The sequence below is a fragment of the Brachyhypopomus gauderio genome, chromosome 18 (genome assembly GCF_052324685.1).
Source record: "Brachyhypopomus gauderio isolate BG-103 chromosome 18, BGAUD_0.2, whole genome shotgun sequence".
Lineage (NCBI taxonomy): Eukaryota > Metazoa > Chordata > Actinopteri > Gymnotiformes > Hypopomidae > Brachyhypopomus > Brachyhypopomus gauderio.
The window spans coordinates 14,732,128-14,868,919 of NC_135228.1; the positions used below are offsets into that span (position 1 = coordinate 14,732,128).

At 45.3% G+C, this 136,792-nt stretch overlaps 10 protein-coding genes across 15 annotated transcripts in view; 5 read left to right on the forward strand and 5 right to left on the reverse strand.

Annotated features, from left to right (window-relative positions):
- Positions 1-1,680: 1,680 nt before the first annotated feature.
- On the reverse strand, positions 1,681-6,454 carry bscl2 (BSCL2 lipid droplet biogenesis associated, seipin). 2 transcript variants are annotated; one of them, XM_076979348.1, is made up of 10 exons: positions 6,144-6,454; positions 5,651-5,732; positions 5,314-5,457; positions 4,460-4,594; positions 4,138-4,235; positions 3,757-3,898; positions 3,569-3,650; positions 3,317-3,397; positions 3,133-3,195; positions 1,681-3,024 (listed from the first exon to the last, which is right to left on the reverse strand). In XM_076979348.1, the coding sequence occupies exons 1-10, from the start codon at positions 6,452-6,454 to the stop codon at positions 2,825-2,827; spliced, it is 1,338 nt and encodes a 445-aa protein (XP_076835463.1). In that variant the 3' UTR covers positions 1,681-2,824. The 2 variants fall into 2 exon arrangements, with proteins under 2 accessions (XP_076835463.1, XP_076835464.1); XM_076979349.1 differs by having other exon boundaries at positions 5,651-5,727; positions 6,144-6,276.
- Positions 6,455-8,252: 1,798 nt separating this feature from the next.
- gng3 (guanine nucleotide binding protein (G protein), gamma 3) lies at positions 8,253-12,335 on the forward strand. Its single transcript, XM_076979353.1, has 3 exons — positions 8,253-8,484; positions 9,638-9,737; positions 10,234-12,335. Exons 2-3 carry the CDS (start codon positions 9,639-9,641, stop codon positions 10,360-10,362), a joined length of 228 nt encoding a protein of 75 aa, XP_076835468.1. The 5' UTR covers positions 8,253-8,484; position 9,638; the 3' UTR covers positions 10,363-12,335.
- banf1 (barrier to autointegration nuclear assembly factor 1) lies at positions 11,661-13,726 on the reverse strand. Of its 3 annotated transcripts, none has more exons than XM_076979350.1 (3): positions 13,568-13,726; positions 12,634-12,802; positions 11,661-12,525 (listed from the first exon to the last, which is right to left on the reverse strand). In XM_076979350.1, exons 2-3 carry the CDS (start codon positions 12,757-12,759, stop codon positions 12,379-12,381), a joined length of 273 nt encoding a protein of 90 aa, XP_076835465.1. In that variant the 5' UTR covers positions 12,760-12,802; positions 13,568-13,726; the 3' UTR covers positions 11,661-12,378. The 3 variants fall into 3 exon arrangements, with proteins under 3 accessions (XP_076835465.1, XP_076835466.1, XP_076835467.1); XM_076979351.1 differs by having other exon boundaries at positions 13,545-13,652; XM_076979352.1 differs by lacking the exon at positions 13,568-13,726 and adding an exon at positions 13,089-13,224.
- A 4,103-nt stretch (positions 13,727-17,829) lies between these two features.
- Positions 17,830-21,792, forward strand: slc3a2b (solute carrier family 3 member 2b). Its single transcript, XM_076980060.1, has 9 exons — positions 17,830-17,982; positions 18,578-18,813; positions 18,900-19,090; positions 19,427-19,600; positions 19,889-19,977; positions 20,074-20,213; positions 20,490-20,799; positions 20,901-20,963; positions 21,063-21,792. Exons 2-9 carry the CDS (start codon positions 18,596-18,598, stop codon positions 21,399-21,401), a joined length of 1,524 nt encoding a protein of 507 aa, XP_076836175.1. The 5' UTR covers positions 17,830-17,982; positions 18,578-18,595; the 3' UTR covers positions 21,402-21,792.
- Positions 21,793-22,451: 659 nt separating this feature from the next.
- calm3b (calmodulin 3b (phosphorylase kinase, delta)) lies at positions 22,452-26,338 on the forward strand. The gene is made up of 6 exons (XM_076979480.1): positions 22,452-22,804; positions 23,482-23,512; positions 23,608-23,751; positions 23,848-23,954; positions 24,059-24,194; positions 24,547-26,338. The coding sequence occupies exons 1-6, from the start codon at positions 22,802-22,804 to the stop codon at positions 24,573-24,575; spliced, it is 450 nt and encodes a 149-aa protein (XP_076835595.1). The 5' UTR covers positions 22,452-22,801; the 3' UTR covers positions 24,576-26,338.
- A 2,827-nt stretch (positions 26,339-29,165) lies between these two features.
- Positions 29,166-100,712, forward strand: pcxa (pyruvate carboxylase a). Its single transcript, XM_076979446.1, has 21 exons — positions 29,166-29,581; positions 32,506-32,647; positions 32,778-32,962; positions 33,819-33,984; positions 34,469-34,614; positions 34,864-34,981; positions 35,487-35,638; positions 42,155-42,273; positions 54,134-54,296; positions 67,525-67,707; positions 87,328-87,472; positions 87,860-87,949; positions 88,596-88,817; positions 89,374-89,530; positions 90,011-90,251; positions 90,615-90,864; positions 94,399-94,643; positions 95,557-95,736; positions 97,043-97,291; positions 97,455-97,595; positions 98,046-100,712. The coding sequence occupies exons 2-21, from the start codon at positions 32,506-32,508 to the stop codon at positions 98,295-98,297; spliced, it is 3,546 nt and encodes a 1,181-aa protein (XP_076835561.1). The 5' UTR covers positions 29,166-29,581; the 3' UTR covers positions 98,298-100,712.
- lrfn4a (leucine rich repeat and fibronectin type III domain containing 4a) lies at positions 73,795-82,209 on the reverse strand. Of its 2 annotated transcripts, XM_076980287.1 has the most exons (5): positions 81,723-82,209; positions 80,851-81,330; positions 80,513-80,736; positions 77,451-79,054; positions 73,795-75,151 (listed from the first exon to the last, which is right to left on the reverse strand). In XM_076980287.1, exons 4-5 carry the CDS (start codon positions 79,028-79,030, stop codon positions 74,101-74,103), a joined length of 2,631 nt encoding a protein of 876 aa, XP_076836402.1. In that variant the 5' UTR covers positions 79,031-79,054; positions 80,513-80,736; positions 80,851-81,330; positions 81,723-82,209; the 3' UTR covers positions 73,795-74,100. The 2 variants fall into 2 exon arrangements, with proteins under 2 accessions (XP_076836402.1, XP_076836401.1); XM_076980286.1 differs by having other exon boundaries at positions 80,513-81,330.
- Positions 100,713-104,597: 3,885 nt separating the features above from the next.
- Positions 104,598-107,186, forward strand: fkbp2 (FKBP prolyl isomerase 2). Its single transcript, XM_076980254.1, has 6 exons — positions 104,598-104,738; positions 105,530-105,688; positions 105,956-106,068; positions 106,265-106,311; positions 106,623-106,658; positions 106,940-107,186. Exons 2-6 carry the CDS (start codon positions 105,530-105,532, stop codon positions 106,999-107,001), a joined length of 417 nt encoding a protein of 138 aa, XP_076836369.1. The 5' UTR covers positions 104,598-104,738; the 3' UTR covers positions 107,002-107,186.
- A 19-nt stretch (positions 107,187-107,205) lies between these two features.
- Positions 107,206-112,311, reverse strand: ppp1r14ba (protein phosphatase 1, regulatory (inhibitor) subunit 14Ba). The gene is made up of 4 exons (XM_076980255.1): positions 111,748-112,311; positions 109,065-109,148; positions 108,682-108,714; positions 107,206-108,308 (listed from the first exon to the last, which is right to left on the reverse strand). Exons 1-4 carry the CDS (start codon positions 111,937-111,939, stop codon positions 108,225-108,227), a joined length of 393 nt encoding a protein of 130 aa, XP_076836370.1. The 5' UTR covers positions 111,940-112,311; the 3' UTR covers positions 107,206-108,224.
- A 10,298-nt stretch (positions 112,312-122,609) lies between these two features.
- Positions 122,610-136,792, reverse strand: part of slc8a4a (solute carrier family 8 member 4a) — a 40,896-nt gene continuing 26,713 nt past the window's right edge. For both annotated transcript variants that reach the window (XM_076980251.1, XM_076980252.1), the window contains 5 exons: positions 129,884-129,990; positions 129,018-129,142; positions 128,400-128,499; positions 127,837-128,109; positions 122,610-127,646 (listed from right to left, as the gene is read on the reverse strand). In XM_076980251.1, the coding sequence (XP_076836366.1) occupies positions 127,267-127,646; positions 127,837-128,109; positions 128,400-128,499; positions 129,018-129,142; positions 129,884-129,990 (985 nt within the window). In that variant the 3' untranslated portion in view covers positions 122,610-127,266. The remainder of the gene's footprint in view (positions 127,647-127,836; positions 128,110-128,399; positions 128,500-129,017; positions 129,143-129,883; positions 129,991-136,792) is intronic.

Genomic DNA, 136,792 nt, shown 5'->3' on the forward strand with positions numbered 1-136,792 from the left:
CATAAGAGGTTAGAGTCTTACATTTAATTTTGGCAAGTCGTGTAGGACATACCCGCTGAGAAGACCCTTGTCTCATATCCACAGAACAAAATGGGCAATTTCCGCAGCTGGCTTTTTTCCTGTCTCGGGAATGCCAAATGCACTGAAATGAAAGGAACAGAAGAGAAGCAAGGCGCCTATTAATAAATAGTTTTGTGGCATTATGGAAGCTGCCGTTCTGTTTAAAGGACGTCCTTTGTTTGGTATAAGTGTCCTGGCGTTAAGGCTGTTGGAACGTTTTCTTGCTGGGAGAGAAGTGCACGTTAATGGTTGAGATGCTGGGACAATGCAGGCTCGGTTTCTTTATCTTCAGAACTAAAATGGCTTTTCACAATGAGGGTGCTGGACTCAAGGTGCTTATGAAGCGTCGAGATGAAGGGATGCAAAAGCAATAACTTGAGTCAGCATTTAAAAACCTGTAGGCTATAAACTGACATTTTCCCTTAAAAAAAATTAAAATGTACCATGTTGGATATCTGAGTAGAATGTCATAAAGATATGCTATTCTATATTATTTATCTAGATGGCCTGTCCAGAACATGTATAAACCAAGCATTATTTGTAAATTTGGACCTTTGTACTCAGAGTACAAAACCCCTTATCTTTCCCCCACCCTTTCTTCACCTCCACTCTTTTAAAGGATTGGATGGTGTTTGTTATTATTCCTTCATCCCTAAATTGGTTGGCACATTCCTCCGTTCTCTAAAAGCTAATTGCATTTCCTATTTTCTTGGCCCCCGATGACCCTGTGGAAGACATTAGATGCTGAACCTTTCCCTCCTCTAAAAATAAAGACAGCACTGTTTGCCCCACAAAGGTCTGCAAGTTCCAGTCATCAAGCAAACGCCCTCGCCAGATACGAAGATTATGTAATGATACAAAAATAATATCAGTTACATAAAGACCTACTGAATAGTCGAAACATGAATATATTTTGTACAATATTATAATATATTTTGAGTAATATTATATATTATTAAAAACTATAGTCCCCGTCATACTGACCTTATCACTAAAATTACTGCATTCCAGCCACTGCATTTCAGCCCTACAAAATGGCCTGCTAACATCATTTCAGTGATGATCGTTAGGAGAAAAGGTTAATGATGACAACACAGCTAATATCACTCTGTCGTGTGGATTAGAAGAGCAGACTGTTTGCTTCAAAAGGGTAGTGATGCTTTTAGGTTTTCGTGTGTTAACCATGGTTACCTCCAGGGAAATGTGCAGTAATCAATCAACCATTTATCAAATCCTCAAAAATTTCAAGTAGTGTAGTGAAGAACGCTTCAGGGTGCCCAAGAAAGTCAAACAAGCGTCAGGACCATCTCCTGAAGAGGATGCAGGTATGAGATTGGGTCACCACCAGTGCAGAGTGCTCAGGAATGGCAGAGGGCAGGTGTGAGTGCGTCTGAACACAGTAAGACGGAGGCGTTTGGAGGATGGCTTGGTGTCAAGAAGGGCAGCAAAGAAGCCACGTGTTGAAAAACATCAAAGCCTCACATTCTGCAGGAAGTGTAGGGGGATTTGGATTGCAGAGGACTGAGGAAGAACTATATTTTACATGTTTGATGGAACATAGGGGTTATGTAAGGAAGCTGGTTTATCATTGAACACTTCACATGTGCGGCAATCTTACATAGCTGTTGAGGTTTATTAAATAAATAACAAATGTAAACACAATCGCATACATACATTAACACTTCAGTCCACTTCCAACATAAAATATGCCATGATACATTATATACATTATCCAACATAAGACTTTACATAAAGTATTAAACATTTAATTGCAGATAAAGGATAAATAAATATTTTAAAATCAGAAACAAAGAATGCAAATCTTTGGAACGTTCAGTAACATCATGGTAGGTTTTCTTATACATAAGTGCATAAACAACATTTTTTATAGCGTATTAATTAGCTGTTGTAATGTAATACATAACTCTGTGTGTACAGACAATACCAAGATATTTTTTTCTAAACAAATTTGTCTACTTGTTGAAGTCTCCCATTTCCTCACTCAAATAGGTACTCAACAGAACTGATCTGAAATCAGTCTGCATTCTCACTGCAAACCCAAACACCTCTAGGTCTCTAACACTTTTGCTTAATAGCACCGTTGAACCTGATTGGTTTTCCATATGTTGTAGGAGATTCATATTAGCAGTTAACCTACATGTAACTTAATGAGTGCATACGTTAAATGAAAACAAACATCAAGTATCATTCATCCTATGTAACAGATTGTAATTCTCCCATCCTGGCCTGCATGAAGAGCAGAGTTCACTAATGCAAGGTGTCCTCAAAATAAACAATAAAAATGGATCCCTACTCATTTAAATGTCTTTGTGTGGAATGAAATAACTCCTTGTGCATTCTAGCCTTTATTAAGTGGAATGCTTTGGTTAGCATGAACTGATGTGGCCTAATTAGCACTACACAGTGTGCACATGGAGAGTGGGGAAGATGAATGAACTCTAGCTGTGTGGTAGCACAACTAACTCATAAGCACAGTGACGTTCAGAAGGGCTGTCAGTGAACGGATGCACCAACAGTGTGGTGGAGTGGAGGATACACCAAGATGGAGTCAGCTCGGGAGCATATATTGGTAAAAACCAACAGCGTCTATTGTATATGTGGTTGTCAGCTACTGATTCCTACCTGGAACGATGCAAGGCACACTAATGTAACTAAATTATTTAGTTTGTGTGCTTTTGTGTGCGTGTGTGTGTGTGTGTGTGTGTGTGTATGTGTGTGTGTATGCGCACGCAAATATGCAGGCTCATAGGCGTAGCCAGGGCCCATGTCTTTGTCGGAGGCTGTTGTCTAAAGGCTGGGGCTGGGATGCACCCTCATCCTGGACGGCTCCCTTCAGCTCTGCTGCCCCCTCCTGGCGGTCAGGGTCCTCTTCAGTCACACCAGTCTCTGCTATGTGCGGCGCCTCCACAAAGACAGGGTCCTCGTCTGTGCCTTCAAGAGCGGCTGCAGGAACACAGCATGCATGGACTTAAAAACCCTCCCCAGTTCAGGCTGTAGTTTTGTAAGTACCACAGACATCGACCTCTGAATGCATGAGACTTTCTGTCTTACTCTCATTATCCTGCACGTGTTCGGCCGCCAAAGCAACTACATTGCTGTAAACGTCTAGTTGACCTGCAGAAAAGAAATATGAGCCTATTGAACCCCAATTTACTCAAGCACGCACTCATCAAACAGACATTTTTGAAACTCTTGTTCATTAAGCTCATTTTCATACACGCGTGTTCTCACTCACGTCTGTGCGAGCGAACTGCGGTCTTCTCGGGGTCCTCCGCTAGTCCTGCGACGTCTTCTTTCTCCCTCTCGTACTTCATGACTGGGACACAAGGTTACGTCAATGTGCAACAACACAGCTGATGCAATGAAAATGCTGTTCATTCATTTCAAAGTTTTTCCGTGTTGTGTACCTGCTGAGGTACTTAAGACACATGGGTTTAGTTGATTAGTGTAAAGACAGGAGTGTGTGAGGTATTGGGGGGGCTCATACTGGGGGTGCTGGCTGACGTGTGTATGCGCCTTCGGGCCTCGTCTCTTCTCTGCTGAAGACGTGTCGCATCTCCCATCATCACCTGCATGTGCACACACCCCACATTAACCACATTAAATCCCTGCTGAGGCATTCAGACCTATGGATTCAGTTGATTCTTTGACTCTAGCAGGATGCTGGCAGCTAACCTGGACTCGGACCTGCTCTGGGGGCCACAGGCCCCCCCACATGAACTGCAGGTAACTGAATAGCACAATAACACCGAGGAATGTGAAGTTACTGGCAACTCCTATGACTGCTGACGTCAGAGGGAAGTTGTACAAGAGGTATCTGTGAAGAGAGGAAACAGCTCAGCTCTACTAGATATAGTCATACACACCTACATATGAATGTAGAATGAGAATGTTCTCCTTATATAATTTCAGTATATTATCAGACTTAAGTGTTGCTAAAAGGGAATAGAATGCGAACTGGTATACTTCCATTACAAAAACACCATGACAGTGTAAAGACAATTTTCTCTTGCAAGCATGATAAAAGGCTGATTGGGGAAAGGCTGTGTTACATGCCTGATACCAATGAAATAGGCATGGATCCTAAGCTGGGCTGAGTAGATCTGCACCTGTCGAGACTGGATTTCTATCACCGCTCCAATGGTTGGCTGGTACTGTGAGACGGAAACCAGGAAAAACTTAAAATGAAGTAAAGCATTTCCTGTATCACTACCACTAAAGCACTGAACGAAAGTGTTAAGCAAATGCAGCTGGAAAATGTATCAGGAATCAGTAATGCTAACATACAGTTCACACGACCCCCATTCTACATACATTTTATCATTTGCTAAAATTCATGCCAAGTAAGATGGAGTGTTTCAATCTCTGCTGTACTCACAGAGTCAGATCTGTAGTCTGAATAAAGCTCCACGTCTACGAGCTGCTTCTGCTCCGCCAGCCCAGTGAGCAGCAGTGGGGAGAACACCAGGGTGTTGAGGGTCTGCAGGAGGCTGGAGCGATAGTGCAGCATGGCCTGATGGGACACGACAGAGCTGCTTTCACAAGGCATTCTGGGAACACTGTCTGAGGCTGTGTTCGAAATAGCCTACTACATACTACTGGCGTACTGCTTGCGCCCCAAATCAGTATCCAGTATGCAGTATGCAAATAAAACATCCCCGGATGGCGTACTACTTCCGCAAAATATTCCAGTACGCGAACAGAGCTATCTTCGTGGTGTACTGCATCTCATCATGCAACTGTACGTTCACGTGACCCCGTAGTATGCTTTGCTTTTGTCGCATACTGAAAAATGTACTGCATACTACTACGAGGCCCAGTATGCAGTATCCAGTATATATTGAGTGCAGTATGCAGTATCCAGTATGTAGTAGGCTATTTTGAACACAGTCTGAGTCTACCATGGCAGCGGGAAGGAAAGGCAGTTACACATGCTGAGACAGGAGTGGTTTGAAGTTAATGCTTGGTAAGATACATACAAGAATGTGGAGGCTATTGGGATTATAGACTCATGCAGTCTATACAGTATTATGTGTGGTGCTGCATCTAAACTGATTACAATACTTCTAACATTTAACCTGGGATTATTAGAGTTTTTGAGAACGCCCAGGGCACCCTCTAGTGGGCTTTTATTGTAACATCAGGTAACAAATGTTTTTTTCTATCTTAACTCAAGTACAGGTCAGCTGATTCCAAGCTGATCTGAAGGAAAAAGTCTTGAGTGTTACTCACAGAGCGAGACACAGTGGACACAGTTATGCCATTCTTGGTGTAGCAAGACATTTTGACCATAAACATGCCGAGCTGCTCATTAACCGGAGATTCCGGCATCTCCAATTCAAGAGATACCCGGTAAGGCTGACCATACATCATCACCTGCAAGACAGAGAATTGTTAGGATCTCTTGCTATTATACAATTTGATTAATCATTTCATTAATCATTTGATTAATTCAAAAATAAACTTTTTTTATTTTTGCAATGTAGCTTTTAAATATTTTGGCACATTTGAGATCACATTTGAATTGATAAAAGTTTTTTTTTTTTTAAAGACAGAGTGAGGATCTCACCTGCTCTTTACCATTCTTTAGGAGAGAGATGTTGGCAATGGGGAATGAACAGAGAACCGAGTTGGCCGATTCACAGTCTGTACTGAAACAGTAAAGCAATAAGTCCAGTTATTGACAGTAATTATGCTGTATCCATACAAGGCAATTTAAGAAAGACAAATGGTAACCCTCATATTCAGGTTTGCAAAACACTAAATTAAGAGGTTGCCAGCAGCTGTGCTCTTCAAATTCACCAACATTCACAGGCATATAGAAGTTCATAAACCTGAGATGGCCTGTTTACATTTGCAATGGACCAATGTTATTATGACGTTTTTGCAAATATATAAATTACTCTTACATGAAAAGTAAGGCATTGGGAGGGTGATTTTTGAGAACCAATAATGTCTTCACAAAACCAAACCACTGATTGCAGCTTTAAATGTCCAGCATCACACACTCAGTGTTCACACATCACAGCAACATGGCTAACATACAAAACACATGCCTGTACCTGTAGTAGTAGTTGACTGGCGTGGAGAAGCTAACAGTGGGCATGTAGGAATAGTAGAAACTACCATAGAGGAAGATGGAGACCCAGAGGAGCAGCACCAGCACACAGCACAGAATGGCAGCCCGCAGTAGCGTTCTGCGAGCCCGCAGCAGGGTCACAGCTGCTACGTCCTGGAGCCAGAGCAGAATGGGTCCCATCACCGAGCCCATTTGCTCCAGACCACAGCCGTCCCGCCCCGGTTTAGGTCCAACGCTCCCCTTACTCCGTCTGTTCTCCAGTCCTGCCACAGTGCGATTCCTCTCAGTATTCATACAAATCTACTCAAACGCTCCTTTGCCAGAGTTTGGAAGATATTTAGGATCTTTATTTATATACTATATATATATATTATTTATATATGATATAGCAATCCTTTTCGGTGACATTTATATCTCTAGATGGTGCAGGTACTCCATTATCTCAGACTGTGGTCATTATCCTCAGAAACCTAAAAAGGTTTAAATAGAAAAAAAAAGAAAGAACAGAACATGCAAAACAAACAAAAAACATTAAAGCATAAGCTTACATAAAACATGGCATAAAACAAACCTGCCACATCTTGATATGCGATGACAATGATCCACTGACGTTTCAAGTAACTACAAAACTAATGTGTGTTTCTGTAGTGTTACAGATAAGACAGCAAAATATACATCTCAAAGCATAGAACTTCAGGACTGCAGTGATAGCGTGAACCATCTTTACAAGAGTTCCTTTGGTAAGGTTAATACTGTGATCTCATTTCCACAGTTTAGTCACAAATCATGTAAACAACCAAAGTAGTTATCAAGCTGGAGATAACTAACTCAGGCTAACTTACTAATGCGGGTAGTCGCACAGCCAACATGGCGTGACAGTGACAAATGACAGCATCTTTCATTTTATGTCTGTGTTCATAATATCATCATCATTTTAATGTGATATTGTGAAGCACCATCTGGGTGTAACATTTTGGTTCGCACATGTGACGGGACATGGTTAATAACTGTGAACCCTTAATTAGAACTGAAACATTGGCAACAATCACACAGCTAGCTAACGTCATCTGTGAAGCTACATAGCTAGCTAGCATCCCAAGACGAGAGGTGCCGCTGTATCGTTAACTTGTGTCCTTAGGAATAATCATTATTGTAATTCTTACTATTACTATGTGAATATACATTCATACTCACCTTCAAGGGAAAAATATTTAGGAAGGAAGAAAATAATTGTCTTAATTAACTTAGCTAGCCAACTCTTCCTTACAGAACCCAGAAGCAGAACTCCAAATACGGCAAGTGTGGAGGGACATAGCTACTTCTTGCGAATCGCATTCTGTATGGCGATGAAAAACCCCAGTATAAAATATTTGTTCTCCTTCTCTCTCTCTCTCTCTCTCTCTCTCTCTCTCTCTCTCTCTCTCTCTCTCTCTCTCTCTCAATAAACTGTACTATTTTTATGAAATGCCGGTCGTATTTTTTGAGATACGTTTATTTTGTAAATAAACTGTTTTTGCTAAATGTAAAATGTTTACGCTAAGTTTACGCTATTATTTCCAGTGATCTAGTATTCACAATATGTCATTCTATGTCATCCTAGACCGTGTCAACGTTTACAAATCAGATAACGTTCGCAGTGACCGTTCTCATGAATGTAACATGAGAACAAGTGGATGGGTGGGGCAGGAGCCAGGGAGATATATTAATTTAATGCAGACAAAGTAATGTGACTGTGTGGAGAACCCTATAAGATCTTAACCTGGTGGGAGAGACCATTGAAACAAAATGGTGCCACATTTTACACAAAGAGGCTGAGACTGCAGCAGTTCCCATGGTAACAGAGCAAGAAGAGGGAAGATTTACTGATGTAAGTGAAAAAACCAAACATATGAGTACCAAACACATATTGCTGCTAAATGCATGGAATCGACCAAAAGTATCCCATACCTACACCAAATCATGATTTGTTCTCTCTTCCATGTCATATATTTCCTCTTCACATGTAACCTCCCCCTCATCCCACCTAACTAGTGCAGAAATGGTATGGACCAGCCCAGAATAAATCAATTCCAGTGGAGCCCCCTGCCCTTGCTTGGCACATTCCACTCTGCAGAGGGGAGTTTTGTGCATGTATCAGGAGACTGGTGCTCATTGTAGCAGAATTGCAGTGCAGTCGACTGTACAGAACAGGGTAGCATCCATACTGTCTATGAGGGTGGGGTCCGGCTGCACTGAGAGCCAAAAACACAGACAGACAGAGGGAGTGAAAGGAATAAGCAGAGAAGAGGAGGGAGAGCTAACGCCAGAAGAGGAATACAACAAGGGTAAGAGAGAGGGAGAAGGGAGATGGGGAAGCACAAGGCCCAGAATGGACAAAATGGACTTACACATCTCTTCATGGCTTTTTGCCTCTCCCTCTTTATTCATCCTCATTCGTTTTCTTTTTTAAATAATATTATAAGGCGATAATTGAGAAGAGATCACTGTATGTATGTATGTATCTATGTATGTATTTATATATGTATATATATATATATATATATATATATATATATATATATGTGTGTGTGTGTGTGTGTGTGTGTGTGTGTGTGTGTGTGTGTGTGTGTGTATATATAAAATGATGTATTAACAACAAATTACTGATAATGTGTAGCCATGATTGCTATCCATGCATTTGGCCCAGTTTCTCTTGATGTTTCTGTGATGTGAGTACATACTATATGGATTTTTGTAATACTGTAGAGTCTGTACATTAATGCTCATAAAATTAAGAAATAATCTCAACAGTGTATGAAAAAGATGCTGTTTACCATGCCATGACAGATTTGTCTGGTATCAGAGTCTATGTGAAAGGGAACTCAGCATGGTCCCCAAGCACAAGTGCATTCCAGATTTAAATTAATACTAATCTGTTATCCAAGCAAGGTGGATAACTATTAAGATTCCAAATTCCTGGACGAGCCACATAAATTCCATTTCATGGTTGCTTAAGATTATATACTATGAAAGCATCATAAGTGAAAGTAGCAAGTTAAATTAAACAGTACTTGCAAGGAATCCAGTTGATCTGCAGTATGACAAGAAGATCTACTGAAATCAGACTGCTACTTATCACTGTGTCTTAGATTTACTAAGATTTTCTAAGATACTAAGATACTAGATTTACTTACTTTTAAGAAGTAAAAGATGCCAGTGGAGGAGTGTCTCCTACAAGAAGGGGAAGAAGGCAATAGTTGGTAGGGGAAAGGAAATGGTTTTTAGAATTCTGGCCTTCCACAACAGATGTTCTGTAAACCAGAGCTGTCACTGATAATTAATAACACTTCTAACAATTAGCAAAGCATATGGGAATCACAAAATCTCAGTGGGATTTATGATGTACATGTACTGATGCAGTGTGTAGTTTTTATTGCCAGTTATTGTGTTATTGTTGCCAGTGTATGCATGGTGTGTATTTGTGTGTGTGCATTGCAGGATGAAAGGAGACACCCCTGTGAACAGCACCATGAGTGTCGGTCAGGCAAGAAAGCTGGTGGAACAGTTGAAGATTGAAGCCAGTTTTTGTCGGATCAAGGTGAGAGAAAGGATTTTTTGAAAAAGTAAAATGAAAAAATGGGACGAAATAGACTGGGTGCAAATGTCATCTTGTATACTTCTCTTTTTAAATCATTTTTCCCTCTTGACTCAAATACTAATTTGATATCAGATGTGCTCACCGATTTGGAATCAGGCTAATTGGCATGGCCTAATTCTGCTAGCCCCCTGGCAGTAGATGTCCCATAATCATTTAGGCATTCAAAGTGTAAGCATTCAAGTACACATGAAACAGTATAAATGACTCATATTTGAAACAAAATCACACATAATAATGCAAGAACATACCTAATTACAGTCATTGCAAAAACAGAAATGCGAGTTGAAGTTTCCTACAATGGGCCTCACCATTAGGATTACTTAATAGAGCAACATGATTGACATGGGTATCATATTTCAACTAACCTCCTGTTATTGTGAGGTGATATTTAGAATTGAATCAAACGCATTGAATGGCTTCATTCCCACACCCTCAGGTATCCAAGGCAGCAGCAGACTTAATGGCTTACTGTGATGCCCATGCCTGTGAAGACCCTCTCATCACCCCTGTGCCCACCTCAGAGAACCCCTTCAGGGAGAAAAAGTTCTTCTGTGCCCTCCTCTGAGCAGGACAGAAAGAATGAAATTCGGCATCGTTTAGATGATTCTGATTTGTGTACGTGCTTCACACATATACACACATTAATCAACACATACTATTGCAACATGTGAGAGTTCTAAAATTTCTGGTTCCAAAAATTGTGGTTCCAGAATTCACCTTTTGAGTGGCCAAGGCTAAATATCCATAACCTTGTTCATGTGAGGACATTTTGTGCTATTTTTGTGTTCTATGAGACACTATGTCTCTGGTAAGGGGGTACGAATTAGAAAGTAACAAAGCAGTTATCAAATTATATATATGGTTAACACACACAGACACATACACACATATGCAAGCACATAATTTTTCTATTCAATGAAAATAGGCATGGGGTTGTTTTCATTATTTTAACTTTTATTACACCTTTAAGTAACATCCTTTGCTTTATAGATTTTGTTCCTCACATTATATAATTGTGATTTTTAAATTCTGTATATTTTGGGTTTTTTAGGCCTCTTTTAAAGTGGCTCTGTATGCTTGTAAATTTTGGCAAAGGATAGTTTTTTGGACATATTAGCCAAGTGGGATGCACAGACCTACACATGAGAACACTTCAAAACATAACAAAAACAAACAAATGAGTTTTAAATAATGGAACCATTGGCTATGAACAATGCAACATGCTGTTTGGATTTCAATTCTCAGTTCAGTATCAGAATTCCCATACACTCACCTGAGTGTATCTGATGAGTTACCCAAGAGTTAATCTGTTAAAGAGCCCAATTGACAAGGAACTGTAATCATTAAATCTCAATGTGGTCCAGTCTGGGTTTACAAAAATACTACACAGAATCAAATAAAAATGAGTTAGCAAGACTGTCAGTTTGGGCCCTTGTCTTTTTGATGTCATTATGTAGGTTATGACTCCCACATTTGCAAACATGTCATACTTAATATCAAGCAAATCCTAGTAGAAATGAGTTTTAAAGCTACACAATTACACAACCATTTCCTTTAATGACCGACACGAGAACCTTTTTTCATTTATAGTATACCCAATACAGGCTAAGTGGATGCCAAATTTGTTATACTTAAGCAGTTGAGATTTTTTTTTTGAGTTGAGCTTATTTAAAAGAAGAGAAAAAAACATATGCACCGAAATATTTCACTGCATTGTTTTAGCTTTCAAACAACTTTAAGGTTTTCAACCATCTTCTTAGGGGTAGAACATTGGATAAACATTACACTAGAGTAAACAGCATTACATTTAGTTATTGTCTGAGAACAGGAACAAACAGGTGGACAGAAGAACACATCTCTCCATCATCATGTAGCCTACCATTTAATGTGCCTAATCAAGTTCTTTATTAAGGCATTTTTGATTTACTGAAAAGCACAAGGTCATAAAACATAATGGAACCTTTCAGATCATCATTTTAACCATATTTTCTAACAATCAAGTGAACATTTAAAACACACCAATTACTTAAACAGCAGTTTAGCCACTTCAATTAAAAGCTTTGAATACCACTGCTAACATACATGGATTTGAACAGACAAAGTATCTATGTTGTCAGTATTTGCTCATAAAATTCTGCAACTAAACCTCAAAAGAACATCAGGAAGGAGGTTTTTAACAAATCCATACAAGGACAGCAAGTTTTCTAGATGTCAAAGATCAAAACGAACATCTATAGTCCTTGAGTAGCATTTGATAAATGGATTTGGCTTCATACATCATCAACTATAAAACAAGTATTTAAAAAGTTGGCCTGTTGCTTTACTCAGAAAATCTGCTTTGTTTCTATACTTCCATAATGTCAAGTGAGGTCAAGAAACAAATGTCACAAAAGGGCTAGTATTCTCTTCATATCTCAGTGTGAAACAGCGACCAGAGTCCTAATGTGCTGCTGGATGCATGTAGCTTTGAATGGACACACGAGAAGACTTTGTGATGTGTAAATTAAAGGAAAAAGAAAACCAAACGACATCAACCTACTGTGTTTAAAAAAAAAAAAAAAAAAGACAACCAAATAGCTTTTTACAGGAAAGAGTCACACCATTCTCGCAGGCAGCCATAGCAGTCGCCTTGCTGTTTTGAATTTGCTCCACACGTGTCCTTTAACCAGTCCCGAAACAGCTCCTCATCCTTCTTCAACACTAGCAACTGCCCAAGAACAACATATGCCTGTGGGAAGAATGCAAAGTGAAATCAACTGTAATACTTCTCACTTTCTTACATTTAAGTGTAATTCTTTCTAGTGACCCAACTGTGATGAATTCAAACGTGTCTCACTTTGTCAAAGCCCTTTTCCTCCAGTCTCTTTCCAAGAACTTCACCAATTCCAGCAAGCGCCATCACCGACTTCTCACCCATGGGCTCTGCTACAAAATCCTTGTGTTTCTGTGATGTTGACGACATTGTCGGTTTTCTGTGACGGGCAACAGTTCTTCAAGAGTTGGCACTGAAAAGAGAATTTGTAGTAGATGAAATGCACGAATTAGCTCCATCAAGTAGAGAAATAAATAGAGAAGCAGGACCCAAGTGTATAAAATTACATATACAAGGCCGTTTGTGTGGAAACATAAGAGTAATGGGGTAATGTTATTGTCTCCAGTTCATTCCCCTCAGAAGAATCCAGTACATATCTAACACACTCGCTATAATCACGGCTAGACTTTAGCAATCAAATCTTTCCACTCTGGCAATTATCAAGGCTGATGACTTGTAACAAAACCTAAACAACTTACTTTAGCTGATATAAAATATCTACTTAGGATACAACCAGCTAAACTGGATGTGTTAGCTAGCACGAAGAAATAAAAGCGAAACCGGAATATTTTTTTCCTTGGAGTAATAACGATGCGCAGCCAGGATTTATAATTTTTTAAAGACACATGTAGTTTTTACTTAAATTCCCTAACATTAGGGAAACAAAATCTTGTAACAAATATATTACTTGTTATATAACTAGGTATCTACTCTATTTGTGGTCACAGGATCCTAACGTCCGTCAGAGGCTTGGGTGGATCTCTGGACCCGGAGTAGCCAGCTAGCTATGCTCACACTTCATAAACCGACTAGCCACCTGGGCACGGTTGGCAGTTCACATTTAGTAGTTTATAAACTAATTAACTAAATACTTTTTTTCTAATAAAGTGCCGTTCGTGCACCATTCAGTGTTCGTAATAATACGACATACTGACCATTACATTTTAATGTTGGTTACCTTGGATAACGTCTAATGAAAAATTCCACCTATCGCCTTCCTCCTTCACTCTGCAGTGCGAATTAAAATGCGTTCAAACACAACTTCCTGATCCCGCCTTTGACATTTATTTCCGTTTCCTAACCGGAGGTTTGTGTGTGTGTGTGCGTGTGTGTGTGTGTGTGTGTGTTTGCGTGCGTGTGTGTGTGCTACAAGAGTGCCTTCTGGTGGATGGTGGTATGTAATGTGAAATTTCACTGACAGTCCACTACAGAAGAATAATGACGCGCGTCAGTATTGCATGATTAGAAAATGTTCTTAGCTGTCCTATTTGTTTGATAATTGGAGTGTTCTTTTATAAAGTTCTGTAAACGTTCATTGTGTCAAACATTTTAACAATTATTACCGTTAGAGGTGCTTCATCAGCAATGCAAACCAAGAGTTTCTTGAGAAGAACAGTTAAAGGACCTCTATCAGAAGCTTCCTTTTCCCTGGAAAGCTGGTGTACTACACTACACGTTTACTACATCTACTTAACTGCAGTGTACTGCAGTTGAAGGTGTAGAGGTTCTACAAATTGCAATATAGTAGGCTACACAAGGTTTTGGGAAAAACAGGAAATGTGAATGTGGAAAATGTGGAAAAATGAACTCCAAAAAATCCCAGGAATGACAAGTTCAGATTTGGTCCAGAAGAGTCCAATCCTTGGAATAGCAAAAATACTGTGCAACCTCAAATACCTCTGATAAAAAATATATGACCACCCACCGGAAGAGCAAGATATAAATCATTAATATTATTATGTTATAACGTCAACAAGTCAAGTAACAAACTAAGAATTAGTTCAAGAATCAAGGATATGGCTAATGTTAGAAGGACAAACCATTAACATTTTCAGAACGTTTCCTTTTAACTTCCAAACAACTTTAACATAATAACAGTTCTGAAAATGCTCCCTGTTGAAATGATTCATCTTACATGTCTTCAATAAACATGTAATCCTTTGGAGAGGGGGGTCATATGTAATGAAATGTATCGTTTCTTCATTGGTGACACTTGATTAATGTATCATAGTAGCTCTCTTCTTTCTTATCATCTCTATGGACACTTATTACTTACAATTTGAAAGAAAGAGAATCAGAAATAAAGTTCCTATAGAAACATATTATACAGTATTTGTGTTTTTTTATTCTACAGAAATTGTGGGAAATAGAAAATAGAAAAATTGTGGGAGAGAGACAGATTTGAAATGGTTACACACTTGACTTAATTTACATGTATTGTGAGAAGCAATATTTGATCTGAGCATCTGACCTAGGATCAGGGCTTAGTCTGAGACCCTGCTAATCATGAACTTAGCTATTTATACAGCAGTAACCTGACTTGGGTCACTTTTCAAGGCTCTGGCATGTTGTCAGGTGTAAATGAAGCACTACCACTAGCTTCCACTGAAATTCCAGTAAAACCAGTTCAGTTCTTTACATTCCGCTGTCAGGAATAATTTAGACAGGTTACTTTTACCAGTTTAACTTCCACTGCTCTGCCCAAATAACCAACGCTCTTTGGTGAGCTGCCAAGCTAACGATTGCAGAAAACAGAGTTGTCTCTGGGTAGTAGACCTAATCAGCTACCTGCAGATAGACTGAGCTGAGTAGACTAAGAAAATGTTTAATTAGGATGAGGTTCACAAGGCTATAGTGAAAACCAAAGCTCTCAGCAAACATAACACATAACAGCTGAGGGGTCCTGAAACTTGCTTTAGGCAAAATGTCAGAACCAAATAGGAATAAGGTAATTTTCAGTAATTCTCCACAATAAGTATTGTTAGGGTACTATCAGATCTCAGCTAAGGCCACTGAGGTGAACATTTTAGATATCGTTAGATCTGTTTTTGCCACAACAAAGTCACAATAAATTGCTGCAAGAGCTTTCCTTTAATCTTACATTTTAATGAAATGCAAGAGGACTTCTTGTAAAATAAAACATTCACTACAGCATTAATGAAAATGGATTATAATTTAAATGTGTTTTTTTTGTATTGTGATTTTCTGTATTTCTTATGTATATGGATCATAGAGTCATGAAGCTTACGTGATATTGGAAACTGAATGCTTCATAATTAGTCATATGCGTTAACATCAAGATAGCGTATTGTTTTTTTTTTTTACATTCACCACACATTGTCCCATACAACAGTTTCATAGAACAATTTTCTTCTGAAATGCTTTATCAGTCTGCTTTTCCTAAAGAATGGACTTTACCTTAGCTTCTCCCATGTACAGTGTTTTCCTATTATCAGAGATAATGGTCACTTATGCAGGAATGAAGCTTGCGCTGTGGAGACAGTTTCACGCCTATGTTGTGCGCAATTTGCGCGTGTTGCCCAGATAGAACGGGGTACACAATGCAGCTGCAGATTTATCTTGGCTAGTCAGCAGACTGACTGGAGTTCAATGAACAGGAATAGAAAAAGTCAATAGAAGTCAATCAAAGGCAATGCCGACGGACTGTGGAATGTGTGGGACATAATCAATGGCTTTCAAGCACAGAGCTCCACTGTCTTCCGTCCCAAGTTGTTTATTTTCCACACATTTCTCTATTGATTAAATAATCACTTCTTAGCCAGTGCTGAAATGGCAGTTGCTTCCGTAAGGTTATAAAAGCAAGCCTGCCGTGGCTTGTCTTAACTTTCCCACACTGGTTGTTCTGAGGATCCTGTTCCGAGCCACGTGTCTTTGAATCGTCACGTTGGGATACAATCTGATCTATTTACAAATGTAACAGCTTCTCATGCTCCCACCCTGAGGGAGGAGCAGACAACATGAACGCGCTTGACCCATTTTAAACAAAGGATGCACGAAAGTGCATTTCCCATCAGACCCGAAAAATATGGTATAAAATAATGACATGGCCCCTTAAACTTTCTAAATATACAACTTGTACGCTACAGACAAACACGTGTCAAAGCAGCCGACTTCCATGCCGAATCAAGTTACGTTTTCCTAGTATGGGAGCACGATTCTGGCAACTCTCACAAACAAGGTGATCTGTTATTCCACGTTAGTTCAGACCCTTTTCATTACGTTTATTCCAAACTGAAAAGCATGTTGTGCTTGGAGAATGATCAGATCATTTTCATTTAAACACCCATTGCTGTCAAATAGTTTTTGCTTGAAAAGTTGACATAGCCTTGCTGAAAAACAATGATCGTTTTACATTGAAATGTAAAATAGTTTATTTCACATTGTCAGTTTGCGATAAGATCGCAGTGAGACAAAAGTACTTCTGATTAAAGGCGTAATGGTAGGTCTATTTGCCGTCCCAGAACATTGTTATCTTTCATTCAGTGCTTGATATTTCGACAGTTTATGCGTTGCATTGACATTCATTGTTGATGTAACGTAAAACAACATAACTGGGTGAAAGGTCACTCCTGTGTTTGTCTGCCCTGCAGCTCAGTATCGCAAATCCATTCAATACTTACATAGTGAATGAAAAGTGAATCTTAAATCAAATCACTCCCAGTTTGATGAACTACTGTTTATCAATATTATTTTATCTCAACCACAAATAATGCTTATGTTCCAGGACATTAGAATAAGTAAAAAGAAATCAAAATTTAATTGATAGTGTAGTCAATAGACAGGGTAGCCTACTTTGAACAACATAACTGATCACACCTCACGTATCTATAGTTGTTTATCACAGTATCTCCTGGAAAGAAACACAATATCTCACATCCTGAACTTGTTTGGGGAGTTGGGAAGGAGGGGGCATTGCAGCACAAACTGGAAACATGACTTGGGGGAGTAGTCTAATAAGAGTCTTTTAAGGTGTACTTTTTGTTTGTTTCTTAAGTCACAAAACTGATTGCATTATCTAATAATTTACCCCCTCGCCTCCAGTTTAAAGGTTGAAAATATACTACTTATGCTATTAATGTTACTACTATAATCATTTTTAGCCGTAGTAATAGGCATTGTTGTCGGAAAATTTGTATTGCTATTATTTTCATTTCGAACTATTTACAGTGCGTAATGACACAATCATTATACACCGTTTACCATACAATTTTTAATTAAAGTTTAGTATATTTTATTATTTTTAACATTAATACTTTAATTCTTTAAATACAATCGGCCTTAGCGAATAAACGAGTTCACCGAGAAGCACCATTTATACATTGCGAAACAGAACTCGATTAAATATTTTATAATAACTTTTAAACGCTTAACCTCAACCAAAAGCTGCTATTTCAGAAGATGGATAGTAGATCTGATCCACCTTAAAAGCCGGTGGGTTGTGCCATGGTGCTGTATAAAGCTGGAGCATCACTCGTGTCAGAAGAAGGAGGCGCACACATACGAGAGGAACAGGGAACGTCTTGAGGAGCGAAACTCGCCTCCTAGTCTTCAGCACACCATTTAATATAAAAGGTAACAATCTTAATATTTTTGTAATACTGGAAAAAATGGCTTATCGTTTCAGAGTAGCTTAGCCTGTTTCCCCCCATGCTTGTGGTAGCATAGCTAGCTGTATTTTCATAAACCTGTTTAAATGTTGTTTGTCCGCATTGTTTGTTGGGCATATTGTTGGTTTAAAATGTTAAACAGTGCATTACTTGTTAATATGTCCAAGAAGATAGAAAATACTTTATTTTTTTCTGTACTACATGCGTGAAATGACATAATCCGGGACATTATGTGTGGTTTTAATTTCTTTTCGCGGCGTTTGTAAAATAATTCAACGATATCGGGTGAGTTTTACTTTAACGGGGCTACATTTCGCTAATGGGCGAACTACATGCTCACGACCACCCAGTCCGTTTACATTTAAGATGAATACTGAATTAAGTTATTTGATATTGCATGTCCCACTTCCCCACCGCTTCGCTCGGCATCACTGTGTGATTCAGCACACGCCACATGACCGTGTCGCTGATGCAACATCCAGCTTCGTTAACGCCGCCTTGGCTCCAGCAGCTTCCGCATGAGGAGCGTGGTTACTAATACATTGTGGCGCTCTCCGTAGGAAAGGAGAAGCTACAAAATGGCGAAAGACGCTGAAGTTGACATGAAAGATGTCGAGCTGAACGAGGTAGATCCAGAGAAGCAGCCGATGACGGTCGGAGAGACCGGCAATGGAGACGCCAGCTCGCCGGTTACGGAGAAAAACGGAATTGTCAAGGTGAAGATCCCTGATGAGAATGAAACCAAATTCACCGGTCTCTCCAAAGAGGAGCTCTTAAAAGTCGCTGGCACTCCAGGGTATGGCGAGTCATTACTTTGTTCGTTTTCTCTCAACCGTTGTTTTTTCAGTCTTAATGGAGTAATTTGTGTGATTCTCTTTCTAGATGGGTTAGAACCAGGTGGGTGCTGCTCATTCTGTTCTGGCTTGGCTGGGTTGGGATGCTTGCTGGCGCCATTGTCATCATTGTCCAGGCACCTCGCTGCAAAACGCTTCCTGAGATGAACTGGTGGAATAATGGACCCATGTATCAGATTGGAGCCATCAACTCATTCACAGAGACTCAGGGCCTTAAAGGTAGGGACACACATGAGGTGAAATGGAAATAAGACCTCTTGAAAGTGTGTGTAGATTAGTAGATGGGTGTGTGGTATTAGTTTCTGACATGGCTATCGTTCTCTTCACACTGCACTGGTATTCATACTGTTGAAACTCCCCAACAGCTTTCCTTTCAACCTCTATCATTAAAGATTCTCGACTCTAGGCTTAGACTAAATCTGGGTCTGGGGAAATGTTGAGTTAGGTTAATGAATATTCATGCTGGATGGTTCAAACTGTGTGCAATTATTCATAAGCAGCTTATTGTGGATGCTTTTGAAAATGAATTTCACTGACACGGCTGATATGTTTTAGGTTTGGAGGGAAAGATTAACGCTGTTTCGGATCTGAAGATGAAGGGCTTGGTGGTAGGTCCCATACACAAGTCCACTGCTGATAAGCCTGAACAGCTGGATATGGAGATGATCTCATCAGATGTTGGCAAACTGGAGGAGTTCAAGCAAATTCTTGATGCGGCACACAAGAAGAGTGAGTTTTACCTTGAGAAAATTCTTCACTACAGAGGTGCCCAAGTCCAGTCCCGGATATTTACTGCCCTGCAGATCTTGGTTCTAATCCTAATCCAGTACACGTGGCTCTAGTATTAAGATGCTGTTGAAGGATGTGATCAGGATCAGGAACTGGATCACGTGTCTGGAATTAGGATTGGGACTAAACTCCTGAGGGCAGATCACCAGGACTGGATTGGGTACTCCTGTTTTACTTCATAACATGACTGTTATTTTCTAAATATAAAGAACATTTGCCTTTTTTCAGGTGTCTCTGTGGTTTTGGATCTGACCCCTAACTATAAAGGATCACGGCCATTCTTTGGTGATGTCGGCACTGTGGCAGAGAAACTGAAGGTATCTTCAGTTCACGTGTTCTTCACATGTTCCTGTGAGTGTTTGGTTTTGGTGTTCCCTGGTCAATTGTTCATGGTAATTGCTTATTCATTCCAGAATGCCACTGCGTACTGGCTAACACAAGGTGTGGATGGAATCCTGCTGTATGGTGTTGAACATATTGCTGACAAATTGCCATCAAGTTGGAATGACATTAAAGACACAATCAGAAGTTACAATGAGGATGAAAAGAAAAAGTAAGCTCTAAACCCATGTTGTAATACCATGCATCCCCATGAATATTTTCAGTCCTTAATTACTGATCTATTAATGTGTGAAACTTATTTATCCTCACAATCTAAGGAGCTGTTTTGTAGAATGAGTGCTGATAAGAATTATATTTTGGCAATAGGTTGATTTAATCTGGTGGCATGTAAGACACATTAAGCTCAGAAGTCAGTGTTAGAAAGTGCTGAAGCTGTTTTATTTAGTGATATGATCCTAGAAACTGACCTTGATTCTTTTGGTTGAAGGGTCTTAATCGGAGTTACAGAGGAGACAACACCTGAGGCAGTGAGCGATCTACTGAACAGGACCGGAGTGGACCTGCTTCTTTCTGGAGTTCTGAGATCCAAGACTGGCACAAACCTCGCTGATGTTGTACAGAGCTTCAGTTCCACCCATACACAGACCCAGTTGGCCTGGAACATTGGTGACCGTGTTAAGGGGCACCTGTCCTCTTTAGTGGAATCAATGCACGTGAAGCTAAGCCAGCTGCTGCTTCTCACTCTGCCTGGAACTGCCGTGTTCAACTATGGAGATGAAATTGGACTGAGGGATGAGGTAAGAGGCCATACGTTCAATCTGCTGATCTGGAACGCTGGGTCAGTATTTAAAGGTGTGTACATGGCGAATAACACCTTTTTTTTCTTTTCATCCTAAAGGGTACGGTATTTCCAGAGATGGTGTGGCCTGTGTCAACAGAAGCTGTAAATGAGACTGAAAAGGTAGCAATTGTTCAACCTCTGCCTTCTATACAAAAAGAGAACTTTTTTTTATTACTTACCCAACACTGTCACCATCTACTCCTTTGTTCTCCTTTGCAGGAGATGATTAATCTGAGGTCCTTCTTCAAGACCGTGAGTGATCTTAAAACAAAGGAACGCTCCCTCCTGCATGGGGAATATTTTAATGTGTACAACTCCTCCACTGTGCTGGCCTACGTACGCATGTGGGACCAGAGCGAGCGTTTCTTAGTTGCTTTTAACTGGTCTCCAAGTGAATCAGGCCCACTGCAGCTGACTCACCATGAGCTTCCTAAAGAGGCTACCGTCGTGGTCAGCACTGATGAAGAAAGGTTTGCCTCGGGCAAATCTGTTAGTTTGTCCCAACTGGAGTTGGGGCCACATCTGGGTGTTATGCTTAAATTCCCTTACACTCCTTAAAGAGAGTCTAAGCTTGTTATTCTGGTTTTCATTGTTTTTTTTTTTTCTTGGCAAGACATTTTGGCATTCTGTGACTCTTTTTAACATTCACAGTTAGTGCACTGAAATATTCAGAACAGTTTTAATTAACATGTGACATTAGCATGTGTATGTATGTGTGCACAAACTAGAGTCCAAGTAATGTATGTTTTAATGTAGAGGCCAGAATGTTCATTAAAAAATAGTTTTACTGTCACTTGAAACACATTCCATAAGATTTCCATTTATAGATTCGGTAGTTGTAAAAGTCTTTGCTAAATGCTAAATGTTTCACTGCTTTGTGACATTAGTAAAGTGTGACTTACCAAATAAATCTTAAATAGCATGAAAAATAAATCTGGAATGGAATTCATGATTGCTGTCTGTACAATTTCTTTGGTCATTTCCTCTTGTATAAGGTATAACTGAAACATGCTCAAATCAAGATCTCTCTCTAAGAAAAATAGTATCTATTTTGGTGGGCCTGTGGGGGGGGTCTTTGGAGCAACAAATTGTCTATATCTCCTGTCTCCTGTCATATTTTAAGTACAAGCCAAGAAGAAGAGAAATTGCATTACAATATGCTCCCCATTATAATTGTCTATCTAAACGGTACATTAAAACTTCACCTGCTCTTGTGAGGCTAGAACCTGACACTGGTATGACACATTTCTAACTATCAGTTTGCTTTAAATTTTCTGGAACATGTCGTTTTCAGTGTTACATTTGTTTCTTGACAGTTAGGCTATTACAACAGGCATAATAACAAGCACATTAGAAACAAGGATTTTACAATAGCATTCACTTTAGAAGCAAGGGTTACGTTAGAAACGAATTATATCTTGACAAATGGAACACATCTTTTCTCGTACAACACCGATATGTAATTTCAAGACATGTCACTTTAAGAATTCAGCGCATCCTGCGAGAACACCCTGACGCATTGCAGGTGGACGACAACCAATCGTCTCATCTTGTTTTGGTCAGCTGATACACCCCGTCAGTCTTCTATATATAAAATCCCTGCACGAGCCATTCAAACTCGGAAGCAAATCTCACAAGTGTATTTAAGTCTACGCGGTTTTGTTAGTGCGGTTTGATGTGAGCTGAAATTATTAACAATAGTAGTAGTTCGACATCTTTGGTGTTTCTGTTTGCTGCGTTTTCACGAACAATTTGGCGCAAGGAGACCATAGAGACGGCTCGGTTGTTAGGGAGTGCGACGTCTCGCTTTTGACCAAAGAACCGGAGCGTAGTAATACTAAAATTTGGGCGCACTATCTGCGGGAAGAAGCGGTTGATAAACGGACGAGTGAAAAGCAGAACAGCTCTAATTTTTGACGTAGAGAACACCATAACTAACTCGACCTCAAGTAATAGCAATGGTAAGTAGATCAAGATGCCATTTTCACATCGACAAGTATTTTGTTACGATATAGAATGCCAGAAAAAATGAACAGTTGTGGAGTCGTCTAAGCAAAGCTAACCTGGCTAGCTGGCTAACAATTGAATCCACTGGTGCAGTGGATTTAGCTGGCTAGGTTAGTTAACCACTCTATCTAGTTAGCTGGTTAGCTAAGTAGGTGGCTAGCTTGATATCTACAGAAAGAGTATTCATTTTACCAGCTCATTTGTTTAGCTAGACCTTTGCTTGCTGTAACAGTTGTTGAATATGTAATGTACGTCCTATTGCAAGTAAAACCATTATTGTGATTTTTCAAGTTTTAAGTCAGTACGAAATATGTCGTCAGGCTTCAGTTGCTTAATTTTCAAACCTAAAGTCAAATCTAAAATCTAGCCATCTAATCTAAAATTAATTAGCTAAGTGGCTAATGTAAACGTTGGCGTCATCAGCATTGAGATGGAGCTGGTTAGCTACATGTACTGGTACCCAGCATCAGGAGGCCGAGGGAGGAAGTGTTTCTCCTTCCTAGCTACTATAAGGAGTGAACTGCTAACATGTTTTGCCCCACCACATATGCTAGTATCAGGTCAGATTTCTGAAAGCATTAAGCTGGGATGTCTTTTAAAAACGTATATTAATCTTTATCTGCTCTAACAGGCTGATCAGCTAACAGAGGAACAGATCGCTGGTAATTATGTTGGAATATTATTAATCTTGTTTTTAATCCTTATCCAGATGTGTCTTCGTGCATAATCAAACGGTATTTTGTATTTGCTTTTTAAGAATTCAAGGAAGCGTTCTCGCTATTTGACAAAGATGGTGATGGCACCATCACCACCAAAGAGTTGGGAACTGTCATGCGGTCACTGGGGCAGAACCCTACTGAGGCAGAGCTTCAGGACATGATCAATGAAGTTGATGCTGATGGTGAGGGAAAGTTTACTCAAATACAAATACATAAACACACAGATATCACAGTATTAACACAAGGACATGTACACAATCCCTTTATTTTACCTAAAGGTAATGGAACGATTGATTTCCCCGAGTTTCTCACCATGATGGCAAGAAAAATGAAGGACACGGACAGTGAGGAGGAAATCAGAGAAGCCTTCAGAGTTTTTGACAAGGTGATGAAGTGTGTTCATTTACAGTGTCGTGCCCCATAATTGTGTTCTGTCAATTCAGAGTTGTATTTGTCTGGGAAAGTGACGTGATGAGACTTTGTGTGCAGGATGGAAATGGTTACATCAGTGCTGCAGAGTTGCGTCATGTCATGACAAATCTGGGTGAAAAGCTAACGGATGAGGAGGTTGATGAGATGATTCGTGAAGCAGATATAGATGGTGATGGCCAGGTCAATTATGAAGGTTGGTTTTCAGGCAAAACTGAAAATGAATTAGCCTTGTAATGAATACTAGAACATGTCTAATCTTCAGATTTTTTTATTCTCATTGCAACACCTTGTACGAACATGCTTATAATTCCTGATGCACAGGAACTGAGTATGCTGTTATTGTTCTTATTACATAGTTCTTAATCCTGCATTAAATTCTCTTGATCCTGAAGATTTTTTCAATAGGTGATGAATGAGGAACGCTCTGTTAAGTCTTGGTTTACTGCATATGTGCACATATGTGCTTGTGCTTCATTGCTCCCACCTTTTGACCCACACACAATGGAGTGGCTGTTACATTAATTCCTGGTGTCTCTGGTTTGCAGAATTTGTCCAGATGATGACTGCAAAGTAAAACTGGAAACCCAAAGGACTGAAGTAGACCAAACAGTGGGCAGCATGCTCACCGTCGAACTTCAACAAGCGTTCACAACCATTCTCCCACTGCTTTCCATTTGTTAGTTCTCGTTCAACCCTCCTCTTTTCTTCAGTTGAATTGTTCTCTGCTCTGCCTGTTATGACATGTCGGCTGGTTTCTTTTCCTCGTCTTCATGTTCTGTTTCTCATTATTTATTGGTTTTCAAGAAAAATCAAACGACTATTTACATTAACATTGAGAAACTTACATATATGATGGTGATGACAATGTAGTACATTTATCAATATGTTAAAGATTATATAAACATACTATATGGTGAAGAGCAATGCATGCTTTATTTAGTTTGGCATGTTTGTGCTTTTCTGCTTGCCTCTTTTTCTAACTTGCTAGCTCTCCTTTAACTGCATGTTTCTCATGCAATCTCTGCTCAGTGGTCTTAGAACTGTATGGTGAACAACTGTTCATGGATATCAGGGGCTTTTAATAACAAAAATGGTCCAAAAATGTCCACGTACTGTCTAATAGCTGCAGTTTCGTGTGTATGTGTATGGGTCTGTAGTAACTGCTCAGACCAGATGCTAAGAATTTAAGGAAGTGTAGAAGACTTTTGAGCAGTTAGAAATATGGGACTGATGTTTGTATGGAATTATACCATATACCTGTCTCTCTCTTAACCAGGAGAGAGATGGACACCAGTGGCAGGATTTTAGTCCTGAACACAAGCCGCAGTCTCTTTAACAAACAAATCAAAAAAGGTCTGTTCCAAGCAGATGCTGTCTGTCTGGTCCTAAACAGATGCCATAAGTCTGTCATAGACTAGAAAGGTTTAATGGGTATTGTCGGAGAGAATTTCCCAGCTGTCAAACATTAGTTTTTTCTACAGGCTCAATTTAGTCGTTTTTGAGTGCTTGCGGTGTGATGTTTTGTACTGAAGATGTAGAATAATTTTCATGTTAACATTTTGATGCTGCACTGTGTCCATCCATGTCATGTAGCTTATTTCAGTGGACCATTTCTGGATTGGGGTGGGAGGGGGAATAACTCAAATTTAAGCTGTATACATGATTCTCCCTGCAGGAAATGACATCTGTGTATGCTCTGTGTGTCTAAAGCACCTTTTGACAACCTAGGTCTTGTTTCTGGAATAGCTTTGAGAGTATTGCAATAGCAGTTAATTTTGCCGGCAATATCATCTCTCTTGCTCTTTCTTACACGCACACATACTCACACACTCATTCTCATGTTTTTGCTCGCTCTCTTGTGCTCTCTCTCTTCCGAGTCTGATGGCTTATGTAGTTTTGCTGGCAAAGTGGGAAGTGCCATGTTTAATGTAGCACCTGCCTGATGTTTTCAGAACTAGTTTCAATTAAGATGAGCAGCCATTACCCTAAAAGCTGTAGGTTCAAGTGCACTGTGGAGGCAGTTATGAGAATGGTGCCTGCAGGAAGCATCATGTGTCATGCTTGTGATGTTGCATCCTATAAATTTTTTCTACTGTTTTGAATGTATTTTTTTAAATGTCATTTTAATGGTCTTTATTCCAAGGGCTGGTTTTCCAGAGTGGTTAAGGTTAACATTGGACTCGAAGTGAACTGAACGAATCTCCAGTAGTTCCAACACTAGGCTTAATCACTGGAAAAGCATCCTTCCTTTATTCCGCTCATGATGTTGTGTAGGGAAGATTGTGTTCCATTGCAGAACTGTTAAACTTGCAAAATAAACTTCTGGACTTGTTTCTATATTGGGACTCGGGTGTTGTAATTGTAGCTGTATCATTAGGTAGAGTAGCTTGTGCTGTAATGTATATGCTGTAGCAAAGACAGGGAAGCATCAATACCCCATTCTAAAACCTAGGTCTTCCAGTTGGTGAGGTTGTGGCCACCTTGCTTAGTGAGTACCTCTGTCACTTGCTAAAGTAGGGCCCTCTTAGAGATTTGAGTAGAAACAAAAGTTACTTTCAAGCTGTACAAATCAGGTGTCCTGAAATGTTTTTTTAAGCCATGAATCTTACAAGTTAAATAGCCAGCTAGTATGAATTTCTCTAGCCATCTAGCAGGCTAAGACTGGTCAAGTAAGTTAAGTAGTTAGGTGCCGGAATATTGGAAACTAACTATCTTGCTACTATAAGGTATTGTGGGTGGTTTGTGGTGGCAGCAGTAATAATTCTGGTTTGTCAATCCATTGTGCAGATAAAGCCTGATTAAGAGAGTCTTGACTTCTCAAATTTATATTTAATGGGATTTTTTTAAACATAGTTATTAAATATGCTTTAAATAATGTGTTCTGTGCAGTAAGATGGTGAGGTTTGAGGATCCATCATAGGGCTGGGTTCATATCACACCACATAACTGGCACAGATTTGAACCCAACCATCATTGATCTTGGAGCCACTGCAAAAGGAAGTACAGGGTTAAACATTTGTTTGTGTAAATATTTACTGGATGTAAATATACATGCAAGTCAGGTTTTTAAAAATTATTTTCTAATGCAAAATACAGCATCAAACAGGCCATAGCACATATTACTTTCTTAATGTGTTGTGTTTCAAAGTGAAACATGATATTTAGACAACAGTCTTGAATGTATCAATTGGGTTTTGATTGGATAATGAAAATTTGATATTAATACACATTTTCCCTGTTTGCTTGGCATTTGAGATGAAGTAAAAATAAAAAACACAACTATAAAATGTAAGTAGGTCACTGCACTTTGATAGAGTACTACAGAAAATATTTATATGAATTAACAAGGTAATGAGGTTTGTTTCAGGTTGTCTTTAGAAAACACCCAGGGGCACAAAATAGCTTTTTGTACAAATGATTTTGTACCACCAAAATTCCTTTATTAATAGAATAATATTAGGTGGTTTGCTTCATTAACTTGTAGATTTCTGTTAGTGTAATTAAAAATATTATTTATTACATCCTTAAATGTTATCATGCTACTAAAATATTTTTGCAATATTAGAAGCCTCTGTATCAGTAAGTTGTTTGTTACTGGTAATAAGAATGTTGAGATCTCATTGTGTGCATGCAAAGAAATTAAAAATGAAGATTTAAGAATGAAAGATGTCTAAAAACTAGTATGTTCTGTTTTCGAAAGCCTGGCTCACGTCTTCAAAGTGCTATCATAATTATGCTGAAAGTGGTGCAAGCCACCAGGAACTCTTAGGCCTGCAGAGTGAGGGGGGAGTCCGGCTTCTTGCTCTGCAAAAAAATTAAATAAAAGTCAAGTGGATCCAGCTGAATACATTCCCATTGCCATAGACATACTGTATGTGTACTGAAAATAATGTTGTGCTTAGATATAAATAAAGTCTTCAGGGTGAAGCAGTAGTCTCTCCAGTGTGTCTGTACTTTTTCTTCCAGTTGCGAGCTTCTCACGTCACTGCTGAACTTCGCAGATAGTGTTTAATGATGCTGATATCTGCTTATCTTTACAGAACTGCATGAACAGCTTGCAAACAGACATGCTCGTCCAGAGCGTAAATAACAGTGCTGAAAGCTCCTTGCCAGATCTAAAGAGAAAAGAGAGGATGTATAGACGATGAATGGTAGTACTATAATTTTTTGTTTGAAGTAATATTTATTTGTGTATTTTAAATTAAATATACTTTTAAACAGATGAATGGTACTACTATATATTTCTGTTCAAAGTAATATATACTTTATTAGGCACACTACAACTATACAATTATAGGCCTTCATTAGTCCTTGAGTGAGGGGTGTTAACCAAGAGTCAAGTGTTAGGTGAACACAAATCACATTCATGGATACAGCTCAGATATCAGACCTCCATCGATTCCACAATTAAATAGAATTAATCAGTTAATCTTACGGAAATGTCATATTGTATCATATTTAGATTGTGAAGCAACTGGGTAGATCAAATTATACGTGGTACTTCAAACTAAAATCTCACCCCCTAGTGGCGAACTTGAGTTGTGCCTTATGGTTGTGTTGCCATTTAAAACTAACGTTTTTTTCATGATGCTTTTCATTTTTCATTATACAGCATGTGGCGTGTTGCGTTTGTAATGGTTAATTTTTGTTCTAAATTTTGAGGTTTCATGTTGTATGTGGGCCATATACAACAACAATGGCAAATTATGTATTCCCTATTCTTAAATTTTTTTTAAAGCTTTAACCACTTCAATATTTTAATTGTTGTTATAAGGTCCCCGTATTTCTTTTGAAAGATGAGTTTCAAAGTAAGGCTAAATTTGAATTAGTTCCATTTAAAGCATCATTAGAACAATATATGTCAATCCATTACTTCATTACTTAATTCCCGATTATAGACAACGCATGAAACCACTCAAGGTTGATCACAACACAGATTAATCGAGAGTAACACATGTAACATTAACCTGCCCATTTTGTCCCGCCTATCTAGTGGAATGCAATGAATATTCTCCAATGGGGTGTTACGTACGGAGCCACGTATTTGAGTGACAGCTGGTGAGACGAATAGCTTGAATATAGTTCTCTAAAATAACCAATTACATCAATGACAAGTATATTAAAGGCGTGGCATTCTGGGTGCTTCCCCCAACCAATAGAGAAACGGCATACAGACGGGTGGATTACTAATTCAAGAAAAGAAGTTAGTTGTGTGGGGCTACGTGCAATGCAAACCAGTACCAATTAATTTAGGGTTGAACGGATCATTTCAATTCCAAAAAAAAAAATGTTTTAAAATCCTTTCCCTGCTTGGTTGGGCGCACATCGTCACAAAACATAAGGGCATCGGAGGAGTTGGTTCCGCTTGCGTGCACGCGTAAACGTAAACATTCAGGTTCAGAATTAAAAAACAAAAAACAAAACTCGAGCGCAGGAGTTAATGATTATATCGTGGTGATTCAGGCCTGCGGTCGTACGCTGTCTATACCGAGAACGTTACGCACTGGGACGGGTCTGGGCTTCACCAGTCTGACGGTGGTGAAACTGGGAATTGGAGACACGTAGTTTTGGCGAGACGAGGTAAGACTCAGGGTACATCCACCTACAGCCTCCACATGTTACAACACAACCATTTCCGCAGTGGCTCCTTGCTACATATTGTAACACTTGTAAAAAAAGAGGTAGCGAGCTAGTTCCTGCAAGCCTTTCAGTTAACCTCAATTCCCGCTTTGTTACTCAAATATTGCCTAAAGCTAATGTGTAGGCCCACTTGCGTACTGAGAAGACTGTCCCAACCTGAAATATACGAATGCAGGTGCTTTATATCTCTCACTGAATAAATGTAAACACACGCGTGGTTTGTTTATTACATGCATACCAAATAACAACAGCGTATTCAAACTTGCAGGGTATCCAGTTTTTCCAGAATGGTAAATAACTTTTCTATTCTTTCTAGTGAACGAGTTGATGGAATTGTAGATAAACTTATTCCAATTGTAACGGGGTGTCACTCATAGGCATGATTACATAGTTTGTCGAAATTACCCTTAACTTATTTGTGCACATAGTATAATGACAATAAAGAAGTCTTAATCTTGCAGTTCGTGTAGTTTTTTATACAGGCAATATACAGACTAAGCATAGGAGAGCTCTGGAATAGGTTATGAATTCAGCTCGCATACTGAATACAATTGTAGCTGACTGATTTTGCAGTTCATGGTTTCTATGCCGATTTAGCTAAAACATGTTTAAATGCTTCTGTATTGGACTCCCAATAAGATTTTACATTATTAAGACCTATATGAAAACTAGTGTTCAATCAGCATGTTGCTTGTTGTCACAGCCTTAAGCTGCCAGTTGGTGCAACATGACAGCTTCCCAGACCTACCCGAGGTCTGTGTAACCGACTGTTGTAACCGACCAATGGTGTATATATTGCTTTTTGCTCTGCTGTAGCTTCCCTGCTGTGGTTTTCTCTGAAAGATTGATAGTTGTGTGCTTCTAACTGTATTTGGTTAGAGGCCATGCTGCACAATTTTCTTAAGGCGAGTTGAAGGGACATTTTGGAATGTGTTTGGATTATATATATTTTTTAAAAGAAGATAACTTCTTCTGAATGCAGTTTACAAAAGCCATAAAGATAAGGTCATTCATTCAGGGAAAGTGCCTTAAACCTCTTAAGGTGTGTCAAACAAAGGCTCTGATTAAGGAACAAGAACACAGTTCAACAGTATAATCAGAAACGCTATAATCAGACTGCTGTGAAATCTGAAATATTGCTGCCGTCTTCATTTGCTCACGAGAAAGCAACACCTCAGTCAGAATTTCTGACTGGTGGCATATGCAAACCAGCAGGTGCTGGATGATATGATCTTTTGCATATGTCTTAAGAAACCTGATGCTTTGTCGACTCTGGCTGTCTGCTATGGCCATAACGGCACCACTTGGATGTAAAAGGTTCAGCATCAAGATGACTTCCAGTCATAGAAGACAAAACTTTTAAAAAGAAATAATACAGCTGGTCATAGTGGGAAATTTTCATTGGCAGGGCATTGTTGCTGTTTGCTTCAGTTTGGTTTTAATGATGTTTTTGGTCTTGTAGTTTGCATGTTTGTTCTTCAGGAAAGGAACACCAGTTGGCAGCGTATATCGTATCTTCTGTGAGATTAGGAGTGGCTGCGTGGGGCTCTCCAAGGCACAGGAGGTGTCTCTGGGCTCCTGGGAACCATTCCTGTATTCACCACCAAATCACACGGGCTACGCAGCCAGCCCCCATTATTTGTGAAGCCTGATTACCCAAAGAGAATAGTGTGACACGTACAGCCTGTCAAACTGCTAAAACCTCATAGCTCGGCTTCGGTGATGTCTGTCTAGTTTTTGCTGCTGACCTTTCCTTTGTAAATTCTATTCAGCCTGAGCTTTACTTTCTGTGAAGTTGCGAACAGTTGGAGTATTGTTGATTTGCAGGGGAATGTGATCCTTAGTTAGGGAGAGAGTGAACAGAGAAGTAGGTCAGTCAGGTAGTGTGGCCAGTTTTGCAGAATCAAGTTATTGTTCCTGGGGGGGGGGGGGGGGGGGGGGTGTTGTTGGTAGCCCCACACAGCTAACTCCATGTTTGCCATGTCATCTTTGCTCTAGCAACAGCTACACTGGGGCCATATACTTTTGGGTGTGAAACTTATTGGGAAGTTACTGAGGTATGATACTGCTTCTAAAAATCGAACTAGTTATTCTTCTTAATTAAAGCCTCTATTATTTGTGCCAGCCACTTTGCAGGATTGGCACTAGATTTAACTTGATCAGCTTAAGCTTCCGTCAGGAGACCTCAGGCCTTCGCAGGACATTCCTCTAAACCCAGAGTGTTCTTACTCTTCATTCCTCCCCTGGTTTTTGTCTTTTTTTTTGTCTTCCGTGTTATTGATTCAGGTGTGCCATTGTTTTCCCATGGGCTGCCCTCCTCCTCCTTCAGTGTGATCGAGTAACCGTATCACATTGCTGTCTTGTGATCTGGGCTGTGTGAGAGCGTGGCGTCCCCTGCACAGGGACGGGGAGGCCCGCTGGCCCTGCTCCAGATGTGCTGTGTGTGGAAATGCTGGACAGGACAAAGTGTCAGCACAGGACAAAGGCCTTTGGGTGTACAGAGTGGCCATACTGGATTGGTGGAAGGTGTTCAGAAAAGGAAGGTGGCCTCAGAGTTTGGTGTTTGAGCTTGGCGACTGTTGCGAAACACTAGGTTTTTGCCCCAGTCATTTTCTGTATGCTGTGTGTTAATGTTCAGCTCCCGGGCTTTCACAGGCTGTTCTCCAGTCGTACCTTCTTGATCTCTCCCTACTTCAAGCACATTGCTGCTTTGTCTTATCAGAAAAATGGGCAAACACTGCAGAGTGCCTAGCCACCACTTCCGTAACACTTAATGCCTGATGGATAACAATCGCCTCGTATCTTAAAAGCTCTTTCCTTATGACTCTCCCTCTCTCCCTGCGTTCTTCCCCGTCTCCCTCTAGATGTTGCTGAAGATGAAGGGGAGGCATGTGGCTCTGAGCGTGTTGGCGGTTCGTAGGGCCTTCCTTCTGTCCCGCTCGGCTCACACTTCCCCACAGAAGCTGGAGTACAAGCCCATTAAAAAGGTCATGGTGGCCAACAGAGGTCAGCCGCTTCTGTTTCTGTTTCCACTTTGTTTTTGGACTTTTCCTCTGTCGAGCTTATAAATTGATCTTATTGATCAGGCGTATTTTGTATTTATTTGTTTACCCGAATGGTCTGCTGTATAAAACAGGAGAGATTGCCATCCGGGTGTTCCGGGCATGCACGGAGCTCGGGATCCGGACGGTGGCCGTGTACTCTGAGCAGGACACGGGGCAGATGCACAGGCAGAAGGCGGATGAGGCCTACCTCATCGGCAAAGGCCTGGCCCCCGTGGCCGCCTACCTCCACATCCCCGACATCATCAAAGTGGCCAAGGTCTGGACTGCTGCCTTGTATTAGAGAAGATCCAGTCTCTCTGTAACAGTTTTCATATCTAATTAATGTAAACGTGTCCATGTGTTCCAGTCTGCAAATGCCACCTAAGACCTAAAATTATCAAAACCGTTAATCATGCAAAAAAAAAAATGCAATTAATAATAAAAAAAAAAAGTTGCAATTAATTTAACGTGGGAAGCACAAGGTTTGCTAAAGTGAGATTTCTGTGAAACCTCTGGTGTCAAAAACCATTTTTTTGTGGAGATCTATGCACATCATGTGCTGTCCCGTAAAGGACTCCCTGGAATGAGCTGTACACCATTCCTTTGGGTCAGAGTGTAAAATAGCATGCTGTAACATGCTGCTGAACACCAGATTTATGTTCTCATGACCTTTATACCGTTCACATGATGAGAGCACGAAGGAGTGATTAAAGGGTGTAAACGCACCGAGAGAGGGAAGAGGAGGAGGGGGGGGGGTGAAGAGGATCTTCAGATGTCACCCTAGGGTTGTTTTGGATCCAGAACCCTGTCTGGAAAGCGAGTCCAAACGGGTGGGTTTCAACTTCGGCTCTTGCTGCTGGACTTTGGCTTCGCTGGTCTCGGGCGCACGGCTATAAGTCTAAGCATAGGACTGTGAGGGGTGATGAGTCCCTGGTGTCGGACTCACTGCTGGAATCTGAGCGGTCAGCTTGAACAGCAGCCACGGTCATCGGTCTGAGACAGGGCTGTAGTGGTAGAGAGGGAGAGAGAGAGAACCGATCCAGCTTTATGGTTTTTGCTTCCTTGGTCCATTTGCAGTGGTGGGTGAGCTGCTGAGTGTGAGAGCTGCTTGCATCTGTGCCCTCTCCTCTCAGGAGAACGACGTGGATGCCATCCACCCTGGATATGGCTTCCTGTCCGAGAGGGCCGATTTTGCGCAGGCCTGCGCAGACGCCGGCGTGCGCTTCATCGGTCCTTCTCCTGACGTGGTCCAGAAGATGGGGGACAAGGTGGAGGCCCGGGCCATCGCCATCCGGGCTGGTAAGGCTCAGATTTAGCGTTTTCGCTCTGTACAATATGGGAGATGTCTTCTCTGGTGACCTGGCTTGGCTTGAGGTGCTAATTATAGTCTGGATATGAAGGCCCCAAAGGGTTATTCAGACGTTCCAATGGAGGGTGTCTGCTAACCTTTAGAAAATGGCACCTGCACACTTGTATGTCCATGACTATTACTTACGCAGCATATTTAACTGTATTGTATGAGTGAGTTTGTTAAAACCAAACTTTCAGAAAACCACTGCCGTTCGGATAAATTTGGTTCGTGTGTGTCTGTGCGTGTGTACGTGCACCTGTGTGTGTGTGTGTGTGTGTGTGTGTGTGTGTGTGTGTGTGTGTGTGTGTGTGTGTGTGTGTGTGTGTGTGTGTGTGTGTGTGTGTGTACATGCACCAGTACCTGTGTGTGTGCGTGTGTGCACATAAGAGGAATATACACAGTGATGCCCAATCCCATGTCCTCTCCCCGCAGGTGTCCCAGTGGTGCCTGGATCAGACGCTCCTATCTCCTCCCTACAGGAGGTGCAGGAGTTCTGTAACACCTATGGGTTCCCCATCATCTTCAAGGCGGCGTACGGAGGCGGGGGCCGCGGCATGCGGGTGGTGCGCGAGTACGAGGTGAGCCGCTCCGTGCCAAGATGGCTCTCGCGTCTCGGTTCCTGCTCTCAATGAGGGCTTAGCATTCGTGTACACCCCAGCCTCGCAGATACCCAGGAGCCTTCCATCCTGGGGGAAAGACAAAGACTTTTCTTTTCTTTAACCCTTTGTTTCGAGTGTAGTCACAATAGATTGTGTGTGTGTGTGTGTGTGTGTGTGTGTGTGTGTGTGTGTGTGTGTGTGTGTGTGTGTGTGTGTGTGTGTGTGTAGGAGCTTGAAGAGAACTACCAGCGGGCGTACTCGGAAGCTCTGGCTGCCTTCGGCAACGGAGCCCTGTTTGTGGAGAAGTTCATTGAGAAGCCAAGACACATAGAGGTGCAAATCCTGGGTGAGTTGGGCGGTTGTTAGAAGATTATCCTTGCTCAGTCTCCTGTTACCACACTTCGAAAGCCCCTCTGATTTCAGCCCAGTGTTTTGTGGCAGCTTTTATTTGTGACGGTATCTTTTAATTACAGCCCTCTACCAGTAAATGGGATGGCTTGTTTTTTTTTCTCCCTCTTAGTTTGTCTCTAAAGTCATGATTGCTTTCAGACTGCAAATGAAAATTATACTTACAGTGAATCATTTAACAAGGGGTATGCTTTCAGGCTCAGAGTGATTTTTGTTGTAACCTTTAATTAAAATACCGCTGCCTGGATCTTTGCTGGGGCCCTGATAGACAGATCAACGCTTGTTAATTAGTATGTGACAATTGTTACCCCAGTCATTCTTTGATGAGATATCAACAGAATAGTTGTATTTGTTTTCGTTTTTTTGCTACAGTGGCACATCTCCCTGTGATGTGCAATTAGCTGTTTCACAACTTTTTCGTGTTTTGTAATGTGTTCTTGCAGGTGATAAATATGGAAATGTGATTCACCTGTACGAGAGGGACTGTTCCATTCAGAGGAGGCACCAGAAGGTGGTGGAGATCGCTCCTGCAACACAGCTAGACCCCCACCTCCGAGACAGGCTGACCGCTGACTCTGTGAACCTGGCCAAACAGGTATGAATGAGGGAATTGGCACACAGAGCTTGACCGTGACCTCTGAAAGGCTTTTCACACCACGGCTTTCCCTCAGATAGGGGTCAGAGGAGCACACTTAGTTCCTGGCTGTGTGCCTGCTTCAAGTACTTGTGTCTCTGGGTGTGTGCACCCGAGGTGTAGGTGTAGTCTTGGCCTTGGGCAGTATTGTGTTCGCCCCCTGAATGTTCCTTCTAGCTATTTTATGGCCATCAAGATATTTTTCATTTTTGCTGGGATAAAAGAACAATGGCTTATTTTTCACTGCAGGATCAGACTCTTGCTTTCTAACTAGATGTTATCGAAAACCGTTTTAGCAGAGCTTGTGCAATCATTTCTTTGCCTGTCTCTTTTCTGACTTTTCTGACAAGGTGAGTGTCTAGATTCAGGTGAGTGCCTAGACCCAAGTGCTGCTATGATGCACTGAATACACTTTCCAACACCAGATGGCACTGCTGTGATGTAACCGTGATGCCTTGGGACGAATTTGCCATCAGAATGTCCCGTTCACGCAGGCTGCTGAACATCGGGCCAATCGGGCTGCACGACGGAACCTTTTTCTCAGGCGACGCCAGCAGCGAAACGGTCACCGCACGTGTAGATCCGATTATGGCACAACCCGAGAAGGTTCTGGCCGATCGTCAGCGCAGGAGAAAGTGCCTCCCAGCCGATCCGAGCGGCCCTCCGTGGCCTTTGTGCCAGCCGCTCCTCTCCTGACCCGCCCTCGCTGGGCGCGGTGCTGTGGGGCAGATCGGCCGGCTAATTGCTCTTGAGGTCCGTAGGTCCTTCCGGAATGAGCCACGCCAGGCCTGGAGCCCATGCGCTCGCTTCTGCGCCCCGGGAGAGATCAGTGAGAGTTGTTCACTTCAACTCCATTTCATTTGCATGGTGGTTCTTAACAAAAAAAAGAAACCCCTGGTTTAAAAGGAGCATGTTGGAAGCCTGTTACCTCCACTCCACCACTGATTTTTGTTTGTGTTTGTACACGTGTTCCAGTTTTAAGACTGGGGTGCTGCTAATAATTCTGTCTTTAGGGCTGCTCCACAGGGGCTGGCCGGTGGTGATGTCATACCTGAGCAATCAGACATGGAACACTGCTCCATTGGCACTTATTGCAGCAGCTCCAATAGACTACAGCTCAAAATGTTTGTAAACATTTCTGTGTACTGATCAAAGACGTGAATAGTCAAGGCAGTGCCAAACAAACCACTTGAAATGGAAAACGTTCTCCATAATTTCAGAGGTGTGTGTGCGTATGTGTGCGTATGTGTGCGTGTGTGTGCGTGTGTGCGTGTGTGTGTGTGTGTGTGTGTGGCGCAGACCTATCTCTTGTATGGCACATATTCATCAGATGTGTGATGGGGCTGAAATGGTGGGGGGTAAATGAGACTTCGAGTGATGTCCATTCAGTGGGGTCTGTGTGGCAGGATTTGTGTCGATTTAAAGTGTCGATTGAGAACCCTTGCTTGCTTAATCTGTGTACTTGCAGGCCGACCATCAAACCACCATAGCATTGTTCTAGGATGTTTTAGCTTGAAACCTCAGTGAGACAGTTGGATAGTGTGTTTGTTAGATAGTTGGATAAGTAGTTCATTAGATAGTTGGATAACTAGAAATTTGGATGGTTACTTCATAAGCTGGATAGTTGTAGGTGAATAGTTAGACACTTGGATAATTAGATGGACAGTTTGTTGGATGGATAGTTTGTTGGATAGTTACTTCATTAGTTAGGTGAATATGGATGTGTAGTTCATTAGCTATTTCAGTACATCTTAACCACTTGTTCACCTGTGCAGTGACCGCATGTCTTAACCCTTACAGAAAGCACAGTCACTGTAGGATTGCTGTTTCCAGGGAGACCTCCCAGGATCACAGTATGACGGCATTGTGAACTTTACTTTTTTAATTTTTGGAAGAGGGTGGGGATTTGATGGGGCTTCTAAAATAACCATCCTAATGGACAGTGTTTAGGCCTAGAGAACCGTTATAATACTAGGACCCTGTGTGAGGCTGTGCTATTCTACATGCTGCTTTGATACTGAATGAGGGAACGACATTTTACTAAAACATGGAATAAAAAAAAAAAAAAACACCAAGCCATTTCTTTAATGTGTCTCCTGGTTTTAATGGTCTCTGCATTCCTCATTTAGCATGCTCATTTAGATTTCCTGTTTATCAATACGAACGTAATTTGCAAATGTCATGGTCTGTAGCAATTACTGAACATTCCACTCACTGCATTAAGAGAGAGAGTGAGTGTGTGAGTGTGTGAGTGTGTGTGTGTGAGAGCATAAGCACCTTCTGGTCTTTCTGTGACTTGTTGAAAGTTTCTCTTGGTCTGTTGAATTGCAATTCTGCTCACTAATCCCAGTTTAGAGGATAATATTCAGTCTACTACGAACCAACACAAGTGAATTTTGGGAGTTGGGCACATGAAGAGAAATAAATACCTGTATCTAGTAGATATGGATACAAAAGAAAAAATGTGCATAGTTCCAGACTCCTCAGTGCAGGTAGTATCTGCTCAGTAAATGCAGGAAAATGCAAACATCCTTCAATTAATTGAAAGCATCTGTTCTTGTGTAGTGTCTTGAACATGCACTGATACAGGTATTGTGTGTGTGTGTGTGTGTGTGATTATTTATTTATATATATATATATATATATATATATATATATATATATATATATATATATATATATATATATGAGATGAGTCCTGGCCCACTGCATTCACCCCATCTGTCTTCACTGATTGCGTACCCTGGAAGGTAGATCTACACTGACGTTTGTATTATTGTATGGGTGAGGTAATGAGTGTTCCAGCGTGCACATGTGTGTCACATGTGAGAAATGAGGGAATTCGGCAAAGGTGAGATTTGGTGCAGAGAGATGTGATCTCTTGCCCCCATCTGTTCAGTCATATGGTGGAGGAAAGGGAAGGTGGAGGCCAGGGTGGAGCGAGTGTTTGCTGTAGTGTATTTGTGATTCTAGTGGATTTGTCAGTTCTGTCATTGAAATTCCAAATGAGCGCAGACGTGTCCAGGCAGTCGACTTCATCTCAGAGACTCTGCAGCCTTTGAAGAACGCGTCTCATCATGGCACTCGCTGCTCACAGGGTGGATTTGCATGTTCGTACGGAGCCAATAAATTATCGCTGAGCTGCTGTTTGGTCTCACAGACTCAATGAATGAATCTTTAAATGACTGAATCTATGTAGAGCAGTTTAGGCCATCGTGTCGGCCAGGATTGCAGCTGGATTCACAGCCCCACTGAAGTGATCTCATTCAAAGAAGGTGATGGTCACCATATTAAGTGACCACTAATTTGCAATTAGTGCTGGTAGAATGGTAAATTGTCTCCTTAACAGAAATACAGAGAGCCTGGGATTTAGTTTAGTTCTGCTTACAATGTGATGTTGGCTTCGACTGTGTCCAACCAAAGCCAGCTCTTTTACACCACCTTAGCATACATTATTTTCTATATTTATCTCCAGGTAGTCGGTAGGTGCACAGGTTAATATTACATCATGTTTGGAGCTGTCCACCTGTGGGAAGTGCTGAAGGATCCATCCGTGCTCCAGCCATATAGTGCATTATGTTGCGAGTCCCCTTTGCTCACCAGGCGTGACTAGGTTTTTTTTTTTTTTTTTTTTTTCTTTCCCCTGAAACAGAAATAGCACATTTGTTTGTTGTTGTATGCCTCATTAATGTACACTTGTGCCACAGAGACTACAGACCATGATGCTCTTCCCAGAGTTCTGAAGAGAGTGGTAGATTGGAGAACATGGGTCTTTCTCCCTTATGCGCTCCCCTTCATCAAATTCATGCAAAAGTGTCGGTGTCTCTACTCTGCGTCTTTTCCAGGGGTGGGGGCACGTGCATGTGTGATCGTGCAGCTTAAGGTCCACAAATCTGGGGTAAAGTGCTTTCATCATGTTTCATCATCTGCGTGTATCAGAAAAACGAAAATGCCATGTTTGATCATTCAGCCCTTGACTCAAGTAGAAGACCAACACAATTTAATTCTGTCTGAATTGACCTTTATCAGACATTAGAACATCAGTCCTCTGCTCTTCTGAGAAATGAACGATACGACATCGAATTAAAAAGCCATTTGGCTAACTAGTGCCGTTGCTAAAAAACAGTCATAGCTGCTGTCTTCTGTTTGAGCTGATCCACTGCCCTCCGAGGCGTCCTGTCTGGCCTCGTCTTCTCTCTGTTCCTGTGTTTTTTATCCTGCCTCTTGTATACCCCCCCCCCCCCCCCCCCCCCCTTTTCTCCGAGGTTCATGAACCTTCCTGCTTAATTGCCTCGTAGTTTGGAGTGGCAATGATTGCTGTGAAATTTGATTTGGCGCAGAATGATCTTAATGTCTCTTACCCCCCAAGACGGGTCCTGCCAGTTTTCTCCCTCTTTTTCTGCCATTTCAGTGGGGCATGGGGAAAACGGAAGGCTTGTCATTAGCCGTGGAAAGAGCTCGACTCAGCGGGCCTGAAACACTGCTACGCGTTGGTCTCATGTCCCTGTTGAGAAGGCTACATTAACTGCATTTAGCTTAAAGCTTAGTGATAAATGTTTACTGCAGACATAAGGAAACATGGTGAGCAGGGAAAAGTCTCATAAATACTGTTATTTCTTACAATTTGCACTTTGTCCATTTCATTTTCGTAGTCAGTTGGAAATTAAATAAGGTGCTGGTATTAAACGCTTTTAATGGGCAAAGACTGCTGTGGAATTGGTTCTATTTTGCTTTGTGACGTTTGTTGCCATGGTGACAGCTGCAGCTCTAAAGCACAGGTTGGGGTTCGCAGCCTTGACACGCTTCTCCACACTTTGTTCCAGGCCCACGTACGTCCCCCCAGACTCCTTTGCTGTTAACGTTGTTGTTTCCATCAGCTTTTCCCCCTCTCCTCTTGTCTCCTCTTGGCGAGCGCGTGAGACACGGATGAGACACGGATGAGACAGCAGACCGGGGGTTGAGACTGTCGTGTCTTTCACGTCGGGCCCGGCGTGTCTGAGCTGGGGATGCAGGGACGTGATTATGAACCATGTGAAACTGTGTAATTACTCGTTTTGCTCACCCGAAACCCCCCCCCTCTCCGTTGCCCTCGGTGGAACGCCATCTGCCCTCTCGTGCCCCGCCCCCTCTCCCCGCCAGGACTCTCATTTACACATCTGTGCAGTCTGCATGCCGGATCGCCATAGTAACACTATAGACTCAGACGTTTGTTTGTGCCATTTGTTTGTTTTGCCCTGGGGTTGTAAAATCTGTACAGCAATAATTTGATAAACCTAACACAACAAATTACTCAAAATATCCTTATTTTTTCATCTGTGGAATGATTTAATGAATATCAGATGCTGTGATTAAAGAATAAAGCAACTACTTTTGATTTTGGCACATTTTTATGATTATGATTCTCGGGCGCAATTTCCCTGCTGGAACTTGTATATTTTACATCATATTACAATAATTTAATACCTTGACGCTGGCCAGGTTCTGTGCGTTAGAAGCACTGTACCGTCATGTGGCCACGGTATGTTGTCATGCCCTTTAGACACACACTCACAGTTTTAATAGCCTTTCCTCCGTCACTGGAATGTGTTTTCTGCACGGAAGTGGGTGGATGTATGGAGAAAACTCCAACTCTGCACCACCCTGGTTCTCTGCATGACTATGCAGGCCTGGCAGATTTGAAGAACGTATGGGAGGTGGTGTAGACCGATGTGACTCTCCCTTTTATTTATGGGCGCGTGCGTGCGAGACCACGAGTTCCTTCACTGTTGTTTTCATTCCTAAGCCCTGCTGGAGCTGGCTGTGTTTGACACGCGAGCTGATTGCGGGGCTGAGTCGAGGTGCGAGGTGGGAACAGATCTAAGAGGGACGCCCTGCGAGAGAAACCCAGTGCTGCACGAGGATCAGAGCTCTATGGCATCTGGGTGCAGGATTATGGGCGCTAAGGCAGAGAGAGAGAGAGAGAGAGAGAGAGAGAGAGAGAGAGAGAGAGAGAGAGAGAGAGAGAGAGAGAGACTTTTATTTATTTATTTATTTATTTATTTATTTTGGTTCTTTTGAAGAAGTGACCCAGTAATAGATCACCTGCTGTCCCGGATCCTGGTCCAGCCTCTTTTTCTCATAACTATTCTCGTAGCCAGCTGGCCATATTAAAGGTCAGCTCTAAATGTTTAATCATCTCATCGCCTTCAAGGACCAATAATATTTTTTTTCTGTTAATAAAATCTAGGACCTCTTGATATTTTCCTTGAAAACATGAAGCCGCATTAAGCCCGTTTTGTCTCGTGTTGAAATAACCTCTGCTGTTCCCACGGCGCCGCCTGAAGCGGGTTTTGTAGCTATTACTGGAGCACGCTAATCACATCGCAGAAGTCTTCATTTCCTTTTGTTGTTTTGTAAATGGTCTCCTGAAGACACTAATCCTGAGTGTGTACTGACCCTCCTGGTGTGTGTCCTAACTGCGCGTCTCCCCTGTCTCAGGTGGGCTATGAGAATGCCGGCACCGTCGAGTTCCTGGTGGACAAGCACGGGAAACACTACTTCATCGAGGTCAACTCTCGTCTCCAGGTGGAGCACACTGTTACCGAGGAGATCACTGAGTGAGTGAAGGCTGCAAAACACACACACACACACGGCCTTCTGAGTGGTGTGGCAGAAAACCATTTGCTCCATCTACATTCTCATTGGTTCGGGCCTTCATGATGCCAAACTTCATTTGTGGCCAAGAGTCCCAGGGAGGAAAAAGCAGCCCTGTCCTGTGGGTGTGGACTGGCATTACTCTGTAATCACCTGTCAATACTCTTGTAAATCGCCGTCACACTAGCCAATTGCTAATGCCCCTGTTTGCGCTTGCTAGCAAGGGCATTTGGCGAGTTCCTTCAGCTGTGATGTGTCGCTGGGCTTCCGGAGGTCAGGTCGAAGCATGTGCTTCCACCATGGCTGCTAGTTGCATAGCAGGGCAAAGCTAGCTAGCCAATTAGTGGGTGGGAACTGGCTTAACTACAAAGGTTGGGAGAGAAATGGGATAAGCTCACCCCACGCACACCCGTACCACCGTCCACATTCACGTGTGACGCACTCCCGCCTCACTGGTGAAAGCGAGACCGGTTCAACTCCACTGTGCACGTGACCCTTATGTACACCACTGACCGCTTTATCGAGCATGGATCTTGCTGTCTGTCTGAATGGCTGACATTTGTGTTCTAGGATCAGGTTTTTTTTTTTTTCCTGCAAAATATTCCGTGACATTTTTGAAGCCACATGTAACGCCCTATAACTACAAAATGATCACAACTACCTGATAAGGTGAACAATAATGTTATGGAATTAAGTCGTGATGTTTATGGCTGATCGGATGCGTATGAACTTTAAATAGTATATAATTCTATCGAGTGGGAAGGATAACGTACTGCCACGTACACGTTAAGCGCTTCTGTTGTCCCGCTGATTCCTAGAATAAGCTGGAGCAGACACACAGAGAAACAGATTTGACCGTCACTTCAGAGGGAGCTGGTGTTGAAGACATAAAAAAAACAATTGGCTGAAGTAAATCTTTCCCCTCTCAACCTCCTAGTCCACAATTGCAGCGAAACCAGCAGGAGAACTGAACCCGATTCAAGGCTTTTAAAGTCAAACTCGCAGCTGTTTAACTGGAACAGCGTTGAGCGGTGTCCCCCCCCCTCTGTGAACAGATATTGGCAGGGGGTTGTGGGATTGATTTGCGTGCGTTCAGGCTTGTGATGTGAAGCCTGTAGCCTCCTGCTGCAACTTCCTGCTCTCTGAGCCCGAGTACAGGCGGAGAGGGTTGTTTAAGCTCGTAGCATATGAACGGGCTAACCTTACACTAATCTTTAAGGGCAAAGGTCACAGACTTTGCTAGCCTTTGGTCTTTGGTCAGAATCCACTTTCTCTTTCTTGACTTGGAGAAACTGTTTAGAGTTTCTATGTTGTCATCTCTGGCTTCTTGACATTAGGGAAATTTTGGAAGCATGTTCACAAACACATGTGAGCACCCTTCCGCATGGGTTCACCTCTGACCTTTCTGAATTGTCTCTTCTCCCCCCCCTCACCCTGTTTTAGTCTCGTTTCCCTGGAGACTGCTGATTGTCAAGAGGCCATAGGCCTTTATTCATTATACACGTCTGTCCTGTCACCTGAAATTGAAGCTGTCAGGCAGCAGTCACTGTTCCATGGCAACCAAGTCAGAAGGTCTGAGGATTCGTGCAGCTCTTGCAACATGATTTCTGGTCCCGGTGCTGGTAGTGCTGAAAGTCCTTTAACCACTAGTGAGGGTGTGAGGAGGGGGTGGTGTGTCCATGAGGGTGGCTGTGAGGCTGAGGGTTACAGTGTGGGCGAGAGCAAATTTAGCAGATTTGATGATGCTGATTGGGTTGCTGTAGCCTTCCTGTTTTATTTTTACCTGCATTATGGCAGCATCTCTGGCTGAAGCACTTTAACACTGACCTTTTGCACACAGATTGCAGAGCTACGTTCCCCTTTGAGTGTCCAGAGCCACTCCAGACGCACACTTGCCTGGGTTTATCTGTCCAGAACCACTCCAGATGTGCACACAGATGTATTTGTCTGTCCAGAACCACCCCAGCAGCACGGTTGGCTGGATTTGTATGCCGCAGGCCTCTACACCCATGACTCCTCTCTGTCTCTGTGTCTGTAGTGTGACCTTCAGCTGGACACAATAATTAAGATCAATTACCCTCTGCCTGTCTGTCTCTTATTTGCCGCTGCAGTGGTAACAGGAGATGCCAGCTGTCTAGAAAAATATATCATGTGTTCACAATACCTGACCTGAGAATCTTCACCTGTTAAAGAGGGTCGAGTCTCTCTCTCTCTCTCTCTCTCTCTCTCTCTCTCTCTCTCTCTCTCTCTCTCTCTGCGTCACTTCGACCACTCTCTGGCTTTCCATCATTCTCCTCGTTTACATATGGTCGCCTGTCACCCTCCTGTTGCTGGGGCTGATGGAAGGTGGCAGGAATGTACTGGGTCCAAGTTCGTATCCCATATTAGTCACAAATCGTGCCTTGTGTTTTACCCCATCCCCTGAAAAAAATGTGCGAGGATAAAGAAACAAAACTCGATCTGCAGTTCTCTCTAGACGTTCAGGACGCTCTGAGATATCGTGGACATGTTTTCGTGACCACTTTGATGGGCAGTCCTTAGGGAGGCGGAAGCCCACACAACAAGTAGTAAATAAAGCTCTTTCTCTTTTCCCCAAACCAAATCTTCAATTCCTCTGGCACTTGTTTGACTTTTAATCAAGCTAGGAGGACACGAAGCGAGAGCTTTTTGGCTGGACCGGAAAGCCTGCAGGGAAAATCTCGAGCTTTGCAGTAGGCGGAACTGTTAATGACCAAATGTGTACATCATATAAATTAGCGAAGAATGTGTGGTTTAGTATTTATTTGCCCAGTTGGTGCTTGCCAGCTGATTTTTACTACGCTTCAGTGTGCTGTAAAAACAAACTCCTTTTCTGGGGGTTGGTTCAGCCTTTGATGTATGTTGTATGTGCCTCCGCACATTCATTATGTAATTGAATAGGTTTGGGTGTTTTCTGCACATCAGAATGGAATGTGATTCAAAATTAGAGCAACGTCTGGATCTCAGAGGTTATGCCCCTGTTGTATGGAGGAGAGGTCATGGGGTTGTTTGATGCCATGCCCTGGCAACCACATGGTTCCCCACCCAGCTGTACCCCACTGACCATTCGTTCTCCTGCTGTTCGTGAAGTTAAAGCGGGTGGAATCATGGTGAGCATCATTCCCATGCCGCCAATTAAATCCTCCTGCGTTCTGACGCACGTCTTCAAATCCTGACAACCTGTTATTTTTCAGTTTTACAGTGATTAAAATCACATATTCAAAAAGAAATAATATCTGTAGCCTTCCCTACTCTTCTAGTTTGTTTTTTATGCTGTACTGGGGACAGCTGGACGCACCGTACTCCGTATTCCGTTGGTAGCTGGTTCGTTATTGATGGCAATACTTTGCAACAAGGCAAGCAAGCAGACACTTGGCAGCTGGCAAGATGTCTTTTCCTCGGAGCTGGCTGGTGAACTGATGCACAGAAAACATGATCTGGGTGTCACAGTTTAGCAGCACCAACTACAGTAAATAAACGAGCCCAGACAGCTGAAACATAGGGCTGTCAGATGCGCAGCCAATAGCTAGGAGCTGGTTGCTCCGCGCAAATTCTGCCTTTGTACAGCTGCTTTTTGGGCCTGTTGGAGGGACACTAACTCTCACTGCAGAGACATGCTCGGGTCTGGCCTTTATGCCTTACAGGCATATTTATGGCATTCAGGCAGAGAACTGGCAAAATGTAAAGAACCTTTTCGTATAAGAAGTTGGCCACTACAAGATTTGTTTGGTTTTTATAGTATTTTCAACTCGAGGAATCACCTGTTATATTTTATATGTCAGATAGAGGTTATGCGCATCGTTTCTTTCTGTTGTGCTTAGAAAATGCACCTATGTATTAACCATGTTAATAATTATGGTGTAGTTAAATTAATATATCCAAATTGATGTTCACTGCAAGCATCTGGCTTTAAACTAAATTACAGTGGGTGCATGAAGTACAGCCTTTGAGTTGTTACATTCTTTTGAGTTGCAGGGTGAACATCACCACTTAAACAGTCATTTCCACCTTCGTCATTAGCACCATCTTTGACTGCAGTGATCACCAGGTCGACCATGAACACCGTTTTCCCTGTGATTGGGCTGTGAGCGCTGATTTTCCAAAGCCACTGAAGGAAAAGAGAAGAATGCTCGACGGTGTCGGGTTGCCAGGGGGCCATCTAGTATACGTTTTCTCTCTTGCGATTTAAGGTTGCCTTTGCATGGAATATAACACCTCTGTTTTACGTGTTTCAGCGACTCCATCACTGATGTCTGCACCTTTTATATATATATATATATATATATATATATATATAACACATGCACGGGCGGCTCGGTACACCACGCAAAGTTACGTGAGACTCATTTAAATAGCAATGCTCGGGGGGGCCAGGCATGCATCTGGTAAATGGATATAAATAGACTCCCCCCTCCGACGCAGCGTTGCACCACGTGCATGTTACTTTTCAGCACGTGGATCCGTCTGCCACAAATGACACCGTTCTGTTTCTCAGAGAACATTTTTGACATGCCTTTCTTGAGTGCGCTCAGGTTTTGGCTTTTAATAGTGTTCATTTAATGCGGCGGTGAACCGTGCGCCGAGCAGCCGCGTCTGGCCTGGACGCCCTCTGCCACTCTGCAGTTCTTGATTTAGACATTTCGGTCGCATAAATAATGAATGTTTGTTTCCTGTTGCTTTAAAGGCACCGTTGGTTTGTATATGCTCAAATGTGCACCTGATTGCTTTGTAGCGCTTGCGAGAACTGGAATCTCAGCAGGGCCCGATATCCCTGCTACACCGAGAGATTATGCCTCCTGTGCTTTGCTGAATTGCGGGGAGTTATTGAACATGTACACAGGTAGCAAGGTAATCTCTTTGAATAAGTAGCGCTCTGCACCACTTCGGCCATTGGTCACAGAGATTTCTGCTGAGTGTAATCACTCCTGCAAGGAAGCCCTTGTGAGGGGGGTGTGGACGCCATCTTGCTCAGGCAAGTTTTCCTATTACCGCATTGTCGGAGTCCATTGCCCTGATCTACATGGAAACGGGGATGGCTAAAAGAACCGGTTCTGTTGTAACCGGTGCAGCTTGTTACATTCCTTCAAAACCCAGAATGAAAGATCACCTGATATTTTCTTTATTGATGACAGTATCACACTTCATGACTGTAGTTTGACTAGATTACTCTTGAAACTGTAGGGTTTTAATATCACAGATTAAGATGTGATGTGGTAATAACGGCATTTGCACAAAGCTTGGTAATTAAAAGTGGAATCATTTTATTTGAAAATTGATACAAATGTCATGGGTACCTAATGAACAGTGCTGCTCCTCTCAGATAATGGTTCCTGGGGGGCAAAACAGCATTTTAACGAGGATAGATCTGTGCACCTGGCCAGCCCCACACGGTGGCTACAAAGACTCTCCGGTGCAGGGAGGGCGAGATTACGTTTTGAGACTTGTGGTGCATTTCAAGCTTTTCAATATAGAACGCAAAACGATTTTAGCTTAGTGTGATGTGTGGAGCACAAATGTGTCTACAGTGTGTGCTGGGGAAGGTGATGAATTTTGACCTGTTTTACCCTCTCGGCAGCAACGCAGTACCTCTGAAACCATAGTTCATTCACTGAGTGAAATAATGGGAAAAGAGTCTCTAGGGTGTGTGTGTGTGTGTGTGTGTGTGTGTGTGTGTGTGTGTGTGTGAGAGAGAGAGCACATGTGGGTGCGTGTGTGTGTGTGTGTGTGTGTGTGTGTGTGTGTGTGTGAGAGAGAGCACATGTGGGTGCGTGTGTGTGTGTGAGCATGTGTGTGATGCTTTGTCTCCAAGAGACAGTCTTATTGTCCGTCTCTCTACTGCATCTTTGTGTATGCAGTATCTGGGTTTAAACAGACAGGAAAGAGGCGGATTAATTGCTTGAATCAAGTACAGATTAAAATGGCCTTTCTGCTTTTTCTTAATGGCCATTGTGCGTGCAATTTTTTCCCCGGTTGATCTGCATATCGTTTGTTGCCGTGTGTGCATGCTGGGTTTTGGGTGGGCTGCCTCTCCGGGTGACCTTGGTAATGGTGTTCTAATTACCCAGAGTCATTGCTAAATTGTAGCCACTCATTTGTATCAGACCGTTTTTGTCAGGGAGAGATTAGACAAGGACATTAGCTTAGGAGATGGATATGAAGCTGTGTGTGTGTGTGTGTGTGTGTGTGTGTGTGTGTGTGAGCAACAGTAAGAAAGATGAATGAGGCAGATGGCTGGGTGGGGTGGGGCGGGGGTGGGAGGGGCGGTAGTCCAACACTAGACTGAGGCATTAGTGTGTCGGACCCGTTTCCACTAGAATATCGATGTGTCTTTTGAGCACAGGCCCAAAAAGGTAGGAATGCACGGCATTACTTTTGCAGTCCCTGGTTACTAGGCTAATTTTAATAGAATATTGGGATTGGGCTGTATTAGGTTAGTCAGTAATGAATACATCTGACCTGCAGGTGGTGGGGCGGATGAGGACTCGTCAGTCTGGTCTGGGCTGTTTCTGCCCCGGCTGCAGTGAGCAGTGCTTCATTGCTGTGTGAATCACTTCCATGATCTCCTGCTTCCCCAGGAGGGGTGGGTGGGGGGGGTTTGAGCAGCAAGTCTGCCCCAGTCATCGCAAGCTCGTTATCTGGCATCAGGAAGAGGTGGTCCGTACACCACCAGCTGCTTTTACCCGCTCACATGGCCCACTTGTGCACTGAGAACACAGAGGCCAGGGACATAATGTGCAACCTGGAAAGGTTAGGCTAGGAAATTCCATACGCAACCAGTTTACCTCTTCCCCTGGGTCGGGCCCATTGACTCATATGTGCTTGGATCTCGCTCTATTTCTCTGTCTCTCTCTCTCGTATTGTGTGTGTGTGTAGGTGGATAGTGAGGGATAGGGGATGTCTTGTTAAAACAGCAGGCAGCTGTTGGTAGATCAGATCCAATGACTGGTAAATAGCAGAGGGAGATGCATGTGTTTAAACAAGCCGGTCAGAGTGAACACCTGCATGTGCTCAGGGCCAGAGATGAGACCCGTGTGTTCTGGTGTTTGTGTCCAGGGCCTCTGTAGCAACTCAAGGTTTTATATGACTCCGTATTACCATGCCCAACGTCTTAAAGTCCAGTCCATGGTGGCCTGTGGGCATGAGAAGGGTTTTGATCAGATTGCAGACAGTGTTCTCTTGTGTGCATACATGTACTCGTGCAAGCAAGCACGTTCTGAAACCTGAACCGATTCCTTTTGGGCGTGCACGTGGAACATCTGTTGCTAGTCATTCACGCTGCTAGTGTATATGCTGCTCTCCGGCAATTAAAATGGAGTAGAAAATCTGAATGAGAATTCGGTCTCCTTTCCACGCTCAGAAGCCCGCGCTGCTGCTCCTGTTAGCACCTCTCTGCTCTGCAGTCTTTTCTGTTTTGCTCATTACCCTTCTTTCTTCCTCTTTCTTCCTTTGTACCCTTATCTCCATTTTATCATTTTTTTTACTTGCATGTGCTTTTCTTACATTCCCCCTCTCATGTTTTCACTTGTATATATCTGACAACGTAAACTGGAGGATACAGAATTTCTGCTGTCTGAAAATTTGGGGGAAAAAACTGCTAGGGAATGGAAGGTGTGTAGGGGTGTGTGCGTCACTGGCGTGAATTCAGCATTGGGGGGGATGCATTCTCTAAACACACTCGTTCTGTTGTGGGTTTGTTTTTCTTCCAACAATGGAAATTAATGTTGGTTTTTGTTTTAGTGGGATAATTTATGTGAATATACATTTTTGGAGCAATATTTTGAATCCTGCCCTTATTGATTAGCGTTGTTGGATTAACAAAGGAGCACATATGCATTCCACGACATGCTGTCAGCAACATTATTATAATTGTTCTCCAGTGGTCAAGACTGAGGCCAAGTTCCTCATGATCTGACGTTGTTTCACACCTTGTGCCGCCGCATTAGCACGAACGCTGCTCAGGAGGGAGATATCGACAGTATGAAATGACTTGATTTAGTGTATGTTTCACCCAGGAGACTTTCATAAATGTTGGATTCTACTGCTCTGACGCAAAATGCATGTAGCTGCAGTAGCAATTTAACAAAGAAAAAAAAAACTTCCCTAGTAAATGAAGAATACCAGGAGATATGCAACCTGGAGATATTCTTTACATTGATTTTGAAATGAAATGAAAAATGGTAAATTCCTTTGTCGTTCTTTAAAAACAATAATAAAATCACATTTACTGAAGATGACTGATCAACTCCTAGTATTGGAGGGAACATGTTCTCATTATAATAGTTACACACACAAACACATGCAGCACATTTCTAAAACTGAAGTGTTAACGGTGTAGTGTTGAAGTGTTATAGCTAAGCTGTACTATAAATATTCCTCCCACCATTTCCCAACTCTGAGACACATACAGACATACAAATTACGTACAATATGTGTACAAAAGGTGTAAAGGATGAAGTTTGTGTACGCTCCACTGCTAAAGCATTCGAAAATCTTCAATTTCTACAACAATTCTACAACAATTTCTAGTTGAGCTGGGATAAGAGACATTGGGAAGTAAATGGCCCAAGCGTATCAGTAACATAAGCAGAGGCCAATCCATCTAATCAATAAAATATTATATCCTGCACTGCACAGGAAACCAGATAAAAGGTAAATCTGAGGTAATACTATCCCGTTTCTTTGTACCTGTGAGAACACAGGCTGCTGCATTCTGAGCAAGTTGCAAACTTGTAAGAAATTACTGGTTCAGGTAGTGTTCTGGCTTCCTTCCTTGCTACACTTTGTGTTTAAGGTACTCTGACTCATGATTAAATTCTTTGTGGGAGCAGCAACCACCATAGCACGATGCTTCCACCACCATGCTTCACCTTATGGCTGGTATGAGCCAAGGGTTGTGCAGTAACCGCTTTCCACCAAATTTTGTTCTTGCTGTTGGTCTTGGAGATTTTGTTTCCTCGGATCAGACAATCTTTCTACATGTTGCCAGTGTCTGAGTTTGCAAAGCAGAATTAAAGTTGGTTGTCTTATTCCTGTTACTTAGTGGCTTCTGTGTTGCCACTCTGCCATAAAGGTTTGATTTATCCCTGGCCAGGACTTTTAGAGCTCTTTTAGAGTGACTGTTGGGTTCTTTATCTACCTGACCAAGGTCCTGGATACTGAATTTTGCTGGAAGCACAAGTCTTGGAAACTTCAAGGCTGTGCTGAACTGCGTCCATTTCAAAAGTATTGAGGCCACTGTGATCCCGGGAACAAATCAAATCGTCTGATATTGTTTTTATACCTTTTTGTTCTGATATCACGTGCCCCAATTTGATCATTGGTATCCCTTGGACTTCATGGCTTGGTTTTTGTCCTGTGTCTGTAAATTGAGCACATTTATAGAACCAAGTGTGTTTCTTTTGAAACTGTCGATTCAATTAAAATTTCAACAAGAGAACTCTCACTACATACAGAAGTTCTCAATACATCTCAGGGATAATTAAAGCAAACAGGATGCACCTGACCACAATTGAGTGCTACAGCAAAGGGTCTGCATATTTTTAATGATGGATTTGTTTTAGATTTAAAACCTTTAATAAATTCTGACATTTATAAGTGAATAAATGCAGCTTGTTTGGTGAAAATGACCATTATAGCCAGTGAAAAACAAATTCGCAATACTTTCTGAATGCGTGTCTGTCTGTCTTTTTGCCTGGTGTGTCATGCACAATTTGCCTTCCGAGCAAGCTAGCTCAGTCTTTACCAGGAACCCAGCTGCCAAAATTAAAATCTATATGAGACTTCTGTGCAGAATGTAGGGAGACAGACGGGGTGAGAGAGAATTTGTTCCTCCCTAGAGATGGTCTCATGTACTCTGATCATAATAGCTCGGCTCGTGTCTATAGAAACACAGCATGTGTGCTGGAAGTGCCTTAACTTGCCAAACAATTAGCCGGATTAGATGGCAATCGTAAAAGATGCTCCGAAAGATGATATTTTTTTTATGGAGTTACGACTTGGCTCCATTAAATTTATACTGTGGGTCCAAATATTTATGAACATGCTTAGAAGGCCAGGGAAGTCCTATTGGTTACTTGCTTAGACTGTAATCTGTACCATCAGATTCACATATGTACGGGCTGTTTGTGGAATAAATCTGTATTGTACCTTTCATTACTCCTCAGTCCTGATGCACAGGGATTATATTCCAGCAGTGTCTAACAAAATGTATGAAATGAAACTTGCAGGATTTATGGATTTTATTTCCATTATGTATATGTGTAATGCAGGTAATAAATGAGGTTGTGTCTGTTGGATTAAGTGAACGTGCAATGAGTTGTTGACTGAATGTCACAATAAAAGCGTGTCACTTCTAAGCTTTGCTGCATGGAGGCAGTTAATTTGTTTGTCTGTTGTGATTCTGAGGAATCTCTAGAGTTGCACTTGCACAAAGACTTGTGTGTGTAATATCCAGAGATTTTACTGTGACAGTGTATTAAAGAATTAAGGACGTACAGGTACATGGACATTCCCCATGTGTGTGTTTGTGGGAAGAGGGCGGTCTATGAGTGAATGATCCTAATATATAAAATCCAGTGTTGTGTAAGAAACAGGTGCTTGTTAACCTGAATTATTGATGCACTGCACGAAGAAAAAAAAACCTCCATTCCGTCTCATTTGTGTAAAGTATTTCTGCTTTTGCTTAAAGATGTTTGACCCAGTAAGCATGCAAGCACTATAATATCCGCACACGGACACGAGCAAACAAAAAACAAATGGGTTCTAACCGAGCAGAGAGGAGATCTGATGGGCTGCGGACTTATGTTTTGCCTTGAAGCAAAATATTCAGAAGCAGAATATTCCTCTTGTTCTTACCATTGTTTTAATGTGTTGTGAGAACTGTGTGTAATCAGCAAGCACTGCACTGTGGGCTGTTTTTCTTCCTTGAGTGGAAATTATTGATGGACTCGCAGCCTCATCATATAAATAAGCATTAGTAGCACCTTCATGTGTGCCCCGAGACATCCTGAATTAGCCTACTTGCCAATGTGTTGAGATGGATGGTAGGACATTATGAGATGGTAAACGTCTGTCTGGCTTATCTATAAGGGTAAGACTGTAAAATCCAAAGAATTACTCCATCTCATCCAGGAAGGCGAAAATAATCTGTCCAATTTATAGACTTCTTAATAAATCTACCTTTAGACTGTGCCGAGCTCTTTCCCATTAAGATGACTGATCCAGCCGAATGGACTCAATCAGGCGTGGAAAATGACCACCTCATCCGATTGGGCCAGAGAGCGATTACTGAAGTTTGTAGTTGAGTGAAATGTAGTTGAGTCAGTCTGGGCCATGGCGCCCTGTCATTGCCTCCATCGGGGTGTGATTCCATGACGTGGGGCTCCAAATTTCTCTCTAAGTAAATTGAAACTTGCCTCCTTTGTGTCCGTCTCCGTGTCCCATCCTCTGTGTCTGTCCCCTGGTTTTCTTTGTCAGGTAAAAATGCTGTAGGGGTGGTAGGGGGGAGCTGTCGGGCGTGTGTAGTGAGGAGGTGCTGGAGCGTGAAGGCATGCCGTCCCTTTTACGGGGCTGATGGTGATGCTGTGAATGGACCCACATGGCTGCCCCCTTGCACTAATCTTTCATGAGGAGAGAATGAGTATGGCATGGTGGATTGTGCATTTGGTGTGAGGGAGGTCTTTGGGGACAGATCTATGAATCTGTATACACTAACGTTCTGTCTCTGTCTCTGTCTCTGTCTCTGTCTCTGTCTCTGTCTCTCTCTCTCTCTCTCTCTCTCTCTCTCTCTCTCTCTCTCTCTCTCAGTGTGGACCTGGTGCACGCTCAGCTGCATGTGTGTGAGGGCCGCAGCCTGCCTGAGCTGGGCCTCAAGCAGGATAAGATCCGCATCAATGGCTCTGCCATCCAGTGCCGTGTGACTACCGAGGACCCTGCACGCGGCTTCCAGCCAGACACAGGACGCCTGGAGGTGAAGTAGCACCATGCATAGACACCACGCTCTGTGTGTGTGTGTGTGTGCTGGGGGGGGGATATCTGTTTGAGGTGTGGGTGGGAAGAATATAGCCGTATTACTACTGCAGGGGTAGCACTTTACCTCTGGGGTTTGATTTTAAACGATCTGGTGACTGAAGAAAAATAGCAATCAGCTTTCACAAGCTATTCTTTCATGTACAAGCCTTAAGTCTGCCAGATCCAGCACCAGCCAGGGGTGGGGTGATTGAATAATGTGATGGCGTGAGGGGTTGCTAGGTTATCCAGTTATCCTTGCCTGTATTTAGTACACCTTCACAGTCCCCAGGATTCTTTCACAGAACCCGTTCAATTACCCACACTTGGCCTGCTTAGTGGTCCTGTGCTCTTGCTAACTTAAAATCTCCTGCAATTCGCTTGAAATATTTGTTCCTGTGCTTAGCTGTTCTGTTAAGATGGGAATGTTGCCCACCTGTACAAAGATGCTTTCACCCAATCGCCCAGGCTACAGAAGTAGACACGGGCGTCGTGTGGCACTAGGATGAAGCTCTCAAAGTGGTAGAGGCACGGAGAGAAAAGGTGCAGACTTGTGAAGAGGGAGAGATGGAGATGAACGAGGGAGCGAGGACTTGGGCTGTCATAAAATGGTTCCTGCAGCTAAATTTATCACGGAGCTGCTCCTCAGCAGAGTGAAGGGAGAGAAAGGGATGTGATGGGTGTTTGTCGCCGAGGGAGAGGGGTGAGAAGGGAGAAATGAGCGAGGAACCTCAGCAGATGTTGCCCAGTGCACTAAAATGGAGACTCTGCTAAATTATTGATGCATATTGATAGATCAGTAGATTCCAATGGTGGAGAGAGAGCTAATATGTGGGATGAATGTTTCATCCAGCTTGGTACAGGAGTTTAGGTGGGAGGTAAAGGAAAGGGGTGGGGGGTGGGGGGACCCCAGAAGGTAGCAGCATGGAGATGAAAAAAGATGTGATGTTCGTCTCACTTTGAGGTGTATAAGCAAGAATCCAGCCTAAGACCTCTTGTGTTTCAGTAAAGCCTGGAAATGTTACACAAGACCGTGTGTGAGAGGAGACCGAAGTGGAGCAGCAGCCCCTGAAGCGTCTGATATGATAATCGGGCAGCTCGAGCAGGGACGGGAGACGGAGCATCGTCCCCCCCCCCCCCCCCCCCCCCCTTTCAGCTTCCTCTAAAATATGTGATGTGATGCAGGAAGGAGTGAGTGTAGGGTGACTCCATTCTTGTTGTGAGGGTAAATAAGAGTATAATGGGAAGAGTGAAATATCTGAGAGAATAAGTGAGGAAAATGAACCCAGAGAGTACGCTTTTGGCACTCTGGTGGTGTAATGGAAGGCTGTTTTCATTTGATGGATGTGTGTGTGAGCGATGGAGGCATTCAGGAGCATGTATGTCATGGCAGTAGTTCTTCAGGGCTGTATGTAAAGTCCTTTACAGCACCGTGTTCCACCCAAAAGCACAGCTTAGACTCCTTATGCACATGCTACGGAGATTTTATTAAGGTTTGGCTATGAAAAGATAACTGGCTGTTTAAGCTGTTGGCAGAACTTGCTCCATCTGCTATGTGCGTGTCTCAGTGTGTGTGTGTCTGTTACGTTTCATCATTAACAGCAAACATCAGCTGGCACATGCGCATTGAGAACGTAAATGCAAATAAGCTGTGCCCTCCTCATTAGCATAATCATAATAAACATAATTACCCTGATGAATGTACTGATTGTAAATATCGCTCTGTTTGGAATGCGTCCATATTTTAAAATGATGGGGTTACAGAAACATTGTTCATGTTGCCTTGAAAGATGAATGGGGGATTTCGGGGAAGGATTTGTTACCGCTTGGCTTTCAGCCTTGAAGACATTCTGGCTCGAATTTAGAGACTGTTTGATCATCTATCTCGCTGTAGACGCTCAATATTTGTTTTAATCAATGCGTTTTCTTCTTTTGTTACTTAACAGCCTCAGATTGATTTAGAGGACGAGTCTAGTTCATGCTCTGTGTGTGTGTGTGTGTGTGTGTGTGTGTGTGTGTGTGTGTGTGTACGCACTTGTTGCTGTAAGCTTGTCTGGAGCGGACCTGCATCCCCTTTAGCCCTTCAGCTGTCACACTGCCTGATAGTACACGCACACATACACGTACGCTCACAGGCTGAGAGTCATCTTGTATCCATTTTTATTAGTGAGGGAATGAGGAAATATTGTTTCTCCGACAGATGGCTGCTGAGACAAGCCTGTCCTTTCTAGTTTGGGTGATAAGATTCTCATTTGGTGTGAATGGGACTTATGACTGGCCATATTCTCTTGCGAGCTCTCCCGAAGGGCGATAAACACATATTTTAACTGCAGAAAGTTCACATCCAGCAGAGCTGAGCGCTCCCAGTGAACAGCCCACTTCTGTTGACTTAACAAGTGTCTCTTTTTTTCCCCCCTCCTGGGTGCTTTTTGAATAAGCTTCGGCGTCCGAAGGGCACCCGGCGTTCCTGGTGTGCCGCTATCGCACGAGTGCGTTCTCCTCCCGCTGGAGTGGCACGTCGTTGGGCCGTCGCGGTGGCACTGCCGTTTCTCGTGCCCATGTGCATCGGGACACCTGGGCACACAGAGGTCACACCCTGCCGCATCACACCTGCGGAGACGCCCACCGGGTGTAGCCGGGTTGCTAGACGAGACCCAGGACTCTGACTTTGCTGCTTCAGTCCTAAGAAGCTTGAAGGTAGTCTCTTCTGCTCTTTTGGGAGGAGTGAGCTTTGGGTGGTGCCCTCTGAAACCTCCCTCTAACACACCAGATCCTGCATGTCATTGTATGCCAACTTATTGTATGCCACTTACTAAGGCTTTTAGCTGCTTGGTTCAACTGATGTGAAAGAGGGAAACATTTGTGTTTACTAATTCATTGTTGGCACTGTTCATAACCTTCCCTTACAAAGACACCTGGTTGGACTACAACGCCTTTTTATTTATGTCTGCAAGGCCCTGAGGGTCACTTATCCTGAGGTAAAACCTGGTGTCTGTGTCTGGGCTGTCATGTGTCTCTGCAGTGAGGGCCTGCCCTTTCCTGAGAAGTATTCTAGGCTCCTGTCAGTAGCTAATGGCTCATGGGGCACTAAACCTTCCCTGCTTCCTGATAACAATGTCTGTGGAAAGTGTAACACAATTAAAGTAAGCAAGAAACGGAATTCAATACCCAGGGCAGATATACAGCGTGCTGATCTCATTTAGTATCCACACCACATACACACCACCTTTTTTTGGGAGGGGGGTGCAACAAGCCTCAGTCAGCTGGGTACTGCACCTGCAGCTCTCTTTAGCACACGAGTGCCAGTGTCATCTATTAATCACACACACACACGACCTTCTGGGTGCCTTTGAGCTGCCTTCAGCAGTCCCACCTGAGCGTCTCCCACCCCCGTTTGCCATATTGCTCACGGCCTGGCCGAACAGGAAGCTCTTCGCTCTTCTCCGAGGTAACAAAAGTGCTCTGCAGAGTTTGCTCTTCCCCGCGCAGACGTTTGATGACTCCTCAGTGTGTCACTGTACTTTTAAAGGGCAAAGTGGCCACAAGCAGAGTTTAATGACGACCCAAATGACATTTAAAGAGAAAAGGGTGATTGGGGAAAAATGGGTGGAAAATGTTGGATTTCTTGGCAGGGGCTCCGTTCAACTGCCCAAGCAATTTCTCGTCTCCTTATTGTTTTGTATGTATGGGCTGTTCATCATAGGAAAGTCGAGCTTTGAGAAATGACTTGTGACAGTTTTTGTGCAGTTAGAGGTCGTTTGGTGGTTTTTTAAGGGTGTAATATTTCTTGCTGGTGAAGTAGGTGTTTGAACTCTTGCGCTCTCTGGTTTTCATCTTCAATCCAAGGTGTAAGAAGAGTGTAATGGTACTAGATGCTGCTAGAATGAAGGGATGCAGGTGGACGGAGAGAGGGAGCGAGGAGTTAACACTGGGGAGGGAGGGATTTGTCCTTTACGGTGTAGTTTCACGAGAGTAGCCAGCTGATGCCCTCTTGTGAACATCCCCTTATGCTGTAATGACAAGTATAAGTACGTAATCGTAAAAGATGAGTCTCTAGTCTCCAATTAGTTCCTTACTCTTCTAAACGACTGCAATGATGGTGCAGAAAATGTGGCCATCATCAAACATAAAAACTGAGTAATATTTAATACTAGCCAAGAATGTGTGTGTATGTGGGGTGGGGGTGGGGGGGGGGGGGGGGGGGGGTTGTCGTACCAGGCCACAGGGGCAAGAGATGAGAATGTGCCGTCTTATTGCAGCACCCTGGGCAGTGCTGGGACCCTATATTATGGGCTGCACATCTCCGTGGGAAACACCCAGCTGACGATGGGGCTAGAGTGCCTGAGTCATTCCTGTCTGAGGACGGCTGCACTTGGAGCGATAAGTGCGTGCTTGCAGAAAGACGTTTTCGCCTGCCGCGTTGTGCAAAAGCGGCTACTTTCTGTGGGCTGCCGCTCTGTGTTTTGAGTGCCCATGTAGCCACTGGAAAATGGTGCAAGGACTACCATATCGTCCTCGTCTTGGATGGCTTCTCATAGCATAAAGAGGTAAAGCACAAGCAATGTGTTTTTTAAAAACCCATTTCTGTTTGACACATCTTATAAAGTGGTGTGCCCCCTAGTATCTGCACTGAATGCTTCTTTGAAGTATTATCAGGGTATTCAAAAAAAATTATATGTCAACATTATAAGCCAGCGTTGTAGCTGTGTCAAAGAGGTTACAGTGACATTTTCACTGTTCCACCCATTCTCGGCCCTGGGACTGGCACCGTATCACTGAAGCTCTGGGTCTTTGTAAGTGTTCACACTAAGCTCTAAGCAGGTTTTTTTTAATTATTTTTTTTTTTTTTGCTTACGGTGTATCCTGGATGTGGTGATTTTTATTTATTAATTTATTTTATTAATGGAAGGATGGAAAATGTTCTAGGATTGTCCATTAGCTCCAGTGGGTATTGTTTGCATGTCTTTTTCAGCACAAACTCGCAGGTCCCGACAGAAGGTTTGGATTGTGTTTGGGACGAAAGCAGTGCAAATGGAGAGATGTGCAGCTTATCTCGTGGGCATGTAGGCCTGACTACATACACTTCTTAAATAATCCTTGTAAATAAGTGTGAACAACCAAGAGTCTTTATACGTGATTCTAAATCGGTTGCGCAGCGTAGCTTTAGTTCGGAATGTCTTCTAAAAGCTGCTGCTGCTTCCAGCCTATTTGAAATCCTTGCACGACATTGGAACTGTTCTCCGCTGGTAGAGCGAGGAGCTTTTGTTCCACCCTGATTCTTCCCCTTCTGTTGAACCGCTGAAGGTGCAGCAGCTTTATTAGGAAGTGTGTTCAAGCTTACTGAAGTTTACTGCAAATAGATTCCAGTCAAAAGTCACGCAAACGGTTATAATTGAGCTCGTGTACTCTGCTCCGTTCACGAAGAGGACCGTAGTGCTCACCTCAGACGGTTGAGCAGATGTATGGAGAACACAAGAAGCTTTCACGACCTCATTTTTGTGCAGGTGTTTTTCGTTCTGATCATTTTTTTTTTTTTTGAGGAGCTAGACATGTAAAATACGGTTTTATGCAGCTAGAACAGAAAAGTCTGTCCCTGTCCCGTGTTTATACGCTTTCTCTGTCTCTAGTTGTCTAGTCTTGAGCATCCCTACAGATTACCCAAGCTAGACAGGCTCTTGCACAACACGCATTTTGTGTCTGCAGGTAATACATTTCTGGAGACCTCCATTTGGTGGTTATATCGTGCCATCACCTTGCCGAAACAGAACGTTTCTGCCTTGCTCCGAAGTGAAATTGAAAATTTCCCATTTAGAGAAGCGTGTTGAAATGAGCATTGCTTCCGCTCCATCTCCTGTTCCTCCCCCGCCAGCCGAGCGCACGGCGAGCAGCACTCCCCTCTAAATGAGATTGACATTTTACTTCTAATGAAATATGCTCCAAAATTACAATCCATATTTAGAGGTAATGAAATCATCCTGGGTCTGCGTCCTCTGGCACATCCTCCAACACGTGTCGTCCCAGCCCCGCCCTACGCCCCGCCCATGCCCCGCCCACTCCCCTACGCCCCGTATTCCACATCCACTCCCAGCTCGGCTCTGTCATTCTCCCCCGCCTCGGTCTGGTTTCATCCCTCGTTCTCATTCCACTGTGATTCTCATCTTCCTTCTGTGCCGTCTCCCGTTTGGCGCCGTGTGGTTTGAGAGGGATTTTGTTGTTTTGAAGTTTCTTTCAGAGTCTTTGTGTGTTCTTCTTCTCCCGTCCTTATCTGCATCTGCCAACGCTCCACGCTGCTTCATTTCCCAGGCCTGGTTCCCCCATCTTCCTTTCATATTGTCTTTCATGTAGGTCTTGTTTTAGTTTTCAACAAGGGTGAAGATGTTTCCCATTCTGTAGGGCTGCTTGGTCTTAACACCTCTTCCTTGCCATGAATGACATTTCTTTTCTCATTTCCCTTTTGTGGTATCAGTCTGACCAGGACCTCTCATTCTCATACATGTTTACCCTTCTGTTTACACTTGTTGTGGGCAGTTTCTGAATGTTATCTCTGTTTGTCTGTTTGCCTCATTATTTAACATGCATTTAATCTCTGCACTTCTCTTGATTTCTTGTAATTTATTTATGTATTTGTTTTTTATCTTTGAATATTTACCAATTGTAGCTTCTGAACATTTTAGAAATGTGCTTTTTGGCTAGCCATTTGAGACTCTATTTTCCAACATTTCCAAGAATGGTGTAACTTCACTTCTCCTCTTTGGAACTTCTTCCTTTCTGATGACCGTAAACAGTCTGGTTATGTTCCCCTGAAGTTTAGAAGCGTGATCATCATTAAATGCTCGATGGTGTCTCTTCAGCCCAATGTGATATTTGGCAGAACATATGTATTATTTTTATGCTGCTTTTTTATGGTGCATTGCAGAGTTTGATTTCGTTGTGGAATTTCATGTTGAAATTTAGTCCTACTCCCTGATTTTATTAAGTGTTTAAAAATTTGAAAAGGACGAATGCTTCATGGTGGTGGTTCTTTCATAATAAACAAATTAACTATATAAATATATTCCACCACCTGGTGCTGTGAATGTACAAGCCAGACAAGATGAAGGCTTCCCCTTGAAGTAAACAACACCGCTTCTGGCAGGCCCATGAAGCATGCCTCTTCGTGTCTGGCTGTCTGTCTGAAGCATGCCTCTTCCTGTCTGTCTGAAGCATGCCTCTGTCTGTCTCTCTGAAGCATGCCTCTTCCTGGCTGTCTCTGTCTGTATGAAGCATGCCTCTTCCTGACTGTCTGTCTCTTCCTGGCTGTCTGTCTCTGGCTGTCTGTCTGAAGCATGACTCTTCCTGGCTGTCTCTGTCTGTCTGAAACATGACTCTTCCTGGCTGTCTGTCTGTCTCTGTCTGTCTGTCTGTCTGAAGCATGCCTCTGTCTGGACGTCCTCTCTATCCACCTGCTCGTCTCATCAGTGGAGCTCCATCAGCTGATTGGAGCACATTTCTCAGTGTGCGGAGAGCAGGACGAGAGGCTTTGAGAAACTAGCTGGAGTGCTGAAGGTGGCGAAGCCTCAGTTTAGATACTTGTGACGCCACTTGGCTCCTAGAGGCAGGAGGTTTTTCAGGTGTTGGCTGACATCTGTAAGAGTGAAGAAGCCTTATTTATATTTAAATAACAGTAAGAGTTAGTCATCTGGTGTTCCTCACCGACTCGTACGCTCGTGGACTTGTGAAGGACATCTGTAGTGGCTCTGCGTCCAAGACGTTCAGTGCCTTTGCTGTAATCGCTGCTGCCTGGTCTGTTGCTGCTTTGCCGGCTGATGTACTGTGAATATGACCTCCCGTGGTTTGAGAAACAATCAATTTGTTCCCAAAACCGCACACGCAGCTCAGAGCCTGGCGCTGCTCTCTGGCAGTGGTCCGGTTCCCCGGGATTTCTCAGCTGCTTGTTGCTGGCAGCCCGAGAGCTCCTCGTTCCGCCACCGCCAACATTGGGTGGTACGGACGGCTAAGTTTCTTCCTCCCTGTCGTTTCAGATCAGCGCTCTCTACCGCGGATGCTTGTCAGGGTAGGTTAGCAAGTGGGAGATAGCAGTGACTAACGCAGTGAGGAGTGGGGGGCTGTATTGCAGATTTGACAGATTTGGGGATCCTGTTGGCTGATGTGTTCTCTCTGACTGATCAGACACAAAGCTCAGATATGTGGTGGCTGTATGGCTCAGATATATGGGGTTACCATTAGGCTTCTGTTAACTGCACCTCGTGGCAGGAATCCCACTCCCATCTAACAGGAAAGTGGTCATGCATGAATTGGTAGGGTGTTTATTTATTTATTTATTGTTTGTTTGTTTGTTTGTTTTTCTTGCTTTTATGAACGTTTTTTTCTCTCATCTGATGTTGCTTCATTTGAAATGATAGTGTTTTATTAAGGCTAATAGTGTATCCCATTAGAGATACACTGGCTGTGATGTAAAGTGTGTCTGTCAGAGAGGCATACACGTGTGTGTGTGTGTGTGTGTGTGTGTGTGTGTGTGTGTGTGTGTGTGCACGTGCGCAAGCATTGGACTACATGCCTGTTGTTTACCATGTGAATGTATTCCCATCGCTGCATGTGAGAGGCGGCTGTGTGTGCAGGCCATATGCGTGGGCTATTTTCACACTGCAGAATGCCCCAAATACAGATACAGACAGCGTAACTGCTGCCCTGTCTCTGAGGATGTGTCCCCCGAGTGGACCTCTGTGTCCTCAGTCCTGGGCTTTTGGAGTGGAGCTGGAGGGAGGGCTCCTCGGACCCACGGCTCTAGCAGCAGTCGGGCCGGGCCCTTCCGCTGGGATGCGTCCCAGCTGGGAAACGCTGGGGAAAATATTCAGGACATTGACAGAGTGGCCAAGCCAAGTGTCCTTCACAACACTGTCTGTTTCCTCGTGTGTGTGCGAGTGTGTGTGCACGCATAGATGCGTGGTTGTGCACATTTAGCCGAGCTGGATCCACTGACCCAAACGGGCCAAAGCCCAGACCAGTCTATTTCTCAACACTCCAAACACATGGACAAATACAGGAGGGATGTGTTTTGTTCTTGATAGATATTCTATATTTTATTGCACTGTATAAATTTTTTCTGCTGCATTTTTCATTAATGTCAACCGCAGTTCAAACAGCTTCCCAGCAGTGATCAAAGAACAAGAACATTGTAAAGCATGCTAACAGCAGGCCATGCGCATTCATCCAATGAATCTAAAATGATTACATGAAAAATGAGAAAATGATTACAACATTTACACATATAGGTAAAACTGATTGTTTGATTTATAAATGCTGATTGTATGACACCCCCCCCCCCCCTCCGAACAAGGTTGCTTGTAAGGTAAAAGACTCATGAAAGATTACAGATGCAAAAAATTAGAGGCTGGATACATTGTCGATCTCTAGACTTTTGATTAGCCAATAAGGCATCATTCAATCATTAGATCCACAACAAAAATATATTTAATCATTCCAGATTTCTCTCTGTGGAAGGCTTTAATGGCCAGGAGAAGAATTTGAAAAAGAGAGAACAAAATTGCTGATGTTTGTAATGGATGAGTTGTAATATGTACAGTGTAACTGCAGGGGCGGGCATAAGTCAACAATTACCCTGCCTAGTGTGGTTTGTGGCATTTCATAATTGTGTGTGTGTGTGTGTGTGTGTGACACATGAGGTCAGATGAGATTGGAACATAACTCCAGTTTCTCTCTTCCTGCTTAAGCTGCTCTCCCTCAGTCATTTCTTCTTCTTGTCCATTGTCCATACACACCACCATCTTTTTGTCTTTTATATTCAATAACTGCGTATTGATCTAACGTACACGGCTGCTTTGATGGGAGCATTTATTACGCAGTGTAAGTGATCGGTTTAACTAATAATAGCTTTTAGATCTTACCAAGCTAAATCTTCTACAAACAGAACTGCAACCAAACTGGAACAGGACTGGGTCTCTAAAGCATTTAACATGACCAGAACATCCTTGACCACATTATTATTTAGTCACTGGTTATCTAGTGTTAATGACTGAAAAAGCATTAATGAAAGTCTCACTGCTATATTGGCTCGTCAGCCTGACTGTAGTGTGTCCATGCAGCTGGGCTGCAATCTGCAATCTCTCTCCTGTTCACCCATGGCTCTTTCATTTAACCTCTGACCCTGGTGTTCGGCTTCCTTTGGTGCCTTGTTAAATGGAGGGTTGCTGAATGCCAGCACTGCTAGCACCTTTGACAGTCCTGGGATTTTGCGACATGAAGATTAATAGCAGAGACTTTTTAGTTACGTTTACTGTGGGTGGTTCGGAAAGCTAAAGTAAGTTGTACTGTGGTCTTCAAGAAGATTAAGATGTTGTTTTTTTGTTTTGTTGAAAGGAGAAAACTTTTAGTGGGTCTAATAAAGTGGTGTGGGTTTGTCTACTCACTCTGTGACTGCATTACACATGGAGGGTAATGTTACGACTTCAAAGGAAGGATCTTGATGCAGGACATACACACAGTGTATCAGCCACATTTCTGGCAATAAGATACGATCGTATTTCCATTCACAAAAGAGTGGAGGTAGAGGTGGGGGAGGGGGTTGGGGGAGAGACTGCAAAGCCAAATGTCTTTTTTATTTTTTATTTTTTTATTTTATTTTTTTATGCCTTCACTTCACCACAATGTATTTATGAAATCAAACCCAGCTAATGCATTGGCTTAAGTATTAAAAATATCCCTGAGGTTTAGAGTACTTCTCATGCTACACCTCGTCCCCAAGAGATGCTCAGCTGCGCGTGAGCTTGTGTTGTTGGGCGGGGCCTGTCTGGACCTGCTACAGCGAGCCCTAGTCACACCGCAGCCTTTCTGTATCCACCCACTGCTTTGATGTAGGAGGAAAGGGATGGATGCCTACCTACCGCACACCGCGCGGCTCGTAGTGAGGGGAATCCTGTCCACCTACTGCGCTCTGTGCTGGTTTTCTAGTGTGGGCCAGCTGGTTGAGGTTGTAGGAGTGATGTGATGTTTACCCACTGGCATGTTGGGCGGGTGAACGGCAGGTAGGTGGGGATGGGTGGAGTGATGAACGTGGACAGGTTGCATAGAGGCAGAAGGGTGATGGTGCAGCGGCAGAATAAGCAGGCGCAGGGCCCGGGGCTTGTGGGTGGGGGTGCGGGTGGGGGTGTGCGCTCCAGTAGAGGTGCAGTGACCTACTTTGCAGTGGAGGGATGTGGTGTTTAACACCAGCAAAGGAAAAGATGGAGGGGGAAGAAGTCCTGATTGGCAGTCCTGATTGGCAGGCTGCCTATCAGTTGCTATAGAGACCTTGGGTGAAGGATCACTGAAGATTCATCCTCGTGTGTGTGTGTGTGTGTGTGTGTGTGTGTGTGTGTGTGTGTGTGTATGTCCTCTATGATACAGCAGTGCCATCCTAAGCTAGACACTTCACACCTTTAATCGGCTCTTTCTCCAGATGGAGAGCCATCATGCCTGCACGCCCATGTACACACACACACTGATGAGCTGAGGACTGCAGAATTACTCACCATGATGTGGAAATGTCAGTGGACAGACACGCTCACGCTCACGGACAGACCTGATGACTTCTTGTCTATTTTTTTTTTTCCATCTCTCTCTTTTTGGGCCCAGGTGTTCACTTTAAAAGTCAATCAGTGTACATTCATTCAGGTTCAGGAGATGCGTGTACCTGATTCTTGTCAAACATGTGTTTAACAAACACATGTGTAGTTAGCCATAGCATTTAGTATTTAGTTGGTATACTATATCCTCTGTATGGGAAACCATATGTAATATAGATGCTGTATGCACCCACAAATCCCCCCCCCCCTCTTCCTTTGAATGTGCTCCATGTCATCCTCTGTCCAAACCTCTTAAACGTACTGGCTGCTCTCTGACAGGTTGCTGTGATCTGTGCAGGATTCTGCATGCATGGTTATGAGGAGCTCGGTGGTAGCTGGATCCATGCTCCGATCTCCCCCTGAAACATCTCCCTCGCATCCTGGCGTACACACACACACACACACACACACCCCACAGGCACGCTCATTACCCACAGGCACGCTCATTACCAGCGTTGTGGAGGCTTTGGGAAGGAGGCCTGCTAAGCACCCGTGGTTCCTCGTGCTGCCTCCGTTTTGGGAGTAGAGCTCTGGGATTGCGTTGGGGCTCTGGACTCGCACCTGGGTCAACTGCCGACAGATGGGTATAAAGGGTTTGGGGGTTGAAGGGTTTTGCTCGGTCTCCTCCAGAGCATGGTTCTCCTCCGACCACGCTCCATCAGTGTTTGGCAGCGACGGAGCGGGACGGAGGTGGAAATGCGATCGCCCCACACTGAGTTCTGACTGCTTCCTGCTGTCACCCACCCTCCTCGCGGTCCTGACCGAGGTTGCGGCCGCTGAAATCCCACCCCGAGGTGTCTGAGGGTGAAGAGCAGCGTAGTGGGTGACAGTGGGCGTTCAGAGCTTCGTCCTCATGCCTTCTGGGTTGGTGGAAAGTTCTCAGAAATCTTGAAGCTGAGGTGGTTGCCTGTGGGTGGTGGAGCTTGCTGGAGTTTGTCTGGGTGACTCGGCGTTTAAGACCGTGACTGGTCCTGTTTCTGACCAATTTTAGCACTAGGACATGAGTGGAGCCATTGCCATAGCAATTGCCATAGTGATGCTGGTGTAATCTCTGGTGTATTGGTCGTTCATTATCTAATGGTGTAAACAGCGGTACAGTTGACATTGAGTGATCACTGGCCCACCCACTTCTTTCTGATCGTCTCTGCACAAATGTCTCTTTACCTCCCTATTTGTATATCTCTCCTCTCTCTCTCTCTCTCTCTCTCTCTCTCTTCCCTGTCCTCCCTTTCTCTCACACACATCACCTTCTCTGCTCTGATGGCTCTAATGCCTATGTCAGGGGGTGAGACAGAGCACAATTGCACTAGCAAATGACTGCAGGCAGGATAGTGTGTGTGTATAGGGGGTGTGTGTGTGGAACTGTGTGTATGGGGGGTTGGTTTGGTGGTTTGTGTGGTCCCCAGAATGCACTCTATCTATTCTGTAAGTACAGCTGGGATAAAACTCCTGCTCCACATAGGACTGTCTGGACCAGGTTCTGATGGTGTACATGATTGGCTATATGATCCAAAGCCACATAAACTTAATGCGGTCTAACGCACCCTCCCCCTCCCCCACCCCTTTCAGGTCTTCCGCAGTGGTGAAGGAATGGGCATTCGTCTGGACAGCGCCTCGGCCTTCCAGGGGGCGGTCATCTCTCCGCACTACGACTCTCTCCTGGTCAAGGTCATCGCCAGTGGGAAGGACCTCCCAACCGCCGCCACCAAGATGAGTCGTGCGCTGGCCGAGTTCCGCGTGCGTGGCGTCAAGGTAACTAGACACAAGCCAGAGCCCTGAGGTTGAGTGCCCATTCCCTACCCGCTGCCGGGGGGGGGGGGGGGGGGGGGGCGTGTGCTGCGAGCGTAAGGGGCGGCGGGAGATTAAAGCGGAGCACGGCGGACGTTGGGATCAGTGACGCTCGGCCGTCTGACACTCCCGTGCTCGCTGCTGGTTAGGAGACCTGTGCTTTCTGTAGGGTCAGGATCACACTTGTGTTGTCGCATTCAAAAGCAATCCGTGTGGTGTTGCAGTTCTGTAGTTAATTCTCCGTCGAGATGTGAGCGCTCAGAACTTGTCTTATTATATGGAATGAGTCACATTGGCCTGTAGTCTGTAGTCACACACACACACACACACACACACACGTGCACAAAGACACTGTGTTCTATTAGACAAGCTCAGTGATCGGCACAGTTTGAATACAGTAATTGCAGGCGAGGATCCAGCTATTTGTAGTGAAGCGTTGCTGAGAGATTGTGGGTGAAGAGAGGAGAAAGCTTTGACAATCTTTTAACAAGTCATAATAAAAGACTGTGTACAAAGTGTTAGGAGAGCACCGTCCCATAGGTGCAGATCTTGGAGGAATGGGACTGCGTGCATCCCCAATTTAGTGAAGCTGTGTCCTGTTTTTTGCCAGCCCTGACTCAGAATTCACTGAATGCACCCTTTGTTGAGGAGAGGAAAAGTGTGTGTTTGTGTGTGTTTGTGTGTGTTTGTGTGTGTTTGTGTGTGTTTGTGTGTGTGTGTTGGTGCAGCTGAGCTTTGAAGAGTAGGCAGCCAAAGAAGCTTTTAATGTTCCACTTCATCATGGCGCTCCAATCTCTTCCCTGCATCTCTGGGATCATCCCCTTCTCCTCTCCTCCGTCCTGTCTTGTCCCTTGGACAGATGACCATGTCTTCCTCCTCTGACCGGGCAGGCCCTTCCCCCAATAGGACGACCCTGTTGGGGCTCATCTGTCACATCACCCCCCATGCTCCTTGCCCCAGTCTCTCCCCCTAGTTCTGCTCCTCCCCCTAGTTCTGCTCCTCCCCCTAGTTCTGCTCCTCCCCCTAGTTCTGCTCCTCCCCCTAGTTCTGCTCCTCGTCTGGGTTGTTTATTTCCTGTCATGAGCGTCCAGGTCCACATCCTGGGCTCATCTCCAATGAGTATCGTGAGCTGATGGAGTGTTCTGCAGGAGCTGAGCACAGGTCATCCTCCTCGGACAGCCTTAACGCACCCCCCCAACACACCCTCCAACATCCACTTCCCCCCCCACCCCAACACCACCACCATTCCCTTTTGATTAATTGCTCACATTCGCTTCTCTGCATAAACTGGGGTTTCTCCTCTTTCTTGCATTCTCCTCTCTCCTCCATTTCTCCTGTCCTCTCCTCCTTCTCACTCAGCCTGTCCATTGCAGCAGGAGAGAGATTCATTGCTCTGCTGTCGGTCTGGAGCACTCCTGCAAAAAAAAAAATTTCGATGATTTTTTTTTTTTTTTTTTTTTTTTTTTTCTTCTCAAGGCATTTTTAGATTGCCAATTTATTTAAAGTCCTGACACCACACACAGATTTAATTACCTCTTCAAATAAGGGGACTGCTTGCAGCCCTGCTGCCGTTCTCACAGGTGCATGTGAGGCAGGAGCCGGGGGGGGGGGGGGGGGGGGGGGCTGAGGAGTACCGGGGTGATGGTGAGAACACGGCAGAAGTAGAGGAGGAAGACGGGTGGTGAGGGAAGATGGGCCCGTCGGGCTGGAGGAGGATTGAGGGAGATGATCTGGGGATGAGAGTCACCCTGCAGGGGTGTTGGGAGTGGATCCCTAAACATATTACTGCCGAGGGAGGGAGGGAGGGAGGGAGGGAGGGAGGGAGGGAGAGGGAGGGAGAGAGAGAGAGAGAGTTTGTCTGCACATCCGAAATGTAGGCTATCCTCCTCCACAGTGTGCACACGCACACACACACTCCCACTCCCGCCCACACATGGACACACACACACACACACAAACTGTCATATGCAGGTAGGACGCCCACTGTCTGCTGACCATCTGCCTGGGTGGATCACACCTGCACTGGATCTCGTCAGGCTCTCCTCTCTTCTCTCAAGGATTTCTTTCAGACAAGGTGAAAGGAGAGAGTTTATGAACCAAGCTACAGGCAGAGGTTGAGAGGGAAGGCGTTCTCCCTCCTCCCTTGTCCTCTCTCCATCCCTCGTTCTGTATGTACACATTTCTGTCTCTCTCTCCCTCATGCTTCTTCTCATATTCTTACTTCTTGCCCTCACAGTACATTTGTGATATACCCAGTGACTCGATTACAGATTTCTCCCGCACGCGCACACACACTTTCTACCTCTCTGAGACACTGTTTTCACGTAACCTAGCTTGCCTGGCAGTGTGTAGGTGACTGCTGACCCATTGTGTGATCTTTGGGTGACATTCTAGTGAAAACATGTTGATTAAATAAATGTTGATTAAATAAAGCGCAGCATGTATATAAGGGCAAGGTGAGGGTATGTTTTAGTGTCCTTCAAAATGGATCAGCTCAACAGAACGTTCACAGTGGGAACGTCTCCTCCGATAGGGGATTAGGGGACAAAAGAGACGGGGACACGTCCTCGTCCTTCTGCACAACTGTGTGCCAAGACGGTGATACGAGGTCTGATGCAGGCGAGGCCTCGAAGACAAACGTGAAACGGTACGTGATGCCGTGGATGGGTGGTCTCCCTTTCCTCCGTCAATGTGCACTGGTGCATTCTGGGTCTGGGCACAGGAGAGTGTAAGTTGCTCCTCTCTCTGGCTGACCTCCTTTAGCCCAGTGCTCCATCAGCAGGGGTGGAGCAGAGGCTCAGATGGGGGCCTGTGTTAAACATCAGTGCAGCTGTGTTGACTCTGGTGTGTTCTGTGGCCTTGGCTCTGTATGGGCATTGCGTCTTGTTTTGGTTCTGTTGTCTCTGTGCACCCCCACCACTGACCCGTGTAGTTGGTGCCATTCGGGCCCGACCCAGTTACACTGGCCTTCTGCTACAGTCTCTGAGTTCTGAACGGTCGTCTGCCTCCCTGCTCCCTCCACCCTGGAGGAAGTGGAGGGAATATGATCAAAGGGCTGCAGCGGGAGGCGGTGCAGATGAGATCCAGCACCTCCCAACCTTTAAGAACCGGGTCTTAATGCCATTTCCTGCTCTGCCAGCCCGGGGGTTCCTCAGAACGATCAGGGGGATCGGGGTGGGCGGGCGTCTGTGTGCCCTGCAGGGAGTGATGCACGAGCTCTTCCAGCTCCAGCCTCCGTGGGGAACGTTCCCATCAGACTCTTCCCCTGAAGGAGGAGGTGGTTTGAGAGAGGGAGGTAATGAGGGGGGAGAGAGAGGAGGTGTGTGGAGTGGTGTTTTGGAAAGGCGTGATGTGCTCGTTAAAGCACACCCACCTTCCTCCCCATCACTCCTGCCCCTGCATTACCTGGAGAGGGAGCGGGTCAATCGTGACCCGCCTCTACCAGACTCAAACACGCTCACTGTGGGTTTCGGTCCTACTGTTCCCTGTGGGTGGGCCATGCCACTTTATTTTATAGTTTAACTTCAGCACTTTATGGTCATTTTCATAGGGGACTACTGCAGCTCACATTTCTCCCACCGGGCCATGCGTCTCCTGCTCTTCCAATTAACTCGCTGTGTCTTACACTGCAGACCATGAAATGTCTCCGGGTCAGGCCCCCGAGCGGAGCGGTGGCGTGTAAGGGAGGGGGACGCGTGCCGGCCGGCCGACGAGGGGTCGGAGCGGGCCTCGTTACGCACGTCCGTCGGTGCCTGATGGACTCGTGCGGAGCTCTGCCGGCGTGTGTGCGGAGGAGGCGTGTTCCTGCGCCGAGTACGTTCATCGCTCGGGCTGCCGAGAGCAGCTGGAGGTGGCGATGCTGGCGGGCGGCTGACGGGTTGGAGCAGCAGTAGCGTTGGGGGGGGTGGGGGGGTGGAGGTGTGGGGAAGAGCGCGTGAGCAGTGCGGCTCTCGCAGCCGCATAACGGCACGTCTGTGTCTGCCAGTTTTATTATTTTTTTTAGCGTGGACCACGTATGTGCATGTCGCCAGTCAGCCTGGTGTAATTGGGCAAAGCCGTCCGCCACACAGCCTATAGCAACTGGGCAGAACGCATGCCCCTCCCCTCCATCTCCTTCCCCTTCTGTGGGTGTGCAGCCCCACACGCGCTGCTTCTCCACAGGGCGTTAGCCTCACATTGTTGCTCACCCCGTATCAAAGCCAGAGCGTACACCGCAGCGGGGAGAGTCATGTGAACCAGCCCGCCTCCTGATAAAGGCCCCCCTCTGTGCCGCAGGGTCGCCTGTCTTTCCCAGCCCATGTGCCAACCCCACCCCCACCCCAACCTCCACCCACTACTCATCCACCCTTACCATCCATCTCCAAACCAATCTCGGTCCCTTTTCTCCGTCAGCTCTTCCACAAACAGGGCTGTCCTCCTCTGTCAGAAATTCGATCCTTTATCTCCTCAATGGGGGGCGGCAGTGGAAAAATATGGCTGGAGATGACAAAGGCAGTAAGGTTCTGACTGATGCCTGGAGCGGATCTCTGTGCCCCTTTAACGAGCCAGTTGTTCTCTGGCTCTGACATTTGTGCTTAGCTGCTTGGTGAGCTTCACCCGCAGCACAGGATTTACAATCTACACGTCTCCTCTCCTGTGTCCACTCCACACCCTCGTTCTTTAAGTTATTTTTACTTTTATTATTTTGCAAAATTTTTATCTCTTTCTGGAAAGATGCATGCTCCTCCACTAGAATTTTATTCTGTATTGTACAGAACGGTGTTATTGTAGAGGCACTGTTATTCACCGATAGTGTGTCTGTCAAATTTATGCTTACGGTTTTTCAACAAATCTTGGGATGCATCAGTATGGACTAGAACAGCTAAATAAAATTACAATGAATTTGATTTTTTTTCCCCACATCATTCAATTATTAAAGCAAATACAAAGTAATAGTTGTGCGGTATTCTCCCGCCAAAGCTTACCGATGTCAGGAAATGACACGTTTGGCAGTTGTTTATCTACACCCTGTCTGTTCTTTTATGATATCAAGAGACTGAAGCACATAAATAAGTTTTAGTTCTTCTTGAGACGTATGCCTAGAATGCATTAATTGGGCTGTTTGAGATAGGAGTATAAATATAAAGAATAATTGACTATGTTCTCTCTCTCCCTAATTTAAATTTAATTTGCATGTCTTGGATCTCGCAGCGGTTACTGAGCAAGTGAGATTTTTTTTTTTTTTTTTTTGCACAGAGCCTGATCATGTGATCATGTGTATCTGTGCTTTGCTGAATGAGAGCCATGAGGGTTGTTCACAGGTGTCTATTATTCCCCAGGTTGTAGGCATCATGAGAGATTGTGGCTGATGCTTCTTTTGTCTTATGCCGTTTAATTTATCTTCCTCCCCCATGTGGGGTTGTGTTTATGCAAAGCTCCGTTTAGCAGAGCTTTTATCATATTATATCCTAACAAATCCAGCATCTGAAAATAGCAACTTTATTCCATCATTCAGAATGTCAATTTAACATAATACGGTTTTTTGTTTTATTATCCTGAAGGAAAAACAACCAGATGGGAAACACTCAGATTGGCAAGTGAGATCAGTGGAACCGCTGAGTGAGATCAGTGGAACCGTAATTGAATGACGGTACATACATAGAAACAAATGGGTCCATGTGTTCTCACTCGTAGTACTACTTCGGTTTCATCAGAGTTCAGTAGCAACATGAGCACAAAAGATAAGAAACTTTTACAGGCTATTTATACTCATTTGACTGCCCCCTTCATCTCAGAGCCTTAATAATGTCCGCGTTCCTTGCTGTCGACGTGTCTGTGGAGGGTGAGGTCACTCAAGTATTTATTCTTCCTCTTGAACACATCGTTTGCATTCAAAAGCCATTGCGCTGGTATGAATTAGTGGCTGATTTATTCAATAATTTATTAATTGGTTAATTAATCTTGTTGAAACAGAAGCGCCAGGTTGTAATCCCCATATGCTTGGGGACTGTCGACCAAACAAAATGTGTCCTTGAATCTAATTTCTCAAAATCCCCACCCCACCCAGCCCAACCCAAATTCTTTGTCTTTGTGTAATTTGATTTTGGCTTCATAGTGTCTTGGAATAATAGCAGTCACTAAATAACGGGCAGCTTTTGTGTGGATTACACAACTCATCATTACTCCTCTCCAGATAATGCGCGTTTTATTGAAAGTTTACTTTTTGCTTTATTTATATGAAAACATTTTTTTTTGTTAACTCCTTTCTGTTCCCTCTGCGTGGCACAATTCTTCCCGTGGCACATGATGAGTGGAGCTCTCTCTCCCTCACACCGAAGTGTCTTGCACTCTTGCTCTGGATCTTCCTCACGACGGGCTCTACACCACGCTCTCCTCCAGGTCTCCAGGATTGGCAGCCCTGCTACAGTTCGAGTTGGAGTTGTTGGACGCGTGGGCCTGCAGGTAGCCTGGTGGCAGGGCAGGCGGGCCGCAGTGCTGGCTGCCTGCGCTGGACATGCTGCCGGCGGACCCGCACTGGACCAGCATGCAGTGCAGCGACTGACTGCGGCGACTCCAGATGACGCCCAGCCGTTTGGCGTAGCTGTAACACGAGGCGGTGGCCACCTCGCCCGCGTCGAAGGAACAGCTGCGTCTGCTCAGCTGGGCCCACCTCTCTCCCGCGTCCCGGTCCAAGCTCCCCTCCCATGTGGACGTGGACGCCGGACCTCGTCCGTCACCGTGGCTCCGCTCACCCTCCTCGTCCCCGTCCGTCTCTAGAGGCCGTCGGAGCTTCAGTTTGCCGGCTCGTTTTGCTGCTCTGGGGAGTGGCAGCGTGTGAGCGCTCCTGCCCGACGAGTAATACAGCGTCACTCTCTCGCTCTCCGGTGTGAACGGGGGGGCGTGCCTCCCCTTCACCAGGTCCGGGTCGGTGTCGGCACCCTGGCCGCACCGGGCCTCCGGACTCAGGTTTGCTAGAGTGAGCGCCTTGTGCTTGACTTTGGCTTGTGCTGCTCTTGCCTGTTGGGCCAGCACCCCATTCGGCAAGGAAACCATCATCACGCTGTTGTTTCCGTTAGTCTGGGCGTAAACGTCCACCCCTTTGGCCGGCAGGAACTCGCCCGAGCGGTTGGCCTCTTCCCGACAGTCCCCGCACACTCTGTGTCGTACCATCAAAGCCACGGTGAAGACCAGCAGTGTTACCACCACTACCCCGCCTACCATCACAGTCAGCGTTCCACCCAGGAAATGAGCCTGTAGAGAGCGGCATTCTGGGTAATCCTCTTTTGTGCTGAACTGTGTGCAACCCAACACTTTTGTGGTTGCGAGGGATGAGATACCATCATCAAATATGGCGAGGACGCACAGGCTGTAGTCAGCACCAGACACCAGGTTCTTAAGCAGGAAACTGCTACTGGTTGGAGGCAAAATTCTGCCAAGAGGGGAGAGAAAGAGACATAAATTAATAATAATAAGATAATTGTATAATAATAATAAGATAATATTAATGCATCATGTAGATATCACATATGTGGGTCTTGTCAACCAAAAAGATTACAATACAACAAGCAACAGCTCAAGTTCACCAGTGATTATTATGGCTCAAAGTGGAGAGCTACTGAAAGCTACTCTTTTGTAGTGGAAATGGCCTCAATCAATATCTTGCAACAAAGTGAATGTGGAAATGAGGAAATTCAGGAAAAATCATGGACAATTAGCAAAGAAACTTAACCATTGTCCTCTGAAGGACTCCCACTGTACTAGTCTATTAATATCTCAAAACCATCATGGTGTCTTCTGACTCCTACTGAAAGAGGGTCAATCTGAAGCTCTTTAATGCTCTACTTCAGCAGGGGCTACTGGACTGTACTGGTGAACAGTATAATAATGGATGGCTACATAAGATTGAGGCATTTGACATTGAGAGGTAATTGCCAACTGTTGCAAAAAGGCCATGAGCACATTTTAATCTCTGCCTATGCCTTTAAAAAAAATTTTTTTGTTCCTTCTTGCTTTTCTTCTACTCTTTGTATTCAGTCACTCTTTTATACACCTTCACTGTTCTTCCTCTTACCCCAGGCCTTAAGTAAAGAGGATTCTTCTGTCACCGAATAAATATAGCCCTGAATTGATCAAAAACTGTATTTACATGCTGACAGATTGCTTCTTATCCCAATTCTTTGCCGCATGTCAAAGGCTGATGTACATGGACATGCTTCCATTTGTGTATGTTCCAAATGTTGAATGAGTCATTGAGAATTTCAAGCTTTGCCATAAACATGTCATCTCGACGTAGCGTTTAGCAAACCAGACCGCTTCACCCTGACAGTCGCATGCAGTCCTACCTCTGCTGTGAATTCCAACATTCCTTAAGCTGCCGAACTCCTAATCAAAACAAGCGAAGTTCAGCGATTGTTCCGATGTCGTGATTGTGGCACTCGAGACCTGCGCGTTCTGATTAGCATCTTCTGTGTTCGAGAGGTGCAGCAGTCAAGCAGATTTCCCACATCTAATCGGAACTCCTCCACCACCTGGGTTCATCTGTACTTCTCATTATTTCCAAGTCTAATTGAGAACATCCGGAGAAGCCCTCTTTCGGGAACATTTTCCTCCATCAACAGCCAGTGCAGCACTGCATGAAATGTGGGCAGTGTCATTATAGTGTATTGTGGAAGTCATTTACTGGTCCGCACCGGCACCGGGTGTTTAGGCTGAGGGTGTTTGCATGCTGATGAGCTAAGCATTAGTAACAGCTCCATTATCAGTGTTGCAGGCCTGCTCTCCCACTCGTTCCTCTGCACTGGCTTGCAAACTGCTGAGAAGCGGATGAAAGGAGACAGAAGAACCACTGAGGTTTACCTCGGCCCACTCCTCCGTTTATACCTCCCCCTCTTCCCTTCTTTCCTCCTCTCTCTTGCTCCCTCTCCTTTTTTTGTATTTTTATCTGTCGCACAAACTTCCTCCTCTCCCTTTCACCGTGCATTATCGATTCCCATTATTGGACACCAACTGCATGATGCAGTGAAGTGTCTCTGTGCCATTTTCAGCCATTACATCTTGTTTTAATGGTAAATCTATTTTGTTTCACGTCCTGCTTCAGGATTTTGACATGTCCTCCTCGGTATCAGTATCTCACCCCATTTTACCTAAAGGTATACTCTGGTACATTTTGGGGGTGGGGGGCTTGGAGCACTTATCGGAGAGCGCGTGAGTTTGGAGACTGAGAGGCACCGTGAGGGGGTGGGGTTTGGCTCGGGGACATCACGAGAACAAGTGAAGGAAGTGGGCACTGGACAGAGATGCTTCCCTGACCCTGGTAGGATGCAGAATGTGAAGCGTCACAACGGACTTGCTTTGCGAAACCCTGGAAGCTGCTCACATTTGTCCAGAGTACTGAGTCACTCCCTTCACCTCTGTGATCGCCTCTTTCATAAGACCTCTTTTATTTTTTAGAGTTAATTCTTCCTTCTCTAGAGTCAACAGCTGCTCACTTTCCACTCATCTGGTTATAAGTATTTCCCAGAATCTCCTAAACCCTTAAGGCTCACTGAGTCTCTTCTGTTTATCAAGAGCTCCTCCTTTCATCACTATTGGATGCCTGTAATCCATAGACACAAAATCCAACTAAATGTGTACTGTGTCTTTTGTGAACCTATCAAAAAGGCCTATTCAGGTGTTCAGGCACATGCAGTATTTCGCTACTAGTGAATTACGTTAGCTGACGTTCTTACCTGTACACGAGCGCATCATCCGCTGTGCTGTTGTACTGAATCTGGTACATCCACACCAGGTAAGGCATTGTTGTTCTGCCCATATACCAACGCACCTGGGCAGAGTTGGAAGTCACGCTGAGAACTCCCACCAGTCTCTCTGTTCCGGTGTTCGTACCACCAGTTCCATCCTCTCCCTCCCCTCCGGTCACGTTCCTCACGGTTACAACCCCCGACCCTCCTGCAGACCCTCCTCTACCGCTGCTTATGTCCGAAGACCCAGGGTCTCGAGGGTGAGTGAGGGAGATCGTCCCGTTGCCTCTGTGAGGCAGGGGGATGATCTTCAGGTCCACCTGTGCAGTGGACTCTCCAGCTGCATTAATGGCGATGCACGTGTAAGCTCCATCGTCTCTCGACCGAGTCACCAGAAAATCCAAGGTGCCATTATAGTACGAGCGGATCCGGCTCGAGTTGGCCACGATGCGGTCATCGGGGGACACCCAGTGGATGACGGGCTCGGGGTCGCCAATGGCGCGGCATTTGAGTGTGGCCCTTTGTCCCTCCAGAACCCACAGCTTGTTGGTGTTACGGGTGATGAGTGGAGGTTCGCATGTGAATTCTTCTTCCGGGATGGACCAGAAGTAGCGGCCGGCCAGGTGTGTGGGCGTGGCGCAGGTCTCCATGTCGTCCTCACGGGTCAACCTCCGCAGCCACAGCAATTCGCAGTTGCAGTGCAGTGGGTTCCCCCCGAAATTCAGGCTGATGATTGCATTGTAGGGCGTGGGGCTAACCACACCAATCTGTGACCGGGAGAACAAGGGGTCGGGGGGCAGTGTCTGCAACCTGTTGGAGGTCATGTCCAGACGAGAAAGCTTGTAGAGCTCACTGAACGTGCCCTCGGCAATCTGGTCGATGAGGTTGTGATCGAGGTTGAGGGTGCTTAGGCTGGCCATGTTCTGGATGGCGTCCCAGGGAACTCTGCGGAGGTTGTTGTAGGACAGGTCCAGATCCTCCAGAGATAGCAGGAAGTCATCGAACGCATCTGCCGAGACGTCCGTGAGCTGGTTGTTGTTTATGAAGAGATGCTGGAGGTTAAGCAGGCCCGTGAGATCCTGAGGCCCCACGACGGTCAGTCGGTTCGTGTCCAGGTGCAGCGACCGCAGGCTTTCCAGGTCGGCGAAGGCTAGCGGCCTCAGGGCATGGATGGTGTTTCTGGACAGCGTCAGGTCCACCAGTCCTGTCATGTTTGCAAAGTCGGCCCCGCCGACTTCCAGTATGTAGTTGTCAGCAAGGCGAAGCTCCACAGTGCGACGGTCGATGTTGGGCGGTACAAAGAGCAGTCCTTTGTTAACACACAGAGTGCTCAGAGATTCAGATAGGTTCCTACACACGCAGTGGAAGGGGCAGATGGACACCATGCCCCAAGTCTCCCCGGCAAACACACCTGGATTGAAGCCCAGCAGGACATGGCTTACTAGGCCCAGCCACAGCAGAGTCACGGGGGACATCAGACAGGAACTCGCTCTTTTGGGGCAGATGCATTTTGAATCGTACAGCTGTCCCAGCGGCCGGACCTTTAACAGCAGTTCTGGGTTTGGCATGATGGATGGTTTTTATCCACAGACCTATGTAGAAAGAGAAACCACAATGTCAGCTGTTTCATCTCAAGGAATCACCTGTAGCAATGGAATTACTTTACTTTAATTTATGTCGAAATGCGATAAATTATTTAACAGCTTGCTTAAAGCGAGCACCCGCAGGCGGTTTCATTGGGCTCGTAAATCTGAACTCTTATTGATGATCCATTGTCCCACTTTTCTATTCATGGATTTTTTCATGAATGCAGTTGACCATTAATTTCCATGGTGTGTTGGTGTGGAGCCAACTCACCCCACCCACCCCACCATGCAAGGTTTGCCTGATTAATCCAACTTTGCATCAATTCATACTGGAGCTCATGGAAAGCTTAGTTACCGATATCCACCACCAGTGATAAATGGCCATCCTGAATCTTTCAGACAGTTGGTGGAATTTCTACACATTTATCATGTAACAGGGAAGTGTAGTAAGAACTTAATCTTTCTCCATGTGTTGTGAGTGAGAGGTTGTGCCTGTGTGGTTGCCAGAAACAAGGGCTCGTATGATGTGTCCCAGACCTGTGATGAATGACCCATCTCTTCTGTACATCGCAGATGTGGGATCGTTGAGCCTGTGTGCACAGTCCCAAGTCTGTTTACACTGGTTCCATGTCCTCTTGTGTTCCTCTGTCCTGCCTGCTTTTATTGTGTCCCGATTGCTCCATTACCCTGATTCATAACTGTCTGTGCTAATGTGTGTGCTGCGTCATGGCGTGTTAGAGCCCTGTCTGAGATGTTGGAGTTTAAAAGATGCTGGGTTGCCTTTTTATGTCTGTGATTGAAGCCCCTCTGCTGCTTCTAATACTCCAGTAATTGTGAATGTTGGTGCTGGACGCTTGAGTGGTTTTAATGTGCTGCTGTTGATAGCGATTGATGGGATCGTTATGTCTCTGTGTTGTATGCATTTCTTTATCTTTATGTGACTTGGAACACTCGATTTCTGCTCATTTGAGCCTTACATAATGGCCCCACTGTCATGCTCACAGAGCGCAGTTTGAGATGGTGTGTGTGTGTGTGTGTGTGTGTGTGTGTGTGTGTGTGTGTGTGTGTATACACATTGTGAGACTGAGGCTGGGGGTGTGATCAGAGCATCAATATTAACCTCATGTAACTAACTAAAATTAGCTCAGCTTGTATCCACGTCTTTGTGCACTATTTGTACATTTAATATTTAGTTGTTGTGGTTTTGTTTTGCTTCAGGTTTAAGGTTATGTAAAATGAGGTCTGGTTTTTTGCTCTGACACAAATTAAGCTTAGTCTTGAACTAAAAAAAAGTAATAAATCACTACTGACGGCCCAATTTGGTGCAGGACTAGACTTGACGTGCTTGCAGAGAATATGCTTTTTGGGCCATTAGACTTCCATGGGCTTTCATCTTCGGTGTGTCTGTGCATGTGTGCGAGAGAGAGGGCGGGCGAGAGAGATGAAGAGCAATGTTGTTCATACCTGATATGTCTGTGTTGCATCAAGACGTAAAATGGATCTCTATCCTGTCCATTCCCAGGCAGGCGTGCTGCTGGTGCCCTCTGTTTCTAAGAGGCAAACCCAGGCAGGAATGTGCACGCGGACGGCAAAGGCAGTAGTGCCGGAACATTGATTTTTCTCTCCTTGTTGAATTTCATTACGTCCTTGGTCCTTGATCCCAGGAGATGAGCCATCAAACCAATTAACTGAAGACAGTCACATTATTATTATTAACTTGATTCCCTTTTGTGTGTGCTGCTGTCTGTAATTCCCTGGGTATTCAAATGAAAGGGGTGAGTAGCCTCATTGCTGCTCATTACTCCTGGTTAGGCTGCTTCCTGGGGTTTTTTTGATCCCTTCAGGTTGTTCCCAGTCAGCGTTCGAAATCCCACATCAGGGTGGATGGCTGCGGTCGGCAGGCACCCGCTAGTTCGGTTGCATTTCTCCCAGCCTCTCCCCAGTTACTGAAAGCCTGTGGGCTGCGGACACCGTCCAATCCGTCTGGCTGGAGAGCGAGAGCTGGCAAAGAAGAGAGAACACGGAGCGCATCAGACATTTCACGAGTGCTGCGAGCCAGCCGCCGCTTCTGCCCGCCTCGGTTCCGCCGCTCCGATCTGACGGAGGAACCTCAGTTTAAGCCTCAACGGTCCGTCCTCGAGGCTTTCAGCCGGTCCGCACGCGTCGCGTCGGCGCCGCTGCTCTGAACCCGGCGCTCACTCTGGGAGTTTAGGCTGTGTGGGAGCTGACCCGTCCATTTTGTGTGAAGTTGGCAATGGCGATCGCAAATTAATGGGACCTTCCTGAAAACGGGTGCAAATAATCCAGTTAGTTGAGATTTCAAACAGCCCCTGCAGGCTCCCACTGAGACCTCTTGTGTGTGTGCGTGCGTGTGGTTTGTGTGCGTGCGTGTGGTTTGTGTGTGTGTTTGTGTGTGTGCGCGTGTGTGTGTGTGTGAGCGCTTTCCAGGCTTAAGGAAATACTGCCTGTGAAACTCTAATTTCTCTGCACGTTTCCCCACCTGTCCCAGCCCCTGCTGTTGCGCGCTGCGATTAATCCACCCAGTTTCACATCCGCCTGAAGTCTGGAGCTATCTCCTCAGCTCCCACACTGCTCCCACACTGCTCCCCCATCTCTCCTGCAGCCTTTCCTCAAGATGAGTGGACGCGGGGATCCAAAAAAACATTTTACCAACCTTTTCATCGCTTCTCGCCTCCTCCTGAGAGAGCCGTAATCCTCCCCGCTCCGCTCGGCGCTGTGCGCTGCCCCTTTATGGAGCGCTTCGCGAGCGCCTGCTCCCCCTGCCCCCCTCCCCTCCCCTGTTTGTTTCAATCCCGCGGACCGGTCCTGGGGAGCCGGGCGCTCCGCTGTGGAGAGCGTCGGGCGGAACCGTGTGGATCTGTTGCGACGGCGTGATCGCCTCTGCCTGTCGGCCGGTGTTTTGTTCCTGCGGTCCGCCCCTGCTCCAGAGACCCGCTTGCGAGACGCTCGGTGATTTGTGGCTTTTGGTGCAGCGATGTCGATGTCTGTGTCTGGGAGCGAGAGAGAGCGTACGCGTGCGTGTCTGCGCGAGCGCTGCGTGTCTGCTACACAGAGAGGGAGAGAGAGGGAGAGAGAGAGGAGCAGGAGAGACGGAGAGAGGGAGGGAGAAGTAGAAGGGGAGGGGTGGAAACGGGACAGTCTGGAGCAGTCCTGGCTGGCGATGTGAGGAGAGAGGCTGAACGGAGACGGGTGGAGGTAGGAGAGTGGGGGAGAAGGAGCAGCCCAGGGTCCTGCCCCCTCCATCCACACCTTTGTCAAAACAGCAGCTCCCTGAGAAGCCGCCGTTACCGGGTGACCTCGAATCCATCGCGAGCACCGAAGTCTGCACACTTCAGCTTGATGCAGCCCATATCGGTCACTCCCTAGTGACTAGTGACTCCTTACTGTTTCATAAGATGTATGAAGCTCGTGTAGTAGTGTGGCACGGCGGCCCATGTGATTGGCAGGTCCTGAACTAGAAAGGTCAAAGTGGTTATGTATTAATCGCACTAGCGATGCCACGGAGGGGGAGAGGGGGCCAGTAGTTGAATTGAGCATCGTGGAGTGATGGTGGCCCCGCTTTTTCCTCCGTGCCTCCCGTCCACCCTGATGCTTTTCTTGGCTCGGCGCATTTAGGTGTGCTGAGTGACTCAGTCTCAGTCTCTGAGCGGGGCTATATTTAGAGGCCTAACGCCACACAGCAGAGCGGCGAGCCAAAGGACCGGGACCGGGGCCCGCTATTTGCGTCTGGGCTGGTGCCGCTGTGGTGCGGAGAGCAACCCTGGGAGGACTGGTAAGTGTGACTCCTCATCGAGCCCTTAGTGGAGCTGGAGAAGGGCTGGGATTTATTCCACCGTAATGGAAGACAGCATTACTGATTACATTTTCATTTAATCCGCATCAGCAAGCAAGCAATAGTAAAAAAAAAAAAAAAAAAAAAACAACAAATCATTCGTCAATCACGTCATCACATCACGCTGCTTGTTAGCAACGTGTCCAGGGTCCTGCATGTCCTGAATTCCATGCTGCAGTTTAGGGCTCCACACGGGCTCAGCCACTCCTTTAGGACAGGCCCAGACGCTATTTGAAGATGTCTTGTGCTGCCTGTGCACAGTGCTGGTTGAAGTGACTTGGGCACACCTTGATTTTTGGTGAACCCAAGCAGCTATTCAACTAGGAGCAAGATGAGGACATTTTTTTTTTACTGGCCACTTTATTAGGTACACCTGTCCAACTACTCAATAACGCAAATGTCAAATCAGCCAATCACATGGCAGCAACTCAAAGCATTTAGGCATGTAGACATGGCCAAGACGATCTGCTGCAGTTCAAACCGAACATCAGAATGAGGAAGAAAGGTGATTTAAGTGACCTTGAATGTGGCATGAATGTTGGTGCCAGACAGGCTGGTCTGAGTATTTCAGAAACTGCAGATCTACTGGGATTTTCTCGCACAACCATCTGTAGAGTTTTACACATAATAGTCCAAAAAACAGAAAATATCCAGTGAGCGGCAGTTCTGTGGGCACAAATGCCTTGTTGATGCCAGAGGTCAGAGGAGAATGGCCAGACTGGTTGAGCAGACAGTAACTCAAATAACCAGTCGTTACAACCGAGGCATGCAGAAGAGTATTTCTGATGGCACAACACGTCAAACTTTGAGGTGGATGGGCTACAGCATCAGAAGACCACACTGGGTGCCACTCCTGTCAGCTAAGAACAGGATACAAAAACGGAGGATACAATTCACACAGGTTCACCAAAATTGGACAATAGAAGATTGGAAAAATGTTGCCTGGTCTGATGAGTCTCGATTTCTGCTACATTCGGATGGTAGGGTCAGAATTTGGCGTCAACATGAAACCATGGATCCATCCTGCCTTGTATCAACGGTTCAGGGTGGTGGTGCAGTGGTGTGGGGGATATTTTCCTGACACATTTTGGGCCCATTAGTACCAAGTGAATATTGTGTCTGCCACAGCCTACCTGAGTATTGTTGCTGACCATGTCCATCCTTTCATGACCACAGTGTAACCATCTTCTGATGGCTACTTCCAGCAGGATAACGCCCCGTGTCATAAAGAGTGAATCATCTCAGACTTGTTTCTTGAACACAACAATGAGTTCACTGTACTCAAATGGCCTCCACAGTCACCAGATCTCAATCCAGTAGAGCATCTTTGGGATGTGGTGGAACGGGAGATTCACATCATGGATGTGCAGCTGACAAATCTGCAGCAACTGCGTGATGCTATCATGTCAATATGGACCAGACTCTCTGAGGAATGTTTCCAGTACCTTGTTGAATCTATGCCATGAAGGATTAGGGTTCTGAAGGCAAAAGGGGGCCAACCCGGTGCTAGCAAGGTGTACCTAATAAAGTGGCTGGTGAGTGTATATTTAAGTGTTTGGTGTATAAAATTTGTATTTAAAGACATTCCTTCATCCTTCACTGGGCTGTCCAGGGAAGGCTGTGTGTTCTCTTAATTACAATTGGCTGCTTGTATTTTTCTCTGGCCAATGAAAGCCATTTTTGCTTTTTCTCTGTATAATCTATTTTTAAAATAATGGATGCTGGGTTCTTTGATCTGTTCTTGCTTTACTCCCATAAAAAAAGATGAAATTTTACCTTTAAAATCTCTCTGCTAATTGGTGATAAACAGCTAGCGAATGGTGTCCTTTAGTGAACAGTGTCCATTAATGCTTATTACATTTCAAAATGACAAGAATGACCACAGTATTTTGTAAACACACCTAGCGCGCGCGCGCGTGTGTGTGTGTGTGTGTGTGTGTGTGTGTGTGTGTGTGTGGGGGAGGTGGCAGCATTTTCAGAACTTTGGACAGCTCCTCTCAGCTCAAGTATAGAGCTGCAATCCGTCGTCCACCGTTGTAGCCCAGCCATTAGGCTTGGCGTTGGTCCATCCGTTCACCGGGTTCTCCATGTGAATCCCATCCTACCCGTTTGGACTCCTACTGCCTGCCTGCATTCTAGCAAGCAGCTACTCCAAATATTCCTCGTTGATTAGGCAAACGGGTGGCCCTGCCGTTCTCTGCGCTCTCCCCGGGGCGTTACAGGATCGCCGCGCTCCGTGTGCGTGTTTCTGCCTTCACTGCACTGTCGCCCACTTCATGTAGTCACTCTGAACACCGTGAGGATGGTGGGCACAGCATGTTTTTCCAGTGGCGTACCACTGCATGAAGCGCTCGCTGCGATCCGCGTGCGTGCTCGCTCGTCTACGTAGGCCCGCGCCGTTCGACGTGCGCACGTAGGCGGGAATGCGGTAGCTGCCGCGGCGGTGGCGTTGAACGCTCTCCGCGACGTTTGAACTAGCGCGTCTGAACTGTTCCCCGCCGTGCCACGGCCTGCGTTTGTGTGCATGCTGTCAAACAGGTTTGATTTTGCATCTGTGGTTCCGTTGTCCACCGGACCTCTCTAACGTATATTGAGACGTTCAAGGGGCAAGCAGCTCCTAGAGGGGTCCAACAGCAGCAGTCCTCGGGAGGTCCTCCATGTCTCCCCGTCTACATGTCTACATGTCTCCCTGTCCAGCAGCACATTCTTTAGATTCCCAGTTATCTGGCATTTTGTTTTATTTATATATATATAAGTTTATAAGGAATTTATCATTTCTGGGAACCTTAGGAGGGAGTTCATGTTGACGCGTGACTAAGTGTGTGTGTGGCCTGCTTGTGCTACTTGAACCTTAAAAAGAAAAGTCATGGACCATTTATTTTTGTGCAAATTCTTCTTTCAAAGGTTAGATTTCTCACAAATTCTAGAGTCCAGGTCAAGACTATGAACCAATTCTTTTCTAGTCCCCCCCCCCCCCCCCCCCCCCCCCCTCCTCTCCAAAACTTGATTCTGTGTTTGTTCACTCCATTTGTTTTCCATCTAAATAGTTTTTTCTGCTGTTTCCTGCTTCTGTACTCGTATGTAGGCATCAACTAGTGCTGATCCCTGCACTGCTAGACGTGCATCATTTGTGTACGTTTGTGTGGTGAAGCGTTGGGGTGTATAATGGGGGGAGGGGACAGTGCAGGGTGTCTAGTTACATGTATATTTGTGTGCATGTGAGTTTTGGGGAGCGCTAATGGCTATTGAGAGCAGCGGATGATACGATTGGTTCTCCAGCCAGAGGAATCTGGGTCAGAGTTCTGCCGAGTATTCAAGAGCCTTACAATAGTAGAGCAGAGCTGGGTTCTGTCTGCCTGCAACCTCACTCTCTCCAACTCACTTTCCCCATCTCAGTCTCTCCTCCTCCATCTCTCTGTCTCGCACTCTGTCTGTCTGTCTCCCATTTCATCCAACTTTTACCCTTTTTCTTACTCTCACTCTTATTCTGTTTTTCTGCCCGTTTCTTTGCCCGGTAATCATAAGGCCCTCTTCGGGGACTCTGTCACTCTATCATTGTGTGTGTGTGTGTGTGTGTGTGTGTGTGTGTGTGTGTGTGTGTGTGTGTGGAGGTGGAAGGGATGGAATGCAGTGCAGGCTCCAATTATCAGCTTACTCCATGTCTCACTCTGCTGCTCCACATTTCACAGCTCTCTCCCTCTTTCCCCTCTGCTTCTCTTCTCTCCGTCTCTCTCACTCTCTCTCTTTCCTTTTCCCCTCTCCCTCTTCTCCCCTCTCCTTTTCTCCTCTCTTCCTACTCCCTTTTATCTCTGCTGTGGCTTTGTCTCCTCTCACGCTCCCCTCTCGTCATCTCTGTCATGTGAGCCCAGCGCTGGGACCTGCATGAATGCCTCCAGGAGATCCCTTTGCACCGAGCCGTGCGCCGCTGCCGTCCAGAGCGGGAGGCTGAGCTGGTTAGGGCTGTGGCCCAGAGGCTGTTAAAGCCTGCAAAGTTTAAAAAGCCATGCACAGACTTTTTAGAAAGGGAGGCATTTCCTTTGTGCAAGACCAGTTCCTGTTCCTGATGACCCGAGGAAACCTGCGCGTGAATCTCTCAATCTCTCTCAATCTCTCTCTCTCTCTCTCTCTCTCTCTCTCTCTCTCTCTCTCTCTCTCTCTCTCTCTCTCACATACATTTACAGTCACATAGAGGGCTGTGGGATGGAAAAGCGTATCGAGTGTTTAGGTAATGGTATTGATTTGAGGACTACCCATTTAGAGCCCCCATTTACCCCTGTAAAAGCATTAGCACCTGTGTGTGTGTGTGTGTGTGTGTGTGTGTGTGTGTGTGTGTCAGAGTGCTTTGTGTCAAGCTCTCTGGCACTCCACTGTTGGTGATTTCTCCAGTAGCCACTCTTTCACACGCGCTGTATGTTTCTCCTTCCAGACCAACATTCCTTTCCTCCAGAACGTGCTGAGTAACGACCAGTTCCTCTACGGCACCGTAGACACCCAGTTCATCGATGAAAACCCGGACCTCTTCAACATGAAACCGGTCCAGAATCGAGCCCAGAAGCTCCTGCATTTCCTGGGTAGGATGACACGGCACACAAGAGCCCCACATGGCTTGATGGGTGAATCCTGTGGCAGCCGCCCCTGCGTGTGCGTAGGCCAGAGGATAAAAGTTATACGTATTCATATGATCCAGATCCTTTTTGATGCAGGGAATCGATACTGTTTCATTTTAATGCAAACGCATCCCAGGAGGGCTTGTTTTCCTAAAGCATTTCACCCGCCTCCGTATCAGTGCTCAAGCTTCTTAGGAAGAGTCCTTTAAGCCCGGGCTTAGCTTGCTGATCAAGTGGAGCTTTGTATAGCTGGCCCGAGTGTTGCAGGTGTCTGCTGGCCTCTCTGCTGAGCATGGCCCAGGAGAGGCATCCGCGCTCACGGTTGACTGTGTGTGTGGGGACCCGTTGCAGGTCATGTTTTGGTGAATGGCCCCACTACACCCATCCCGGTCAACGCTAAGCCGTCCTCTATTGATCCAGTCATCCCACCAGTGCCTCTTGGTAAGCAAAACACACACACACACACTCACACTCACAGTGTGAGTATTGCAGCCAAGGTGCACTAGAGACTGCTGCGTGAGTCAAATGTAAGGTGCAGCCTTGCTGTTCAGCAGGAGAGAGGAAGTGAATGCACGTGTGTGTGTGTGTGTGTGTGTGTGTGTGTGTGTGTGTGTGTGTGTGTGTGTGTGTGTGTACATCTTTTCATAAAAAAAACAACTTCTTCCTCTTCAGTGCTGCTGTAGAAAAGTAAGCCATCAACATGTTATGAATCATCCAAAGGAAGATGCTGACGTTTTAGGTGTGATGAAAAGATCTTTTGACTTGGTCTGCATGTCACCCTGTTCACCCTCTCTCCACTTTCAGCTCAATTTGTTTCAGGTGTAGCGCTCACTGTACAGAGACATCAATTAAGACAAATTCATTTCTTATAGAAAATATGTCTGTCTGATAAGCTAGGCATACTGTTGGGAAGTGAGTGTGAGTGTGTGTCGGGTGGAGGGGCACACAGCATTTGTCAATAATGGTGCAATAAAAATAGTGATTTTTATTTCTTGTTCTATACACAGTGTGCTGTTGCTGCTGAAAAGGTGTACAGTATTAATGGTGTGTGTGTGTGTGTGTGTGTGTGTGTGTGTGTGTGCTGTAGGTGACCCTCCGACAGGGTTCAGGGATGTATTACTGAGGGAGGGTCCTGAGGGCTTTGCCCGGGCTGTCCGAGCCCACCAGGGTCTGCTGCTGATGGATACCACCTTCAGAGACGCTCACCAGTCCCTCCTGGCTACCCGAGTGCGCACACACGACCTCAAGAAGATCGCCCCCTTTGTGGCCCATAATTTCAGCAGCCTCTTCAGCTTGGAGAACTGGGGAGGTGGGTCTCTCTCTCACTCTCACACACACACTCTCACACACACACTCTCACACACACACACACACACTCTGCCCATCTCTCCTACTCTCTCCCTCTCCCTTTCTCCTTCACTCTCCCACACTCGTCTGCCAGCAATGCCTTCTCCAAAAGTCCGTAATTCCAGCTGGAAGAGGTTGTAGAGCAAGCCGAGGGCTCTCGGGCTGGCATCACGGCCCCGTGTGGTTATGCCCTGCTGTGAAGGAGCCGTGGAGCCCCACGCCTGAGTGAGAGTGTGATAGCGGCTGGGGCTCGCTGCTCTGGTAAAGGTCACATCGCAGGCAGGCGCCATCTCTGGGTGCGTGGAGCAGAGACAGTGCGTGGAGCATGACGGCAGGTGGTTAGCATGACCGCACGCTTCGCTAACCTAGTCCTATCTATTTCAATGCTTTTTTTTTTTCTTCCATTTTCTCTCTGCCCACTCCTCTCGTTCTCTCTCTCTCTCTCTCTCTCTCTCTCTCTCTCTCTCTCTCTCTCTCTCTCTCTCTCTCTCTCTCTCTCTCTCTCTCTCTCTCTGTAGGTGCTACGTTTGACGTGGCCATGCGCTTCCTGAGCGAGTGTCCGTGGAAAAGGCTACAAGAGCTGAGGTCCCTCATACCCAACGTGCCCTTCCAGATGCTTCTGAGGGGGGCCAACGCCGTGGGATACACCAACTACCCCGACAACGCCGTTCACAAGTCAGCACACCTCGCCCGTTACCTCAGCACCCACACCTCGCCCGTTACCTCAGCACCCACACCTCGCCCGTTACCTCAGCACCCACACCTCGCCCGTTACCTCAGCACCCACACCTCGCCCGTTACCTCAGCACCCACACCCCGCCCGTTACCTCAGCACCCACACCCCGCCCGTTACCTCAGCACCCACACCCCGCCCGTTACCTCAGCACCCACACCCCGCCCGTTACCTCAGCACCCACACCCCGCCCGTTACCTCAGCACCCACACCCCGCCCGTTACCTCAGCACCCACACCCCGCCCGTTACCTCAGCACCCACACCTCGCCCGTTACCTCAGCACCCACACCTCGCCCGTTACCTCAGCACCCACACCCCGCCCGTTACCTCAGCACCCACACCCCGCCCGTTACCTCAGCACCCACACCTCGGTCTAGCGGGCGCCACCGAAACACTGACCGGCGTGTTTCTTCCGTTCTAGGTTCTGTGAGGTGGCCAAAGAGAACGGTATGGACATCTTCCGCGTCTTCGACTCCCTCAACTACCTGCCCAACATGCTGCTGGGGATGGAGGCGGCCGGAGCGGCGGGCGGGGTGGTGGAGGCCGCCATCTCCTACACGGGCGACGTCTCGGACCCCACCAGACAGAAGTACTCGCTGGACTATTACCTCAAGCTGGCCGATGAGCTGGTGAAGGCCGGCACGCACATCTTGTGCATCAAGGTGGAGAGAGCTCGCTTGGCGCCACCCGGTGGTGTGGAGGGTGCTGTGGTGGGGGAGTGTGTGCGTGTGTGTGCGTGTGTGTGCGTGTGTGTGCGTGTGTGTGCGTGTGTGTGCGTGTGTGTGCGTGTGCGTGCGTGTGCGTGCGTGTGAGAGCCCTGAGTGTTTGCCTAATGTGAACTGCCTCTCGCACTGTTCCCACTCAGGGCTGCTTTTGCCACTTCACTACCACCCACATATACTATACTGCTGATCCACTGTCTGTCTCTCACTAATGCGCGCACACACACACACACACACACACTCCCCTTCTCCCTCTTTCTCCAACTCTCTCCGTCCCTCCCTCTCTCTCTCCCCCGGCTGTAGGACATGGCCGGCTTGCTGAAGCCCCAGGCGAGCCGTGTGCTGGTGGGCGCTCTGCGAGACCGCTTCCCCGACATGCCCATCCACGTGCACACGCACGACACGGCAGGCGCTGGGGTGGCGGCCATGTTGGCGTGTGCCGCGGCCGGGGCGGACATCGTGGACGTGGCCGTCGACCCCATGGCAGGCATGACCTCCCAGCCCAGCATGGGGGCACTGGTGGCTTGTACCAAGGGGACCAAGTATAATACAGGTTAGATCAGTCATACGCGCACGCACGCATGCACGCACGCACACACACACACACACACACACACACACACACACTCTTTGCTCCTGCTGCGTGTGCTCCTTTGCACTAATGACTCGGCGCACTCTGCCGTGGCCTCTCTCCTCTGTCCCAAAGCCCAAGGCCGCTCAAACATGGGCAGCCACTGCAGAACTGGGCAAGCGAAGATGGCAGCCAAATGAGGTGGTGTGTGTGTGTGTGTGTGTGTGTGTGTGTGTGTGTGTGTGTGTGTGTGTGTGTGTGTGTGTGAGTGAGGGAGAGAAAGAGACTGACACAGAGCAAGCTCCCTTGTAGGGGTCAGGGAAAATAAAGGAGAAATGGGGGAAGGGGCAGCCGTGAGGGTCAAAAAGCACGCGCGTGGTTTGGCTGTGGGGAGCGACCCTGTGCCCTTTTCTTAATTGTGACATTACAGCAGGCGCCGAAGCTTAACCTCACCTCACGAGCCTGGCGCCCTGCCTCATCACCGCGTGTCTGAGTGCCAGCGTTGCCAGGGGAACAGGGCAAAAGAATTTAGCATTGTATCTGAATACTTTAGACTCGCAGGGTCGTGAGTGACTGTGAACTCTGAGGACACTGAACCGCAAAGTTCTCCCGTGCTTGGTAAGGGTACGTGTGGCGGGAACATCTCGGACACCCAGACGTGCCGGTCCGGGTTGACCTTGAGGCTGTGTTCACATGCAGTCATCATCCCTCTCGGCTCCCACTTCACCTGGCCCTGTCTGCACGGCAGCTTCTGTCTGGATCGCATGTGCATATAAATACGAACGTGACACACGCTGTCCCAGTTCCTCACAGCCGGTGTGTTTTCCTCCGTGGAGGTGCTACAAACACCCCCACCCCCCCCATCCCCTCCCTCGGAGTGCATCGGCCCGCATCTCCCCGGGAGCGCGATGTGGGCGTGTGACTTCGAGAGAATCACGTCGACGCGCTCGTGCGACTGGGAGGCGTTCGGTTGCTTTGCTGATCCGCTTTTTGTTTATTCCACCGCCAGATTCCATAGCGTTCCTGGAGCTGTTGCCTCGATAATTGAATTTGTCGGAAGGGCCGTCCGCCGGTCTGTGCGTCCGTCCGCCGGTCTGTGCGTCCGTCCGCCGGTCTGTGCGTCCGTCCGTCCGCCGGTCTGTGCGTCCGTCCGTCCGCCGGTCTGTGCGTCCGTCCGTCCGCCGGTCTGTGCGTCCGTCCGTCCGCCGGTCTGTGCGTCCGTCCGTCCGTCGGTCTGTGCGTCCGTCCGTCCGTCGGTCTGTGCGTCCGTCTGTCTGCGTGCGCATGTCGCCGTCGACCCTCGTCCTGCCACAGGGCTCGACCTGCTGTTCGTGCTGCACGCAAGTGCACAGAATCGCTAAAGCGCTGGGGGGACGAGCCCCGTCTGCGAGGAGGCCACCTGGGTGGTTCTGTGTGCGGTGCTGCTCGTGGAGCGCTGGCGGAGCTGAGAGAACAAGTGGCTGCGTGTTTAGCTGGAGACGCATAACCGCCTCAGTCGAGTGAGGCGGCAGAAAACGGAGCGGCTGGGAAGGTGATTTTGGCCAAGCGTGTCGGCGAGCGCATGTCTGGGGCTCTGAGGGGCGGGGCTCTGAGGGGCGGGGCGCTAAGGGGCGGGGCTCTAGCGCTGCTGTTTGTAGCCTTGAGTGCTTTCAGTCGCCTTCAGGGCTTTATTGGAGCAGCTGTATCTGCAGGATTGTTGGTCTCAGGGTCCTTGTTGTGGTCACTGCCTGATGTTCTGCCCTGAGCACTTATGTCCTAGCAGATGGTGTCTCCAGCCAAGACCTAACTTAAGTGCTGTAGATGATTTTAGGGAGTCTGTTTTAAATATCCCCACATATTCTCATATTTTAATATTTTTTATTTTCTTGAGACCCGTTAACGCTGATTAGGACCCAACAGCCAACAGTGATTTTCATCATTTTGCTAACTGCCATGTGATAGGTGGTTGCCGTGGCGCCGCTCAGCTTGCCCAGCTCCTCCCTCTCCCGCGTTCACCCCACCGTCGATTAGCCCCGTCATCCACCGCGTCGCCCTGACGATGCACCCGTGAACAAACGGCGCATCCCGCCTGGGGCCCGGCACCTGCCCCGCGCCGACCGGCTGGGTGGAACTGGTCCTGGGCCACGCCACCTGTGGTCAAACCACGCACCGCGAACCGCGTCACGGGGTACTGACGTCCTTGACGCTCGTTAAACAGAGCAGAGTCAAACGCTCTAGGACAGTCTGAGCATGTGCGCAGGTGCTCGTGGCAACCGGAGTGGACCGTCCCGCCACCCGTCCCGCACCTCTTCATCACGCGCCTGGCGCGGCGTGCTCCTCCTCCTCCTCCGCTGCTCCTTACACTCTCAGCGCTTAACAGTCCAGTTTAGCACCGGTGTGGTTTTCTTCATGCCGCTCTTCCTCTCCCAACGCCCAGCCAGCGTGGTGGAGACGTGGTGGAGACGTGGTGGAGGCGGTGTGGAGACGGTGGCTCTGTTCGCCGCTGTATTAACATTCTGTGCTGCTGCGCGGGAACTTTACTGCAGCTCTTCTGCGTGGTCCATCATCTTCTCACACTCTTATCTGCCCTTTTCCCTCACTCATTCTCTCAACTCGCCATCAATCTCTTGGCAGTTCACTCTCTCTCTCACTCTCTCTCTCTCTCTCTCTCTCTCCTTCTCATTCATTCTCTTTCTTTCTCTTGCACTTGTTCCATTTTATCTCGTCTGTTTGTCTGTCTCTTCTCCTCCCATCCATGCATGTCTCCCCCGGTTCATGGGGTTTAAGGCAGGAGTAGAGAAGGTCCTGCTCTGATCACACGTGTTCATAAGGACGAACTACAGTGTTATTCTGACGTCAGTAGTGTCTACGAAGCCCAGGGTCCGTCTCTGTGTGTGCGGGTCTGTCTCTCTGCATGGGAGTGTGTGCATGTACACCGGCAGGCAGACAGGAGAGAAAGTGAATTAAAGACTTAGACTGGGCATCAGAGTATTTACTGTCATTTGTAATTGTACAGGAGAGCACAGTCTGTGTGTACGTGTGTGTGCATCGTGCGCGTGTGTGTTGCCCGTGTCCATACGTGACTGTTGGAGGCTCTGGCACCTTCTTGATGCTGACTTGTGATCACAGTGCTGGGTAATTAGGGAGGGCGGCTGGGTTAAATGTGCATGTAAAATAATGAACGAGAGAAGTGCTGTGCTGATTGATTAATTGACTACTGCCTGTAAGTGATGGCACTGTGAGAGGCAGGAAGCACACCCCCGCCCTGCTGTCCGCCCACACCCTGCCCAAACCCTCCCACTCCTGATTAAACACTGCTGAAGGTTCCAGCTCAACACGCTTTCGGATTTAAACTCGCAGTCAGCAAAGTGGGCGTCGGCTCCTTGTTGCTCGTAATTAAATATTAATGTCCCACAGTTATTTGTTTATTGTCTTTGCCGTCTCCAGCAGTTTTGCTTACTCCCTAGTTCAAACTTTTGACTCCTCCCACCTCTCCTTGGCCCCTCCTCCTCCTCCTCCCCACGTTTCTCTGCCCAGGCATCTCTCTAGAGAAGGTGTTTGACTACAGCGAGTACTGGGAGGTGACCCGCGGCCTGTACGCCCAGTTCGACTGCACGTCCACCATGAAGTCGGGCAACGCCGACGTGTACGAGAACGAGATCCCGGGCGGCCAGTACACCAACCTGCACTTCCAGGCCCACAGCATGGGCCTGGGCCACAAGTTCAAGGAGGTGAAGAAGGCGTACGTGGAGGCCAACAGGCTCCTGGGAGACCTCATCAAGGTGAGTGGCCTCGGTGAGGAGGTGCAGCAGGAGCGAAGGGCCCAGGAGAGGCTCCGTGTTCTTTTGGATTTTGTTTTTCGTTTTTCCTACCGATTATCATCGCTCCCCGCCCCCCGTCCACGCAGTGCGGGTGTCAACAGCACCAGCTGCACACGCTGGCCCATAGTACCGCAAGTACACGTACGGTATAATTATAACGCGCGGCTTTCGTGTCGGCTGCTTATGCATGCGGGACCCTCCCTGTAGTGCAACAGGACTTAATTATCGCCTGCTAGCCTGTCAGTCTCCAATTCGCGCGTACGTTTGTGTGATTACGAGAGCCCCGGACACCCAAAGCTCCTCGTTGAGTTTTAACGTTTAATTGCCCTGTGACTCACTGTCTCACTGTCTCTCTCCTGATCACTCCATCATCAGTGTCCTGTTGTAGCCCTCTCAATCGTAATAAAAATAGAAAATGGCGTAATACCCACCGGTGTCCTCCCGTCACAGATTTCTTTCTCTTGCCCAGAGACGTGTCAACCGGGACGCTTATCACCTCAGCTATGCCACCCCGTCCCCTCCCCGCCCAAATCAATGCCATCTGCGAGCGTTTGGTCTCGCCTTTTCATTTCCCAGCCCTTAATTAAATGATGGGAGATAGTTGCCGTTCTAGCCAGCCTTCACACCCGTGTCTCCTCCCTGGTAATATCGTCAGTGTGAAGAGGGAGAGAGAGAGTGCAGAAGGCGTAGCGTTTGTGCTCCAGCCGCTGGTTTCTATTACCGCGCCACGCCCTCCCGCACCGGTCCCGTTCTCCTCCGGGTTTCAGTGGCGGGAGTCCTCCGCACTCTCGTAACTCTGCCTGCTCGGATCCAGTCTCCCCGGCAGCCTGCAGGGGGAGGAGATCCTCACTCCCTGACTCCCTCCGCCCTCCAGGTCACCCCTTCCTCCAAGATTGTGGGCGACCTGGCGCAGTTCATGGTGCAGAACTCGCTGACGCGTAGCGAGGTGGAGGAGCGGGCCGACGAGCTCTCCTTCCCCCTCTCCGTGGTGGAGTTCCTGCAGGGTCACATCGGCATCCCGCACGGGGGCTTCCCCGAGCCCCTCAGGTCAAAGGTAAGAGTGCACCACACCACCGAGGCCCCGGACGGGCGCTGCCATGGTGACACCACACACACGCCAATTGGGAAGCTGTTAGTTTTATACTCTGAGGTGGACCGAGAAGTGAGAAAGTAAAACTCTGCTGGAGTTGGAGATTTTGTGTAGGAACTGGAAGTTTTTCTTTAAGACATTTATTTGCACTCTGTGTAGTACTGTGAAAAATGGAGAAATCTGGTACTGGATAAAAAAAAAAAAAAAAAAGAAACAGTTGCAGGGTATGAATGAGACAGCGGAGTTCTTATCAGATCTCCATCCTTTTTATAAAATCCTCATCCTTTTTAATCAGATCTCCATTATTTTTTATCAAATCTCCATACTTTTTATCAAACCTCCAACCTTTTGAGGCCCTCCTTGGGATGAATGATGTTCTCTTAAAGAAAAGAAAGTTTGCTACTCTTTCTCTATTTTTCTTTCTTGCTCTCATTCGCACTTTCTCATTTCTGACTCTCTGGTAAAATAGTTTTGTGTAACCCTTTCTCCTCCCTCCTCATCTCTGTCTCCGCTGTGCAGTCACACAGTCTTCTGCTCGTCAGCAAGAAGTGGGGGGGGGGGGGGAGCGCATCCCTTCCAATTGCCATGCGTGCCACAATTACCCAGCAGCCACTGCTGCACAAGATCAATTGTTTCCCCGGCAAATTTGTGTCTCATCACCAGTGAACAATGCCTGTGTCTCGGTAGCTTTGTGCATGGACTACGCTCCTGCTTGGCTAATTTATTTCACACATTAGTTGAAAATAAATAGGCCATCTGCCTAGCATACATTGCTGATAACCAACTCGTTCCATGGCGTTGGCCTTATTCTTCCCCCCCATCTGTCTTAAATGTTGTAACATTAGTGCTATTCATCTACTATGCCAGTATTTCCCTGTGCAAATGAAGTGTTTTATTCTAACCTGTGGTGTATTTCAGTGTTGTGGAGTTTTCTTCACCAAAGGAATGTGTGAAGCCCTCATCATAAATTTAGACTTTTTCTTGAGTTGTAAACGTGTCCTTAAGGGCCACTGTCCTGCTGACTTGCTCAGCCCGGCAAACACGAACAAATGAATCGGGGAGAGGAGATTAGCCCAGCAGCCGCTAACGACCGGGTCTACATATTTGCAGGTTTCTGTGCGAGGCTCTTGGGGGCGGTCAACTCTGCGATCTGACCAGTCATGCATAGAGGGGCATTAAGCCGCATTACCGAATGATTAGAGTGTGGCTGTTTATTGCTGCTGTGTGGGGGATCTCTGGGCGCGTTTGACGGTGGCCACGTCTGGTGCAGGTGTTGAAGAATCTTCCTCGTGTAGAGGGTCGTCCTGGTGCTTCCCTGCCCCCTATGGACTTCCAGGACTTGGAGAATCAACTGCGTCAGGCACACGGAGAAGACATCACTCCAGAGGACGTGATGTCGGCTGCCATGTACCCGAAGGTGTTCCAGGAGTTTAAGGAGTTCACCACCACCTTCGGGCCTGTCGACTGCCTGAACACTCGACTTTTCCTGGATGGCCCAAAGATCGCTGAAGAGTTTGAGGTGATGCCTCCCTCACTGCTACTGTGTCAGTGTCAGTAAACTGAAGCAAGAATGGATTTGTTTTCCTGTGAAGTCTACTTAAAATGTACTTAACATTGAACAAATCAACAGTTCTTTTAAGACTCCTGTAGCTCCATCTTTCATTTTGCCCCTCTTCGGCCAGGTGGAGCTTGAGAGAGGGAAGACGCTACACATCAAAGCTCTGGCTCTGGGTGACCTGAACAAGGCCGGTCAGAGAGAGGTCTTCTTTGAGCTCAATGGGCAGCTGAGATCTGTCCTCGTCAGAGACACCGTCGCCATAAAGGTATGTCCTGTTCTACCACGAACCACTGTGCCGGAAAAACAACACTGCCTGAATAGTCTTAGAAGTCTTAAGTAGCTCATGCTTTCTGAAGTCAAGGCTATTTGCAAGTGAGAATCAGAGCAGGACATAGGAGAGGGCATGTCTACAAAATAACTCTCTCCCCGAGTGTGAATTACAGTGAAAAATCTAAGGTTCCTTTTTCTCCCAGGGAAATGCATTGTAATGTTTACAATTCCAGGCAAGAAGTATATGTATTACGTTTCGATCCCCTCCCGAACTGTTGTTTTTACCTCTTTTGTGAAAGGCCCCCAAAAGAGAAGGTCAGATCCCCTTCCTGCAAATGACCCCTTTAGTCGAACCCTGTCTTTGGTTGCTTTTCTGTTCTGCACATGCTCAGACTGCAGTATATGCTTGTCGCCCCTCCCCCACCCTCTGTGTGCCCCCCCCCAGGAGATGCACTTCCACCCGAAGGCTCTGAAAGATGTGCGTGGCCAAGTGGGGGCGCCCATGCCGGGCAAGGTGGTGGAGGTCAAGGTGAAGCAAGGCCAGAAGGTGGAGAAGGGCCAGCCTCTGTGTGTGCTCAGTGCCATGAAGATGGAGACGGTGGTCAACTCGCCGCTGTCTGGCACCGTGGCCAAAGTCTACGTGAATGTGGACAGCAGTCTGGAGGGTGATGACCTCATTCTGGAGATCGCTGAGTAGAGAGAAGACGACGGGAGAGATGGCTGGAAATGACTCGGAAGACCCTCACGTTAACAGGACATGCATCAGCACTATACACCATGTACAGAGATACGACCCTGCACAAAATGCCCACACATATATATACATACACACACACACACACACACACACGTCTGCACAAGTTCTATGGCATACAGTGTTTGAACTGAGAAAGAGGGAGAGAAACCTATTTTTGAAAAAAACGTCTTAAATGATCTGAACATAGTGCCTAATGTGTCTGTAAATTGATGTGTGAAAATTGGGGTGTGTTTGTCTGTGTGACCTTTACTTTCATTCATTGCAGTCATCTGTCATTTGCAATGATAATCACCAGGATTAATCTTCCATGAACTGGAAATTACTATGACATTAATGCTGTGTGAGTTTTCTGATATTGTTGGTCAATCTTGTAGCTTGAATGTAAAATTTAAATGTAGTGCTAAAAAGACGTATAATGATCAAACATGCAATAAATGAATAGGATATAATTACATAGTTTTGCACAAGGAGATTATTAGAATATATACATTTCATTAACTTAGTGTTACTTTTGGTTTATCCAAAAGCTTAAATTAACCTGGACAGTAGTGGTGGATCTTTATTCAAGCGCCCACGTACCCCACTTATCTCTCCTCTACTTGTGTTTTTCAGTAGGCCTTTTACGATAAACAGTTTACAGCACATGTGTGGGTCCAGTCCTAACAGGTTAATGCACTTCAATCCCTGAAAAGAAAAGTTGATGGCATTTTCGTTCTGAGCCCTGATGTCGTCACACTGGCCTGCAGAGGCTGAGCTGCAGGCTCGTTAGTGTTCGTTAGTGTTCGTTAGTGCTCGTTTGCGCTCGTTAACGCTGTTGGCCTGACTCACTCGCTGCAGTCTCGGGCAGCGTCAGTCAGGCAGAAGCAGGGAGTAAGGCTGCCTGGTCACCGGAGCGATCTTGGCTGAGCTCCGCTGATCGCATTCAGGGCTGATGATTGCATACGTGCACTGTCCCCCAGGGCCTTGAATCTCATCCAATCAGAACCACGGGCCTAGTGTTCGCCTCATTCCCCGATGCTTGGTTAATGCCACGATTCCAGTTTGTCCCGTTACGGGAATTTATCACACTGCTCCCTCCCCCCCCGCGCTCCTCCTGGAAGTGGACGTGCCACGCTTTGAGTTGCAGCCCGTGGAGAAGGGTGTGCCCTCTGCCTGTCTCCTCTCCTTCACTCAATAGAGATGTGACACTGGAGGTTTCTTATATGAAGTGTTATCTTTTGCAGCTGGGAATCAAACGTATGTGGTCTGTACAAGAGCGGGCTATTAAGAGCACTCGACACAGAGCGTTCCCCACACTCCAACGCCTCCCAATCTGAAATCCATTAGGCAGCATCCAGAGGGCCTCGGCTTCCGCTTTGAAGTGTGGTTAATTTGGGAACTAACTGATTTAACAAGTACTTTCATCTTTTAACCTCTTATCATTTATATTTACAATCGGAGATGCCGGAAACCAAGGTCTGGGGGTAACCATACTAACTTCAGCCCAAAGCACACACAGCACTTCCTAAACGTAGATTACGATGCTACTTTAGACCTTTTGATATTAGGAGTAGGTACTGTCTGTATCTCTCATTGTGTACTAGTGGTTCACTGTAGTGATTTAAGTGAAGACTTCTATAATGACATTGCAGCAATTCTTCCTTGCTAACTTGCAATGCTTGTAAGTGGGATTGCTCATGTAGCAAACCCACTGAACCATGTTTGTTCATTTTGTTGACATGGTAACTGCGTTAAGCCTTGTTTACATCTGGTGTTGATGGCTACGTTCCACATATTTAATCATAATATGCACAAGGGGATTGGAAGCATATGAGAAAAGCTTCTTTTATTCTTTTTGTTCTGCAACTGCGAGACGTGGAAGGAAGTCTCAAAAGCTCTTAAGGACCTTTCAGTGTTATCACTTGTGGCTATAGTCACATCTGTTGGGTCTTATAGTGTCATTCATTCATGTTTTATTCAAGCTTTTGGGCTGAATGGGGCCGGTCTTTGTAAATGTAAGCAGAAGACATCCACCCGCGTCTTAAATTGTTTCCTATGTGGTGTATGAAACACTCTGGCTCCGGATTCTTGAACTGGATGGAGCTGGAATCTGTTTTGCTGGATCTGAGGCAGTGTATGCATTGATAATTGGTATCAAGCCGAAGGGAAACATATCTAATCTTACAGACTTGCTGCAACGATGCATTTCATAGTGTCCTCTGTCCATTGCATTTTTTTTTTTTTTTTTTTTTTTGCTGTGTAGTTATTCTTTTCCTGTACGTTTTGATAACCAGAATTGTAAGAGTTATGCAGATACTAATTCATTGTGAACTGGTCTTTGATCATGGGAGGAGAAATAAAATACAGATGAAAGTCGTCTGCTCCATCGTCATCATTTGCTGTGTTGGGAGCAAACTCCTTTACATATGACTCAAACGTGGTATCTGTGCCAAGTTAACAATGAGATTTTCTTACAAAAATGTTTCACCAAGATGATTAGATATGGGTGTTTGAATCAACATGGTAGGAATTATACAAAATAAGATGCAACAGTTAAAAATAAACATATGAGCAATACTGTGATTTTGTGAGTCACATGTTGCACTGTGCACACTGTGTGGGTTTATCAAAGACTGATGTGATCAGTGGCCTCCGTGATCCTGTTGTCTCTAATTACCGAAGCCGATGGCAACACTCCAAAAACACGGGGCCCTATTGATCGGCTGTCGGCCTGCCATTCTCCTTAACTATAGTATAGACTGTACGTGTGAGCATATGACATGGAGGTGGTCAGAAAGCTAGGAATAATAACTGGTTTAGAATCGCCTATTTCGACTTGCACCTTTAAGATGTAGATTATCACTGTGGGAAATCACCGTCTATTCTCTCTCTCTCTCTGAGCGGAAGCAAAGGCTACAGTCAGAGGTGAAGGACAACTGTCTGTTGTTGGATGATGCGGATGCTTGATGAGACCTGTGGGTATTTCTCTCCCGTGGTTCTCTTGAACTGATGCGTGTTTGATGAGCACGAATAGAAGGGGGAGTTAAACGGAGGAAGAATGACTCAGTGTAACAAAGATGTGAAATCTTCCATTTGTAGAAGGTCTCATAAAGCGCATGTTTATATATATTTTAAAAAGTGTGACTGAATCATGTGATGTTTGCATGTGAAACGTGTCCCTTTATGTGAGACGTGTTCATGCTCGATTAGTTCTCGTGGCTCACGACCCTTAAGGATGAGACCATCTCCCTCTCCGGTATCAGCTGGTTTGTCATTTGTGTCGTCTGTCTCATCAGCAAATGTTCCTCCCACAATCTTGCCCTGACATCTGTCACTTTTATCTTTTAACTCTATCTTTTTTTTTTCATCCTTCATCCCTTCCGATTTTGATTTGTTGCCCCTCCTCATCCCCTTTTTCATAGCTCCACCCAATTATGCATGACAACGCTGTAGCCCAGTGGGCCATCAGGCACATTCACTGTCCCTTCAAGCAGACACGAACTCTTTAAAACACTTCATGTATTCTTGAAAGCTTCGGCACCTGTAGGTACAGTGATGAATTAGATATGAATATTCATCGTCTAACCCTGCCACTCCGTTATGCCCCAATGCCAGTTATTTAAATATTCATGACCTCCGAGAAAGCCAAGCCATTCTTCTAGCCCTGTGTGCTTCTGCTTCACATCATGCCCGCTTAAATCAATGAGTTTAAAGAAAGCCACGATCAATACTAGCATGATGTACAGAAATTCTTTTATCCAGAAATACTCCTAAAATGTCTTTCTGTTCTTTTTCGCACTATATATCTTTTTTCATTCTTTGAGCCTCCTGGATTTCTTTGATGGGATTATCTGAAAAGTCTGCACAATGTCGGCTCTCCTGCTAAAGCTCCTCCTCTACCTGTCTGACTGCCAGGCTTACGCTGTCACTCGGATGCTTCAATCCGTCTCCCTCCCTCTCCTGTCTCTTTCCCATCCCAGCATCCCACTCTGGAGTGTATAGTCTGAGCTGTGGACCAAGTGTGTGTGTGAGCTGTGGGTGTGTGGACTGAGAGGGCATGTGGACTGAGAGAGTATGTGAACTGTGGGTGTGTGGACTGTGAGGGTGTGTGAGCTGTGGGCGTGTGGACTGAGAGTGTGTGAGCTGTGGGTGTGTGGACTGTGGGTGTGCGGACTGTGAGGGTGTGTGAGCTGTGGGCGTGTGGACTGAGAGTGTGTGAGCTGTGGGTGTGCGGACTGTGAGGGTGTGTGAGCTGTGGGTGTGTGGACTGAGAGCGTGTGAGCTGTGAGTGTGTGGACTGTGGGTGTTTGGACTAAGAGAGCATGTGAGCTGTGAGTGTGTGGACCGAGAGAGCGTGTGAGCTGTTGGTGCGTGGACTGAGAGTGTGTGAGCTTCTCTGTCGCCCTCAGGGGAGGCTGGCCGCAGTGCTCACTCGACCGTGGCTACACCGATGGCCGAACAGAACCTCCGGTGGCGGGAGGAGAACAGGTTGTATCGTCGTGCCGCTAGCAGCCCGGCCCTCCTGCCGTGCCCTACACACCCGACCAGCACCTCGTCCTCAGCCGGTCCCACGGCTCGTTTTCATTCCGTGCTTGACTGGCGTGCGGGTTTGATCAGTGGGGGGTGTGGGAGGAGGGTGGGGGTGGCGGCCTCCGGGCTGTACTGGACTTTGAGCACGGCAGGGACTCTCCACAGCTACTGCAGGAGAGCAGGAGAAACTGCCTCTACTGAAAGGAAGTCAAATACCTCATTTTTTCCCATTTCTGCACCTTCACTAGGTACCTCTGCACTTAGGCATACCGGTGGGTACATGCCAAACAATTTGGGCACTTTGTTTTTACTTCCTCATATGAGCAGAACTGGTGGCACGTCATGGCGCTCTGATGGAGAAGGTCACGATTCGGGGCATTAATGCAGCTCCGCGCGGGCGCCGAAGAGAGTTGGGTGTTCTGTCACATGGGTTTGACTGCACTGCCCCCAAGGTCCAATATGTTCTGCTTTATAGGTGTGTCTTTCTGCGGTCTCGCAGCAGTGTTGCTCTTCACTTTTCTGTCCACGCTGCAGTTTTATGTTTGACGTCAACATGTCGGGGTAGGGTAACGTTTTTGCTTTAGTGACATTGTCAGTGTTGATTGTTGCTTCCAGAGTCAGTGAAGCGGTCCGGCTCCATTTGCAGTTAATTGTGCAAATCCCTTCAGCATATACCATAGAGTGAAATCTTTCCTGCCTAGAAGAACTCTCATCATTAAGATTCACAGCATGCCACACTACAACACTTAATTAGTCATTTGCCACAAGATCTGCTAGAGTGCTATTAGGGTCATCTTTCTAGACCTGCTCTTGTAGTTGAAGTGTTTGAAAATATGTATTACAGAATAATACATCATAATCACAAGTTACAACAACCCGGCATTGACATGGGCCAAATAAAAAAAAAACTGTTAACATCATTCTCATGCTAATCAGGTTAATAAATGCTAATGTACATGAATGCTAATAATAGAATTACTTAATTTGTTCAAACCGCATTCAAGAACTGACCACTATTCTAATCAAAATTGGAGTGCCTGTTATATTTAATGGCTAGGTTTTCGGGTGTGGGTTGGTTTTACAGGCTCAGCTATGTATGATCAAGAAGTTCATTGAGCATGTCTGACGGGGAAGGGGATAGGCCTTGTGTGACTGGCACTGCCTCTGCCTCCAACAGCCGCTCCTACAGAGATGATTACACAGAGCTATGGGCCCAGATCATGGGACTACTGGCAACGGCCGTCTCCCTGTCACTGAAAGCTGGGGGGGGGGGGGGGGTGCTACAATACATGACTCATGAAATTTATGAGACGTTCCGTCAGCGGTGAATGAAGTGATTATTATCCTCAATGGCTGAATAGTTTTTCGAAATGATTTAATATAATGAGTGATATTTAAAATGTTCATTATGTGGAAAATATGTAAACTATTTATTTTATGTCTCTTTTCCATTCAATTTAATTCTGACCATAAACGGCACAACAGGCGAAACGAGCAAAGGTAGAGAAATTATTAGTGCAATAGCGCCTCCAACTGAAGATTAGATACACTCACTGGGTTCCTTGAAGCCATTCCGCAATAAGCGTGGAAAATGTACGACGTTTAGTTAAGAGCACGACATAATAAAAGTCCTTTTTGTTTGTGTTTTTCTTTTAAAAGTATAATGATGAACACAATTAACATAACCGTAAAACATTTCAGTTGAAATATTTATCCTTGCCCAGCACATCCAGAGCGTATATGCACATTTCCATTTATAATCTACCACAAGCGTCTGCGTAGTCGTTGCTGTTTTCACACGTGTGCATTCTGCACTTCCCCTAAAATCGCTGTAGCTAACTCAGAAACCTGAGCAGCTCATTCCAGTTGAAGGTAATATGCTTAATGAAAATAACTGTAATCGCGAAAAATTTAAACACTGAGGAAAATCAATCTGTGATTTAAAATGTGACTTTAATGTAAATTAACTAGCATGGCTACTTAGCGAACCTAGCTTTCTTAGCATATCACATACTAGATAAATACGGTCGTCAGTTATATATTGGCCCTAATTAGAATTCTAAAATATTGCTAGGTTAGACAAAATACCAAAACTATATTGTTTTTCGACAGATAGGATAGCACAGAAGTGCATGATAGAATGACTGGCATATATATATATATATATACTCACTCTAACTAGCTAGATGCAGAACTAACAAATGGGTAGTGTACGCTTGTGCTGTATTAGCCATAATTTGAAAGAAATAATGAACTCGATAAAAAAAAACAATTATTAGATTACTGCTGATATTTAAGTTGCATCGTTCGTTAATAGTTGATTTACGTATTAGTATAACGTGCCTTCCTGGTTAAGGCTAATTGAATTAGCTTTACGATAACGTGTGCTACACCAGCGATAGGACACAATTTGCGCATGCGCAGTATTTACAATTGATTGGAAATGGCGAGATCGTTTAAAGTTGAGCATATTTGAAAGGCATAAAGCCTAAACTATAAATGGCAACTATCAAACTGAATCTATGAAATATTTCAACGTTGTTGTGAATGACTTGTCTTTAATAGCTGCTTCATCTTTCAATGATCTGTACCAAGGCCTATAACTAGATTTTTCATCTTCACGTAGTCAAAACGTTATTCAGTTTTGTATGTCTTATTTCCAGATGAGACTACACTTGCTGCTAGCCGTGACCCTAATGTCCCTCCTCACAGAGGTCGTACACGGGGCCGACAAGAAAAAGCTCCAAATCGGGATAAAGAAACGAGTGGACAATTGTCGCATCAAGTCCCGGAAGGGGGATGTGTTGAACATGCACTACACCGTAAGTGCCCAGTGGAGTAGGTGAACAGAGGTGTCAATTCCAGGTTCAGAAAGTAAAAGTCCTCACCAGGACATTTCTCAGGCTTCCTGGATTGTGTTGATTCCACTAATTTTACCTGGGTTGCTCTAATTAGAAACTCTAGCAAGCTTGAGCAAAATCCTGGTGAGGACTTTTACTTTCTGAACCTGGAATTGACACCTCTGTAGGTGAACGTGCCTTGTGCTCTTTTGTTTTCTAACTGGGTTTTCTCCTTTTATTTACCACAAGGGGAAGTTGGAGGATGGCACGGAATTCGACAGCAGCATACCGAGGAATCAGCCTTTCACTTTCACTCTGGGGACCGGGCAGGTCATTAAGGGCTGGGACCAGGGTCTTCTAGGGTGAGTTTGTCTTTAGCTATGCTTGATGTGAAAGGGTTATGCTGTGAGTCCTGCCAAGATGTGCAGTTCCTGTTATTTTAGCTGGAGTTTGGGTGGGGTCGTGGTCCTAGACCTAGAACAAGTACCAAAGGACTCGTGAGTTTGGTGGATGGGTTCAACCAGTGTGATGGTGTAAGGTTTGTGTTTTTCTCTTCAGAATGTGTGAGGGGGAGAAGAGGAAGTTGGTCATCCCCTCCGAACTGGGTGAGTATTGTTCCTATTTTAGTTTTAAAATGTAATCTGTTTAGAGGTTGGTAGAAACTTCTATTCAACCAGAAGACTGAATGTGGCCACGTTTTAATTTTGCTTTTTAATTTTGCTTTAAGTTCATTGAACATTAACACAGTTCTTCTACTCAATCGATAGTGACAAGCTTGATTTAAAATGGAAAAAGGTTCAGTAGCAATGCCACTGATGATTTTAAAACTAGCACAAAACTGTGACCTGTCGTCTCATGTAGGCTTTTTATACATTTGGGAAAGTGTCCTAGTACTTACTGGTTCATTGAATTTCAGGTTATGGTGATAGAGGTGCCCCACCCAAAATACCAGGTATGTATTCCATATCTAATGTGTAGTCACTTTTTTTTTGGCTGAAATGAATGGATCACTTTACTACAACTAACATTTGCATTTTGTTTGTAATAATGGATTGAATCGGTTATAGAAGTAATCCTATCAAAAACACAGCCAAATATATTCTATAGTAGCTATTTATTTGGGTGGTACATAATGACCAAGGCCAGAAGAGTATAAGGTTATGCTTCAATCACAATGTTGGTCCTAAAAGTGCTGCTTGGACATAATGTGTTCTATTCATCTTTGTCCTCTAGGTGGAGCCACACTCATCTTTGAAGTAGAACTGTTGAGCATAGAAAGAAGATCTGATTTATAATGGCACATTTATACTGTAGGTCTTAACATGTCAGTATCCTGGTACTGTATGATCAGTGGTTTTCTCTTAAAATAGTGAAGATGGTGGTTTCATTGCTCAAGCAGCTGTAGTATGTAGATTGAAAGAAAAAAAAAAACCTACAAGCATGTACATTTGATTTTGGAAAAATTCTGCTCATTAACAAACCACCTTGGACCCAACACATTTAGCACCATTCTTTATTTTCTTAAGAAGCTTACTACACATACTTGGTTGTAAGAGTGCATACAGTACAGTATTTCATTCCAGCCAAACAGGGATTGTGTCATTATAAGATGTTGAGCTGAATAAAGGTTATGTACAAAATAAAAGTCTGGTGGTTGAAACTTGATTAATCTTAGAGCTAGGCCTGTACTTCACACCGGTCAGCTTCATCTCTGGCTTCTGCTTCACCATCTCAATCGCCCTCATCAAAACTCTTAGCCTTCAACCTACACACTTCAAGATTTGCTAAAAAAAAAAAAAAAATCTAAGAATAATAAAATTGGCACGTTAACTCCCAAGGTATTGCTACAGTTTAGACTGGCTTGATGATTTAAGTAATGGCCTCCTCTTTCAGACATCCGATTAGTTCTGAAACCTAGAGCACTATGCACACAGCTGTTCAGTTCTAATCTAAAATCTACTGAATGAAAACTGGTTAAAGATGCAAATTCCCCTACTTCCGTCGTCCCTCCCTCGTTTCACGTCAAAACACACAACCTAAGACACTTCATAGTTAAAACGACAATCACTTCATCTCTAGCTGCCTTAGCCCATTTTGAGACAAGTTGTACTTGTTCTTGGAGAAAAGAAAGAAAAAAGCCATGTGAAAACTACATAGGACCTTTTTTATTTATTTTCTACTTGATTACAAATGCACCAAACCATATCCTATGGCACTTGGTGTTAAGTATAGAAAACCGAGTAACACTAACCGTTCCTCTCCCTTAGAGTACATAAAAAATAAAAAGACACTACCACACACTACTTGAATAATATATTGAGGAAATGGTACTGGAACAAAGTAAGACCATTGGGGTGGTTGACCTGCAGCTGAGATGGGCGTGGCCAAACTCCTCGCTCATCTCTGATTGACAGACACTGTGGTGTAGCGGTTCGGTCTGTGTGCCCACCTCCACCCCTCGGGGTTGGAGTAACAGGGTTGACACGGGGGGGGCGGGAGGGGGGGGCTGGTGGGGTGTTCAGGGAGTGAGGTCCCCCTTTTTCTGTGGGGTGTTCAGCTTCTGCATCCCCCTCACCTTCTCCAACAGTGCAGCCACAAAGTCCTGAAGGACAGAAACAGGAAATAAGGCTCTTCCGATGTAACGTTACACGAGTTTGAAGGTTTAAATTCTCATTTTACAGGAACAGTTGTTGTAAAGCCACCATTAGAACAGGCGTGTTCCCATGACTCCCCTCAGTCACCTGAGGCCTCCTAATCTGGGCACTTTTAATAGGAGCTTTAAGACTTTTGTTTAGCTTTGAATTCCTCTGCAAACCTCTGCACTGATGCTGATTTTAGACCTTTCTATATATCTTCATTTATATTTTTATTTCTATTCGATGAATCTTGAGTGTTGTATTAATAATGCTTAATATTATTATAAAAATCAAGTCGACCTAACAGCCATATAAATGATTGATTAAAAATTGGCTTACGTCATTAGGTTTGTAACAGTCTACAAGCAGCATCTGGAAGACAAAGAACTGATTAACAAACAGTGAGATATATAAACACACAGAGTATCTGCATTACATATTTATCTTTCTGCTGGACTGCTAGAAAAGGTCTGTACACTTTAAGGGTTCCTCACTTTAGCAAGCAGTCCTCTCAGGCTACGTCTGTTCTACTGTTGGTGGTATATGGGATTAGACATTTATTTGTGCTTTATGTCTAATGGCTGGTTAGACTGCATAACATCCTCGTTTCCTACTAACTTAAAACAGCAATCTGCAGTGCAGGCATACATAGGGAAAGTGCTGCATTGCTGCACAGAAATCTTTAAATGCATATCATAAGCTAATATGCGAGAGGCACAAACCTTCACTCTGATGGCTCTCTCTACATCGCTGGGTAGATCCAGCAGTTCATCCACATCTATCTCCAGCTCAGGAACCTCATCTTCCTGGAACACACGCATTGAGAAACATCAGATCTAGGCATTAGTTGGAGGCTTTTGTATGGAACAAACAGGACCTGTAGGAGGACATTTAAATATGCCAGGTAACACAAGTTATCACATAATACAGAATCCATTATCGGGGACCATGCTTTAGTGGTCTACCAAACAGTGAACCACATTTCATTACACTTTTGTATAGGATGGCAGGCTAGGCCTCTGTATAGTCACGAATGATATTTTCCATCATCTGATAAATCACATCAGCACATGGAGATGAAAACTACTCATGCTATTGTTTTCAGATCTGTGGAAATGGGGATTCTCCACAGCCTTTGTCCATCACTTCCTTGCTCTGTTCCTCCACACAACAGGATGGGCTGAAACCCCTGAGCGCGCGAGAGACGTCAAACCCTCTGACTTCATGTCAACACACAAAGGACACAATGTGTTGAGTGCATTTCCCCCTTTTTGCAGCCACCTTTCATTTACTAATGGCAGACCAATGATCTCTTCAGCTCCACGACCGGAGCAGCCAATGGGAAGGATTCAAGCGCGATGCCACGGCCACCGATCCAGTCCACATAACGGAGGCAACCGTTCATTCACCACGTCCGACATCTCCGCCTTTCACTCTCTCTCTCGAATCTGTCTGCACTTTCCAATCTGTGCCACTTCCTCCCTCCGCTTGGGTATCACAGCTTTCAAGGACAACCGTCATTGTGTCTGACTTTCGATCAACGTCGCGTCCCGTCTCACGAGCACGCGCGCCGTCAGCTCTCCCGCCGTGATGGTGGACGTTCCGCGTGCAACACACAGAGGCAGAGCCTTTGTTGCAGGCTGTGCTGTACTTAACACCAGCGGAGAGAGTGTGTGTGGGCGACTGCAGTCACTGAGCAAGCAGAAATGTGACGGTATGGGAGCAGGTCTGATTTCACACTGACCCACATTGCTCTGCGGCAGCGCTAGACTTAAGCCGGTCACATCTTCCACAGCAGCTCAGCACAAAGATGCTGCTATTTGCACTCATGCTACTATTCTGTGGCCAAAAGGCTGCATTTAATAAAATCAATAGTTATGGCACTAGAGTTAAAAGGATATTAGCCTTCATTCATCTTGAAGCGTTTTATCATCACATTAGTGTGAGGAGAGGGGGAGCACTAAAACACATTGCAGAAGCCTTTACTGAAACAGGATGGTAGCTACAAACGGTCAGGATCACAACTTGCTGGTTTGTGCGTACAGCAGAAAGCCACATTTATTTTTAAAGCCTTTTAATTTGCAGTACCAGAAAAAGAATGTGAGTCATACTGCAAGCTCGGGAGGTGGCAGGCGCAGGCCAGAGACCTCCAGTTATTAGCTAACTGTGCTGCTCTTCTCAAAGCAGGATCTGTATGAATTCTTGATGAATTCTTTTCTTTGTCTTGATGAAGGAGGTTTGGGGGGGGGGGGGGGGTGAATTGATGAATTGTGTCCTTTGTCTTATCCCATTCAATATACCCTTAGGTAGGCTACATTAGAGTCTGAATTGGGTTGAGGGTCGCAGTGATGCAACATGCATTCTAAAAATCAATACAAAAGGACAATAAATATTTCTGGGACTGGGGCAATTTCGTGGGCATTTCTGACAGAGCATATTTACATAGTAATGAGCTGCAGGATTTTCCTGCTATTTTACTGGTTAATATAGTGGGAATACATTTAGGCATAATTTAAAAACGTACTACACAATCAACTGATGAATGGATGGATGGTGCCACAACATGTATGTAAGCATTAAAACCCTCAACACGTGTCTCTTAAAGCACCTGATACTCACCTGTGACAGGTAGCCAGAGGAAATTACTGAATACGACCAAGACAAAGGCCCAAACCTCGTGCTTTCTTCAGCATGAGCAAAAACCCAGTTCTAAACTCAGAAGGGCATCCAACACAAGGCCTCTATTCAAACTGACCTTTAGCCCTGAATAATATTGTGGGTCAGCGTTACTAGCCCAATAGGTTCATGAACTACAGCAGATTTTGCATGTCTGAAGATGACATCATCTCACAGGCTAACGGGGAGACCTCGTAGATCCACGATGGAAAGCACACAATATTAATACAACCTAACACTCACCTAAGGGTAAAGTTGTAAAGACATTATGCGATAAATGACCATTTAATGGCTATTAATCTCTCAACGTGAATTTCCAAAGGCAGAAACATCTATAAAACAGACTGTGACAAAAGACTAGAAGAAGAGATGGCCATAATTATGTGAAGTGTGATTTGAATGATGACAGTTAAACAGACCTGGGCCTACATGGGAGTACAGTAGTCATCACCTGCATAGTCACCTTTCTTTTATGGCTTTGTCTGGAGTTGAATCATGCCACGCCCTTCCATACATAAATCCATAACCACAATAATGTTCTTATCCAAGCCACAACAAATGGAAGATTATACTGGTGCAAACATAAAATAACAACAGACTAACACGAGGATTATTCGCTATGAGAAATGAAATATACGAATGTGTGACTAAGAAATATCACGCCTGACAAAGGATTCCTTACAACAAAGGATTCAATTCAACAAAACAGTACTGTTAAATATGTCCTACCTCGCAGTCATATAAATTCATTAATTGGCTAACTATCCACTCCTCCAAATTCAGTCGCCTCCTCAGCTCTTTTCTGTCATATTTCACGGTTACTCGCCCTTGCTTCTGTGGAACTTCTTCTTCGGTACCGGCTGGTGTTTGAAAATAGACCCGGGGTTGAGGTGTCGATTCCGGGCTCGTTACTGCCGCCATTGTCCGTATTACAACCTTTAAAAAGCCGTCGGTGGATTTAAGAGCACAACTCGGAGCATCAGTTTAAAAAGCGTGCAGTCTGCTCGTGTTATGCCATGTGGACCTCCATTGCATCCTGCAAATGTAATGGCCCTCACAAATTCAGTAGCCTTCTCTTTGCGGTTGTCTCACGACTGCAAACGTAGTTTAAGCTCTGCGATCTAAGCTGTCTTCAAAGCAAACGAGCTAATTAGACAGACCACAACAGAGCAGTCTTGGACATGTCAAAGTCCATCTTCTAAGGTTCGGTTATCAATTGTCTCTGGACACAGGTTGTGGGCGCCTCCAAGTCACCGCAGTCATGCGCCGTGCGCATGTCTCTTTTGATTAGTACACATGTGATCATATTGGTAGACTTTCAGATGTGGTACGATCAATATTTGTGTATCAGGTACGTATTTAATACTCTTTAATGAAAGCAATCCATCGACATTTTAATATTTACACGTCCATATAAGTGTACCACCCCTCAACTTTATATGGACTATTCCACCAAATCAAATAACCTCTTGTTACCGGTGCGCACACTACCATGACACGCAGTTAGGCAAGCTGCCTTATTTTGATTTAAGGTATAATAATAATAATTGACAACAGGAATTTACAACACAGATAATCACGATTACCAGCAGTACTCTTAACCATCTGAACACCGCTTGTTAAGCCTATCCATAGTTCTAACTATACGACCTCTCATAACTTTCAGAACTCATAATCATTGCACATCTGGTCAAGGTCGTCTGGCGAGTGGAGCCTGCTGATTGTCAGAGAGCAGCACGCAGACAGCAAAGGAAGTATGCTAACTAACCTGCAGTTGGCAGGAAAATGCATGCTAGCCAGCCAGATCGATAGATAATAAAAGCTTTTTCAAGTAATCTTAAGCAGTAACGAGCTTATAGTTTTTTTTTTTTTTTTTTTTTTTTTTTTTTTTTTTTTTTGTACGTGCTGCATTGTCCTACTATTATTTTCTTGTTAATTATCATTAGTTTAACAAGCATAAATTTAACATCAAGTTTCAGGCACTGTTCCATGTCCAAATGTTTTAGTTTAGTGTCACTCTTATAGTCTCGTTTATTTATGAGGCTGCTTATGTGCATTCTTAATAACATTAGCAACCCCATAAATAAAGAAGATTGACAGTAAACTAAAAGATTTCTAAGGCGGCTTTGAGACTCGTCTTGGACTTACATCCCAGAGACTTGGCCATCAGACCTCCCAGATCTCACACCTCTCAGGTGTTGGGTGTTTTCTACCTCCCAGAAATGAGTTTTTACAGGGTGGGATATCTGCTGGTGAACATTTGTGCACCACTGTCACACATTGCATGTCAGACTGACTGTATTTTGTTTGGACACACAAAGCATGACTGATGTTTTGAAGGAGTCACCACAGATTATACTTGCAGATCAGAAGTCAGTGCCACTCAGACGTCAGCGCTAATCACGCAGATTCTGAGAAAATATGAGTTTCGGTCAAGAGACACTAGGGTGAATCTACAATCGCTGTCTTATCAGAATATGAAAATTGTAGGTGGGGATGATGTCCACATTTACGTACACGTGAGAGCGACGTGGTGATGTTAGATGTCATGTTGGGTGCCATGTTGAACAGTGGCTTGCACACCAGTGAAGCTGCTGACCTGGAGATAAGGGAAGCTGGTGTGGTTGATGAGTACTGAAGCTTCACCTCTGATGTGCTTGTAGGTTGAGGAGGATCACCCTGATCACCTACCTGGTACCTGGAACCAACGTCATCAAGTACGTCCTTGCTGCAGCCAGAGTCCTGAGTCTGATTTTACTCCATGCTAGCAGGTCTAAACTTAGGAAGAGGTACAACATTGCCTTGCAACATAATTAAGCCATATGCCTGAGGGCCTGGCTATGACTACTTAGTGTGGAGCAAACTTGCTAAAATCCATTAAGGTGTCTGTTGGCACTGTGTTGACCAAACCTGCATTGTGCTCTGTTCTTTAGGGAAATTTGGTGGTCTGAAATTTGGTGGTCAGACCTCAGTTCTTATTGTGTTTTGTTGTGTTGAGATGATATGCCAAAATAGCTGACCTTTTCCCTATACATTGCAGTTGAGGACTTGAACATTGCCAAGATAAATCTACCGGGACTGGTTAGCCATCCCATTAAAGTGTCTCCTAGGTCTGCTGTGTATTCTGTGGTGGAGATTAAGGTTAGTTGGTCTGGATAGGCTCTGTGTTTATTCATAAGATGTGTTAGAGAAAAGCAAACAAGTCAAGCCAAGTCAATTTTATTTATATAGCGCTTTTTACAACACCTCCTAATGAGCAAGCCAGGGGCGACAGTGGCAAGTCAGCTGGCAGTATCGACAGGAGTTGGCTGACTTGATTGTGTGATACAAACGTGTCTTCTAATATGACCTTGACTTCAGTTAAGCTAAGGTTTATCCACTGAATCCATCGTTCAGATCCAAGGCCATTCAGACTTCCATTAATGAGAGTACCCATATAAGAAGAATACAACTTCAGTGGCTGTGTAAAATGTTGCCTGACATGAAAGATAAAGAGGACATTAGTACCAGTATGCCTCTCCTTTGGTGCTTGTTTTGAAGAAGAATAGAGATTTATGTGTCTGCACTAACCTCAGTGGTTGAACAGAAGAAGCGACGCTCACTGCCATACCCTTAACGCTCCTAGGTTTGTGGTATTTATATCACCTATGGGCCTAGTTTGAGTACTACACCAACGTCTCTGTAATGATCCTAGGAGTTTTATGTGCAGAATGTCCAGTATAATTAGATGCCAGAACTTCTGAGTCATTGCCAAGTTCTTAGCCTTGAAATAGTCAATATGTAAAAAAATGTTGCTGGCTGAAAAGTCATGTATTTGAATGGATAAAAATGTGTTTGCTCACATAATGACCAACCTAAGTGTGACCATTGTGAACAACCCAAGGTAGCTAAATTCTAAAAAAAATTGAATTCTAGAAAATCTATAATTTTGACATCAAGTATATGCCTGATGTAGAAAATATGGTGGCTAATGTTCTAAGCAATGTATCTTTTGTTGGCCTGGTGACCAGGATGAGTGTCCAGGGTGAGTTCCATAGTGTGAGTGATTCTAATAGGACTCCCACTAATGTTTCATGCTCAGCGAACATGTGCTGTATCCCATGTTGACAACACTACTTTAAGCACCGGAGACATTCTTGTTGTGTTGGATTCACACATGGAATGGGAATCTGGTGCTACAACTTGTGGTATTATGGAGAATTACTTGCCTCAGATTGTACATCCAGGTCAGGATTGCTTATTCTGTGGGAGTGAGAAAAGCGTGTGAGACAACTTTGCTGTCTGGAGTCGTAATCTCTCTCAAAAAACCCCATCTGAACCCATCTAGGAGGGAGAGGATGAAGGAATCAGTAGCAGTTATCCATTACCTGAGGCACTGAGGAAGATTTGTAATGAGTAATGGGATTTTCTACACGGTGTCTCATGGTCCAGGTCCAGGAGTTTCCAATTTGCAGGAGTGTTGAAAAGAGTTCATGATTATGCTGGCTGCCAGAGCCAGTTCAGGAGCTTGTGTGTGTTGTGGTGATGGCACTTTGACTGAACATAAACGGGGATGTGAAATATGCTCAACATTGTCGGTATTGCATAGTGAATACATTTGTTGAAACAGAGGCGTTTCCAATAAAGTAATGTGAAAATTTTTCTATTTTTGGCTTCCTGGAACAAATTCACAGTGAACAGAGTGCTAGTTTTGAAAGCCATCTGCTTATCAAACTTTTCCCAGATTTCCTGATGTGAAAAAGGGGGCAGTGTTGAATGTTTTCACCTTAGACAATACGATTTGCGCATTGTCACCTACCACAGAAGGTGAAACGGCCCACGCACCTACAGCCACTGACGTCTCTGCACCCTTATGTATCCCTCAATTTAATGTTTGAGTGGGCACATTGTCTCCCTGTGGACATTCTCTTTTGCTTGGTCGTGAGCGAGCACAACATGACCAGCTATGACAAGTACACTCAGCGAGCACTTTATTAGAACACCTCATTGTCCATTTTATCAACTCCACTTACCGCACTGGAGCACCCTGTAGTTCTACACTTAGTAGTCCATCTGTTTCTCTACATTCTTTATTAGCTTCCTTTCACTCTGTCCATCCATGGTCAGGACCCCCGCATGACCAATACACAGCAGGTGTTATTTGGGTGGTGGATCATTCTTAGCACTGCGGTGACACTGATATTGTGGCAGTGTGTTAGAGTGTGTGGCGCAGGTAGACGAAACACAGCAGTGATACCAATGTTGAGAAACATGGCATTACCAGTGGCAGAGGAAGAAGTCTAGACTGGGATAAACAATGACCTGATTCTTTCCTTCAAGCACTCAGTGATCCAACCCAGGTCGAGGGTTTGAGGAGACCCCCTCCTCACAGCTGTCACTGCTTGCCAGTTTGTTGCTGACATTTCAAATTGAAAGTCCCATAGGTCATTTATAGGTCAGCTATGCTGATAACCATCTCTAAAGGTGTAAGCACATACTGACCAACTACTGACAGTATGCTAACAGTTGTACTGGTGATGTTCGCTCATTTACGTAGTCCTTCCTCACATACACAAATGTCCAGAGGTTTTCTTCGAAGGTTTTCTTTGTGGTGCAAGACACAATGTTCAGGTCATTTGTACGTTGATGTTTCTACCCTTTTAAATTTCAGTGAATATGTTCCTCTTAGCTCTGCACGCATGCTTAAAACATTTCTTAATCTTAAGCACTGTCTCACTTATTTTCTTAATCTGTGGGTACTTTTATTTCTATTTAAGTATTGTACTGTGTGTGTTGTGTGGTGAGTGTGACTGGTGGGGTTTATGTTAGCATCCTGCAGTCCTGCTCTCCTGACACTTGGCCTTTATGGGATAGTTTAGGGTTGGCACTCATTTAATTGGTGATCTATCGTAATTGCAAATGTATTTCTGTGCATTCAGCTGTTATTATTACAGTAATGCTTAAGTGCACTGAAATTCAGTGTGGTTGTATGTAACAGAGCAAGAAAACATATCCTTATTTTAAGTGAACAACAGTCCTACAAATGAGCAAGTATTGCCATTTTAAAAAATCTATTGCTTTGATTTAAACCCAGTATTTTATGACCTTTATTTTTGTTTTTCTATTGTGGAAATGATGAAGCTAGCACTAGACTTGTTTTATTCTCTTTAATTTTCTCTAGTTTTGCTAGTGGGTTATGAACAAAGCTGTATTGTTCTTTCATAAAAGGCATTTGTATTTCTTTGTCTATCTTATATAAATGTTACAACAACAACGTTTTAACACCCCAGGTGATAACTCAGCCTACTGCAATATCTACCTGCACCAGTCTGCACCAGGTCTTTCCTAAATTAACCAATTATTTTCATACTGCTGACAATATAAATTGCCCTGGTATTTTTAAAGAACACGATTTATAACATTTAATAATAAAAGCTCCACCGGACTACTAATAGAACAATCTCTCTGATTTTAATTTGTGGGTTTTATTCATAGAGAAATTATTACTATTTAACATGCAACTATTTTCTTTGCTAATAATTATCATTTTAGTCTTATTCGCAGTAATCGAATTCGCTATTGTTATCTGATTGATAGCCTGTTTACGATTGCGTGAATATAGTGTTTGAACATTCCTGATTTTGTGGACAACTCCTCGCCAAACCACCAGGCGGCAGACTATGATCACCACATTTTCAATATGGCACGCCATTTATACAAGGCATTACACAAGAACAGCTATGCTTTTTAAGTTGAAAAGAGAAAATTAAGATAATAATAACAATTACAATAGGTTGCCCGAACTACGTGCATGAACCCTAATAATAATAATAAAATATAATAATAAGGTATTGCAAAAAATAACCAAGGAAAAGCTTATCATACGCATAATAGTGAATGCTCTTGTGATATGCAGTATATTCCGTGAACCTTAGTTTTACACTTATAGTCAAAACAATGTGAGAAATGCACTGTATGTTCATTCTTTTGAGACAGCCAAATGTGTTTCTTCCAACGTTTTAAACCAAAAATAGAAGGATTTCCTGAGGCATGGCAGAGTTGCATTAGCATTACAACACTGCAGATTTAGACCCAGCAAATGCATCAAAGAGACCAGAGGATGGTGTCCACCCGGCTTAGTGCTTGTGGTCATCTGAGAGGTGACTGTCAGAAGAAGGTGGTGGTTCTCCAGCGCAGGTGTTTTAGTGTCATGTCTCAGGCTGACCCTGAATTAAATCATACCCAAAGGGAGTTTCATGCAGTTTTTTAATATAGCATGCAATTAGTCCAGCAACCCTTGGGCATTACATGGCAGCTTTGGATTATGAGCTCTGAGTCTTGTAGCACCCACCACTCACCAGCTCATCCCTACAACTAACCACTAAAGTGCTCTCTGAACCTCTTCTAGGATGAGATCTGCATTTTCCCCTCTGATAAATAAAGTCAGGATTTGGGTAGAGTGGGCGGGTCCTAGAACAGTATGAAGAGGCAGCCTTTCCCAGGACTACCAATCAGGATGAGGCTACACGCCAACAATCTAACAAGAACATCAAATGTTACATAAGCTCTAGCCACAGAGGCTTGAAATATTGGATAATGTTCAAACTGAGCATCCAAGACTCCCTCCTCCCCAACAGCTCAGTCTATATATACACTCTGTGTCATGCTGGGAGAGTAGAGGGGGCTTGGTGTTAATCTTCCACAGCATGTCTTTTAGCCAGTCTCTCTTTCTGTTTCTCTCTCTTTCTCTCGCTGCCTATAAAAGAAATAGTAACTAACTTCCATAACAGCAGGTTAAATCTCTTCAGTGAGAAGACAAGCGTGGAGAGCTTTGAAACCAAGGTTGCTTCTAGGGCTTCGATAGCTGAATGACAATGACGGTGGAGTACAAACAGTGGAAACACACCCAATGCTGAACCCTCTCCTCCCGGGCTGTGAAAAAGATATCAATCTGTTTTCACTGTGACCAAATGATCCCTGAAGTGTGGCCACCACTACAGATGCAGAAAACAGGCAAAGTGATAGCACTCTGCTATGTTCACTAAGCCATCATTAAGGCGACGCGAGGAAGATGAAGTTGAGACCACAGTGCTGGTTTGCAGGGTGGGTGAATCATCTTCATCCTGAAGTGACACTATGCGATGACTAACTCGCTTCAGCCGGTGATTCATGAAACGAGCGCCCAATCGCTGCCTCTCCTCCCACCTCCACTTTATTTTCTACATCCCTCCACTTGCAGCCACTCCTGCTCTCCGTCGACATCTGGGTGACCTGACACAAGACAGGAAAAATGGCGCATATGTTCTCCATCCTAACCAAGCAGGAATCGCTTTTAATTATCATAAAACACCGTAGAACAGATTTCCGCGATCCGAGTAGCACATACATTATTGCTAATCTCTCAGATATAAATAGCAAAAGGGGAAAGATGAGGAAAAGCTTATACTCGTTTTTATGTAATACGGGCTTTGACTCAAGTATTATAGTTGACGTTATGTCTCTCTGTAACATAAGTCGGTATTAATCTACAGCATTACCTGTTGGACAATAACAGAAAGCGTCGTGGGCAGCGACGCCACCTGCGAGGCCAGACGTTTTGGCAAGTCAGACACTTGGCGTCCGTGTTGAAGATATGAAACATGACGGCTGTAATCGACCAGGATGAAACTCGTGTCCGAACAACCGCGCGCGCGTGCGTGTGAGAGACCCAGTGGCTCCAGTGATGGTGACTGATGACACCCAAATGCAGCTGCAATGTGTATCATTCCACGACCAATTCAAACCATCTAAAAATAGAGACGGCGATTGCTCAGGCAAATTGCCATGGCGAAACAATGGCTTTCTAATCTATCTTTCAAGCGGCGTCTTTGATATCCTGTGACTCAGATGGGTCTTGGAATGCTAATTCATCCTCTCTGACATTTTTGACTTTCAGTTTGACATTCTGAAGAATAAAAAAACACTTCCAACAATGGTGCTAGGGTCTGTTGCGTTATCACTGCTGATATCCTTGGTACGATTTGATACGGGTGCATGCACAACACTATAGGTGGAAATCAGCTTAAGTGTTCCTGGTAGTTGTACTGGGTAAAGTCTAGAGGTCTGCAGGGAGTCCGATTGTCCCAGGGTGAGAATAAAAGAAGGAGCGGGTACACAAGTAAAAATAACTTCTGTAAAATCTGAAAAAAGGGTTACATAACGATATCAATCCTGAGCCCCAGTGTGTATGCATAATACACGATGACTCACATCACATGTTTTTATGAGTGAGGCTCTGTTTGAACTGGGAGGAGAGTAAAACAGATAAGCACTATCTGGGAAATGGTGGGGGTTAGGGAGAGGGTTGGGGGGTTAGAGTTAGGGAGAGGGTTGGGGGGTTAGAGTTAGGGAGAGGGTTGGGGGGTTAGAGTTAGGGAGAGGGTTGGGGGGTTAGAGTTAGGGAGAGGGTTGGGGGGTTAGAGTTAGGGAGAGGGTTGGGGGGTTGGAGTTAGGGAGAGGGTTGGGGGGTTGGAGTTAGGGAGAGGGTTGGGGGGTTAGAGTTAGGGAGAGGGTTGGGGGGTTAGAGTTAGGGAGAGGGTTGGGGGGTTGGAGTTAGGGAGAGGGTTGGGGGGTTAGAGTTAGGGAGAGGGTTGGGGGGTTAGAGTTAGGGAGAGGGTTGGGGGGTTAGAGTTAGGGAGAGGGTTGGGGGGTTGGAGTTAGGGAGAGGGTTGGGGGGTTAGAGTTAGGGAGAGGGTTGGGGGGTTAGAGTTAGGGAGAGGGTTGGGGGGTTAGAGTTAGGGAGAGGGTTGGGGGGTTAGAGTTAGGGAGAGGGTTGGGGGGTTGGAGTTAGGGAGAGGGTTGGGGGGTTGGAGTTAGGGAGAGGGTTGGGGGGTTAGAGTTAGGGAGAGGGTTGGGGGGTTGGAGTTAGGGAGAGGGTTGGGGGGTTAGAGTTAGGGAGAGGGTTGGGGGGTTAGAGTTAGGGAGAGGGTTGGGGGGTTAGAGTTAGGGAGAGGGTTGGGGGGTTAGAGTTAGGGAGAGGGTTGGGGGGTTGGAGTTAGGGAGAGGGTTGGGGGGTTGGAGTTAGGGAGAGGGTTGGGGGGTTAGAGTTAGGGAGAGGGTTGGGGGGTTAGAGTTAGGGAGAGGGTTGGGGGGTTGGAGTTAGGGAGAGGGTTGGGGGGTTAGAGTTAGGGAGAGGGTTGGGGGGTTGGAGTTAGGGAGAGGGTTGGGGGGTTAGAGTTAGGGAGAGGGTTGGGGGGTTGGAGTTAGGGAGAGGGTTGGGGGGTTAGAGTTAGGGAGAGGCTTGGGGGGTTGGAGTTAGGGAGAGGGTTGGGGGGTTGGAGTTAGGGAGAGGGTTGGGGGGTTGGAGTTAGGGAGAGGGTTGGGGGGTTGGAGTTAGGGAGAGGGTTGGGGGGTTGGGGATAGGGTTGGAAGAGTTTCAGAATAGGTGTAAACAGTAGTTATGAGGACCTTGTATTGCAAGAGTATGAACTTGACAATCGTATAACACATAAATAGGCACTTAAGTAGATCAGCAAGCGTTCCTCCATTGCGAAGTGACAGGCAGGTGAATTCACTTCTGCTCTTTGCATGTGTGGTCACTCTTTCCTCCTGCTTCCCTGCTCACACCTCCATTATCAGCACATCTGATGTCCATTCAAGTGAATTTTTAACTTGAGAATACAAGCAAAGCCACATTTGAACGGGTGTAAGTCCCAAAGCTGGAAAGGTGTAACAAGGCCATGCACAGCCACAGACCTTGTTGGGAGCAAACTGTACAGAAGGCAGCAATGCTGTTATATTGTTATATTGCAATATAATACAATATTATAGGTACATCAAATATTTTGTTGTGCTCTTATGCAATCTTCTCACTTCGGCCTCGTAAAGGTCAACTAAAACTATTACTGCAGTAGATCACATATGTGTCTGATGGCTGTATTGAACATTATTTCTGTGTTATTGCTTGTTCTCTGTACCAGCAGGTGGGAGATGTTTCCTTCATGCATATCTCCCACATATTTGTCAAGGTTTCTCCTTACATTCCTCATGAGTTTTTGTCTTTTTTTGTTATTTAGATTCCAAAGCATACCTTTCCCCTCTTTCTCTGTCTCTTTCTCTTCATCTCTCTCTTCCTCTTTCTCTCTCACACACTTACTGCCGCTGTGTGTGTCTAATGAATGTTTTGTGCTTCTGTACAGCTCACTGGTCTGTGAGGGGAACAGGACCAAGACGAGTGCCATCTGTCAGGCCATCTAGAGAATAGAGCGTCTTTGAGGAAGCCTCAACTTTCTCTCCATTCAAGCATGCATTGTGTTTTAGTCAGACTTCCTGGTTTTGTCCCTTCACAACTCTCTGGGGGGAATGCACCTTTTTTAACGTCAAGCTTCCTAAATCTGAACACCAGCACATAAGGAACTACTGAATTTAGACTTTAAAAAGCCTTCTGTTTGCTGGTAGATGCTCCTACAAAATTAAATTTTAAAAAGTTGTGGATTTCAGCATGTATGACATCATCAAAAATCATATGGATCAAATCATATGATCAAAACATATGGATAGGTTAATAGATGGTTACTTGATGCTGCTAAATGTGGTATTCAGGGAAGTCAGTGACACCCGTTGTATAATATACAATTCCAACTTTAATGTAGTCTTCAATAAATAAAATAATGAACCAATGATTAGCAATTCAAACAGAGACCTAATCCCCATCCCCTCCCCTTCACTTTCACAGAACATTTCTAGTGAGGTGACATCAATTTACATCCTTTCTTGCGCACACACATACATACTTAATAAAAATGCTAATTAAACATGAATGCTTTTGTGATAATAATAGTACCGTACTGCCTATAGCACATTATTATGATTCATTTACCCCAAATATAAATTTGTCCCCTGTACAGTACAGATTTCAAGACAATAATATCATATACTAAAATTAAGAACACTTGGCATTTAGGGAAAAAATATTTTAAAGCATTAATTTATCAAATGTTAATACATACAAAACCAAACACAAATTGTCACTTTTGTAAATATTTCATTGTCATTCTTGTAAATATTTCAGTGTCATGATAAAAAAAAGAATCAAGCTTAGAAAGACAAACACAAACGCACTCACAGGAAGGACATGCTTTAAGTCTGGAGGATTGTGAGCATGCCCGTGTTAGACTGCATGTGCAAGAGTGAGACAGACTGAGACACGCATGAGCAAAGGTGAGACAGACTGAGATACGCACAACCACACGTGAGACAGACCGAAATACGTACAACCACACGTGAGATAGACCGAGATATTCGCAAAACCACACGTGAGACAGACCAAGATATTCGCAAAACCACACGTGAGACAGACTGAGATACGCACAACCACACCTGAGACAGACCGAGATACGCACAGCATATTTACCCAAAGTGACGCACAGAACTGAAACAAGCATGCAAGAAAAGAACGATGCCCATCTCTCATATACTCACAGGAATTGTGTGAGAGGGAAGTTTGTATGGTTAAATTGGCTTTTCTGTAAGGGTAGAAACCACACACTGTATTCCACTTTGTGCTTGACAATGTGAGAGTGGTAATGATCTATGACATCATGAGAAAACCTGACTTTGGGCTAAAAGCTGCAGCATCTAAAACAGGAAGTAGAAAAACGAAGCTGTTCCGTTAGTACATGTTCTTGTGCTCTATATAGACTTAAGATGCTCAGTCTTGACGCAGCATACAGGAACTGAAGAACCAGGCATAAAAAAGTGACACGTGCCTCATCTTTTTGGGCACACATGCTCGTAACGACGGCTTATCCACTTCTTAACACCCCCAGCAGTCCTGTTATGTCCAGTGAAATGAAAGACGTTCACCTTCCCACCTGCGGGTCAAGGCTTATTCTAATGAGGAAAGTCTAGAGATTAGCAGCTGCATCCTCCGCTCACACCAGGGTCTATTATTTGCTCAGGAGGCATAAGGAAGGTCAAATAAATAAAATAAAAATAAAATGAATAAATGTCACGCTAAATCCTGTTCCAGTTAGCTTAGAACTGAACTAGTGTTTCGTAACAGAAATCAATCAGTACCCCAGTCCCAGAGCACCCATAAGTGTGTCATGTGTCTCACAGTAAGAATGCTGATTAGTTTTGGCCACATATGTCCTAAAGATCACGATACAAACAAGCAATCCTACGGTCGCTACATCAGCATACTTAAATCACACACGTGAGACCAACACTTCGGCAGTCCAAACCCCTTTTATTCCTACACACTGTGGCACATTTATAGCTCAAAGGAATCTCTAATTCTTTCATTAAAGACTGTTTTTAATTGAACATGGAGCTTAAAGTCATTAAACCTCTGTGCTATGAGACAGGAGAAAGATGGGAATAACCTTAAAAAGTGATTAGAACTTGGTGGTCCTGCTTTGCCTGCTACACACCCACCACCGTTCACTGACACCAGACGACGCTGTGACAGAAAGACAATGACTCTTCGAGATGTCGCCTAGCAACAAGAAGCACTAAAAATACTCGCTCTGCACTTTTTTCCCCTCTTCTTTTTTTTCCGCCTGCCATCACGCAAATGGTAACGTCTTCCTGCTATCACGCAAATGGACACGTCTTCCTGCTATCACGCAAATGGACACGTCTTCCTGCTATCACGCAAATGGTAACATCTTCCTGCTATCACGCAAATGGTAACATCTTCCTGCTATCACGCAAATGGTAACGTCTTCCTGCTATCACGCAAATGGACACGTCTTCCTGCTATCACGCAAATGGACACGTTTTTCTCCTATCACGCAAATGGACACGTGTTCCTGCTGTCACACAAATGGACATGTCTCCCGCTATCACGCAAACGGTTACATCTTCCTGCTATCACACAAACGGACACATCTCCTGCAAACATGCAAACAGTTACGTCTTCCTGCAATCATGCAGTCAGTCTTCCTGCTATCATGTGAAAGTCAGGGCATATAAACTTCAATATAAATAAAAATAAAAATGCACACAAAAATATTCCCAGCTCTTCTCCAGAAGTAGGAAGCTCTGTGTTTTCTACTGATTATGAATGGCCAAAGAGGTCCCCCAGGCTGTGACTTTCTGAACACGGCCTCCAGCTCCAGACTCCCTCACTCTCTCATGAGTCCCTGAGACGAGCAGGTAGCAGAAAGGTATGAAGAATGGTCCCTAACTTTTCCAAACTCCCAAATCCAGCTCAAGAGAAGATTTACTAAGGGGAGATCCTACACAAAGCAAGAACAAACTTAGAACAGAGTTTAGGTACAAGTGTCTTAAAAACATTCCCAAGCACGAGCTAAGCAGGACCACTGGCAGCAAGCACCTCCCACACCAACCTGCAAATGTGCTGAGCACTCTTCAGTGGTAGGTGGTGAAGGAGAATGAGACATATGTCCTGTAAACCTATCTGAATATATATCTGAAAAGGTTTCAAATGGGCCTCATTTGTCAGAGATAGAGTAAGAGAAAGGGAGAAAGAGAGAGGGGGGGGGCAGAAACAGAAACTGATCTAACAGTTGGTTAACTCCTTGGTGACAGGAATGGGATGAAGCTTCATTAGTTAAGGAACAGATGGCCATAACTGATTAGAAGGTACTAAAATAAATTGATTTGAAATGTAATCCAAAATGCATTAAGCATGCACATACACTCAAATGAAGCAGTGATGATGCTATCTTGAGGAATCAATAATGATGAACAGGGCTGAATTAACATAGTAACAGTAAGGCTTCCATATTTCAAACATTAAAAGTTCAGTCTAATTCAGCAGTAAAAAAGTTCATATCCGTAAGTGTGATGCAATCCCATCAAATTCAATCGCTATTGCTATGGAAGCAGTAAATACATACAGCACCTCCACTAGTGCAAACACTAACTACAGCATAGTCACTCGTCCATGTCTCTCCTAGGTCAAAGGTCAATATATACAGCACCCCAGTGTCTATGTGTTTATGGCACTCCAGGAAGTTTCCTTGGAAGCTCATAGGACTTGGGAAGTCAGGACCATAAACGTGTGTGTGTGTGTGTGTGTGTGTGTGTGTGTGTGTGTGTGTGTGTGTGTGTGTGTGTGTGTGTGGGGCAGTAGTAAACATACTAATCACCATGCCTGGCATCCATTCACATTCACACAATTCACATTAGCACAGTCCTACTTACAAGACTTTGAACAATGACTTGACAGATTGCCTTTTAAATCAACATTTTCCCCCTCAGGACCATATTTTCTTTCCAATACATTCTCTTTGACACATACAACGTACAATAATCCTGAAGACACAATATATAGTAAAGATAATAAATACTGATAATTACCTTATAAATGTACACCAACACCTTTGAAAGCATTTTCACTTTTACATCATTTCTTTAGATTTTTGTTCAGATTCGGACTTTAACTCTTGTACCATGCAAGTTTGTGTCAACTCTTTTTTTTTTTTTTACCGAGTTGCCACAAACCCCTCACAGAAATTCACATTCCTCAGTGTCTTAACATTTCAGTAATAAAAAAATCCATCACATGACATTTCCTCATCTAACTTATTTTGTCCCCCCCCCCCCCAAAAAAAAAAAAAAAAACTGCACAAAACAAGCACTTAACAATGGAAGAGTGTATAAACGAGGATTCAACTATAGAAAAGGAGGCGGTTTGAAGGAGCAGTGATGCCCTCTTGGGGCCTGGGTGGTCCCGGTTCAGCGGGGAGGATGTCGGCGGCTCCCAGGGGCTCGGCAGGGTGGGAGAGAAGGACACTCAGTCTGCGACGGCATGACCTCAGGGCCCAGGAACACTGTGGTTCAGCTCCCCAGGAGTCTGCTGACTGAGAGCGGGTGCTGCCCATGCAGCATACACATCACCAGGAGGAGCGAGAAACTGCCTGGAGGAAAAAAAAGATGGCGGACCCGACGGAAGGGATGAAGTGGAATGGCTCTGTCATGAACAGCTTCCTCGAGCGCCTCTTTTTCATACGATCGGGAGTGAGTCTGCTGGGGCTGGAAAAACCCCAGTAAAGCATGTAGTGTGTAGAGTCTCCATGTACCTTCGTGCTTCTGAAAGAATTCACCTTCCGAAATGTAAAAGCTCTCTCCCCTCCCGCCAGCACCAAGCTAGAGATCAACCTCAGCGTTGGTGCGAAGGAACTGGTCCGATTCCCGACAACGACAATAATCTGTGGTGATGTAAAACACTCATTTTGGACACCTTACAGATACAGCATGTTCACAACAGCAGAGGGAGAGCGAACGAGGAATCCCTCCGTCTCCCGGTCCCTCCCGGTCTCAGAAGCTAGGCATGCGGCAGTAGGCCTCCAGAGAGGCCAGCATGATGTAGATGAGCCATAGCGAAAGGTAGAGCAGAACGGTAAGCAGCTTGGCGGTCCGCGGCCCCCCCAGCTCTCCTCCGGAGACGTTCGGCCGGCGGCGGTAGAGCAGGGTGGCCACACACAGCAGCGCCAGGATGGTGAAGAGCGTGACGGAGAACGCCAGTGAGCCGGGCGGCACACGGAACTCCTGGCCCTTGCTCTGCCAGTAGACGGCTGCGATGGTCCACGCCACGCCGATGCCCAGGAAGACGTTAACCGCGTTGCTCCCGGTCACGTTACCGATGGAGGCGTCGGCATACTGGTCCTGGATGGCCGCCACCTTGCTGGCAAAGGTGTCTGGGGAGGGTTGCAGACCAGGACGGGGAAGGAGGGGTTAATGGGAGATATGAAGGGGCTCATTCTGATGCTCATTTAAACACCTTCAAAGGCAAATAAATTCAAATAAACGCAAATATACTATAACGTCTCCAAACTTTGCTGAGGTAGACCTATAACAGGGGTCGCATGCACCCTCATGCACACTCACCAGGCACCGAGGTGCCGAGGGCCACGAACACCACGGCTGTGACCGAGTCCTTCAGGCCGATGGTGCAGCCGAAGTGGGAGGCGAGGTCTCCTGTCACGGCGGTGAGGACCCCGATGAGGGAGATGGACACAAAAAAGCACGCCCAGCCATTCCAGTACTCCGTGGGCGGCACAAAAGCGAACAGAACCTTCCAGAAGACCGTCAGGAAGTGCATGATGTAATCAAAGCAGGAGGGCAGGCGCTCTTCACCACTCTCCTCCTCATCATCATCACCTGGGGGAAGAAGCCAGGCTGATGGGTTATGTAAGGCTTCAGAAGGAATGAGGCAGAAGATGTAAGGTGTTCAGATAAACAGGAGATCTACTGCCCACCTTCACAAGGATGACAACAGGAGATTAATGCAAGGCTGAAGTTATGTATCATATTAAGCTGTCGGATAATGCTTCGTGTAATGAAGCAGATATTTCATTTGAATATAAATGAGACGTGAGGTAATTAATCACTGATGGATAGAAACGAGGTGTGTGTGCATGTGCATGTGCGCGTGTGTCGGAGACATTCACCTGCGCTGACAGTAACGGCACTGACAAACTGCTCTCTCCAACTGCTGCTGCCCACCACCAATGCAAGGTTAGTCTTCTTTATCAGCTTGTCCACCGTGTTCTGAATACACACACATACACACACGCACGCGCCGCTCATGATGAACAAGCTCGCCTCATCTCCAGTGTGACATTGAGCAGCCTAAATGACAAAGCCAGCCCTCCACACAGCCCAGGCAGGGACAGCTCTCAGCTAAATTGATTTCAGAACAGTGAAGCACCATGGAAAAATAAACCCCTCTGAATTTCATTCTGTCCCATGTCCTCTGGTCGGCTGCTGCTGGCGGTGGTTTCATTTGGAGGGCGCAGGCTGTGTAAAAGCAGCCGCGATGTGCCTGTCTCAAATCTCCCCTAAGGCCCCTAAGCTGCTTTGCCCGGACAACCTGCTGTATGGAGACTGTCACCCTGACTGTCCCCTGAGTGCAAGGGACTCCAGACATCTCTAATGAAACAGCGACTTAGGGAGTATGTGTGTGAGAGAGAAAGAGTCTGTGTGTGCATGCTGGCGGGTGAAAAGCCAGTGGATTAAATACTGTGTTGTTATTTAGGCAATCAGCCGGTCTGGCATTTGGACGCTACCTTGAACTCGTAGGACTCTTCGATCACCACCTCCAGCTTGGTGTGCTCTCCCAGGCAGGGACAGCCCATCTTGGCCACCTCTTCCTCCTCGAGCCCTACCGCTGGCTTGTTATCGTTGGAATCACCTGAGGTTGAAGTAATGCATATGTGTGAGGTATATTGCTAATCCATGCAGGCTATAAAATGTCAAGTGTTTTCCACACTCACAATCGCTGCATAATCTAGCTGATGTTACGGGATAAATACAGGTGAATTACTTTTTTTCCCCTGTACACACAATATAAAACAATTACAGTGAGGTGAATCTGGGAAGGAGAAACAGATTTAAATGGTATCAAGAACATTGTTAATGGGATCCTACAATAGCTTGGCAAATTGAATAGCATGGGGAAGAACATCACATTAGAGTTGTAAGTATGTAATTAATGTGCAGGAATGGCCTGGAGACACGGCTCCAACATGTTCGTGTGTGCTAAGACCAATTACTCTGTCCTGATAGGTCTCTTTCTGTAGCTCCTGCTTCATGCAATAATGTGCAACTATCCATTCCTCTCATCTACATACGGATCTACATACGGACAACACAGTGCAAATGTAACAGACATAATGTTGCTAGTTCGCATTTTTCCTAGACAGCAGAGCTGGAGGTTCTCTTTAATCTTCAGTAAATTGCTTGACTGCTTCAGTATTAAGTATTAATTTCCAGGGGCAGAGTTGTATTCTGATAATACATATGTTAACAGAACTCCTAGACTGTGCTGACATCGAAACAGAAAGTGACTTGTAAAAGCTGCGCATTGCTGGCCATGCTTGCTGGCCATGCTGGTGTTTGTAAGGCTGAGGTTAGGCTATAGACATTTCCTCACCATGTTTCTGTCCAATTTCCAGCAGCACGGGTTCCCCCAGCTGGATGGTGAAGGTCTTGTTCTTCTCATACTCCTCATCATCAATAATCTTCACCTCTAGGATTTTCCTGTGCAGAACGAAGGTAAAAACGCAGTTGAAAAGTAGAGGAAAAAAGAAGCAACCTTAAATGGCACAGAAAAAAATGCAAATGAATGATTGAGTTTAAAATCCTGCTTGGCTGTTGTCTCTTGACACTGAGAACCGCCAGATATTTTTCCCTGTAATTTCCAACTTGGCACATCGGGAAATGTCATTATTCAGTTCTCAAGTTAATTGTACCAGGCAACCTCATCATTTTGCAAATAGAGCTCCTCGGGAGTCGGTTGTTGGTCCTACTCTGCAGAACAGTACAGAAGCTAAGACCAGAGGGTGCTCAAATTCTCAACCAGGCCTAGCTGATCTTCCTTCCCATGATATTGCTCCTCTAGAGCACCTAGACCCAGACCTACTTGGTCTGTAAGAACCCTTGTGTGACTTCTTTGCTGAGATCCCACCTCTCACTCTCTATGGCTGCATGGACAGGCCTCCTCATATAGGACTTAGCCCCAAAGTACACACTCAATGCCATTGGTGAATTTAATGTGACCTTCTTTAAACTTTTGAGTGGACATGTCCAATGTACTTTTTGCACAACTTGCTATCCTCTAACAAAGGGCTTAGAGGCAAATTTCACAAAAGGTGGTTGATCTATGAATCGACCTATACATTTCCTGGTTCAATTAGAATTGGTATTTAAGCAGTCCTCCTCATCACGCTGTTCACATTTTGACATTATGACATTATGATGAATGTCACACAACTCCAAAAACATTTAAGGGAGGCGAGAGGCACCAAAGTGTCAACTCAGACCATTCAAACCTGTTTACATCAGAGTGGTCTACGTGTTAGACGACCTGGATGGATACCTGACCACACCACCAGGCACAGGTGTCATCATCTTGCATGGGCCAGGAAACGTTTACACTGGACAAGGCACCAGTGAACCTCAGCGCTGTTCACTGATGGAAGTCAATTCACGCTGAGCAGAAATTATGGTCGCCAATGATGTTGGAGAAAACATAGAAAACCTGTGGGATCAACTGATTCCCCATGTAGAGACTTGTAGCTCTGTACCTTAGAAGCTCAGTGACCTGAGGACTGTCCTTGAAGAAGAGAGGGATGCCATGCCTCAGTAGACAATACGTCGACTTGTGAACAGCATGTCAAGTTGTAATTGATGCTCAAGGGCACATGACAAGTTATTGAGACGGGTTTACCCACCACTGTTGGCTTTTGTTTCAGTAAATAGTTTTGAGATGAGGAAATCCCCATTGCATGCTTCTTCATGAATGCACTTTCATGATATATTATCACTGTAGCGTGACCTTTTTATGTTTTTGATCATTTTCACCCAAAAGCCAAATTCCTTAATTTTTGTGAGTATGGATATTCATGGCAACATTAGCAACATGGGTTCAAATGTTTTCCATAGACAGAAAAGGTCTATGTTCAGTATGGGAGCTATAGTATCGGAACTATAGGAAAAGGAGGAATAGAACTTAGGTTTGAGCGTGGATAAGATTTAAAAGCACTTGAATGTGTGAGACAGTTGACTGTGTCAATACTAGCAGTCATAACATGTATAAAGGTGAAATACATGGAGAAGACATATTTACTTACGAATCAATTGCCTAATTTATTTATATAAACAGTGAATAATGCAAATTTGTGCATATAATGTACAAAAAAACTATTTATCTCACATTCCTATATTACTTATTTTTAGTCTTATAATGTGTTGTAATGCAGCACATTTTCCTAGCACCCATGGCTTGGCCTTAGGCTACACTTCCACACACGAGACACAGATCCTGGGTGAATTCCTTTTACATTAGAAATGTGCTAACAGAAAGTAAATTGCAATGCCTCTGGTACAGACCACTCATTAAAGACAAGTACATTAAAACCGTTGGTGGTTAGGATATCTAGCCACATTATAGCCCTAACATAATATCCAAAAACCTCTGAGTTATTTTTTTAATTTCAGTTTTCAATACATGAGGGTTTAGTACTGAAGGGACCAGCCTTTAGCAGAGGCTGATCGTCATTCATCATAATGAGACTGCAGAGGTTTGTACCCATGGCTAATAAACACTGTCTCAACGCAGGTTAACCAAGTCTGAGGTGTAGGCTGATTCCTGTGACACTGAGATTGGAGATTCGGTTATAGGAAGCGAACGACCGAGAGAGGAAACGAATGAGCGGATCCTCATCCGAGGCGACCGACCGCGAGGAGACACACTGAGCATGCTCAAAGCGGCCTGCCCGTTTGAACGATGCTCATGTATTATTTCAGCGCTCTGCAGACCGAGAGGAGCACAGAGAGAGTGAAGGCAGCAAAGCGAGATAATGACAGCGAGCGCTATCTTTATTCCCCCGCTATGGCGCAGGACTGCGGATGCACACGGGAGGATTTAAGTGGATTTAAGTAAATAAACACAAATCGCCACTGCTGAACACAAAACACTCACGCAGACACGCACGCACACACATACACACACACACACAATGGAGGGGGGGTGCATAGACCCTGATATAAGGCTGATAAGGAGCAGAGAGGAGAGGAGGAGAGGAAGCGTGGCGCGATATCACTCCTGCACTGCTCCGAGGGCTGGCCTGACCGCAACAAAACCACCGCAGTATTGTGGAAGGAGGGGATGGGGAGAGTAAGGAGGAACACGGAAGGCTGCGTCTGGGTGGGCCATTGATAATTAAAGCCTATGAATAATGAAGAGGGGCAGGCCTAGTCTGTTTGGAGCTGTGGAAATACACGTGTAATTCACACGCATGCACGTCTGGTTTTGGTTCTTTTCTACTCCCCAGTCTCTCCATTGGTTTCTTGCTGTAATCCTTATTGTAATCCTTAATTTAAATGTTAATCCCAATCTTTTCTTGGTCCTCTGTTCTTTTCTGCTCAATTCAACCCCACCACCCCCAGCCACCCCAACCGGTCTTGACCATCTTGGATGTAATTAAATCCAGTAGAACATGTTCTTTGTTTATTTGCCCACCGCACGTCACACATGATTACCCCCCTCACCTCCACAAACACTATCTCACTTCCCTTGAAAACATTTCAGTGACCCAATTAAAATCACATCTACAATGTGATGCACAGCAAGCCACAGTGGTCCAGTGGCAACAAGCTGGCTTACCCCTGTTAGGAGAGACAGACAGACAGAGACAGAGAGAAATAGAAAGATTTTTCCTGTTGAACCTGTTTCATAACTTTAAAAACTGTCATTTTGTCAGCATTTTAAAAGCACTATAATTAAATCCATTAATGCCAGTAAACTGACCTTAGATGGAGTGGAGCAAGAAACGAAAACAGGGCTAGAGCACTGGGAATGCAACAATGTAACACACACACGTGCACACACATGTACACACACACACACACACACACACACACACACACACACACACAGATGGAGATGATGAGTAGATAGAGGAAACAATTAAGCATGGAAGCTGGCAGGCAAATTTGTGCCATCTCATTAAACAGGTGCTTCAACCTCACACTGTGGCCCTCAGGTAATAATTGCCACTATTAACTGCTATGGCAAACAGTAGCCCTACCCGTGAAAATGGTGCGTGCCTGCGTGTGCGCTAACAAAAATACTGAAACACTGAACTGCGAACACACCGACTGACCCTTATACACACAGACACACATACACACACCCAGGGCATTTATTCACGAATAAGAAACAGAATGAAATGGAGGAATAGCTCTCTCCCTCTTCAGAAGGCCCTAGCAGATAAGGGATGTTTATATATAGAGTGTGTGGGCTATGGCGATGATGGTAAGAGGGTGAATATTAAAAAGCCTGAATCATTAAGAGCACACAGTGTGCAGGAGCACAGGTGAGAGCCAGATACACTTCCACTGGGAGGCCACACAATTCATTGTGTGGTACACAGGATACATAAAATTATGGTGTTGGCATGGCAACAGGTTGCGTGCAAGCACATACTGATAAAAGTCAAGGCCTTAGGCGAGAGAACGTCAGAGAGAAGGAGAGAGAGAGAGAGAGAGAGAGAGAGAGAGAGAGAGAGATGGATAAACAAACGCAAGAGAAAGAACGTGTGAGAGGGGAGATGGAGAGGAGAGAGAAAGAGAAGAATAATGAAAGATGCTAAAGACACTGCACAGGTGTGTATCGTGTCAGGCGTACAGGAGAGAGAAGATGCGATATCAGAGGAAGCAGTGTGATTATCAGCTCCAGATCGATCTCTCTCCCTCCTATTGCTTGCTTACACACACACACACACACACACACACACACACACTTCTGCTCTTCATAACAAATTCATGAGACGGGGAGATGTGCAGAGAAGACACTGCACCAAGAGGCTGCCGAGTGTCTCCGGGACCGAGATAGAGGCACCAGCAGATATGTCATGGCAGGAGGAAATAAAAACAGACGGTGAGATAGAGAGAGATAGGGGGAGAGAGAGAGAGAGAGAGAGAGAGAGAGAGAGAGAGAGAAAGAGAATGCGAGAAACAGCATCTAGCAAACAGACAACGAACAGCAACAGATGCTGCAAAAATTGTGTATAAGAGGAAAGAGGGACGGGCAGACATGCAGACAGACAGGGGGGCGGGCGGCAGGTAGCTGTGAGCTGAGCGATCCCCTCGGGTGGGGGGGACGTATGCTGCAGTTGCAGGGGGAGGCGGCTAGTGTGGCCAGGGGGAGGCGGCTAGTGTATCCAGGGGGAGGCGGCTAGTGTGGACAGCTTCAGTTGCAGGGCGGGGAGGGGAGGAGCCCCAGTGGCCGGACCCAGTGTGAAGCAACGAGCTGTTTATCATCTCCACGCACAGCGGCTGACCGTCCGCTCACACACCCCATCACACATCTCCCACACGACCGCAGACACACACACACACACACACACACACACACACACACGAATACACAAGCACGGCAGCAGCCAAACCTCCTCTCATTCTCCACCATCTTTTCATGTTTCATTTCATTGTTCCTCTGACTCAACAGGGAAGCTTCTCGCTGGCATTCAGCGGGCGGCGAAGGGACTTTTCTGGGTTGCTGAGTTGGAGATGCAAATAGAGGAGCTAACAGAGGCAACGCCTGGATGTGCTGCTACCCAGTAAATCCATTAGGTACTGCAGGAGTGGAGTGACGAGTATACTTGTGCAGGGCTCACGGAGGGAGTGCAGTGCTATTCTGAGAGCAGCCAGACCAGGGGGAGAGGCTTCAAATATATATGGGGAATTTGGCAAGGAGGAGAGGCACTTCTGTTTAATATCAGATAAACAACACAAAGTCTAGAAAGAAGAGCCTTCTGCACACACCACGCAGCCGATGTCGTAAGTCATTACTCAACTGTGATATCAAACCACGAGCATCTCAGACAATGAGAGGAAACAGCACAAGTGACAGATTACAGCCACTGCAGATAACTAAGCTCAGGAAGCTATGTGGGCTCTTTCAGGCCCTCGCGGAGAAGCCTGGGAGGGTGTGGCTTGTTCTCCGGCTGCCGCTCCTAAACCCCCCCCCAACAGGAGCAGCCCCCCACTGGAGATTGGCAGCAGCCCCATCATGCTTCTCTCCTTCCCTCTCTCAATTGGCACTAATGATGATAAGCGTGCACACTTCTCAACCCCCCCCCCCCCCCCCTTTACCCCTGTAGTGCTCCTTCTCCGGGTGTTGTACAGGCCTGTTCAGGCTGCTTTCTCCCCTCATGCTTCAGCGTCTTATTCCATCCGTCTCCCAACGTCGCCGTCACGCTCCTGCCTTGTTTCGGTGCGGTTTCCTCGCGTCGTGTTCTTAATGAACAGAAGCGACTAGCGTAGCTATCATGGCTTCGCCTGGTCGTCGCTGGAAAACATTCAAATGTGACCGAGGTCTCCTGAAAGGAAGCCGGGACCTTAAAACCAGAACCTCAGTGGCTGTGAGGCTCTTCTGGTACCCTCAGGGACCTGAGGGCAGAGGAATCACAGTGCCACTTTGTGTGGAGGAAAACGGAGGGAAAATGAATTCTCTGGTCTAAGAAATGAATGTATATGGCTAGTTTTCTGTGTGCTTCTTTTTTTACACAGAGAATGAATCACCAGCAAAAGCATGATGTGATCCCCCTCAGGGTGGGTCTCAGTCTGCGTCAGCCACACTGCAGTGCTTGAGATCAATGACCTCACCTGAGACATCTCTCTCTCTCTCGCCCTGAGTCTTGTCACCACTTCACCTCGTGCTGCCCGAATCTGTCTCTAGCTGTTTGCCTTTCCGCGCCCGTAAACCTTCACGCTCCATTAGGTACGGAGTAAACAAAGCACACTCAGCCACACTGCATCCTGCGTCCCAGGTGGTCATGTTTGCACGTGGGCTAAGGAGGGTTACACTGAGACATTTCTTCGCATTACATGTTTTCTAATAAACATGCAGAGAAATCACAGCATGGGACACGGAGATGGTGGGAGGAGCTGCAGAGCATGATGGGAAGGCAGGCAGCACTGTCAGAGAGCGTTTCCTTCCCTTTGAGGGGCATCCAGCGAAAGCTACGAGAGGATCAACAGCTTCTCATAAGGAAAGTTTGGAGCTGTGGTACACCAATAGAGGCTGGAGATATATATGTATATATATATATATATATATATATATATATATATATATATATATATATATATATATATAGAGAGAGAGAGAGAGAGAGAGAGAGAGAGAGAGAGAGAGAGTGAGAGTGAGAGAGAGAGAGAGAGAGAGAGAGAGAGAGAGAGATAGAGAAGAGACAGGAATGGTGCTTGGGGCTTTGGGGATGAGCTCAGTTACAGTGAAGACTCATAATTATAGAAGGGCTGTGAGAGGGATCTG

What these genes read in the sequence shown, in the direction of transcription:
- banf1 (XM_076979350.1), bottom strand. Translation starts at nt 12,759, where the DNA reads ATGTCGTCAACATCACAGAAACACAAGGATTTTGTAGCAGAGCCCATG. An exon ending in AGGAAAAGGGCTTTGACAAA is followed by an intron (nt 12,526 to 12,633) that starts GTGAGACACGTT and finishes TTCTTCCCACAG; the next exon opens with GCATATGTTGTTCTTGGGCA.
- lrfn4a (XM_076980287.1), bottom strand. Translation starts at nt 79,030, where the DNA reads ATGCCAAACCCAGAACTGCTGTTAAAGGTCCGGCCGCTGGGACAGCTG. An exon ending in GATGATGCGCTCGTGTACAG is followed by an intron (nt 75,152 to 77,450) that starts GTAAGAACGTCA and finishes CCCTCTTGGCAG; the next exon opens with AATTTTGCCTCCAACCAGTA.
- bscl2 (XM_076979348.1), bottom strand. Translation starts at nt 6,454, where the DNA reads ATGAATACTGAGAGGAATCGCACTGTGGCAGGACTGGAGAACAGACGG. An exon ending in CCAGTCAACTACTACTACAG is followed by an intron (nt 5,733 to 6,143) that starts GTACAGGCATGT and finishes TTACTGTTTCAG; the next exon opens with TACAGACTGTGAATCGGCCA. An exon ending in ACACGTGCAGGATAATGAGA is followed by an intron (nt 3,025 to 3,132) that starts GTAAGACAGAAA and finishes GTGTTCCTGCAG; the next exon opens with CCGCTCTTGAAGGCACAGAC.
- pcxa (XM_076979446.1), top strand. Translation starts at nt 32,506, where the DNA reads ATGTTGCTGAAGATGAAGGGGAGGCATGTGGCTCTGAGCGTGTTGGCG. An exon ending in ACATCATCAAAGTGGCCAAG is followed by an intron (nt 32,963 to 33,818) that starts GTCTGGACTGCT and finishes CTCTCCTCTCAG; the next exon opens with GAGAACGACGTGGATGCCAT. An exon ending in CATAGAGGTGCAAATCCTGG is followed by an intron (nt 34,982 to 35,486) that starts GTGAGTTGGGCG and finishes GTGTTCTTGCAG; the next exon opens with GTGATAAATATGGAAATGTG.
- ppp1r14ba (XM_076980255.1), bottom strand. Translation starts at nt 111,939, where the DNA reads ATGGCGGCAGTAACGAGCCCGGAATCGACACCTCAACCCCGGGTCTAT. An exon ending in TGAATTTATATGACTGCGAG is followed by an intron (nt 109,149 to 111,747) that starts GTAGGACATATT and finishes CGTGTGTTCCAG; the next exon opens with GAAGATGAGGTTCCTGAGCT. An exon ending in ACTGTTACAAACCTAATGAC is followed by an intron (nt 108,309 to 108,681) that starts GTAAGCCAATTT and finishes TCTGTCCTTCAG; the next exon opens with GACTTTGTGGCTGCACTGTT.
- gng3 (XM_076979353.1), top strand. Translation starts at nt 9,639, where the DNA reads ATGAAAGGAGACACCCCTGTGAACAGCACCATGAGTGTCGGTCAGGCA. An exon ending in CCAGTTTTTGTCGGATCAAG is followed by an intron (nt 9,738 to 10,233) that starts GTGAGAGAAAGG and finishes CCACACCCTCAG; the next exon opens with GTATCCAAGGCAGCAGCAGA.
- fkbp2 (XM_076980254.1), top strand. Translation starts at nt 105,530, where the DNA reads ATGAGACTACACTTGCTGCTAGCCGTGACCCTAATGTCCCTCCTCACA. An exon ending in TGGGACCAGGGTCTTCTAGG is followed by an intron (nt 106,069 to 106,264) that starts GTGAGTTTGTCT and finishes TTTTCTCTTCAG; the next exon opens with AATGTGTGAGGGGGAGAAGA. An exon ending in GGTCATCCCCTCCGAACTGG is followed by an intron (nt 106,312 to 106,622) that starts GTGAGTATTGTT and finishes ATTGAATTTCAG; the next exon opens with GTTATGGTGATAGAGGTGCC.
- slc3a2b (XM_076980060.1), top strand. Translation starts at nt 18,596, where the DNA reads ATGGCGAAAGACGCTGAAGTTGACATGAAAGATGTCGAGCTGAACGAG. An exon ending in AGAGACTCAGGGCCTTAAAG is followed by an intron (nt 19,091 to 19,426) that starts GTAGGGACACAC and finishes GATATGTTTTAG; the next exon opens with GTTTGGAGGGAAAGATTAAC. An exon ending in CTGTAAATGAGACTGAAAAG is followed by an intron (nt 20,964 to 21,062) that starts GTAGCAATTGTT and finishes TCTCCTTTGCAG; the next exon opens with GAGATGATTAATCTGAGGTC.
- calm3b (XM_076979480.1), top strand. An exon ending in AACAGAGGAACAGATCGCTG is followed by an intron (nt 23,513 to 23,607) that starts GTAATTATGTTG and finishes TTGCTTTTTAAG; the next exon opens with AATTCAAGGAAGCGTTCTCG. An exon ending in TGGCCAGGTCAATTATGAAG is followed by an intron (nt 24,195 to 24,546) that starts GTTGGTTTTCAG and finishes TCTGGTTTGCAG; the next exon opens with AATTTGTCCAGATGATGACT.